This window comes from Sarcophilus harrisii, chromosome 2, assembly GCF_902635505.1.
Source record: "Sarcophilus harrisii chromosome 2, mSarHar1.11, whole genome shotgun sequence".
Lineage (NCBI taxonomy): Eukaryota > Metazoa > Chordata > Mammalia > Dasyuromorphia > Dasyuridae > Sarcophilus > Sarcophilus harrisii.
The window spans coordinates 459,815,302-459,959,480 of NC_045427.1; the positions used below are offsets into that span (position 1 = coordinate 459,815,302).

General features: G+C 38.5%; 2 protein-coding genes and 2 long non-coding RNA genes across 6 annotated transcripts; 2 read left to right on the top strand and 2 right to left on the bottom strand.

Annotated features, from left to right (window-relative positions):
• Positions 1-16,082: 16,082 nt before the first annotated feature.
• LOC116421752 lies at positions 16,083-27,074 on the bottom strand. Its single transcript, XR_004232260.1, has 3 exons — positions 26,745-27,074; positions 25,209-25,375; positions 16,083-19,642 (listed from the first exon to the last, which is right to left on the bottom strand). It is a non-coding gene; the product is annotated as an uncharacterized LOC116421752 (long non-coding RNA).
• Positions 27,075-27,168: 94 nt separating this feature from the next.
• LOC116421753 lies at positions 27,169-84,515 on the top strand. Of its 2 annotated transcripts, XR_004232261.1 has the most exons (6): positions 27,169-27,326; positions 64,433-64,573; positions 72,288-72,361; positions 75,151-75,197; positions 78,953-79,131; positions 84,295-84,515. It is a non-coding gene; the product is annotated as an uncharacterized LOC116421753 (long non-coding RNA). The 2 variants fall into 2 exon arrangements; XR_004232262.1 differs by lacking the exon at positions 72,288-72,361.
• A 13,614-nt stretch (positions 84,516-98,129) lies between these two features.
• CCNE1 (cyclin E1) lies at positions 98,130-110,476 on the bottom strand. Of its 2 annotated transcripts, none has more exons than XM_031954403.1 (12): positions 110,256-110,476; positions 108,869-108,912; positions 107,653-108,781; positions 107,386-107,454; positions 102,967-103,097; positions 102,729-102,864; positions 101,053-101,199; positions 100,428-100,523; positions 99,997-100,134; positions 99,769-99,880; positions 99,516-99,673; positions 98,130-98,934 (listed from the first exon to the last, which is right to left on the bottom strand). In XM_031954403.1, exons 2-12 carry the CDS (start codon positions 108,880-108,882, stop codon positions 98,824-98,826), a joined length of 2,241 nt encoding a protein of 746 aa, XP_031810263.1. In that variant the 5' UTR covers positions 108,883-108,912; positions 110,256-110,476; the 3' UTR covers positions 98,130-98,823. The 2 variants fall into 2 exon arrangements, with proteins under 2 accessions (XP_031810263.1, XP_031810262.1); XM_031954402.1 differs by lacking the exon at positions 110,256-110,476 and adding an exon at positions 109,528-109,730.
• Positions 109,566-110,242, top strand: LOC116421754. Its single transcript, XM_031954404.1, has one exon. It carries the CDS (start codon positions 109,583-109,585, stop codon positions 110,060-110,062), a length of 480 nt encoding a protein of 159 aa, XP_031810264.1. The 5' UTR covers positions 109,566-109,582; the 3' UTR covers positions 110,063-110,242.
• Positions 110,477-144,179: the final 33,703 nt, after the last annotated feature.

Below are 144,179 nucleotides of genomic sequence, written 5' to 3' on the forward strand. Positions count from 1 at the left end.
CCATGCCTGTCAAGGTCATCTAGCCCCTTGTTGGACAGCTCCAAATACAGAGCGCACCTATAGATGCAGCCGACTCCATCACTGGACAGCTCTGAGTATTTAGTAGTTTTTCTTTTTATTGAACCAAAGTCTAACACCCTGTCACTTACCCCACTCCCTTCAATTGGCCCTGGTCATGCTTTCTTGGGTCCAACAGAAAAAGTTTGCTTTATCTGTAGAGGCATACTGGTTCAATAAAAAGATTGTTGCGTATGAAGTTATAAGACCTTGATTTAATTCTTGTTTTGGCCATTTAGTACTTGTGTGAGCAAGGATGAGTCTTTTAACAACTCTGGGATTAGATGTCCTTTAAGGTTAATTCCAACTTTCAATCTAGGTTTCTGGGAATGGGCAGTATCCTGCAGTGGAGAGAGTACTTGGGGAGGGGGTCAGGGAGAACTTAGGTTTGAATCCCGAGTCAGATTCTCTAGCTCCATGATCCTGAGAAAAGGTACTCATTTTCTTCATCCGTAAAATGAGGCTAATAATAGGAAGAGCACTTACCTTGCAGCATTTTCTTTTTGAAGATTAAATGAGACTGTGTATATTAAATATCTTGCAGATCCTCTTTCTCTTATAACCTTTGTGACCTCGGATAAGTCATCTTCTTAGGTCACAGTTTTCCCATCTGTGAAATGGATACCCCACTTTCTTCATCCACATGATTTATCTTTAAGTACATGAAGACAATTATGATATTCCCTATAAGTCTTCTCCAGGCTAAACATACCTATTTTCTTTCAATGGATTCCTGAGTAGTGTCAGAAACAACTGCAACTATAAAAGAGTAAATCTGGTCACACCAAAAAATTTAGCAGCAGGAAGTCTAGTTATATCCAGTTTGAAGAAAAAGCAGGTATTTAATATAACTTTGCCCTGTTCTTTGTATTGCTGTTTCCTGACAGACTAGAGAAGTGTTTTCAAAACTCATAGCATCATGTGAAGGAGTAGATATGTGAATGGCCAGAGCCAAGATGCCAGCAGTAGCTTGGTTATCATAATTGGTCCTGCTTTTTCCCTTCCTTCTCCTTCAGGGTTAGGATGAGAAGCCCCAACTGGTTTGCTTCCTCGAAAAATAGTCAGAAGCTTTGATGGTACACAAAATGCTTATCTTGGTAAAACTTAACTTGCATCGTCAATGAAGCTAGACAAAATACATCTGAAAAGGGACTACCCACTCCCTCTATTGGGAAAAAATGTCTTGTGATGAGCTTTTTTCTAACATGACATGACTTTGAATCCCCCTTTCTCATCTGATTGCTCTTTGGTTGCTCTCCAATTTGTGAATGTTCTTCCTAATCTTTAGTCCCAAACTAAATACCATATTCCAGATAGGGTTAGCCTAGAGCAAACTATAGAGGAGCAATGCTTGTTTCCCACAAGATGCTATAATTCTACCAATGCAGTCTAGTTTAATATTAGCTTTTTCAGTTGTCCCACCATATTGCTGAGTAACATCAGGCTATTAGCCAACTAACAGAACTTGTTGACAGAAACCTTTAGGGCCTCTCTTCTCTCATCCAGATTCAGGCACAAACTCATGCCACCACTTAACACCTGGGAGATAGCCCTGGAATGGGTTCTATCCTACTTTTCTGCCACCCACATTTCTCTTTTGCAGATTCTAAAGTGCTGTCAAGGAAAAGAGGGGGAGGAGAGTAGGAGTGAGTGAACCTTACCGTCATCAGGAAATAATATACACACTCAATATGGGTATAGAAATCTATCTTATCCTGAAGGAAAGTAGAAAGGGAAGGGCATATAGGATGAGAGGAGGGTGATAGAAGAGAGGGCATATTGGGGGGGAGGCTGGTCAGAAGCAAAACAGTTTTGAGGAGGGACAGGGTAAAAGGAGAGAGAACATAGTAAAAGGGGAAATACAGTTAGCAATAGTAACTGTGAAAAGAATTTTGAAATAGATTTATCTGATGAAGGCCTTATTTCTCAAATATATTAGGGGAGTGAGTCAAATTTATAAAAAATAAGAACTATTCCTAAATTGATAAATGATCAAAAGATATGATCTATGCCCAAGAGCTAAAAAAAAAAAACTATACATATTTTTTGACCTAATAATATCACTACCAGGCATGAAACCCAAAGAAATTTTTTTTAAAAAAGGAAAAGGACATATTTATACAAAAATATTTATAGCACCTCTTTTCTCAGGGCAAAAAAATGGAAATGAAGAGGATGCCCATTTAATTGAGGAGTGACTAAATAAATTATGGCATGTGATTATGATAGAATATTATTATTCTATGGGAAATGATAAGCAAGATGCTCTCAGAAAAACCTGGAAAGTCCTCCATGAGCTTAAGTAAATTGAAATATACTGTGTACAAAGTAATAGCAGTGTTGTAGGATGATCAATTGTGAATGATTTTGCTATTCTTTTCAATACAATGATCTAAGACCACTCTGATGGGTTTATGATGAAAAATTTTATCCAAACTCAAGAGAAAAAATTTACTATGTCTGAATACAGATTGAAGCACTCCTATTTTTTTACACTTTATTTTTCCTGAGGGTTTTTGTGGAGGAGGGAAGAAATGTATGTTTTCTTTAACAAAAGGACATTTATGGGAGTGTTTTGCATAACTTCACATGTGCCCACACATTGAGGATGGAGTGGGGAAGAAGGGAAAGAATATGGAACTCAAAGTTTTTTTTTTAATGTAAAAAGTACTACATTGATATCAAGAAATTTGCAAAAGTGATTACTTGTCAATAATTGAACAGGGAAGTAATGGAAAGATTAACAAAAAAAAAGATCACACTGTGGAAAATTTATTTAGGTAAAATAACTATCCCTTACCTTAACCCTTGGGAGCAGCAGTCTCACAGATTTTATTATACTACCATTTGAAAAGGAATGTACCAAGAAAGATGTTTGTTATCCAGTCTAAGGTTGCATAAATCAAAGATTAATTCATTCAGCCAGATCATCATTCATTAAGCATTTATTGAGTACATACGATTTACAAGTTATGCATAGCCATTGCCTACCTTATGTTTACAATCTAGTTGGGAAAATGGGATATACACACAAAATAACATTAGTAGATAATAAGAAAGCACTATATACTAATACAATAAAGTGCTAAATTATATAATAAAAGCAACTAGAAAATAACAATGTCATAGTAACAATAATAGCATGAATACAATGTTTTATAGTATATGAAGCTTTTCCTTCTCTCAAAATAATGCTATAAGATACAACAGGATAATATATAATAAGGTGCTAATCGTGCAGTACAGGCATCCTAACATGATGTTAGAGATGCATCAACAAGGAAACAATTCTACTCAAATCAAAAATTAAACATTGATTAAGCAATATAGTAGCATTTATATAGCAGAACAATTTGCTTGGTAGATTAGACAGATAGTTCTTTGCCCTCAAGAAGTTTACAATAAAGATATGATACAAATGCAAATAACTATGATTTTTTAAAAAGACAGCAAGAATTGTGAAAGAAGTGAAAACAAAGTGCCATGTGAGGTACTACGAGGGAAAGATGTTTTCTCTCAATTTAACAAACACTGATTAAGCACCTACTCTGTGCAATTTATTAAATGCCTACTATGTGCAATATTTGAAAGCACCTACTCCGTGCAATGTTTATTATTAAGTACCTACTATGTGCAAACCATTAAGCGCATACTACATTGCCACATGCAAAAGCTAGAAAGGAAGGCTTTCTCAACTATATTCCATATTGATTAGGCCTTATTCAGAGGTGAAAAATTACTTTTTTTGTGTGGGCCTTTATTTTGAAGAAGCATGAGAACATGAGAACAGCACCGGGTTTGTTTGTTTGTTTGTTTTAAAAGATGATGGGCCTTGTTTAGTCTGGAGAAGAAAATGCTGAGGAATAATTTGTTCTTGAAATTGAAATTTAGGAAGATGTATTTCACAAATCTACATCTCCATTTTGAAGAAGAATATGAAGGGAACTGGTTTGAGGATATTTAGAACAAAAAACAATGTTATCAACAATTAAGTTTGTAAAACATTGTGAAAAAAGTTTTTCCGAGAGGTTATAAGGCCTCTTGCCCAATAAGATGAAAAAGGACTGGGATGGTTTAGATGCTGTCTTCTCCTGAAGTAGGACTATTTAACATAGCTGAGCTCATAGAACTTAGATCTCGGGAAACTTCAGTTGAACATTGACATGCCAAAGTCTCCCAATTCCATTTTTCTAGGCTCCCAATGAAATGAATAGTCCCAAAGCATTCGTTTATGCCAGTCCAACAAAATTTTGGAATTCTCAACACTTGAATTTTGTCATCTGTAAAATGGGGGAGTATCAAAAATAATTCCTGTTAAATTGAATTAGGTGAGGTAAATATACTTTGTAGCAAAGAAATGGAAACAACCCACCCATGCTCGTGAATCTAAAAATATGGCAAAACAAATCAGTGTTAATACTATGCTAATAAAATTGAACTAAAACAAAGGTTGCATTGTGTTGAAATAAAAGATGTATTATATCCGGGGAAAAAATGACTATAAAGATGAACACCATTTAAAGATTTATATGAGATAAATACAGGTGAATTTAGCAGAAGTTTGGGGAAATGAAAAGATGGGAGGAAAAAAACAAAAGATAAACCTGAATTAAGATAATTGAAAACAACAAAAACAATTCTAGAGGTGAAAGAATGAAATATGCCTCCAATATTGTCATAAGAGAATGAGGAACTTGTGAGGCTATTGGAATTACTGTAACATTTGAAACAGATTGTACAATTTTAACTACTATTACTACAAATCAGATATTTTTTATTACTCAAAAAGGAAAATGAAAAAGAAAATAGATAAATATTTGAACTATTCAAAATTGCTTTTCTTTTCTTTTTTCTTTTTCTTTTTTTTGGAAACAAAGCGGTTTTAATCACTTGCCCACAGTCACAGATCTGGTAAGATCAGCCACATTGGGACACAGATTCTCCCGAGTCCTAGGGACTGGTTCTATGCCAAAACAATGCAAATTTTAAAAAATATTTGTTAAGCATTTATCATCAACCTGATCATTTTAACCAATGAGTAAGGCAGTGACATAAAATTAGAAAGTTAACAGCTTATTATATTTAAGTATGAAAAGGCATGGTTCAATGGGACTAAAAGAAAAAGGCCAAATTATAAGAATGAGATAATAGATAAATGCCAGAAACTTCAAACAACAATCAAAATTAATGAAGAAAAAAGAGTAATTAAAGGAAGTAACATTTAGTGGAAAATATCATAATGAAAAATTAATTCATAACCTTAAAAAGATAGGCAACACAAAAATTTGCTTGAAAAATGAAGTTGCAATGAAAGAACTTAGGTAACAGTGAGTTTCCTTCTTAAAGGGTATCAGGAAAGAGCAACTTCCATTAGCCTTCAACCCAGTGCTCCTTCACCCTTGCCCTGAGTAAAAAGGATGCCCTGAGTAACCAACTATTGGAAAGAAATCAGGAATCCTGCCACTGGGAAATGGCTGACCAATCTATAGCCATACACTGCTGAAATAGAAAACATGTCTCCAACACTGGGCTGCAAGGTGAGACATTACGGGTACATGGTGGTATTTATCCTGTCAGACAGGGTTCCCTTTTCAATGACTATTGGAAGAGTGAATTTCCTTTGCTATGGGGCTAGGTCAAGAAATATCACACATGGGGCAGAGAACCCTGTAGAGTCCTTGATGATAATGGCATGGAAGCCCCATGTAACAGAGAAGTGGGTACAAATCTGAGGGCCCTATAGGTGAAGAATGGCTGACAAGACTTTATCTCTGCTCTGAGTATTATGTGATTGGAGCAAAAGAGCAACAAGACTATTGCATGAGGTATTGGAGTATGCAAGAGGATAGTGAGATAGCTGATTAGCAAGTATCCCTGCTGCTCCAGGTGGGCAGAGAGGTTTACAGGTACAATGTGGCACCTTCCCCAGCAATGAAAGGTGGTTTGTGGTTGCAGTGAGTCTACTTGGCTACAGGGTCCCAAAAAGGAACAATATCCATTGGCCTGCAATACAATGCTCCTTCAGCTTTGCCCTTGGTGGAAAGAATGCTCTGATTGGCCAAGTATTAGAAAGAAACCAGGGGCCCTGCCTCTGGGAAGTGGCTGTCAACCTACAGCCATATAAAACTGAAATCCTGGCCACTGACCAATAGAAAGGAAAGACCTGCCCTCTGACTGAATATCAAGACCCTCCTTGGTCTCAGAGAGCAAGATAGCTTGTTGGGCCCCATCTCTGGGGTCAGAGTGGGGCCCTCTGGGTGAACTGCTGCTTCCCCTGGCAGACCAGGGCAGCATGGAACTGACTGGTGACCCAACGTCTGGTTTTTTACTGTGGAGCAAATGCCAGGAGGACTGACATGAAGCTGGGGTATGATGCTCATTCTAACTTGGTCCCACTGTAAGGCCAGTTCTTACTAGCAATGGCAAACAAACAGGGACAACCTTCCTATGGAGAATAGCAGATGAATCCTTAATCATACACTGGCAGAAGGCTTGGAATAGAAATGCTGAGAAAAGTCTTTTCCTCTAAGTAGAAATCATGACCCTGTTTGGTCTCCAGAGAATAAGTGAGTTTGCAAACCTCAGTGCTTAGGGGTGAGTATCTATGAATGAAAAGGGATAACTCCCAAGGCAGAGAGGCTCCCATTTGAACTGGCTCTGCATTAAGTGATTTTAAGATCTAGAAGGCCTAGGAAAGGAGCAAAAGAGGTGGGGGTGGTATTCCATATACATTAAACCTGAAAGCCAGTAGACTAGAAGCCCTTCCTGCCAGAGAATGGGTAGGAAATAGAAACAAGGCCTTTATCTGTGATTGGAAGGGCTAACAAATGAGGGTCTATGCAGTGGATTTTGTTTCTCTCTCACTGTGTCTCTTCAAGCTCCATAGCTGTACCCCTGGGCTGTGAGGTGAGGCACTACGGTGCATGATGGAGTTTACCCTGGAACACAGGGTTACCTTGTTGGATGGCTGTGGAAATAGTGAATTTTCTTTGCCATGGGACTGTCACCGACAATATTCCACATGGCCAAGGAAACCATATGGAATTCCCCTTGATTATGGTGGCATGTAAGCCCCATATTACAAAGAAGTGGCTACAAACTGGGGACCCTACAGGAGAAAAATAAATGAGAAACCTTTATCAGTACACTGAGGGACAGAGTAGGAGGCCAATGAACAGTTTAAGAAAGCCTGCACAGAAATTAAAATGGAGAAGAGGATATTAGAAAAGGGGGCAAAAGTCAAGTCCCCATACCTGGGCTATGAGGTGAGGCAGTCTGGTGTATCATAGTATTTACCCTGGCAGTCAAGGTAACCTTTTTGGATCATTGTGGGAATCGTGCATTTCTTTGCAATAGGACTTGGACCAATAGGATTCCACATGGGGCAGAGAACCATGTGGAATACCCATTGGTAAGGATGGGATATCAAGTCCATAAACCAAAGAAGTATTACAAACCTGGAACCCTATGGGGCACATATTTAGCCTATACTGAGGGGATAGTGTTGGGGACCAATGTACAGTGTAAGAAAGCCTGTGCAGAAATCAAGTGCAAGAATAGTATATTAGAAAAGAGAACTAAAGTCAAGTCCCCACCCCTGGGCTGCAAGGTGAGGCACTACAGGTGCATGATGGTGTTTACCCTGGGAGACAGGGAAACCTTTTTGGATCACTGTGGGAAATGGGCATTTTCTTTGCTATGGGACTTGAACCAATAGGATTCCACATGGGGCAGACAACCATGTGGAATCCCAATTAGTAAAGGTGGGATGTCAACTCCTTATAACAAAGAAGTGGTTCCAAACTGAGAGCCTATGGGTGAGAATGAATAAGAAACATTGAGAACATGCTGAGGGGATATTGTTAGAAAACAATGAACAGAGTAAGAAAGACTGTGCAGAAATCAAAAGTGAAAACAGGATATTAGAAAAGAGAGGTAAAGTCAAGACCCCATTCCTGGGCTGCGAGGTGAGGCACTACAGATGTATCATGGCAGTCAGGGTAAACTTTTTGGATCACTATGGGAATTGTGCATTTTCTTTACTATGGGACTTGGACCAATAAGATTCCACATGGGGCAGAGAACCGTGTGGAATCCCCATTGGTAAAGGTGGAATGTCAAGACTATATAAGAAAGAAGTGGTTACAACCAGACCTATGGGTGAGAATGAATGAGAAATATTTAGACCACACTGAGGGGCTAATGTGGAGGTCCAATGTACAGAATAAGAAAAAACTTGCAGAAATCAAGTGGAAGAAAAGCATATTAGAAAAGGGAGCTAAAATGAAGACTCCATCCCTGGGCTACAAAGTGAGGCACTACAGGTGCATGATGGAGTTTACCCTGGAACAGAGGGTTACCTTGTTGGATGACTGTGGGGAGAGTGAATTTTCTGTGTATAGGGCTGGATCAAGGATCATCACACATGGGGCAGACAACCATGTGGAATCCCTATCTGTTGGTATGAACCATATAACGGGGTTAAAACCCGGGGGCCCCACAGGGAAAGAATGAAACCCTTAAGGTTGAGGAAGGGTTGGGAAACCAATAATTTGAAAGCCTTCAAAATCAAGGGGCAGATATTGAAAAGGGAAAAAAGACCCCACCCCGGGCTGAGGGGGTGAGTGGTGTTTACCCTGGGCGGGTTCCTTGTGGATGACTGGGAAGAGTGGGCCTGTGCCATAGGGCTGGCTCGGATCTCCCACATGGGGCAGACAACCTGGGAAACCCTAGTCTTTGGTTGGAACCCAAAAAAAAGTGGTTTTTCAAACCGGGGGCCCTACGGGAGAAAAATGAATGAGAACCCATTATCAGGATACTGAGGGAACAGGGTTGGAAACCAATGGACATTTGAAAGCCTATGCAGAAATCAAGAGATAGAATAGGATATTAGAAAAAGGAGCAAAAGTCAAGACCCCACCCCTGGGCTGCGAGGTGAGGCACTACAGGTGCATGATGGTGTTTACCCTGGAGCACAGGGTTACCTTATTGGATGACTGTGGGAAGAGTGAATTTTCTGTGCCATAGGGCTGGCTCAAGGATCATCACACATGGGGCAGACAACCATGTGGAATACCCCTGAGTACTGTTGGTATGTCCAACCCATATAACAAAGAAGTGGTTACAAACCGGGGGCCCTACGGGAGAAAAATGAATGAGAACCCATTATCAGGATACTGAGGGAACAGGGTTGGAAACCAATGGACATTTGAAGAAAGCCTATGCAGAAATCAAGAGATAGAATAGGATATTAGAAAAAGGAGCAAAAGTCAAGACCCCACCCCTGGGCTGCGAGGTGAGGCACTACAGGGGCATGATGGTGTTTACCCTGGAGCACAGGGTTACCTTATTGGATGACTGTGGGAAGAGTGAATTTTCTGTGCCATAGGGCTGGCTCAAGGATCATCACACATGGGGCAGAAACCATGTGGAATACCCCTGAGTACTGTTGGTATGTCGAACCCATATAACAAAGAAGTGGTTACAAACCGGGGCCCTACGGGAGAAAAATGAATGAGAACCCATTATCAGGATACTGAAGGAACAGGGTTGGAAACCAATGGACATTTGAAGAAAGCCTATGCAGAAATCAAGAGATAGAATAGGATATTAGAAAAAGGAGCAAAAATCAAGACCCCACCCCTGGGCTGCGAGGTGAGGCACTACAGGTGCATGATGGTGTTTACCCTGGAGCACAGGGTTACCTTATTGGATGACTGTGGGAAGAGTGAATTTTCTGTGCCATAGGGCTGGCTCAAGGATCATCACACATGGGGCAGACAACCATGTGGAATACCCCTGAGTACTGTTGGTATGTCGAACCCATATAACAAAGAAGTGGTTACAAACCGGGGGCCCTACGGGAGAAAAATGAATGAGAACCCATTATCAGGATACTGAGGGAACAGGGTTGGAAACCAATGGACATTTGAAGAAAGCCTATGCAGAAATCAAGAGATAGAATAGGATATTAGAAAAAGGAGCAAAAGTCAAGACCCCACCCCTGGGCTGCGAGGTGAGGCACTACAGGTGCATGATGGTGTTTACCCTGGAGCACAGGGTTACCTTATTGGATGACTGTGGGAAGAGTGAATTTTCTGTGCCATAGGGCTGGCTCAAGGATCATCACACATGGGGCAGACAACCATGTGGAATACCCCTGAGTACTGTTGGTATGTCGAACCCATATAACAAAGAAGTGGTTACAAACCGGGGGCCCTACGGGAGAAAAATGAATGAGAACCCATTATCAGGATACTGAGGGAACAGGGTTGGAAACCAATGGACATTTGAAGAAAGCCTATGCAGAAATCAAGAGATAGAATAGGATATTAGAAAAAGGAGCAAAAGTCAAGACCCCACCCCTGGGCTGCGAGGTGAGGCACTACAGGGGCATGATGGTGTTTACCCTGGAGCACAGGGTTACCTTATTGGATGACTGTGGGAAGAGTGAATTTTCTGTGCCATAGGGCTGGCTCAAGGATCATCACACATGGGGCAGACAACCATGTGGAATACCCTTGAGTACTGTTGGTATGTCAAACCCATATAACAAAGAAGTGGTTACAAACCGGGGGCCCTACAGTTGGAGAATGAATGAGAAACCTTTACAGGACTCTGAGGGTAAGGTGTTGGATGCAATAAACAATAAGAAAGCCTTTGCTGTTACAAACCATACAGGGAATAGCCAAGATATTTGAAAATTGAGAAGAAAGCAAGACCCCACCCCTGGGCTGCGAGGTGAGGCACTACAGGTGCATGATGGTGTTTACCCTGGAGCACAGGGTTACCTTATTGGATGACTGTGGGAAGAGTGAATTTTCTGTGCCATAGGGCTGGCTCAAGGATCATCACACATGGGGCAGACAACCATGTGGAATACCCCTGAGTACTGTTGGTATGTCGAACCCATATAACAAAGAAGTGGTTACAAACCGGGGGCCCTACGGGAGAAAAATGAATGAGAACCCATTATCAGGATACTGAGGGAACAGGGTTGGAAACCAATGGACATTTGAAGAAAGCCTATGCAGAAATCAAGAGATAGAATAGGATATTAGAAAAAGGAGCAAAAGTCAAGACCCCACCCCTGGGCTGCGAGGTGAGGCACTACAGGTGCATGATGGTGTTTACCCTAGAGTACAGGGTTACCTTATTGGATGACTGTGGGAAGAGTGAATTTTCTGTGCCATAGGGCTGGCTCAAGGATCATCACACATCGGGCAGAGAACAATGTGGAATACCCCTGAGTACTGTTGGTATGTTGAACCCATATAACAAAGAAGTGGTTACAAACTGGGAGTCCTACAGGTGGAGAATGAATGAGAAATCTTTACAGGACACTGGGTGTAAAGTGTTGGATGCTAATAAGCATAATAATAAAGCCTGTTTTGCTTGAAACCATACAGGGAATAGCAAAGATGCTTGAAAATTGAGAAGAAATAAAGACCTTACCTCTGGGCTGTGAAGTGATGCATTGTGGGATGCCTGATGGACTTTATCATGATAGCATTCCTTTTTGGATGACTGTTGGAATAGTGAATTTTCTTTCCTATTAGGCTGAAACCAGTAGCATTCCACATGGGACAGACAACCATGTAGACTCTCCCTTTATCCTGTTAAAATGCAAGGCTCTGCCTTCAAGAAGTAAATTAGTGACTGGTGTTGAAAAATGGCTGAGAAACCTTTGTACTCTGAGGATTAAGTGATTAGGGCAAAAGAACAACAAAAGTTATTGTTGAGGTATTACAATATGTTATATAAATAGCTAATTAGAATCCCTGCAGTCCCAGCTGAGCAGAGAGATAGGGGAGTCTAGATGCAGTGTGGCACCTTTTTTCAGAAATCTCATGTGGTTTGGGGTTGCAGTGAGTCTTCTTGGCTACAGGGTCTCAACAAGGAGCTACTTCCCTTGATCTACAATTCAGTGCTCCTTCACCCTTGCCCTGGATGGAAAGGATGCTCTGATTGGCCAAGTATTAGAAAGAAACCAGGGGCCCTGCCTCTGGGAAGTAGCTGTCAACCTATAGTCATATAGTGCTGAAATCCTGGTCACTGACCAATAGAAAGGAAAGACCTGCCCTCTGACTGAATATCAAGACCCTCCTTGGTCTCAGAGAGCAAGATAGCTTGTTGGGCCCCATCTCTGGGGTCAGAGTGGGGCCCTCTGGGTGAACTGCTGCTTCCCCTGGCAGACCAGGGCAGCATGGAACTGACTGGTGGTGACTCAATGTCTGGTCTTTGCTATGGGGCCAATGCCAGGAGGACTGACATGGAGTTGAGGCACCATATTCATTTTTCTCTGGGTTAATTGGATTTTAATAGAAAGCCCAGATAAGGAGCAGAGGTGTTGGAGGTGATTTCTGATGGCCATTCGACCTGCATGCCTTTAGAATGGAAGCTCTCCATTCCCAAGAATGGGTACATAACCTACCTATTTTCTTTTCTGTGATTGGAATTGCTAACCAACCAGGGTCTGTGCAGAGAATTTTGTTTCTGTCTGCATGTGGAGAGGTGGAAATGTTGTTTATGCTGTGTGTGTGTGTGCTAGAGAGAGAGATAGAGAGAGAGAGACAGAGACAGACAGAGAGAGATAGAGAGACAGAGACAGAGGAGAGGAGAGGAGAGAAGAGGAGAGGAGAGGAGAGAAGAAAGATGGAAAGGGGGAGAGAGAGAGAAAGAGACAGAGGAAGAGAGAGACAGAGACAGAGAGACAAAGACAGACAGAGAGACAAAGAGATTCCCATAGATAGGCATAGGGACAGAGCCAGAAAGAATGAGAGACAGAAAGACAGAGAGAGACAGAGACAGAAAGAGGGGAAAGAGACAGACACAGACAGAAGGAGAGAGAGTTAGAGACAAGAGACAGAGAGAGCATTAAGTATAGAGGAATGATACCTGAAAACTAAAACTACTCTTTTTAGCCTGAGATTGTGTGAACATTAAGTGTAAAATAATCTTTAGAAGAAAACATGCCTTTAATCCCAGACTAAGAGGGACCCTGGGTACTCTTAAATACAGGCTTCCCTTTTATCTGGCTCTTTGAAAAGTGGATTTTCTTTGGTAGAGGGCTTCCTCAAAGAGCACCAAATATGAAAACCGACTGCAGTATTGTTTGGCTCTTCATTCAGGCAAAATGGAAGCCCTGTTTTACAACAATACCGAAAGAAACCAGGGGCCCTGCATATGGAGATTTATCTCTACTCTGAGGATTCTGTAATATGGATAAAAGAGCAAAAGGCATGGGGTTCTGCCTGAGTCATTAGCGTGACCAGTAGTAGCACATAGAGACAGCTGATTAGGATAGCTTCTGCCCCCAGCTGAGCAGAATGGTAGGGGTATCCCAAATGCAGTGATGTTGCACCTCCCCTTGTATTTTCTCCTTTAATTTCCATGGAATGGAAGATCATTACATGAAGAAATGGAAAGAAACTCTTGGATAATTTGAGGTAGAATGACTGAGAAACCTTCGTCTCTATATTGACGAGTGAGTCATAGAGGTAGGAGAGTTTTTAGAGGAAGCCTTTAAATGATATATTAAAGTTAGTAATATGGTAGTGAAGGAAGTGTTTAGTATACCTGCTTCCTGGTTCTTGCTTTATTTGTGGGCGACATGAGGTTCAATAAAGCTTACCCTTTAAAACAGGGTTACTGTTCCCCTTGTTATTTTTGAAGTGCATTTTATTAGCTAGAGAATTAATTCAAGGTACATTATATATGAATTCAGCCTTTTTTTCATTTTTTCTTGAACTAGACTTAATAGAATACCCTCAGTATTAAGGAGACAAATTCTCTCTATTGACTTACTATGTTTATTTTTGTTTGATAAATATTACTAGGGGTGGGATATTTCATTGTTTTTAATTATCAATATGGTTTTCTGTGAATAAATCAGGAATTACTTTTTCTTCTGTGTCCAGAGAGCTAAGACAGTATGAATCCAAATAATGTCTGCTCTTTCAGACATGGTCACTTTTTGCTTAGTTGCGGATTAATTTTTTTCTCTTTTATTCATGTTCAAGGTGTCTCTAGCATAAAATGTAGACAACCATGCTCATTTTACTTTTTTATATCATAATTAAAACAATAGCTATCCTCATTGTGGAATGGAGCTGAAGGTCCTACAACTGAATAATTCTCAGTAGCCAATTTTTATTGTCTCCACAGTGGTTGCTTAAGGAAAGGAAAAAACAGCTTTCTATGTAAGTAATGATAACGACCTCTAGTTACCAAAAGAGTAACCTATTTGTATGTTATAGAACAAGTCAAAAGTAGCAAGGATTCCTCCTTTAAAATGACAACTGGGTTTCGGTAATTTTAAATTTTGGTGCCTATTCACTCATATGGGTTCCCTTTACTTATAATCTTTTCTCATACCTTTTTTTTATTTTAATTTTAATTTTTTTGCTAAAGGATTGGTTTGTGTTGATACTTGTATGGTACCCATGCTCCTCCTGCCTGAATCAAGTTATTATTAATATATCCTCAGTCTTAGAAGTTGAAACAAATCAATAAGCCTTTCAGATGAGGTATGATTGACAGATTTTTGACCATATACTGACTAGTATTGAAAAGGAAAAAAGAATGAAGAATTCCTTATCTGTATATTTACAAAGAACAATTTAGATTCTAAAAAGTAAATTACAAAACATGGTATCTTCTCTGTTGAGAGTCAGGTGGATTTTGGTTCACTTTTTTCCTAAAACTAGTGTCAGTTCAGTGAATATAGTAAATATGTAAAGGAAGAAGACATTTTGAGGAAGCCTTTCTCTATGATTATAACTTAATATTACTTTATAAGAAGAATATGTAAAGGTCAGGAATTTTGAGAATCCCTAAAAGATTTTTAATAAATTTATATGAAGAAAATTAGTCTAAAATAAAAATATATTTACCACTTAAAGTAATGTATAAGTAAAAAGAAGGTAAATGCTGAATAATTTTCAGGACCATCCCCCCCACAATAGGTATTGAACCATGCCTTTCTCTTTTGGTCTTAGAGTTTGGGCTCTACAATTTCATTCTTTTTACATTCGTTGCCTGACAGGGTCACCCTTTGGGTTGTTGTTGCTTCAGTTTTTCTTTGCTACAAGGCATGTTCATGGTGGATTTCCAGTGGGGACGACCATACCTGCTCTTTCTACCTTTTTATAGGTGCTGTCAATATACTTTGTAGTAAAGAATTGGAACAACCCGGGTGCCTTCCCCTAGAGGAATGGGTGAGTAAATCATGTCCTCACGTACGAACGTAACATATTATTGTACAGGAATAAAGAATTAATATTAGGAAATGAAGAAACATTTAAAGACTTCTTTGAATTTATGAGTGAAGTAAGCTCAATCTGGAGCAGATTATATACAATGACTACAATTATCTAAGTGAAAAAAAAAACAAACATTAAAAAGAAGATAACTTCTAGCTAACTGTAATGACCTGTTTTGATTATAGAAAGCAGGTAATGCATTCTGCTTCCCCTCCTTGGGATGAGAGATTTGAATGTATGGCCACACATTATTACTTACATTATTAGCCAGGGTGACCTTGGAGTTGGTAATGCCTAACCATTTTTGTTTACGACAAGGCAGATTTAGTGTGGAACTGCAACGTTCTGATCATATCTTTTCACCTAATAAGGCAGTTATATATTTTTTATCAAAGAACTGAAAATAAACTAGGTGCCCTTCACTCAGGGAATGACTGAATAAAATGTTTTTCAGTACCCATGTAATATATTATTATGTCATTTGAAAGGACATGTGAGGAATTCAGAGAAATATGAGAAGGCCTATATAAACTGATGCAACAAGCAAGCATATTCAAGAGAATAATATATATACATATAAAAGTATATACAATAAATGAAAAGAATGAAAAAAGGAACCCAAACTCTGCATATAGTTAGAATGACTCTTCTTGGTTCCAAAGACCAGATAATGAAATGTGCCTTCTTCTCTTGGCTGAAATTTGGGCAACTATGGGTACAGCATGTTGCATTCCCTCTCTGAGTCACCAAATTAGTGGCTACTGTTTGTTTTTCTTTGTTACAATGAATTGTTTGATGCTAAAACAGAACAAGATTGACTATTCCTGCTTCTTCTACCTTGAAGTAGGTGTTGCTCATAGGCATGAGCTTGATGCATTCCCTGGATGAAAGAAACTGAATACAAGTTGCAATACTATTGGTACATACAACAAAACCCCTATATAATGCTGGTGTTATAAAGGAAGGATAGGCTAAAACCAACAGTATAAAGGTAAGAGGGCACCAAGCTAATATTTAAGTTCTATACTACCATATTCAGCCAGATTTTTGCCCATTTCTGGTGTTAGGAGACATGGTTTGATTTGCAATTTTTAAAATAATGAGCTCTTGTATAATGGGTTCTGTCCTTGTTGCAATCATCAGATTGCCTTTCAGGGCCAGAGAAGGGCCCTTTTCTGGCTAGGAGAACTTCCTGTTCCTCCCTCTGATCCCCTGCCACTCATACCCCTAGCCTAAGAAATCTTGCTGCCTTTGCAGCCACCTGGAAAGTCACACATGCTGGTGTCACAATATTCCCAAAGAAGGGCAAGAATCAAGTCTCTAATTGCAGAGGCTTGGTTACGGGAGCCTTGGGTCACATTCCAGCCAGTGCCTTTTCAAGCACAGCCTCTGAACAAATTGGAAAGTCCTTCCAAAAAAGAGCTCAACCAGGGAAGAGTGAGCAAAGAGGAGGAGGGAAGAGGGAGAAAGGGAGATCTCCAGCTGTCAGCAGTCAGACAGCAGTGGCAAGCTTGGTGCCGCTGGAGAGATTTTTTTTTTAATCTCCCTACAAAGTGATCCCCTTCCATTATGCTGAAATCTAAGAAAAGCCCTTTGCCCATGGACTTTCCTTTCTATTATGGCCCAGCTTTGCCCCTCACACCTCCTAAATGCTGGAACATATCACAGAATATTCTGAAATATGTCCCTTATTATAAAATCTGAGACTCTCAGGCCAGACTCTTGTGCAGTGCCATGGGTCTGTTTTACAAGAAGCATCTTACAAAATTTCCCACAGCAATTCTCTAAAGACCCACTTCTAAGTTTATATAAGGGTTATAACATTTGTTGGGAATACCCACAATATACTTGAAGTGTTTAAGTAAAGACTTAGATATGGGAAGGACTTTTGAAATGATCTTATCCGTCCTCCCACTCTATCATATTGCTGAGGGATGGGTGGATGGAGGGGGAGCTTCTCTGAGCCTCTGTTTGAATGCTTAGTGTCAGAAAGCTCACACTCCCTTCTGAGGCTTACTGATCCATTGCAGGACAAGATCATTGTTGCTTCTTGTACTAGTCAACAATTTTTCTCCCTGTGACTTCCACAGAATGGCACACAGTTACACGGCATAATCTTCCCCAAAATCATTTTCTCTCCATTGTTCATTCCTCTCTAGCTACCAAGGAAGGAATTAATCCCAAAGGGGAATACAGTTCAGCAATGTCAAAAATTCTAAAGGCTGAAGTGTTTATGACTTCCCTAAGGTCTAGAAGAAAGCATTTTACTTTTAGGACCTTAACCAAAGAAATACTAACCCAGCCTTAAAAAATAATAACAATAAGTACCAACCCAAGAGAACTATGTTTCTAGCCCAATACTAGACTACATTCACCCTGGGAGCTACAAAGACATATAAAGCACATTCCCGGCCCTCAACACAACCTCAAGCTCACCATTTGGCAAGGGAGCCCAGGCTCAAACATAGATTAAGCTGAGTAACAATATAAGACAACAACAGAAGAACACTCACTGGACAATATATGATGTGAGTGCCAACTAAACAATACAGTACAAACAAATGCTGTTTGAGTTCACAAGAGGGAGAGGTCCCCTGAAACTGTAGAATCAGGGAAGGCTTCATGGAGAATGTTGGGCTTAAGTTGAGCCTTTGAAAGATGACAGGGTTCAAGTCTCATCTCCTCTGTGAAGCTCAATTCAAATGTCCCTCTTCAGAAGTCTCACTGTGGTGTGGAGAAGGTGACTGGGAATCCTTGAAGTCTGTGCTTCGGGGGTAGGGGAACAAGCTTTGCCAGGACGGGCCAAGGATGGACCGTTGCATGAGGATCAGCCAAGCTAAGTTCATAAAGACTTAGGGCCAGGTCGGCCTCATGGAGATGAAAGTTTTTGGAAACAATACCCCTCAAAGAACATCGGCTAAGCCACAGAGGGAATTAAAATCTGTCTCAGTGGAAGGAGTTCCCACACCAGTAAAACTACAGATCCTTGAAGTGTTGAATCATTTGAAAGATGGGAGATGGGGTTGGAAAAGGTAGTATGGCACTAGAATGTAGCCACCAGCCTAAGGAATCTGGAATTGATGCTATTAGGAACAGGGAACCCCTGGAAAGTCTTTGAACAGGGAAGTGACATAACAAATGAAATCAGTAGTCTAGTGACAGCTCTGGCATAATCCCTCCCTCTCCCTGAGCAACCGACTCTTTAACAGGCTTCACTCAGCCATCCTAAGAGGGAGTTCAGCCTACAGTGTCTGTGGCTCCATAACCCCTTCAGGAGCATACCTGGAGCCACTCGGAGCCAATGCTCCGTTAGGCACAATGGTTTCTAGGAGCCAATGCCCCATTAAGCACAATCGTTTATAGGAGCCAATGCCCCATTAAGTACAATGGTTTCCAGGAGCCAATGCTCCATTGAGGAAAATGGTCTTGGGCCAAAAAATAGGGTGTGGCTCTCTGGAGAGACCACATTGCTCCATGGTTCTTATTATTTTCCCTGCCTGGCAGCTCTCTGAGCCCAGAGTATCAGTTATTCCAAAGCTGCTCACACAGTTTGGACAAAATGATCTCTCTCTGTTTTTTCCTCCCTAGAAATGCCAGGAAATCAAATGCTTTAGATCAAGGTACATGTATTATTTGCAAGCCTTGGGATGCTTGCTTCTACAATGTAGCTAATTAGTAGAACAGGAGCTCAGGCCAGTTTGCCCTCAAGGCCTCAGTTTCACCAGCTGCAAATTTACAAAGTAGGACCAGAATATCTCTAAGGTCCCTTCAAAAGAATCTTGGACTTGAAATCAGCAGACTGAGTTCAAATCTCATCTTTGCCTCTCTTGTGATTTTAGGCAAGTACTTCCCAAGATGAATTCTCCATCTGTTGTGAGAAGGAGGACTGGATAGTCTTTTAAGAACAACAGAAAGTTCTCTAACTCTGAGGTGTGATGACCCTATTTCAGGCCATATTCTCCTGAGGGGGTACAGAAATCATCCCTCATATTGTCAGGGTAGAAATCATCTGCTAAGTTTTTGTAGGATTGTAGGGATGCTTCCCCAAATCCCCCTTATATTTCTTGTCCTCCTTTTGATCTTCTCTCAAGACCCCAGATGAGCTAAGGCTATGTACACTAGGTACTGATTAACACAACGAAGGGGTTTTACAGCAGAGTATTTGACCGACCTTTGTAACCATCTTTGAAGAATATTCTTCCAATTGGGCTTCTGCTTCCATTTCCGCTTCCGCTTCTTTTTCCTCTTTCTTTTTCTTTTTCTTTTACGCATCCTGATCTGGATGATCTGGTCTCTCTCACATTGTTGACTTGCTTCTGGTCCTGAAAGGAAAAGGACAAAATCATCAAAGCAAAGTCTAACTGCTTTTCTTGTCTCACCTGAAATGCACCACTCTTACTTTTCACTGGATGATCATTTGTCCAATGATTTTTTTTTTTACCTTTCATTAGAGAAAGAATAGACTGTAAGAAAAATAATAATTTCTACCTCACAGGAGTGACAATCTCATAGAGAACAGCTTGGGACTGTTAGATTTTAGTATTCATTTTCATGAACACAACTGGGTACATTTATGAACTGCAAGGGAAAGAAATAGGGCTAGGTTCAATGAAGGGGACTAAATTATAGTTTTATTCTAGAGCTGGATCTTTCCTTTCTTCATAGCAGCAAAGATAGATCTTTTGATTCTCAATTAAAAAAATAAAAGAGGGCCAGACTTCAGAGATGGACATAGACCTAGCTTATGTGACAAGTTGTAGGCAGCTCTGTATGCTCTTCTTGGAAGATATCCCTTTTGCCTGGTGAGAGGGAAATGTGAGACTGCTCTTATTGTTCTAATGGTCCTCACTAATGAGGGCAGGGCATACCACAGATAACTTTCAATTTGTGTGATCACTTTGTGTGAACTTATAAATAAATCAAATCTATTAATTTTTTAAAAAAATAGAATCCTGTTTTAAATGTGTGAGCAAAACATAATTTAAGGAGAACCTACAGTAGAGACTTTAGCAAAGAAGGGGAATTTTGAAAATACTTTTTTCCAAAATGTTTCTTAAAATTGCTTATTGTCCAGATATTGGACTCCAAAGATTTTAGGATTCAGTATCTATGTGGCTTGGAGATGGGGCAAGCTGGAAGACCATTTTTTAAAAAGTTCTCACACAGCTAGAGGGCGCAATGGATAAAACACTGGGGTCTGGAGTCAGGAGAATATAAGTTCAAATCCAATCTCAGATACTTATATGTGACCCTTACCAAGTCACTTAACCCCAATTGCCTCTTCTACCCTTCTTCATACCCCACTTCTTCCAAAAAAAAGTTTTTCATTAGGCACACTAATTTAGAGAAGAGTGCTGCCCTTGAAAGATCACATTGAGGCACATATTATTCCCAGAGTACAGATTCCTGGACCTATCAGAGCCAATCCCACTGCTCTCTATTGCCATTTTCATTTTATAAAATGGGTGATTCACCCAAACAAAGAACACTAGGAAATGAGTGTAAACTGTTGGTATTTTTGTTTTTCTTCCCGGGTTATTTTTACCTTCTGACTCCAACTCTTCCTGTGCAACAAGAGAACTGTTTGGTTCTGCACACATATATTGTATCTAGGATATACTATAACATATTTAACATGTATAAGACTGCTTGCCATGTAGGGGAGGGGGTGGAGGGAAGAAAGGGAAAAGTCGGAACAGAAGTGAGTACAAGGGATAATGCTGTAAAAAAAAATTACCCATGCATATGTTCAGTCAATAAAAAGTTATAATAAAAAAATTATTATCATTAAAAAAAACCGGTGATTCATCAAAAGATACTTGCTCTGTAGCTGCTTCTCCTTCCTTCCCTCCCTTCCTTCCTTCCTTTCTTTCTTTTTTTCTATGTGTGTCTCTTAAAAATCTGAGCTTGTCTGTATATAGTTAATGGTGAGAATGAGCCAGGTTCAGACTATTATTTTCAGTTGTGCTGCATCATTTTTTGTTGTGCAGCAGGGAGGGTTTCTATAGAGGGATTCCTGGCATTTTTTTCCTCTGACACCAAATGTGAATACTAAACATAGAATACATGATGTAGAACTGGAGGAGACTTCAAAGATCAGTTTATCCAATTTCTTCTTTTTATAATTCGGGAAACTGAGGTCAGGCAGGGAAGTAGTTTTCTCAAGGCCAAATATGGCTAGACCAGCACATAGGTATATTTACTCTAAAGTCCAGTACTCTTTCCACAACACCATATTATCTTTCTTTCCAGACTGAGGAGACAAAATGTAGTCTAAGTCCTTTTTTCCTTTTTTGAGATGAAACCATTAAACTTTTTGACTTTTAAAAAATAAGTTACATGGTTCCAAAGTGGGCAAGGGAAGTATTAGAAGACCTAAGGGTTTTAAAAAAATTTTTCCCAACATGAAAATGTTTTCTCTTGCCTTTCTTGTCTACCTTAATTACAGTAGAAGCTTATAATTTTATGAGGAAGTTGGTTGTTTATCTGAAATCATCTTTAAGAACATCCTAAAAACAAGATAAATAAATCTACATGTGTCACAAGCCATATCTTCAGTACCTTGCCAGTATGTCTCCCCGTAACCCCAGAACCATAATAAAAATGTTTCCACTAGGGGCAAGCTTCATAAAATATGAGTAGTAGAAAATGTACCTTCAAATCAACTGTCTAAAGACAAGTTCAGTTAAGACAGAAAGCCAGGACATAGTCAATCTCCTGTAGAAGGAGATGGAACATGACAGGAACTTACCTACGGGTATTACAGCTAGGGGGAATAAGTGGGTAGCTTCTGGTAGCTTCTTAGTTTAATAGATGATTCTTATAACTAAGTGATAAACTCAGTCATATCTCTGCTACCCAAGGAGTATGAATGCTATTGGTATTTTCCACTTCCAGAGAGCAAAAACTGACTGTGCCAACCTAGTTATTTCTCTGAAACCTATTCTCTTTTTCAAATACTGTTTTGTTTTTCTTTTTGTTTATTTGCTAAGATACCATGGACTGCTTTAGGCTGCTCCTTGACAACAAGAAAGGGCATGAAAATGACCTTAGATAAGAAAAATTTTCTTTCCTTCACTGAAGAAACAGGTCTCATGCCTGGCACAGGGTGCCTATTAATATGTGCTTGTTGAATGATTGCTTGTTGGACTCAAGGGACTTGGATTAAAATCCAATTTATTCAAGTTATTCTCTTGACCTTGGTTTTTACATCTAGGAAAAGAGAAGGTTGGACTTGATCTATAAGGATCCCTTCCTATGATCAACAGCAAGGGGTATAAAGAGCAGTCAAAGAAGAATGAAATATTCCTAGGGGAAACCCATTTTAAATTTCCACTATAGCAAAGAAAGATATTTAGGTCAGTTTGTTTTGGGGTAATTAGATATATAGTTGCTTCCACTGATGTGGGGTACCAATAGAATGACTATTCCTTGGTGACTCTCCAACCTGTGAAGTTTGTAGTGCAAAGACAAAAGCCCCATTTCTTTCTGCACTGATGAGAAATACTAGACCTTGAAGAGACTGAAAGAGCCTAAGGCAGGAAAATCAATGGAATTAGGTTATAATCTTCACCCTATGGATAATTCATTGTCTGACCTTGGATAAGTAAGTCTCTTCCTATCTCTGGACCTTAGTTTCCCCAAATTATAAAAGAAGATAAGATTGGATTAAGTCATTTCCAAGCTTTTCTTGGGGCTCCAGCATTCTATGAATCTGAATTTTCTTCTCACCTTGCTTGCCTTGGATCTACTTCACAAGGAAGAGCAAATGAGATCATGGTTTTCAAAGTGCTTTGTAAATATTCCTGACCCATATTTAAATAATACCTTAAAGTTTATGATGTGCCTAGAGCTCTGCAAGTGTAAGATGTATTGTTATTATTATTATAAAATTTGACTTTCAAAGCAAATAGCCACCTAGCCCAGAAACTATGATCAAAAATAGGATGGTAAGCTTGTGACCTGTCCCTCAGCCAATCAAATTCTTTTAGTTTATCTTCCCACTCCATCCCATGACTTTCTGGTAACTATTGAGGTAGGAGAAATATTTTCAAGGACAAGGATTGTCCTTGAAATAAGGATTGCTGTTTGGACAAGCAGTATTCGTCTCAATTAGGTTTGTCACCCCGAACATAGTTACCGATTGACAAAGATTATTGGGGAGGGACAGTTTTTAGGGGAGGATTTTCTTTGTATTTCTACTGCTTAGAACAGTGACTAGCACATAATTGTTGCTTAATAAATTCTTGTTGATTTAAATTTACTTGCAGGGAGAAGAAGATAAGGAGATAGAGAAAGGAAAAAATTATTCCTTTTTGAAAAAGCAAAAATAAAACAGGGAAAAGAAATGGAACAGATATCCCATTCCTTGCCTCTACTCCCTTGGGTGCAGATGTCATTAGATTCATAATAGACTATATGATGGGGGATTAGAGCAACGGTTCCCAATACATATACTCTTCAAAGGTATGAAAAGCCTGTCAAAGGAGTATGGGAAATATTTGGGAAATAACTATTATTTTAATGAAATTAATTAATCTCTTATTTCTTATTTATTTATTTCTTATGGGCATATGAGTTATAAACCCTATTATTTATTTCTTGTAAAAGCAGTTCAGGAAGATTTGTTGAAAGCCGAGGAGGTGATGGTGGGGAGGTTATCCAAGTGAAAAGAGTGGGAACTCCTTATATAAATTAGGAGAGATGAAAGGATTATTGGTGATCCCTGTATTACATGGTACACATGGGGCTTTGGGATTGTCTAGATCCTTGGGAACCTTTTGGATTGAAGGCACCTTTAGTGCTTGGGGGCCAGAGGGTCCAGGGTGTGGTCAGCCAGCTGAATGTTGAAGGCATTGGTTCTTAAGGCTAATTTTTGGCTCTAGTCCCTGGTAGAAGAAAAATTGGGATTTTGGGGAGGGGAACTGGTTCATATTTCCATAGGGCTTTAAGATTTACAAAGTACTTTTCTCACAATTACTTAGATAGATGGAAGTAAAGGACTACTATCCTGATTTTACAGAGGAAGAAGCAGACTCAGAAACATGTCCAGGGTCACACATCTAGTCATGGCCAGGATTCAAACCAAATCTTTCCCAGAGTCTAAATCTAGAGCTCTATACACCATGCTAAAAGGAACCTTTATATTTATTTCTGGTAGCCTCCCAGGGAGCCCCCCGGAAAGGAAAGGAAAAAGGAATTGGGGACAAACTGAAGCTGTATCCTTCAGGCACTGAAGCACAGTGGATGAGGTATGAGTATGAAGTCCTTCCAGTGGCCAAAATACCTGAAACTCCACAATTAAAGATCCATTTAAATCAAGAAAATGTATCTTGTTAAAATGTATGTTAAGCCCTTACCAGACCTTATTTATCATTAACAGCTTGGCATTAATTAATCTGAAAAATACTTTTCCAAAGTGAGAGCTGGGTGAAGACATTGTTCTGCTAGAATGAAATACAGGACAAATTAATTTTGATAAAGGAGATTGTGATGAGTGAGATCTAGAATATGAGTATGGTATGGGTAAAGTAAGTGGACACCAGAGAGAACTGGCCGACTTTGCCTATGACCACACCCTAGTTGACAAGATCTGTCCAAAAGGAGAAATGTTACCTTTAAGTCCCTTAGGACCCAAGAATAGATTTGGCAGCTCAGAGATGGCCAGAGTGGGGCTGGGGAAGGGGTGGGGTAGAGGGAGAGGAGATTTGACTTGGAATGAGCTCAGGGAATCAGTTCGTACCCTTTGTTGGGTGCCACTCCTCACTTTACCCACATTTACAAAATGGGGTATAGATGGTCTCTCATGTCCTGAATTCACCACCTCTTTCTCTGTGCACTTCTCCCTGGTTTTTGCTCATAAAGCCAAGGGGGCGAGTTATAGCTCACCTGAACTGTTGAGCTAGGTGGGAGAGACGTTTCCACGAAGTTTCAGTGCTCATTTTCAGAGCAGCCGCTCTAATTTTATTTGCCAACGTGGATGATTTACTCTGCCAACATATATGATTTTCTGCGTCAAAATAGGTGATTTTCTCCATTCAGGAGACCTGAAATTCCTGTAAGGAAAAAGGAAAAAAGACCTTTAAAATTCTCAGGATAATAGCCCCATCCTCTGTCCCTTTATGAGGCATTAAAAACATACAGAATCAACAACAGTCAAGTCATCTATACACGCAACAGGGAAAATATTGTCTTTATTTAATGTGTATCATTGCTAATAGCTAGAATTCACATTATCAGTTCTCCTCATGAGATATCTCCCATTGCTTTGGGATATTTAGAATGATTATTTTAGCGATATTGCTTTTACAAAACACTAGAACCTAGTATATTCTCTATATGGTGACCCTGTATTTTTTCAAACTTGGACTTGTCTTTGAAATTTACTCTCTAACTCAGTGTCAATCCCCTGACAGAAAAGTTATACGTTATTCATGTGCTTACCTTAATTCAAAAGCTCCAGTTATCTATTTTACAATCAAAGTGCAAGAGTTTTGTTGTTGTTTTTTGTTTTGTCTGCATTGACCTGGCTCTGGGAGCTTTTCTGACTTTCCCTGTATTTATTATCCATGGAATTGTAGCAGTCTACACAATCTATACTAATAATATAAAAACGGATATCAAATTAAATCTTTGCATTGTCCCAAATTTCTCTTAATCAATTTTAAGACGACGCAACTCGGCATCCTCAAATGAACCCAGATAACAGAACAATAGAATCTTTGAAGGGGAACCAGAAAATAGGAGCATTTCAAAATAAGATTTAACCCCCTTTTACAGATGAGGAAAACTGAGGGTGCTGCCAAATGGGTGAGCAACGTCTCTGTTTTTGCAAACAGAAAAGACACAAGGTTCTGAGTGGGCAAAGCTTCTCGCATATTATTTTGCAATTCCTAACAAGGTTGGACATCTGGACTGGAACACTTCTGCTAAATTGTGCCACTAAGTTATTGCCCAGGAAATCACCCCAATTGTTATATAGATGACATTAACTGGCTTTTCTTAAGAATACTTGCTTTACTGTACTATACAGAACAACAAAGAAGTTTCAGACACACTACTTGCTGAAAAATATTGTATTTTTTAAAACCAAATTTTAAAAAGCTGCACTTTAGGAAAACTAAAAAGTTTGGCTTCTAATTCTATCAGAGATTTTTTTAAAAAATCACTCCAAACTCACTGAAATAATATTTACTTTAGAACGGATCTGGTAGGTTCACCTTGGATCCCATCCAAGAGTTTAGTTACCAAAGTAATTTTAAAAGACCCTATTTATAAGTATGCCTCTCGGGTAAAACTCAGGACCTGGACCCCCAACTCTAAAACAACGGGATTATAAACTCCCTAAGGGCAGGGACCTGTCTCCTCCTTCCCTTCCTTTAGTTTTCCCCACAGCGCCTAACCCGGCAAGCACTCCATACTCACTTATTGACTGGGTGACTGCGTCTCCGAAGCATAGCACATCAGTTTGGGGAAGTTTTCGGAGTGTCCCGCGAAGTCCAAACTCGCCGAGGAAAAGAAGGGATATTCGGCCGTCGTCCAGCTGTTCTTCTGGGGAGCGAGCTGCAGCCGACTCACTGCACTCTCTGCAGCCGAAGGATCTCTGAAGAGATGAAACAGGAGACTTTGGAAGAGTCAGGGGCTGGTGTTCGCCCCGTGAAATAACTCATCCATCCTAGCGTCTCTGCGGACGCAGGAGTTGCTCCTGATCTCAGCAGTGGTGACTCTGCCTGTGCGCAGCCCCTTTTAAATGTTGGGTCCTGACTCACCTTCCCTCTTTCCTCCCACAATGCCCAATGAGAGATTGTTAACAAGACGAGATCTCAGGGTCTGTTTTCGGAGCAGATGGAAGCCTGCCAAATACGGAGGAGAGACTCGGCTTGCCTCCCAGCTCCACACAAGCTCACTGTCCCGACAGAGCCAAACACCCAGAGCAAACTCCGGCAACCTCCCTCCTCCAAACTCCTCGAACTTCCAGCCCTAGTCTCGCAGAAAATTGGACCCCAGGTGAGTGCTCCAGTCCCCACGGCAGCAACAAGTCAGCCCCTTGGAGGCCAACTCCTCTATTCAGAACTTGCTGGGGAAATGTATGAGCCTCTCTTTTCTGAGAGAGGCCTCTATCTGACTGGGGGGAAAAGGGGATTTAAAAAAAAAAAAAAAGTTTAATTTAGATTTTAGTTTGATTAAACGATGGCATAGTACCAAAGATTGCTTGTAGGAGAAAACCAAGTCCTGTTGCAGTCACCAAAAGATGCTGAAGTAGCCCCTCTGAGTAATTACTCTCTCATACAGAGTCCCCCCCCCCCACACACACACACAAAAGGGTGTCTATTGCCTTAAAAGGCATATAGCTGTATACACTGGGAGAAGCACCTCAATATAGGAAGGAACACAGCACCAAAAATCAGGAGCTATGAGTTCATTAGAAGTTCTGCCACTAATTTGTATGTAATTTTGTTTGTCCCTTGGCCAAATTACTCCTTTCATTTGTCCTCAGTTTCCCATTCTGTAAAATAAGGAGATTGAACTAGATAATCTCTATGTTCCCTTCCAGTTCTTTGACATATGATTCAGAGTCAAAACCACTTCATCCCTCTGAGCCTCAGTTTCCTCACCTGTCAAATGGGGATCATACGACTTGCATAATATTGGAAGGATCAAAAGAAATGATAAATGAGAAGGTGCTTTATGAAACACTCATTGTATACACTTATGTGAGTGTACACAACAATCATGTCTTAGTCCCTTTCAAGCAGAAAAGAGACTCAAGCAGAAGAGAAACTCCTAACATCTGATCTACCTGGGAGCTTCTTGGTTCTAAATTCCCTCTTGGTTTTATTCACTGATGATGAAGGATCAGAGATAAAGAACAACTTTATTTTTTATATAATCTTAGCAACTGAAACTATGGGAAGATTATTATCCAGTACTAATTTCCTTCCCCTGTGATCAGAGACGCTCCCCTGGGGCTGCAGCTGCGGTGGGGTGTTACCCAACCTTTTTCAATTAGAGCCCCACCTGTGAACATGCTGGGACACACTATGCCCCTGCCCACCTGTCCCAACATGTCCATCCTTCATCATTCCCTGACACCTGTCTATCTACACTTTCCACTGCTCATACATATAAGTCCATCATCAATCCTCTCCTCAAAAATAGCTGCTATCATTTTTCCACCACCATCACCATTCCCCAAACACTCAAAAGTTGACAAATGGAAGTAAGGACACAAATTTCATCCTTCAAGTACCAGAAATTCCTGGTGCCTCTAAGAAGCCTTCCCTGACTGATCTACTACTGATTTCTCAGTGTAGAATACTCATAACATTTAGAGTCTCTTCCACACAGCAGAACTCTTAATTATGTTCTGTCTATATTGCATTCTGTTGTATAAGATTACTAGTCTAGTACGAGATCACTACCTACAACTAGAGTCAATCAATGATCCCTAAAGACATTGACAATGCCATATTTCTGCTTTCACAAATACAGATTAGTGCAGGACCAGAAACACAGTTGTATCCTTTCCCTCTTCTTCCCCCCGCCAAAAAAAAAAAAAAAAAAAAAAACCAACTTAATGGATAGATTAATTCTTTACAATAAACCAAATTGTCCTGGCACCCTCTTTTATCTTTTTTCAGATTATATCCTAAATCTTAAAATGAAGTAAAATTTTCAGATTAATTCCTTCCCTGACAAGATACCGGTAGAAGAGAAGTGTTGAAATAGAAGGGTAGAGTGAGTGACTAAATTGCTAAAAACAAATTTATGGACGTTCCCTAATAGCCATAATTTAAAGTATTGCTATAGCTTCAGGACTAGAAAAATTGCATTATTTGCCATTTTGTAATTTCTGGGGAGGGAAGTTGGGGTTTAGAAGGTATTTGATTGGAAATGAATTTTCGGAGAATAGTGATAGCATTGATATTGCAGGACAGGTGACTTGATAGTTCTTGTTTTATACAGCCTGAGGGCATAGTCAGATTTGGATCAGTTCATCTAGCCATCTCCCAGAGCCCGCTTGTTCAGCCATTTCCTCAAAGCAGTGATTCTTAACCTTTTTATGTTTCATGAACCTCTTTGGCAGCCTGATGAGGCTGATGGATCCCATTTTCAGAATAATGCTTATAAATGAATAAATAAAATAGATAGGATGACCAAGAATACTAATTATGATTAAATATTATGATCAACATATTTTAAATACAAGTTCATGGACCATGAGGGAAAGTGCTGCTTCTGATAGTATACGAAGAACCAAGAGAAACCAAGCCGGTTATAAAAGAATTAGGTATGTGAGTCCAAAATTGACCCTTACAAGATTACATGTTTAACGTATTAGTTTTATTAAGTTCCCTTGAGCCATATTTCTACCTTTACAGCCCACCTAGTTCCTGTTAATGAAACCTGCAGGACTAGCAATCAGGCAAAGTCAAGTCAGGAAATACCCACCTTATTAGTAGAAATTTTCTTTTGACTTTGATTGAATGATAACAGTATGACTCTGTGAACTGACCCTCAGATGTGATGAAAAAGATGAATATTCATTACCCCAGTGAGTCCCCAAGAACAGCACGAAATGAACACCCTTGTAATCTTTGAACATCTTGTACCAACTGTCGGGCTACAGTCTAATTTGGTCTGCTTTGGTCTTCCCATTGAGGCAGGGTCCCTAATGCCAGAGAAATAAACTAGTATATGTATCCTTGGGAAGGGTGAGGATAGAAGCATAAAAACCAAAGGAAACTCAGTTTTCTTGCCCCTTCAGTGGAAAAGCACTGAAAGGGCAGTATCGGGAATCTGCACATCAGCAAGTTCCTAGCTTCGGCTATGATTTTCAAAGACTAAGGTCTCCAATCTTCATAAAGACAAGCATTAGGAAGAGTCAGAATGCAGATTTTTTTTTTAAGTACTTAAATACAAAAGTATAAATATAGGGTCATGAATATGGAAAATCAGCTTATTTGAATGAAATGAATGATTGATTATAGAAGCTTTAATTTCCTGTATATGAATTTATGTGAAGACCAAAAATTCAGGGAATCCTCTTTAAATCTTTTAGGGGAGCTTATCCTTTAAAAAAAAAAAAAAAAAAAAAGACAACTTATTTTTTTTAAAGTGACCTAGCCCATAATTTTAGGTTTTAAACTCTAACTGTAGATTTTGTAAATATCCCATACATTTTCTATTAAAAATTTAAAAAATCATATCTACAGTACTTTAGTACCTGACTTGTATATTTATGTGACTATTGTTAGAAGTGACTAATTGGGTTTGATTAGCTTCATCATTAATATTCTGTCCATAATTTAACATGCTTCAATAAAATACCCTAAAGCAGTATAATGATTAGATTTCAGGAATATGTGTTTTGCAATTAAGTTGCTCTTGATTTTGATATGCAGATTAAGAAATGGTGGTCTCATTTAAAAAAAAAAACTGCCCTTATTAACTCAGCAGTATACTCTGAAGATTAGGTAAGAAATCCAAGATTTTCTCTTTGTATATGCTAGTTAAAATGTATTTCAATCAAGCGTATGTGGGCAAATCAGATTTGATTAGTTTAAGTTCACAGTCATTCTATCTAAATGAATAATGTGTCACCTAACATTGCAAAAATTTGATTAATAGTTTATCAGTTAATTAAAAACGAGGTTTAATTTTTCTTTTTTAGGAAAATGCAAGGTAGATATTCCTTGTGTTCATCATAAATGCAAATTATTTCAGCTCGAATCTATTGTTCCTTGTTCCCTTCTAAGCCAACTGGCAAGAAAAATAGAGCTCTTCAAATTATCTCTTGCAGGGAGTAGTAAAACTTTGTTTGCTTCCACATATGGTTGCCACTTGTCTCAGGCTCAGAAAAGATTTTCATTGTGGACTTGAGTCCGAGCAACCTCAACTTTTTCTCCAAGCTTTTCCCAATCCCAGTTCCACTGCTTCTTTTATCTCCTTTCTTTTCGTTCTTACCATCAGTTTTTAGGGTGGTTTTTTTTTTTTTGGTTGTTGTTGTTTATTTTTTAAAGATTATTTTCATCTAGCTATTCTGTTTGCCTGCTAGCACTGCAACCTTCTTACTCTTCACCAGTTCACCAGTTCATGAAATCAACTCTACTTACTAGTCACCTCTTAGAAACAGCAAAGAATGACTTCTTGACCCACCAATATACATATATTGATGCGTAATGAATTTCATTATTTGGCACCAGAGGATAAGCTTTTAAACCTCCTTAAGTCTGTTTGTTTGTTTTTTTTTTTTTTTCATTTGTCTGATGAGGTTATTCATTCTCTTCCAGCTCAAATTCTATGCTTTACCCGGGCTATTCCTAAAACCATCCATCTGGGTCTATCAGAACCAGTCATTTAATGGCTTTGTAAATTGTATTGCCTGAACACAAATGTGGTATCCTTCTAATTACTGGTTGTTGATTCGTATAAGATGCATAGAATCTATAGGCAAATATATTTGACTTTGTCAATGAGATAATCTGAAACACACAGTCAACATTAATTTTTACTGAAGCATTTGTATCTAAGGTTCTAAAATCTATGCTCAAGAGGAGGATATTCAAAAACACAACAAATCAAAAGAACACACGAAAATAAGTCCCCAGTCCTCATGCCAGTGTGTAAGCTCCTTGAGGTTAAGGTTTGTTCTTTTTTTTTTTTTTTTTTCCTGTATAATATAATGCCTAGCATATAGTAGATGCTAATGTTTGTGGAATTGAAGTGAATTTAATTAGGGGAGATTAGACATGGAATGAATAATTATAATAAAAGGTGCTTTACAGTGCCATAAAAAAAAGATAAAAAACAGTTATGGATGAGGATTCAAAGATGGGAGAAAAAACTGGGGTGGGGTGGGAATAATTGTTTAAAGCTCTTAACTTCCTTCCATCTACCCTCTGAGACATTTTCCCACTAATTAGATTAATTAGATGAAACATCATGGAACAACATAAAGTTGGGATTTTTTAAATCCTTTAGATGAAGGAGGTCATTTAACAAATAAGAAAAAAAAACTCTGACCACTGAGGTTGGTGCCCAGAAAGGACCTGAATCCCAAGGTAATTGCTGCTGGGACAAACAACAGAATCTAGGAAAACAAAAGAGAATGTCCTTCCACTGAAAAGCTGGTCTCAATAAATCCTTAAATTAATTTAACTTAAAATAAAAGAAATTATGGGCTTAATCTCTCCCTTAAAGTCAGGGAGGAGGCTGCAAATATCTAACATCCTGAGAAGCAGAAATCATCCTTCTATCCATCTTGAAGCCTCTCTTGGTCCCAATAGCCACCCACAGTCTCTTGATATCACTTCTAGGCCCCCCAAAACTAACCAAATCCTCCATGTATACATATCTCTGTCCCTTTTCTCTCTTATCAAACCCACACCTTCCAGATTTTCCTAGGAGGTCAAAACATTGGCTGAATAAGTGCGGTATTCCTCTGCCCGACTCAAGTATGAAGTTGCTCTTCTCCCTTAGCAAAAACTATTCTTGAAAGCCCAGTTCATGTCATACCTGCCAGTAAATCTTCCCTGATTTATAATATTATAAAATTACGTCTGGAAAGGACCTTAGAGGTCAGTCTTCTCATTTTATAGATGCACATCCAGAGAAGGCAAACAATTTGATCTGCTAGTTAGTAAGTACTCAAGACACAATTGGAACCCACTTCTTCACTTCAAGTCCAGTGCCCATACCCATTACGGCATACTAGCTTTCCAGTCTACCTTTATTTCTTATAATCAGGATCCCGCAACCCAGGTTAAATCCCATCTTGTATTGTTCTCTAATTGCTTTTGTAAGAATTTTGTGCCCTAGGTAAAAGTCATGAGAGCAGGACTCTGTCTTCTAGTCCTGTTTCTCCGACTGACCACACAGCAGGGGATCAACTTGCTACCTTAACTAGAATTGAGTCTTACAATCTCCCTGCCCCCAACCTCCATGTAAACTAATGATGCATAAAAGCCTGATTTTCCTGCTAAGGAAGAGAAAGGGTTAGAAGGTTGAGAGGGAGAAAGAGGAAAACAAATCTCAGAGTAAAATAAATCACTCATTTTAAAATTGTTTTTGAAAGTGTATTCAAGGATTAATCTCCAACTGATTGTGAGATTAAAGATGCCCACATAGTTTTGTTTTCTTTTGGGTCCCAACCTGTAATTTCATCAATTTAGACAACTCATCAGTAACGCACATTCTTAGAGATTTTTCTAAGATACTGAGAGTTGAAAGGACAGTGTGTTTCAGAGACAGGATTTAAGCCTTTCTGACTCCAAGGTTACTTTTCTACAGGGTCTATTTTGTCCAATGGACAAATAATGTCATCTTAAAAAGTCATCAAAAACTTTAGATTCAGTTCAGCTCAGTTCAGTTCAGATCAAAAACAGGAGCTTTTGATGACACTAGCATTCCCCCAAACAAAAACATTACACAGCAATATTAGGGACGTAATTGTGTCACATTTTAGAATCCAGGACTGCCAAGCAAATATCTCTTTTTCCCCCCAAAGAGAATAAATACCCATTTTTTTTAATGATGTGGAAAAATTGACCCAAAGCTTCAGAAAAGGACTTTTAAAATTTCTGATGTTAAAAGGCAAATTTCTGATATTTTAATAAAGATTTCAAAGTAAGACCCATCACCTTACAGTAATTACAGAATAGATATATTTTGTGGATTTAAAAAATATTTTTGAATTTAGCCATGATCATAGGGAATCATTCCTGGTCTCACTTCGGCAACAGCTTTTCTAACTGTTCGGAAGCCAAACTTCCAAGAGCTCAGCAGCATCTGGTTATAATAAAACCTTTATCCAGAATCTAGAATTCAGGCATACACCACTAAATTTGCTGAATGTGTCTGGCCTGGGAGAGAAGTGCAGCTACATAAATGAATAGATAAACTCCTATCTATTTTATCTTTGGAGGTAGACAGAGCAAGGGATAAACGGTATCCCTGCAGCGTCACAGATCAGTCAGCAGCTGATCAAAGATGAGTCCGCTTAAATAAGGGTCATATTTTCAAAGGAGGGCCAAATTTCACTGTGAGATGTGACTATATAGGAGTGTGTGTGAAGGAGTCATGTATTAGCATCCAGGGGCCGAATTAGCACCTGTGTTTGTAGCTCACACTGTCAAAATCTGCAAAAGTATTCTGAATTAGACCTTCTTCCTGCTGCTAGCAGTTCTCTCAAGATCCAAATGTGATTGAGTTGCACACAGTAGGCAATTAATAAATTCTTGGCTAGCAGAATGCCAAATCTAGGCTTTAATGCTGCTGGAATAAAGCAGGGTTAATATAAGAATTTAGGGAAGAGAATAGAGCTTGAAATGTTATTCTTCAGAACCGACGGCTGGGCAAACCATGAAATTGTCAGGATTGACACTTAAAATGCCTGAAATGATCAGGTTGAATATAATTTCACTTTGTTTACTATATTTCTGATATCAGACATTATTCCTTTCCCATGGAATTGCCTGGCTGTTTTGGCATCCTGAGATACGATTATCTACATTTTCACAAACTATCTTATATGTGTCAATAATAATAATAATAATAACTAGAATTTATATAATATTTTAAGGTTTATAAAGCACTTTCCATATTATCTCAATTGATCCTCTTTCATCTATTCTTATAGCTTTGACTATCACCTCTATGAAAATGGCTAAATATATGTTCACCCCAGACTCTTTTCCAGTCCTCAGTCCCATATTTCCAACTATCTACAATCTAATTAATCCACAAGCATTTATTAAATATGTCTGGTACCATACAAGATGCTAGGTATAAAAAGACAAAAAATAAGCAATCTCTTCCTTCAAGAACTTACATTTTTTTGGAGGAGGCAAAGTACACATAAAAATATAATTGAAATATACATAAAGTAAAACAGGAGGCTGCTAATAGCTGAGAGAAACAGGAGAGCCTTTGGGTAGAAGATGGTTCTTGAATAGAACCATTTTTGAATAGAATTTTCTGTCTTTTTCTATTCCAGTTCCAAACCCATTTCTATTACTCTTAGAGTTTCCCAGGCTTGAAGACTCATAGTCATACATCCCTTCAATCTTTCAGCTCTTTTATTCCCTAGAGCTAACTCGTTACGGTAGCCTGTCAATTCTAACTTGGAAACATCTCTTGGATTTGGCTTCTTCCTTTCTATTCCTGCTACTACCATCATAATCTAAATACCCATTACTGCCTACCTAGCTTCCTACAACAGCCTCCTAGCTAGTTATTCTGAATCTGCTTTCTTCTCACTTCAGTAATATCATGCTTCTTCCTCCTAAAGCACATCTCTCTTCTGTTACTCTCTTATTCTGGGAGCTTCAAACGGCAATTTACTGCTGGTTGCTTTTATGAGAAGGTCTTCCAAATTTAACTTTGATGTAATTTGGATTTTTTCTCTAACTAGGTTGAATGTGCACCCTCCATTTCAGTCAGACTAATTACCTCAATATTATTTGTTCACAGAACCAGAGTCTTTAGAGTCTTAAAGGGTGAAAGGGAAGTTATACCAATTTTCCTCACCTTCTAAGTAAAGAGTAAAGAACACTGGCCTTGGAATCAGAAGATTTGGCTTTAAGTTCAGATTGTGATATTTTATTACCTATATGACCTTGGATAAATAAATCATTTAATATCTCTGCTCCTGATTTTCATTATCAATAAAACTGGAGGATTGAAAAGAAAGATTTAGAATTCTGAGTGGGTAGGAATCTTAATTGAATTCCTTTGCTTATATATTTTATCATCATCTCATTCTCCTTCTGCTCCCTCCCCCACCTTGCCCTTATTTCTGCTATTCCTTCATCCTGCTATTCATCCTACTTTTCCATGACAAAGCTTATCAAGGTTTCCTCAATTTTCAGCTTCCCCTAGAAGGATTCTTGAATTACTCAATGCCTGACAAATACTTGGTGCTTAGAAAAATCAATTGATTGATTATTCCACCTTATACTGATGTATCCTTTGGAATTGGTACCACTCAATTCAATATTGGATTGTTCTACAGTTGGTTTTTTGTCAATGAGCCAAAGGTAAGACTGATACGGGGAGCTGGATAAAGCACTGAATCTAAAGTCAGGAAGACCAGAATTTAAATCTGGCCTCAGATACTAAGTAACTGTATGACCCTAGGCATGTCACTTAATTTTTATTTGCCTCAGTTTCCTCAACTGTAAAATGGGAACAACAATAGAACTTATCTCACAGATTGTTATGAGATAATTGTAAAGCACTTAGCATATAGTGCTTCGCACATAGTAGGTACTATGTAAATGCATATTCTCTTTTTCCTTCTCTTCTCTTTCCTGTATTTCCCCTTCATTATCTAATACAAATCTAGTCATAAAATTTAGGATAGATAAAAATTGTGTTTTAAATGAAATGATTAATTTGGGGAAATGAATAGGGAGATAACTGGGCCATAACCTCTCTATACCACTTATCATTTGGAGATTTTTGGACCCCAGTAAGAAATGTTCTCATTCTGTGATTGATCCCTGGGTAGATTCACCCTTGAACTGTTATTGACATTTGTATGTGTTCTATAGCTATTTTATGATACTGATTAGTCTTTTGTTCATTCCTGGAAAGAAGAGAAAAGAAGAGAAGAGAAGAGAAGAGAAGAGAAGAGAAGAGAAGAGAAGAGTTTACTTTTAATTCAATACTTAACCTCCTTTGAAAAATCTAAGGACAAAAACCTACTGTATTAATGGGAGAAATATGAGCCTGAAACAACTAATAAAGTTGATGTCAGTCCAGTCGTAAATTGCCAGAGATTTGTTGGACTTCAGAAAATGAAGTCCCTGGTCCTTCCTTGGCCACATTTTTGAAAGGAAAAGCATAGAGTTCAGTCAGTCTTCACAGGATGCGTTTGGGTTCAGCTTATTGAAGCCTTTTGTGCTGTTTATGGACCATTTCTGCATGTAAAACAGGAAATTAGAGTACTAAAAATGACTAACGGGCCAAATTAGTCTGTTTTCATCCTCACAGAATCCCCCCAAGGCCAAATTAACTGTGACCCAAAGGGTCAGCTCAGGAGCCAGGGAGCCGTCTTGGAGCCAGGCTGGGGGAAAAGGGTCCCTCCCACCTCCCAGGACTAGGAACCCATGCTCTGTTTCCTCTGAAAATACAGAAGGATGGGTAACCCCTCCCTTCCCATGGAAGCTCATTCAGGGATACTCCACCCAGTGCACAAATACAGTGAGTGCCTTCAGAGCTTTATCTTAAGCCCTTTGGTCAACTACATTCAACTTTATTCAATAAACATTTATTTGTTTCTTCTATACACAAGGCTCTTTCTGGGCCCATTCTGAGTTTCTAGGCATCTAGAAAATGGGGGCATGGAGATGAAGTACAGGGCACTAATACAGTGGCCTTTGGGAAGAAAGTGAACATAGAAATGAGAGCAAATGTAAAACCTCCTCCTTCTCTTCCCTTCTCCTTTCAGCAAGTGCAGGGATAATGATCATCATAACAACACTCATTTATAGGACATCAGTTTACAGATTAGTCATCTCATGGCAACCTTTCAAAATAAATAATACAAATATTATTACCACATTTACAAATAAGGGAAACTGAGGCCCAGAGAGATGAAGTAGTTTGTCAACACTCACACAATTTGTAATCCTTGAAGCTGAGATGGAAAGTCTGGACTGCTTACTCATTGAGCACCCATTCATTCCTTTTCTCTCAACCCCTACCCCAAATCCTATTGATAGGGAAATCCTAATATAAACTCCTTGAGGGCTAGAGACAATTTTATGTTTTATCTTTGTATCTGTAAGACTTAGCACATAGTAGACTTTTGTTGAAACTGGAAATTTTAAAAAATCATATAGATGGGAGGGAATTGTTCCACAACAAAAGGATTCTTCACTTTGCAAAAAGATTCCTTTAGAAATTCACTTGTGTTTGTTTATAGTTCTTTGAACACTAGAAAGTCTTAACAGCTCTAAAATGGTGGTGTAGAATTTTAGATCTTAGAGAAAACCAGAGAATCAGCCTTGTTCTGTCAGGCTCTAGTACTGACTTTACTACTCAAGCAGCAGGTAGTCTCCCTTTCACCTCAGTTTCTTCATCTGTATAATGAGAACAAAAACATCTGCCCCTCTTACCTCACAGGTTTATTGTGAAGATCAACCGAGAGAATATGTTGGAGATCACTTTGATGAATAAGAAGCATTCACAGATCATAGCACTTATAGCCAGAAAGACAGTGTCAAAGGGGCTAAGCCTTCACACAGATGGGTTATGGTCATAGTTTATTGTTATTAAGAAAGCTTCAATTTGTAGCACTTCAATTTGGCAGAACTCTTCAGGAAAATTAGACCCTTTGTTTTTATTTCTCAACTCCTGCCTCAGATTGCATTTCCCTCTTTCTTTCTTGCTCTTGTTTTTGTTCTCTTTCCCTTCCCCCCATTCCCTCCATGCTTTCTGAACATACCTATTTCTCAATAACCATCTCCTTGGCTCACTGGTGAGCAAGAGAAGGTTGATGTCTATAGTAATATTTATTGTGTAGAATGTGCAGAGTACCAATAATTCACTGCAGTTACTTCTCCTAATGAGTAAAGACAAATACCATAACATGGATCAGCCATGATGCGCCCAACAGAATAAAAAAATATGCAAAATAACATAAAAATTCACTTTGCATTAGTGGTACACATATATCACGAAAGATTAAGGAAATTAGAGCTTTTTCTTATGAGGCTAGGGTGAAATCTGTCATGGTGGTACTAATACAAGGACCTCCAGGAGAGAAATAAATCCCAGTTCTTCAGCAAAACTGGGAATGACTTACAAGAGCTGAACTGGTAGCTTGAGAATCTGGGTCAAAATAACATAGGGTAATAGACTGTCCCCAGTCTTAGAGATCATTTAATTCAACTTTTTAATTTTACTGATGACGTTAAAAAAAGAGAGAGAGAGAGACACTAAGAAGAATGACTAAACCAAAATAATGAAAATTATAAATGGCAGAACTAAGATTGAAATCCTTGCCTTTTGATTCCAAATATGAGTTTTTCTGACAGGAAAGTGTGAAAAGATAAGGTATTCTTTCTTTCTGTTCTTTTGTAATTATTTTTCCACTAACCATCCAGAGAGGCAGGTTATAACAAAATAATTGCTCCCATTTTGCAGATGAGGCAACTGAGATATTGAGCAGTTAAGGCTCTTTAGGAATATAACATATTTATTAAGTATTTGGGAGCAAGCTTAAGCCCAGGTTTCATCTTCTGATTCCAGGTCCAGAACTCTTTCATTTGTGCTACATTTCTTTATTTGATCAAAGCAAGTTTCACCTTGGTAGTATCTGAAACCTCTTATTTTACCTGTGGAATTACAAACTTCTCCAGGAAGAAAACCGTGTTTTACCTAAGTCTGTAGCTTTTTCATTCATTACCTGCCTGGTATAGGGTCCCACACAGAGTTAGTGACTCATTGAACATTTGATCATTAAAGACTCTGTTTGGTGTTTAAAAAAAAATATATTCCCTTTAGAAGGATCCCAGCTGCTGGCTCGCCAGGGGAGCTTCCCATATTGGCAGCAAAGATGGGGAGAAGCAGAAGATTCACAGGACTCCAAGGAGAGGACCCCAGAAATGGGAGGCACAGTCAAGATGCCAGAATCCTTCTCCTTTGAATTCCCACCCATGGGTATCTGGCAGCCTGCTGTTCTGCAAGATTGTTATTCAGATAGATGGATCATTGTGTGTGTGTGTGTGTGTGTGTGTGTGTGAAAGGAACACAGAGAAAAGAAGCAGAGGGAAACAAAAAAGAAGAGAGCAAAAGAAAGGGGAAAGAAATAGGTTGAAAAGTGAATCAGAGAAAAGAATAACAGCTTTCATTTGCACAATGTTTTAGGGTTTACCAAGTATTTTCATGACAGAAGAAAGCAACTAGCTTATAAGATAGAGTGAAGTTTAGGATGGGCCTGCCTGCCTCCCTTTTAGGAGAAAGCTTAGCAAGGCCTGAAGCAAAAAGTAAGAGAAAAGGACATGGGATGGTGAACATACTTTCTCAGTTGGAGAAATACAACTTGATTTATCCATAAGACTTTTTGACAAATCCATTGGAATGGTTACTGAACCATGAGGTTTGCACATGACACACATTTAATAAATATTGAGTCAAATTGAAATAAAAGAAAAGGATTGACATCCTACCTCAAAGATACCCAATTTAAACCTTGGGTATAAGTGTTTGGGCATAGCTGGTCTTGTCTCTGTAGGAAATTAGGCAAGTAATCCCAAGACCCCCCAGCATCAACTCAATCATATTAAAACTAGAATGATACATGGGCCTGTTGTAGGATGTGTAGATTCCTTTGAGTTGGAAACTTGGAAATTCAAGTGACAAGCTGAAGATTTGCAAATAGAAAGCCCAGAAAGCCAAGCTGAGCATTACCCAAATCCAAGGTCAGTCCCAACTAGCCAATGGAATCTAGATTCCACCATGTTTAGACCACAATTAATATGGATGAAGATAGCCTGAATATCTATCTTCTCCAAATGAGACTTCTCATGAGCAGAACATCTTCTCTAGATTCTACACTCTCATCCCAATCTGTCTAAGAAGACTTTTCCTGGGAAGCCAAAGTCAAGCAGGATTATGCATCAGTCCTGCCAAGGTCAGACATGAGCAATCCCACAGTAGGAGACACATGGCCAAATTCAGGGAACAAGGAACAGACATGAGTCAGGAATTGGGCAACAAGCAAAAAGAGATAGATTGCGGTCAGTGACCTATCTGGCTCTAGGCCTTCCTCTCATGTTAACCCTGGCCAATCTTCAGAACTCTGGGAAGGGGTCCAAGCTAGAGCTAGAGCCCATGACTAGGCCAAGAGACGGAGTTTGGAGACCAGATCAGGGGCAATATTTGCCTTGGGTCCAGGCACAGATATCAAGATGACGAATCTAGGTCAGAAACTAGACTGAAGCTCCTCTGTAAAGTGAGGCTGCTTCTGTCCATGGACCTTTTATCCTTGGCTTCCTTCAAAGGAGTGGCATCCTACCACAATGCCCGAGTAAAGCCAGAAGACTCAACACTGAGACCACCTTCCTTTTTGAATGCTCATGTTTAATCCAGGTAGATCATCCTTTGGGATTTCTCTTGGGAACAAGTGAGGGAAAATATTATGAAAATTCGTTTCAGGATTCCTGATTGAATACAAATGGATATTAATTTTAATTTCAATATTTCAAGGACCAAGTTTTCATCAGTATCTTGTCTTCTTTCACAACAATGGGCCCTAAACTCTTAGACTTCATGAATTGCAAAAAAAAAAAAAAAATCATCTGCTGACTAACTTTCTGGAGATGAGCTCTCTAAACTTAGCTAAGCTAGTCCTTGGCTGGAAGATAACATAGTTGGGTGCCAAATCCCTCTCAAAGCCTTTCCATCTTGGATTGCCTTACCAGAGCTTGGTTGACACCATCATAGTATTCAGAAAGACTAGATTATCTCCATACTGTGATAAGGCATTGGAGAAGGACCCTAGCAGTGAGTTTTCAATTTCTTCTGAGGCCATTCTGTAAGAAAGCACTTCTGCCTCCTGCCTCTGCCAAAGCTCTTTGACTAACAGAGATGACAATTCCTTAATCCAAACCATTTCTATTCAAGCATATTTTCATAGCTCAATTCAATACGGGACAAATTGTTCTGTGTGCACCCAGTCTCATATCTTAGTGAAGACCCTCATTGGCTGCCCATCAACATAAACTTGAATTACACAGTATCTGTATCATCCATGGTGGTTCTTCTTTGTTATGAGTCTTTTCATCTATAAAATGAGAAGACTAGGCAAAAAGGATCCTTAAAAGTCCTTCCAGCACTAATATTCTATGGTACTCTGCATTTCTAACCTTATCCTCTACTTTTCCCTGTCTTTTAGCACTCATAGTGTCAGAGAGAAGGCTCAGTCAATGTTGAGTAATCAAGGAGTTATTCAGCTCTAATTAATAAAGGGTTAATGCCTGTATTTTAAATGTTCCCAACTACTCCAGTTTAGAGTGACCTTTCCCTTCTTTGGCTCCCTATCACACAATTAGTAGGAGCCACAAGATAGACTGCAGATAAAATACATTACCTTCCCCTTTGGGCTAGAACCAGGAGCCAGAGTTTCTTTTGTTTCCTGAGAACCACCTAGCCCAGACTTTGAATCACAGTAGGTGTTCAACAAATTCATGAATAATTACAACATGAACCAAGTTGGGAATTCCCTGCAGTCCTGGAAAAGCTACAATGCCTTTTGCTTCCAAACCCTGGCAGAGAGAGCATGTGGGGGAGGAAGAGGCAAGGCAGACCTAGTTAGGAACAGCACACCCAGCAGCTAATTCTAGGCCAAAGGGGAAGATGGATAAAAGTAAATGTATGAGTGAGCTCTTGAAGTAATGAAGTGAAAGTAATACTGATTGGCCTCATTTAGAACAGTTCAGAAATGGATTGCCACCACTGAATAGCAGAGAATCAACTGACAATCATCACCATGGCCCAGCAACCACGGCTACCTCCAACGGTCCATGGAGAGATGTAATGAGGGACCATTTAAGCTGGATCACTTAGGAAAGGTGAATTTTCTTTCCCTATAGTAAGTACCATAAAAAGGCAGGGAAAGATAGTACACAGAGAGTCACTGAGGTACACACACAGATAGCAAAATGCTTGTTATGAAATAAATTATTAAAATAACAAGCTTAGGAAGCTCTTTTCCAAACTGAATAAGATCGTGCCCTTTGTTGGACCCAAGTCTTAATTAAGCTTTAACTACCCCACTGAGTGACAGACTTCAAGGTGGGCAGCTCACTACTCTCTGTCCCTATGTAGCAAAGGGCAACTAATACAAAATTCCCCCCTTATATCAGACTGCAAGGGCATCAGACTTGAGGCTTGGGTTCTTTGAAGTATGTGACGAGGCATCCAACAGTTTGCTTAGAACCTCATTAGATGCCATTCCTGCTGCAACTGTTTGCTATTAGGCAAAATATATATATAAACCGTGAATATGTTCTGTGCACATGTGTACAGTGTGTTCATGTCTTTTATCCTAGAAATGATGCTTAGGATGTAGGACAACTCTCTCCCCAGAATATATAATATATTAATCCAGAAGGAAGGCTTGAGAGAAATAAAGACATTGAGTCTAGATCTGAATTAGCTAGTAGTATTTTATTTGAAGAAATGTTGAACAGCTTGGCAAATATTTGATACCTTTGAGTTTGAACATAACCATCAAGTCAGAAGCCGGGTTGGTGTTTTCAGAGCCAAAGCAAATGCTACTTCTTGAGACCCTCTCTTCTTTTGTCTCCCTTCTCAGCGATGTATCAGGTTATTATAATCTGCTTTGTAGGCAACCTCATGTTATGTGCTGAGACATAATTACAGTAGGCTGCCTGATGGAATTGTCTGTGACACACACATAGCCTGATTCATCAGCCCTGAATCTGAGGAAGAGGTCTCCAGGGTGGAGGGGGAGGTAGGACAGATCACACGTGCATCTTTATCTACATGTAGATAAAGATAGACAGAGAGATATTTGTGTATCTATGTGCATGTGTGTATATGTACCTTTATGTATATATATATGTATGTGTGTGTCTATACACAGACACATACACATTTATCCTCTTTACATTCCTCAATCCCATTCAAAGTTTAAAACAAGTGTTTTCAGTTTCTGACTGATGAAAGAGGTCAGAATGTCAGGGGTAGAAACTGCAGGATGGACATCTAGTTTGGCCCCTGATGAATAGTTTGTCTGTTATCATGTAGCCTTCTTGTGTGTCCTTCCAGAGCCAGTGTGTTGATTTACTTCCCCTTGCAAACAGACACTTACCCTCAAGGAATGAGTTATGTCTGCTGATGATTTAATTTATCGTATAATTGAGTCAATTATAGATCCTCTGGGAAGAGAACAGGGTGGTAACTCATTTAGGTGGGCTGGTAAATTCTTTGCCTTTATTTTCAAGACTGAATTAAATCATCATTCTAAGCCCTGACTTTGTTTATCATACACAGCACTATTTTGATACATCTCTTGGACCCTTACCATGTTCTATTTTGTACTTTGTTTATTTCTCTCCCTGTCTCATTTGTCCAACTAGACTACATGATCTTTGAGGACTATATATATATATATATATATATAGGACATTCATTTTTATATTCTTAGCACCTAGTGAAATATTCTGCCCATAGTAGGTATGTTCCCTTGAAGCACTTAATGATGAAATACATGCTATTGTGTACTAGAAAGGCATATGAAAATAGAGGACCTTATGTCTTTTAAATGTGACATGCATTGATACAAAGGAATTGCCTCCATAGAACCTGATATCTCTGCATATGTATTTCTGGCATACAGTTTTCTTGGATTCATTGGGAAGAAATAACTGAATATAAGTTAGCTAGTAGGAGAAGAACCTCACAGCATTTTTCCTTTCCATTAGGAAGATTAAAGGAAAATTTTCAAATGGTATTTTGGTGACTGATACAACTGATTTTATATTGGGTTTTGCTAGATTATTTTTTCTATACAGAAAAAATAAATTAATATAAAACCTCATCAAATGAAGCCATTCAAGTCACTAACTATGACTGTGTTCATGTGTCCCACAAGCTTTTGGGCATCTTTATTCACTAATGCTTTGAGGATGAGGGATGAACCTTGTACTTTCGGCAGTGACCTCTGTGCAAAACTTTGTAGATGTCTCCACGAGATGGCAGTAGAATCTTTGAAATCTCCCAATCTGAGCCTTAACCTAGCATTTACTCAAAAAAAAAAAAAAAAAAAAAAAAAAAAATACAGAAAAGGATGGCGGTCCAACAACTGCTGAGTCCCGGAATCTTAAACCTTAGACCAGAGACAGAAGTGGCTTTATTTGGGACCATGAACCAGGGCGGTGTCAGCTGTGCCTGGAACATTCTGTCTCAGAATCTGGGTTTCTGAGACTGGCTCGGGGAAAGAGCTCACTAACACCGTTGTTTGGTTGTAAATCAGTCTCTCCTCCAGTTAATCAGCGCTACTAATTCCCCACCACCCCAAAGCTCTCATCTTCCCCAGTGTCACTGCCTCATGCTGTTCCAGACAGTAAGGATGCTGATTGGCTCCTGCTGAAGTTAAAAAAGAAAGGAAAGAAAGGAAAGAAAGGAAAGAAAGGAAGAAAGAAAGAAAGAAACAAAAGAAAGAAAGAAAGAAAGAAAGAAAGAAAGAAAGGAAAGAAAGAAAGGAAAGAAAGAAAGAAAGAAAGAAAGAAAGAAAGAAAGAAAGAAAGAAAGAAAGAAAGAAAGAAAGAAAGAAAGAAAGAAAGAAAGAAAGAAAGAAAAGAGAGAAAGAAAAAAGAAAGGGTGGGGAGAAAGGAAATTAAGTCGCCTAGGAACAAACAGCAAGAAAGGGAAAGTCTGAGAGGGGTATGGTGGGGTCTCTGGCGCTTGGCCCCAGGGTTTCATTCATCCATCCATTCATTTGGACACTTATTATATATGTACTGTGATAAAGCTCTGTGATGAGTACCAGATAAAACATAAAGATAAATAAAATAGGGTCCTCCCTAGGTCTTTGGGTGTCAAGACTAGTATTTCAGTTCAAATAGTAGTTAATAAGTTTTCACTGAATGGTTAGATGGAGGAATCTACTTGTAACTGATCACCTAGCATCTGGAATATACTAGAACCTCAAAGGGAATCAATTGTGCTGCTGGGGAGAAAATATGGCATCTCTTAGAACCTGGCTTCTAGTCCTAGATCTGCCACTAACTTGGCCTGTGGAACCTTCTCCAGACTTTGGGTTTCTCCTCTGTAAGATAAGGTGCCTGGAAACTATCTCTAGTCTTTGCCAGCTGTAAGGCTGCATTATTCTGTTTCTGCAATGAAAGGCCCACCCAAGTTGGTGGCCAGACCTTAGAGCCAAGGAAAGGCAGTGAGAGGTTCTGGGGCGGCTTTTCTTTTCCTTCTTTCTCTCTGTTCCTAAGGTGCTCTTGAATCAATCACATCCACTACCAATCACCTCTCACCCATATAAACTCTATCTATGTCTCTATGTCACTCCTACTCTTAGGGACTTAGATGATTTAATAAGCCTAATAGTCATTGACAGTTATTTCCCCCAAATAAGTCCCTTTTTCTTGATGGTTCACATCAACCGTTGGGACAATCAAGGATTTCTCCAACCATCCATCTAGCCATTGGGTGAAAACTTATTACTACAGTAAGATCTGCTTTGGGATAGGTACATGGGAGAAGACTAAATTTAGTTTATTCAACCAAGAGGGGGCAGACAGCCCCAAGATAACAACAATGCAGTTGAAAGAGAACTGGACTGGATTTCAGAAGACCCCAGTTCCAGCTCTGTTGCTTACTGTTGATGTGATGTGAATGAAGCAAGTCAGAGGCTACTTAGGTTGGAAGAGACATTGATACAGATCATCTCAGTCAAATCCCTTAATTTGCAGATGAGGAATGTGGGATCTGGAAAAGTAAGATCTTGCCCAAGGTTACCTATGCAGCTAATGAGAGAGAGCTAATGTAAGTTTGGGCTCTGGGTTCTTTTTATTATAGCACACTTCTTTGAACTCTTTATGCATTTTAATTTTCTCACACATAAGATAACATCTAGGATCCTCTCTACCTCTTTCATTCTGTGCATCAAGGTCAAATTTGGGTGAAGAAAGAAAAAGATGAGCAAACGGGATAGAGAGACAAGGAGAAGAAAAAAGGACAAAGAAAGCAACGGTTCTTTTTGTTGTTTCATTTTAGGAAAAAAAATATGAAAGTATCTCAAAGAGAAAGTTGTAAAATTCACCAGTAAAAATAGACTCAGGGCCTGTGTCTATTAAAAGTGCATCTGGCTTCTGGTGTGTGAACACTACTAGCTATGAGGTCCTGGAAGTCCAGATCTAGCCCATCAAATGTGTTCTCTTGAACCAGCCCTCACCTGCCCAACTGCTAGGCAGTTCATCTATGGACTGCTCAAAAAGACTGAGAGGCTAAGTATGAAACAGGAAAATAGATATTACTTTGGCAGATCATGGGCAGGGAAATAAGAACAAGCACCCTGACTGTGAGAGAGAGAAGGCAGGGGCCTTACTCCTTTGCTTCAGTGGCCCTCTTTCCTCCCAATATTTGGATCCCTGGGTCCAGTCAAGAAGCCTAAAATTTCAATTTGGGTGAAGCCTATTAATTTACTTTGAAATTCAGCGAGTTGTTAAAAATTTCAGTATAAATGACATTAGTATATTGGTCTCCTCTCACAAAAGAGACCTGTCCTAAGAACACTGGGAATAGGAGACAGGTAGTGAGGAGAAATAGGAAGGTGAGAAAAGGGTTAAAGGCTGAAACAAGCTTCTCCAGCTTCCAAATTTTGGAAATCAGGCATTTAGACAGTACTTAGGAGAAGCAACTTGGGGCAACACCCTAACTAAAACAAGGTGACTACCAAAATCTCACCTTTAACTTCATTTGAAAGATGGATCATCTCTGACCTCAAGAAAACCGATATTGGGAAGCAAGTAGAAGAGGATATCTCTGAAACCAAATGTAGAGGATCACAGGACTTAAGTTGCTTACCTCTTTGGGTTTCAGTTTCTTCATTTATAAACGAAATTCCCTCCAGCTCTAAATCTTAGGATTTTATGATCTTTTGACCCTGGCAATGCCATCTCCTCCCCATTCTTTGTTTTTTGTTCTATGATTTCTGACAGTTGGGACCTCCATGCTCCTAAACTCAGTAATCTAATCCATCTCTTGTCCCCAGCTGACAAGCACCTAAAACTAAGCAGACAAAGCAGGTCTCAATTTCTAGGGAAAAGTGCCTCACTTCCTTTTTTCTAAAAGTTTCTTCTAAAGTTTCACCACCTTCAGCTCTGTATTCTGAAGTCACTTTCTGAAGCCTGATCTCAAGCCCTTGAGTTTTTTTTTTTTTTCCATTGCTCTATCTCTGAAGATGTCAAGGATAAGCCATGCATGGAGAGTCAAAGAAAAGGTGGTGGGAAATAGCACCAAACTCAGCTTCTAGAATGTCTGGATCCAGGTAGTGATCCCTGTGCTACCTGCCTTTCATAATTGTTGAAGGAACATGAAGGACCACAGAGACGGAGACTATCATTGTCATGGATGTTGGCCACATGAGTAGAAAACCTCCTGAAAAATAAGGAGCCATGTGAACTGTTGAGTCCTAGCTGGAACCGGAAAATCATTTATCCAGTACCCCATTCTGAAGAGTAATCCTCTCCATATGTGTTTCATTTGGGACAATGTACTTCCCCTCTCTTGTCTTTTAATTCCCATCTATAAAATGAAGAGATTGGACTAGATGATCCCTAAGGAATTCACACACACACACACACACACACACACACACACACACATACACACACTAATGTTCTCCCTCCTTGTTGATGTAAAGAGGAAACTGAGGCCAGAAGAGTAAAAATGACATGTTCAAGGTTGCCCAGATAGTAAAGAGGGAGGGCTCAGACCAGAACCCAGTTTTCTTAACTTGAAGTTCAATAAGGTCATCCTTTACATATATCTTACTGACTCCTGAAAATGATCCCCAAGGTTCTCTCAACCTTCAAGTCTAAAACCAAGACATGGCTCTACAAAAATGCATTTGTCCTTGCAAGAAGCAGTATCAGATCCAAAAAACCCCAGTTTTTTTCTACAGCCTCTAGGCTCCAGACAGTGAAAGCATATTTGGGGGATTGGGAGGAGGGAAGGGGGAACTTCTCATTTCTGGCTCCAGTGCCCTCATCTTTTATTGAATAGCAAAGTAAATATTTAAATAAAAAGTAGTGTAAACTGCTGGCAGGTATGTGCCATACTAACTAGTCAGCATTTGCTTTTAAATAATTAAAAGTCAACATGCAAGTACAACGTTCTTTTCAATGAAGAATATAAGCGGCCATTGGGGGAAGGGGGCGTTTTGGTAATCATAAAGATATATGAATAGAAGAAAGTCCCTGGTCTGGGAGACCCCTAGGTTCTTAGCCTTTGGGCTCCCAAGGTTGAAATTATTTATACTTGGCTGCTAAATTGACAGTACTTTTAGCCAGGAGGGTGTGTAGGAAAGAAAATCTTGATTTCCTTTGAATTATGCATAGTGGAAGTGTCAGGATAGCTTTGATGGCATTTAATTAAATATTTGGCAGCATTTAATTAATTAAATATTTAAACCTTAAATACCAAATAGGATGTGACTTAGTAGACATTAGTTATATTTCAATAGCCATTAGCCATTCAATAGTTTTCAGATCAGCTCCCCCCTGCCCTCCTCTACAACTAAGGGAGATCTTAAGTAGTAATTTAAAGAGCCTCATTAATTAGTTAATAACTGAAGCTACCCTTGGGTTCTGTTGCCCAGAGCTTATCAGTCAGTCAAACCTGGATAGATGAATGTCTCAGAGCTAGAATGGACCTCAGAGATTTCTTTAGTCTAAAACCAAGCCATTTTACAGATGAGGAAAGTGATTGGGAAAGTGTATTGCCCGAGTACACAAAAGAATTATTGCCCTAGGTATCAGAGAGGAAGAAAAGCAGAACAGAAAAAACTGGAGAAGAGTACTAAGCGATATATAATGAAGTACCTAACTTGAAAATGTAGTCTCTCTCCATGGTGGACGAGATCAGAGAGGAGGCATCTGTGGAAGGGAATGATCAAAGCAAAAAGGACTTTGTAAATGATCTGGCACTTAAAGAACTGATTTATTTGGAAGAGTGATGAGGAGAGGGAAAGGCATTCTAAGTGAAGCCAATAGGTGGGAAGGTAGATGCTGTATTATGTTTCCTGTAAAGGACAGTAATAGACCAGTCTGGTTAGAGTGGGAAATGTTATATGCCTGGAAACCATGTCTTATGAAGACCAATTGAAAGCACAGGAGAGAAGACTTAAGGAAAGCAGAATCATTATCTTCCTTTTAATTAAATTTATTTATTTGGTACGTGCTTAGCTGATCTGTAGAAAAGGAAAAATTGGGATTCTAATTCTGCCTTCTGCAACAAACAGAAATTAAAGGGAGGAAGATTTGGAGGCTTCCATATATTAAGGACCTTCCTAACAACTTAACATGTCCAGATATGGTTGGGTTCTCTCAAATAGATCTGGATTCCCTATTACTAGAATTCTTCCAGGAGAACCTGGGGGACCAGCTGCCAGGGATTCCCCAGAGGGTGGGGTATTCTTCATCAAATATAGGCTAGACAAGATGGTCTCTGAGGTTCTTTCCTACACTGAGATTATACAATTGAACAAATAGGGTGGTCCTAAGTAGAAGAAGCTGGATTCACTGTGGGAGGTAAGAGGAAATCTGAAAAGGTGTGTAATGTGATGAAATGCTGTTAATGGTCTGGCAATGTTATGAAGGGTGGAGTATAGTCAAAGTCAGCAAAACTTGACTCCGCCACCCTTCGCTTCCCCTGTGCCCTTTCTGTTTTGTGCAGCACACTTAATTCTTCTTTTAAGTAATCTTTTCTTTCTTTAGCATCACTTTTCCCCTATCAAAACCTGCTCAAAAATCTAGTCTCTGACACTGTAACTGCTCCCCTTTGCTAACTAAGAACCTTAGTTTCCTCATCTGTAAAATGAGGGGGTAAAATGAATTATGACCTCCAAAGTCCATTCCAGCTGTAACATTCAGTGAATTTATGATTCTAGGTCCATAGACTAAGAGGGCTTCCCTGAGCTATAGAACTGGAGACTGGTGGATGGGTGGGGGCAACAATTCCAGGGCCTTCCTCTCCTCAGCAGCTGCCCAGAGCAGCTGCCCTGAGCAGCTGTTAAACACACAAACCCACCAAACAACCTAGAGATTGTTTGGTTTTATTTTTTAATTTTTTTTACATTTGTTTGCCACGCTATACAGTTGACAGTGTGGAAATTCAGGGTTGAAAAGCAAAACCCTTCTGCTCAATCCATCTTCCTGTGGCCAGAGCCAATTTAAGAAGTTATGACAAGGGTGGGCACAACCTACCAGTGCCCGATGGGCACAGCCTCCAGGAGGCCTGGCCATGGAGCAGAGTATCAAGAGTCTCCAGCTGCTTCTTCTCTCCTTCCTTCCTTCCTCCTCCCTCCACCTCCTCTTCTACTTCCTTCTCACCACATAGGAACAGAAAGACCCATAGGACAGCTGTCCTGTGTACTGGCCCTATGTCTCCTGGATACTGCATGCTAACTGACCACTCTTAAGAAGGCCACTATTTCTTTGTTTCTCTCCTCCATGGGGATTTCTCATACCACCCGAATTCCCAGTCTTCCTGAACCAGCCAGTTCCCCAGGCACGGCCATTCCAGTCCCTGTCCTCATTCCCATCACCCCCAGACCCTCTCTTCTTTGTCTCCTGGCTGTTTATAAATATGTATTGGACCTGAAAGATGGGGGGTAAAGCATTTGCTGTTCCCTTTTTTAAGGGAAAATTAAACATGACAAACTTAGTTATTCATGCAAACCATCAGCCTGTTATCTCTGATTATGCAGGATCCAAACTGTGAATATTTGAGTGGAGACAGCACTCATCAAAGGCTGCTGTCACAGGCGGCGGGCCTGCTCCTCCTAACCTAGCCTTACCTATTTTCCTTTGTACTCAGATTTCATCATCCACACCAGGCAGTTGGGGTGCCTCATACTGACAGTGCCTGTTCCCAGCAAACAGGCCTCTGTACAAGTGTATTTTAAAGGGATTAATTAACCTTGTGAGATTTGTGGGGAAAATCTCCACCTGGCTATCTATTGAATTAAAGCATCACTTCACCAGTGTATTTTAAGCTCACAGTGCAGAGCATATGGTATTTCAAAGAACAGAAGTTGAAAGTACAGTACATATTTATTCCTTCCACAGAGTGCATTAAAGGGGTTTAAGTATTTTATTAAAGCCTATATGTGTGTGTGTGTGTGTGTGTGTGTGTGTGTGTGTGTCTATGCATGTGTGTGTGTGAGAAATAAGCGGAAATATACTTCACGCATAGAAAAAATAAATTACACAGATTTATTTTCATCTCTCTGCCAACCTACCCCATAGCAACAGTGAAAATTTGGTCTATGTAAACTTGAGAAAACAAGAAATATTTTATCAAGTCATCTCAATTTATGGCTATTGCCAAAATTTACTCTCATGTTTGAATTGAGAAGTTTCCTCAGTTCCAGAGCTGCCAGTAAGGGAAAAGCGTGGGTGAGAGATGAGGAGGGCAAGAGCACAGGACAGGAAAGCCAGCAGCACCCCACTGCCCTGCCTCAGGGAGGGGACTCTCGGGGCTACGTCTGCATTCCAACCCAGAGCCCCATTCTGCAATGGGCTGGTGTCTGGCCTGAGGAAAGCTCCCCCGGTGGGGTGTTGGTTAACTTTCAGGAGAAGGCAGAAGAATGAACATCTGATCTCCACTGCTGCCTTTGAAAGTCTGTCCAAGGTTAGGGTCTCACATAGCACTGTGTGCATTGCTCAGGGTCCATTTCCTTTGCGGCTCCTTACAAGGACAGCCAAATGTTCAGTGTTGGGTTATTTCAGGGGACAGCTATTTCCAATCAATCAATCAGAGCATTTTAGAACTGGAAGGAATGCTCGAGATCATCTGGGCCAACCTTCTCATTTTACAAATGAGGGAGCTAAGTAAGTTCCAGAAGGTGAAGCAGCTTTCCCAGGATCACACAGGTAATCATTAGTAAGCCGGCATTTTTACTGGGATCTTTTTAGCTTCGAATTTAGTATTTTTTTCCTCCCACCAGATCATGAATTGATCATTAAGGGTTTATGGAATACCTACTACTCAATAGTGCCCAGCCTTGTTGCTAAGTGTTGTGAAGGCTACAAAACAAAGATTGTCCATGAGAGACACAAACTAGAATCACAGACTCTATGAGTTGCAGTGGTGTCAAAATGAAATAGAAATGGGTATCATACTACATAAGGATCCCTATGGATCTTACTTTTCACTTACTCTCAAAATGTAAGGTTATTGATATCTTAATGTATTTTTATTTATTTTATTAAATATTTCCCAAGTACATCTTAATCTATGGGGCTATATGTTTGAAACTTCTGTTCTAAGGAACTCCAAAGGACTTTGAATTTAAGATGCATCTGATCACAAATATCCTTTATAGTGTCACTCACAAGTGGAAATTAAGCCTTTCCTTGAAGACCTTTAGTGAGTGTCAACCTGCTCTTTTCCAAAGAACCATTAACATTTTTGGACAATTATAAGTTGATTCCTCTTACCATTAAAATTTTCTCTCTTCCAGACTACATGACAGTTCTTTTATATTATCCTCACATGGTCCTTCACTGTCTCTTCATGTTTTCCATTTTAGTAATAACCTTCCTAAAATGTGTTGCCCAATTCTTGATAAATCTTCTAGATGTGATCTGACCAGGACAAAGTACAGTGTAACTAATGCCTCCCTATTTCTAGACATTATACTTTTCTTAATGGGATTTGCATTGGCTTTTGTATTATGGATGGCCTTATCATATTGTTGTTGAATTTTCTGTAAAATATACAATCTTTTTGAAAATAGGCTAACAATTGATTTTTTGAGCCAAGACATGAGTTTACATTTATCATTATAAATTTTCATCTTATTATATTCAGTCCAAACTTTTAGTCTACTATAACCTTTTTCCATCCTGTCATCCAGAGGATCAGCTAAATCTGACAGCTTCTCTTCAAGTCCTTGATAAAAATACTAAAAAGCACAGATCTCTGGGGTGTTAAACTAGAGAACTGTTTCTAAGTTGACACCTAAACTGTTCCTTGTTTCCAAGTTAGGGACAGAATTATCACACATATGAAAAATAACATAACACTAAATAGTAAATTACAGCATACTAAACAGTAAGATATTAGTTATTCTATCCTTTGGAAAGAAGTGGGTTTTGAGGTAGGATCACCTTAGAATCACAAGCGAAGTCTTATATCCCTACCATTCCTAGCAAAGGCACCACAAATTCAAGGTGACATTGAAGGGTATCTCAATTCTCACAAATCCATACTTTATTTTGGCACTAAACAATTAATAAATCCTAGGACATCAATTCAACAAATAGTTTTTGAAGAGCTGATTCAGACAGTCAAATTGAAGTATAATAATTGGACCCAAATCTAATTGCTAGAGGAAGGCTGTGACCACTGCCAGCCATTGTCAGGAGGAAAAATATCTCTTCAAGATACAAAAACAAGTGGGTTCAAAATAACTTATTGATTGGATCTCTAAATAAGCATATATTTTTCTTGATAGCTTCTTCTTGATGGACTTCTGAGATGAAAACTATAGACTAGCACAGCCTACCATGTGAAGACCCAGCCAATTGTAATGTAATTAAGATCAAAACTGCTCAGAGACTAGGGAAAACATTAGGGCAGGGCAGATTGTTTAGAGAAGATAAATGTTATTGGTGGTGGGGAATATCAGAAAGCAAAGTATTTATAGGGTGGGATATATTCTATTTCTAGAATCCCAGTGGAGGGCCGTAATTTAGCAGTGGAATCCAATGGTTGGATTAGGAAGATTTTAAAATAATAGAAGGAGCACTAGATTTAGTTCCAGAGCCTCTAGATTAGATTCCTCTTCTGTGATTTACTATTCATGTGACTTTAGGTTTCTTTTGATTTCTGATTCCTCTTTTTTCCCTCTGGAAAATAAAGAGTCAGTCTCTCTCTCTTTCTCTCTCTCTCTCTTTCTCTCTCTCTCTCTCTCTCTCTGTTTCTGTATATGTGTGTGTGGCCATGGTAGTAGAGGACTGGGGAGAGATGAATGGTTTATATGAATTCTAAGGCTTCTTGCAAATCCTATATGGGATCCTCAGATTTTTCTGAGAATTAGCTGACACCCACCAGAAAGCCAGGATCACAAAGACAGCAGAAACTTAGAGATAGCCCTCAGATGGGGGGAGTTCTAAGGGCAGGAAGAAAAAACTAAAGGAGGGAAGGACATTAAACAGAGAACTCATTGGGCATTTATTAAATCTAGACTCTTTCTCTCTTTCTCCTCCCTTTCTTTTTCTACTTTTTGATCATAACAAACAATAACTCACCCGATTTTTAAGGGGTACCTACCTCTATCAATAGGTAGTACTATTACTTTCTATCAATCAATAAAGCAAAAACAAGATACAGTCAACCTTTGACACTTGGAATTTCTGAAGTTTTTCTTTAGCTTCTTCCTACCTCCCTTTGAATGGCTTTTCCACTTTCCCTGGGTTCCCCCTAAAAAGTTCCATTGCCCTCATCCTCACCTTCCTAAATTATTCTTTCTTTCATCCTTTTCATTCAAAACTTTACTCCTCCCCAGCTTTAGAGGAAAGTAACTTGATTGTCTGATTAAAGTAATCCATCTGAAATGGGAACAACTGTCATTAAGCTTAGCCCTCCTAGGAGGTATTTGCATGTTAAAATAGAGGCTTGTTAACTCAAGTGAATCACAGAATCAGAATTTTTAAGCTAAAAGGGAATCTTTGGTAGAATGAGTTGAAGATAAAGTTTCATGCCAAGGAGATCCTTTCTGTTCCCCTAGCCAACCCCTCTCTTAAGAAGAGCAGGAGTCAGCAATTTGGCAACCTACTTCTAAAAAGTTGCCAAGAAATTCTGCTCTTTTTTAGCAACCCTTTTTAGGTCTGGGCAGGTGGTGTTGAAGCTGTAAGTTAAAATGGGATCATAGGATCATAGGTTTAGAACTAGCAGGGATTTTAAAGGCCATCAAGTCCAACCCCTAACTGTTGTAGACAAGGAAATTGAGTTCCATCAAGGTTATAGGACATACTCAAGATTGTTCAATAGCAAAGCTCGGATTCTAGCCTAGATCCTTTCATTCAAAATCATGTGTTTTTTATTACATATGACACCGATATGGTAGTTATCTGCTTCTTTTAATTATATTTTCCACTCCCCGTCTCCCCAACCCATGTTCTTTATTGTATGGATTTGCCTTACCCTCCAATCTCTACAAAGTAGAAAAGAACTTGAACCTTGGGATTATGAGGGGAAATTCCAAGGTAAATAGGAACTTCAGGCAACTAATAAGTATTACTTATATATTAAGAATCAAGTGTGCCTCTATCCTTGTGTTAAACACCATGTAGGAGGACCAATCAAAAGACCTAGGATCAAATCCATGCATTTCTTACCACTGCCTATATGACCTTGGACAAATTCATTTGCTCACTCTAGATCAGAGTCTCCTCAATGGAGAGATTGAACTAAATAATCTCTTAAAGTCCCTTCCAGATCTAAATCTTGTGATTCCTAATGGATCATGTCCTGATAGAGTTCAGAGTCCAGTCAAAGAAATAAGACATACATAAACTTGCAAAGATAACTAATAAGATAAGGGCCAAGAGAGTGAGAAGGATAATAAATTTACTAGAAAGATTTCATTCAATGGTAAAACATTATGTAGTAATATTAATAGTGACATTAAGGGGGAAAACGAAGGCCAGCTACCCTACAACTTCAGGGAGATCTCATCACATTCTCTCTCCCCTTTGACAGTAAACATCAATGAAAATCAGATTAATTTAGAATTAATGATCTGAAATCTGACCTGAAATGGAGGATTGAGAAGGAATCTACCTTTCTTTCCATTCCATTGTCTCATCTCATTCCCTAAATTTAGGAGGATAATTCAATCTTCCTCCAGGAAACCTCCCACTCTACCCCACCCACCCACATACACCTCTCTCATTGTTTATCTTCTGACTCATTTTTGCACATATTCCTCAACTAATCTCCTACTAGATCCTGGAGGCCCAGGTAGACCACATTAACTTCTTCGTCAACGGCTTGATTTTGTAGCTGGGAAAACAGGTCATTCATTCACCTGGGAGTGAGAGGAGAGGAGACAGAGAAGAAAAAAGAATAAAGCTAGCATCTAATGAAAATCTTCATTTCTTCTTATCTCTCCTTATCTCTTCTTATTATTTCACGATAATAAAGGGGTGGGAGAAGCTTCTGTTGGCTTGGGTGGTGGTGGGGAATGACTTCATAAGAAAAGAGAATCTTTGGTTTCAGAAAGTTGGGAGCCCCCAGATCACTGAAATACTCATCAAAGAATCTTAAAATGTCAGTGCTGGAAGGAACTCAGGATTCACCTACTATAATCCCCTCATTTTAAAGAAACTACCACCCAGAGAGATAGGTGCTTGCCTTCCTTTTTTTTCCTTCTATTATCAGCTTCTTCAAATTTCTTCCTTTGTATGTGTAGGGGAAGGGGAGTTAGCAGAGAGGAGGCAGAGAAAGAGCCTGAAGTTTGTAGGAGAGCTTGACTAGGAAAAAAGATAACCAAATTATTGGTCGATGTTTTTTATTTATTTTTCTTTTAACTTTCTACTGCCAAGCTAGTGAGGTAGAAGCTATTTTAGAAGGGGTAATATTAGAAAAGTGTGTCCTGTTTCAGAAACAGACTTTGGGACATAAATGAACCAAAATTGGGCTCCTTGCCCAGAGACTAATCCAAACAAACCCACACAACTTCTATTGTCACTTGTGAGGCACTGACAGTCTACTGGGAAATCTGGAGATAGAACATGGATGTAGTTCAATTCTCCAGAAATAAGTTGTGAACATACAAGGGGCTTTAGTATCTTGAGGAAAGGAGAAGCAATGAGAATTACTAGCATTTCCTTTCCTTTGGTCAGTGATTCATCAATCAGCAAATTACTCCCTACTGTAAGGGAAGGAAAAAAAAGTCTTATGAAAGAGATTTCCACACCAGGGATGAAGATTAGCCTACAATTGCCCTGCCATAAAAATTGAGCTTTGGTGAAACATTTAAAGGACTCATTATGTTTGTGTTGATGAATCTCCAAAATTGCTGGCAGATTATAATCCCAGTCCTGTCTTTGTTCTAATGAAATGGATCCCCCATCGTGAGTGGCCAACACTGGAGGTTATTCCCTATGAAAGACAAGACAGAAGGCTGGGTTCTAGTTGGCTTTGCTACCAGCTCAGTGTGTGGCCTAAGGCAACTTATTGCTGGACCTCAGTTTTCTTTTCTATAAAATAATGGGCCAGATGTTCTCAAAGTACCCTACCAGCTCTGACATTCTTTGAATCTACCTCTGGTCTGGGGGAAGTCCAAAGCCAGAGCTCCCAAAAGGGAACAAAATGCTTTGAATTAAGATCTCTACTTCCAGTCCCACTCACCACACTGAAGTTGATCTCTTCAGCAGACAACATCACTTAGTAATTCAAGTGGGATGAGGATTTGAATTACCTGGAGTTTTTACTGCATTCCTTCATTTGAGCTGACTCAGCTATATCCTCTGTAAACCAATTTTTCCCTTAACTTAGTAAGGTCACATAAGCAGCTAGTATACAATTCAAATAACTACAGTGTCTCTCTATTGCAACTAGGATCAAATATAAAACTCTATAACTTGATCCCTTTCTATCTCTGCAGTCTTTTTACCTTATATCAGCTTCCCTTCCCCATCCATTCAACTAAGCTAGTATCTAATGATACTGACCATCTTATCATTCCCTTGTACAAGACAATACAACTCCCAACTCGATTCCTTTTCACTTTGTTTCCCTTGCCTAGAACTCTCCTCCTTCTCAATCTCTCCTTCCTAAATTCTCTTGCTTCCTTTAAGTCTCAACTAGTTTCTATCTTATCCACCTTAAAGCTAGTGCCTTTTGTTTGTTGATAGTTTTGTATAAAGCTCTTTGCATGTTATCTCCTCATTAGATTGTGAGCTCCAAGAAGGCCAAAACTGTTTTTTTGCCTTCCTTTGTATGTCCAGTGCTGAGCACAGTATCTAGCACATAAATAGGTAGGTGATTAATAATACTTTGAAATGGTTCAAAGTGCTGCACATGCCTAAATCTCAATGAAACATCACAATAGTGCTGTGAGGTAATTATTATGCCCATTTTACACATGAAGAAGCTGAGGCTCAGAAAGTGACATGACTTGCCTATAGACTCACATCTCCTAATATCAGAGGCAAGATTTGAACTACAGTCTCTCCTGATTCAAAGGTCCAAAGGTTCCCAATTCGTTTCTCTGCTTGAGAATACTCTATACTCTGTAATATGTACAGAAAAAGCAATGCTATAAATTCGGAGGATGACTCTTGTGGGCAAGAATTCTTGTTTTCTCTACCACCTGTAACACACTTTTTACCTAAAATGGACATCCAAAAGTCCAACATTCATTCAATAAGCATTTACCAAATGAATTGATGTGTGCAAAGCCCTGGGTTAGAAATATACAATTTATATGAGCTATATAGGGTCAGTTCCTGGAATTAGAGAACACAGCACCTAATAGGACAGTAATTAACATGAACAAAACAAGGGTTACTGGAGTTTCTGAATGAATAAATTAAATAAAAGCAACCAATACTTTAATAAGATTGTAGAGAGTCGGGGAGGGAGAAATAGAAAGTTCAGATAAGACATCCTTTTCTAAATTTTGAAGATTGAATTAACTAAAAACCATTCAACTGTTATGTCAAACTCTGTATTAGGGGCTGGAGATAACCACAAAAGTGAAACACTTCCCGCTCTATGTAAGTTTATATTCTACTAGAATAAATAAGATAGAAACAATGTGTCTGTATGTATACACACATACACACACAGAGATTAATCGGTAGATGTATGCATGAATGCACGTATATACACACATATACAGACATAGATGTGTACAACTACGTATACACAAGAGGTAACTCGCAGCAGATTAAATCTGGTCGGAGGACAGATGGCGGATGAGTCGGAGTTTTGGGTTGTTTCTCCAACTCGGTCCAACCATCCTCAACTTCTCTCGCGTTGCGCCCGCCCACTCCCATTTCCACTAAGACCTGAGCATCATACCCAGAGTGACGCCAGAACTACTTCTCAAGCCGGACCCTACCCAGCTCAGCGCGGCAAAGATGGGGAGCGGGACCTAGGGCTGCACGGCAGAGAGCGGTGGAGCCTGAGCCCGTAGGCTTAGAGCAGGATGGCGCAAAAACGGGAAAGCCCCAATTCCCTAGCTCTTGGGTCCAAAGTCTCTTTGGCAGGGGCTCGAGGTGAGCAGGATGGAGTGGGGGCGGGGGGGTGTCCTAAAATATGATCTGGAGGCGGGGCCTTTATGTTTTAAATTGGAGGAACCGGGTTTGGAAAGGTTGGGCCCTTAGGGCGGGATTTTCGCACCACGTGGGTAAACAAGGCGCACGTGGAGAAGGCTGGTCCTGAGGCTTCCGGGCCCTCAGGGAAAGCGGAAAGCCAGGTATAAAGACCTGGGCTCCTTTGAACAGGTAACGAGTGGGAAGAGAAAGTAACGAATGGGAGGGGAATTAATTTAGCCCCTTCTGTGACTTTTGTTCTATCAGATTTCGGGTCTTCCTAATGTGGTGGGAAGAGCCTTCGACTAAAAAGTAGAATTGTATTCTAGTCCTGATTCTTTTATATGAATTGCCTACGAGACATTGATCTAATCGTTTTCATCTGTGGACCTGTTTTTCTAAGCTTACTTCTATGAAATGGTTTGTTCTTCATCTGTCAAAGAATAGATTTGAATTAAATGACTTGCTGAACTTGGTTTCCCAAGTACTGTACTCCTATCTCTGTTTCTTCTCCCCACCCCAATCCTCAGCTTTATTTTTTAACTTAATATCTTCTTAAAATTAATATCCTTTTACATTATCTTCATTTCTAATTTATTTTAATAGTATTTTATTTTTTCAAGTACATGCAAAGATAGTTTTCAACATTCATCTTTGCAAAACCTTGTGTTGCAAATTTTTCTTCCTCTTTCCCTCCCCTCCCCAAGATAGTAAGCAATCTGATATAGGCTAAACATGTGCAGTTATTTTAAACATTTCCATATTCCTCATGCTGTGCAAGAAAAATCAGATCAAAAGGGGAAAAACATGAGAAAGAAAAAATAAGCAAGTAAATATTAACAACAAACAAAAATAGATGAAACTACTATGCTTTGATCCACATTCAGTTTCATTGTTGTCTCTCTCTGGATGCACTTAACATCACAAGTCTATTGGAATTGCTTTGAATCACCTCATTGTTGAAAAGAGCCAAGTCCATCACAGTTGATCATCACATAATCTTGTTATTGTGTACAATGTTTTCTTGGTTCTGTTCACTTCACTTAGCATCAATTCATGTAATTTTTAACAGGCTTTTCTGAAATCAGCCTGCTCATCATTTCTTATAGAACAATAATATTGCACAACATTCATATACCATAATTTATTCAGCTATTCCCCAACTGATAGGCATCCATTCAATTGCCAATTCCTCCCCACTTCAAAAAGGGCTACTATAAACACCCCCATACATGTGGGTCCTTCCTTTTCCCTCTTCTATGATCTCTTTGGGATATAGACTCAGTAGAGCCCCTGCCAGATCAAAGAATATGCACAGTTTGATATCCTTTGAGCATAGTTTCCAAATTTCCAAATTTTTCCTCCTCCTCCTCCTCCTCCTCCTCTTCCTTCTCCTTTTTCTCCTTCTTCTTCTTTCTCCTCCTCCTTTTTTGCAAATAATTCCTGAAATAAGTATCTTTAGCCCTTACTGTTCAGACTTGTATTTCCAGCTGACTGCTGGATGTCTATAGTAGATTATTCCCACCAGACTTCAGACTTAAACACATCTAAAATCAAACTCATATTCTCTCTCAACTCAGTTTCTCCTCCTCTTTCAGTTTCTGTGGCACCACATTTCCCTTACGTACTCAAGTCTAAAAAAACCTAATTGTTGATTCTCTTCTCAGCCTACACCCAGCTCTAGTCCTCAGTCATCACCAATTCCTGTGAATGATTTTGTCTCTTAACCTCCATCCTTCCCCTAGTAGAATGTAAGCTCCTTAAAGGGCAGGAATCATTTTGTCTTGATTTTTTTAGCACCTAGACAGATAACTTATGCACAATTATCAATGAATAAATGTTGAAGTTTATTGTTGATTGACATCATTTTACTGCTCTACTCAAAATTCTTCAAAAACTCCTTATTACACTTAAGTCTCTCCACAATCTAGTGTCAACCTATATTTTCAACCTTAAGTCAGTCTAATTCCCCTCAAACTCTACAGCTTTCCTCACAACTTCAAGCCAGGCATTTTAATTCCTCATTCCCCAACAAATTCTTTCGTTCTGCCTTGATGCCTTTGCTCACACCATAGCTAATGAATGCATAGATTAACATCCCTCACATCTCCACCTGTTGAAATCTTAAGCCATTTTTCCAAACATGGCTTGAATACCATCTCTTTTCTGAAGCTTTCACACAAAAGGGCAAAAATGATCTTGACCTCATATTAACTCCTAGCACTTCATTCACCACTCTCATATTAATTGTCATGTTTTATCTCATCTTATAGCTATGTGCTTCACTTGTTATTCCCAAGCTAGATTTTATGCTCCTTAAGGACAAGGTCCATGCATTGTTGATCTTCATATTTCCTTCAGTGCCTAGCCCAGGATACCTCATATCGTTGGAACTCAACAGATGTCTGTTGAATGAGAAAATGAATAAATGAGAGAATTGTCCTAGATAAGTGGTTCTCAAAGTGTGATCCAGAGAATCCTGGTGTGTGTGTGTGTGTGGGGGGGGGGGGGGGTCTTTGAAATTCTTTCTCCAGAGGGTCTACAAATTCAAAGTTAGTTTTTATTTCTAATGTGGTAGATATTTACAAATATAACCCACATGAACAAAAACTCTTTGGATAGATCCTCAATAACTTAATAGTATAAAGATACTGAGAGCAAAAGTTTGAGAACTACTATCCTAAATGCCTTCTTGAGTGCATTCCAACTCTAACTTTCTAGTATTATTCTAAATTCTATATAATAGAACGATAAAATTTTAAATCTGGAGAGGATCTTTATTATTCTTATTATACTATATACTTATATGTAGAGTCAATTGTAAGACTTTCCTATTGTCTCCTCCTTAGTATATCATCAATGATATACTAAGCCTATTATTATATTATGTGAGTCTTTAACAATTTTTTTCAGATGAATTGTTACTACTTTCCCAGAGCTAACTTAGTACCCAAGTCTCATTTTTCTAAATTCTGTCTGGCCCAGCCATCCTCTTCCTCATTCTCAAATTCAAATAGTTCTTTCATTCAAGCCCACATGGCCCAAGGATCTGTTCACCAGAGCAAATGTAACAGATGCAGTCTCTGCCCTCCAGATGTTACTGTCAGTTTATGCAAGATTTTCAGCCAAGCCAAGTTGTTTGGGTCTGATCTGGGGGCCTCCTGTTAGCATTTTGGTCACATGTAGGGAAAACAAAGAAATCCAAAGATTCGTATTCCCACTGCTAACGCCAATGGCAACAGGTGGGTGCTTTTTAGTGACATGGGAGAAATGGCCGAACAGAAGGGCATTATGCAGATTCCAAGGATCATACCAACATTCAATGCTCAATTAAGACAGGAAATAACACGTCCCAAAGTGAACATGCTTGGGGGCCGTTTCTCAGTCTGTGTTGCTAGTCCTCGATTTTGAAGGTTCTACTTCTTGGTAAAATGCCAAATTCATGCCAGTCCAATCTGTCTCCCTAATGCATATGCCTGTGGGTAAGAATATTGTTCACACATATAGGTAGACACTTCTCTCAGAAAACCCAGTCACCAAAAATTGAAATCTATAAAACAAGTAGTCTCATCACTCAGAGCTGTAAAGGACTTTCCCATTTGGTGGAGGAAGAAGCCCAAAGAAGAGTAACTCCCTACACAGTGAGTTAGGGCAAGGCCAGGATCAAACTGGTAGTATCTTGACTCCCAGGGTGGTACTTTTCTCCTATAGCTGCAGTAGCATATTTCAAGCTAGATGGGATTTTAAAGGTTATCTCCCTCTCACTTCATCTTATAGAAAAAGAAACCAAAGCCCCAGAGAGGTCATAAGTCATTCTAATCCAGGTGGTTGCTGTGATTTGTCCTCTAAGAGAACCAATGATATCACAATATTGAAGTAGAGGGACTATGTATTTGACCATAGCCAATCAGTCCAACATGAGCTCAGAAGGCTCTAGCACAAGTTAGGTACAAATGGTACATTTGAACATTTGGGATGGAGATGTCTCTAGATTTGTACACCTCATGTTTCCTTTGTGCTACTGTAATTCTGCTTTGCTTATAAAACACAGCACCTTCTTTGATTTAGGCATTCCACTCTGGATGATCCTGTACCACATCTTGCAACTGATCTTAAGTTCTTCAGAAAGACCTTAAGAATGTCCTTGCTTCTTCTGACCTCCATGTGAACACTTGCCTTGTGTGAATTCTCTGTAAAGTACTCTTTAAGGTAAGTTGTATGTTTGGTATTTGGGTTACATGACCAGCATTGAAGTTGCACTCTCTTCAGGAGGACCTCAGTGTCTGGTATCTTATCTTGCCAGGTAATCTTCAGAATCTTCCTGAAACAATTCAAATGGAAGTAGTTCAATTTCCTGTCATGACATTGGTATACTGTCCAGGTTTCACAGGTATTCAACAATGAAATCAGCACAGCAGCTTTGTAGACTTAGTGTGGTATGCAGCTGAATACTTCTTTCCCACACTTTCTTTCAGAACCTCCCAAATGCTGAGCTACTTCTGTCAATACTCTAATTACAGCTTCAGCATTCTTTCCCTTATTCCATGGAGTGATCTTTTTCCTTTTCTTTTCTTTCTTTTTTTCTTATTTTTTTGAGATTGGGCCTCCTCCCTATCTTGCCTAGGCTAGAAAGACAGCAGCCACTCCCAGGCGGATCCCAATACTGATCATCACAAAAGCTTTAACCTACTCTGTTTTTCCAATCTGGACAAGTTTTCCTCTCCTTAGGCAGACTGGTGGCCCTCCACTCCCAAAGGTTCATCATATTGCCCCTCTTGCGTTTCAGAACACCCAAACTCAAGTGATCCACCAACCTCAGCCTTCCCAGTAGTGAAGACTACAAGTTTACCACCATATTTTATAATCCTTTGCTTTCCAAAGGATCTTTTAGCAATTTACCAAGCAAGTATTTTAAATGCATTTAAAATAGGATTAAATTCACAAAATATTGGAACATCTAACTCAGGAATAGTCATTATGAGCTGCCTGTATCTCTTTGTTTAAAAACTAAGCTTCTACAAACTTGATGGTCATTCACTATTTACACATCTGGTCTAAAGACTCTGGTTCAGAATTTCACTCATCCTGCCTGGAGTCTCATCCTATTCTCCCCTGGCCAATGGGATGATATTCTCACTAAGTCCCCCTCTGATAATACTTTTTCCTTGGGCAATAAAGACACCCACACCTGTTCTTATGAACCTAATGGACCCTTCTGTGTCTTGTAATACAATTTTAATTTGTTATCAATGTCAATATATTTATATTATTTAGAAAAAAATCAATGTTTTCTACTAAGTTGATGGAGACAACAGGCATGAAGTTGTCTCTGACTACTAAAGAAAAAGGGGATTGAGGTTTGTGTGGGCTTGTTGGAGAATTATCTAGCTCAGCACTCTTTTCTCTTATTTGCTCAATTCAGGGGTGAGGTGGCTGAAGGGTGTGTGTGGTAGAGGTAAAGGACAATTTGTTTCCAGCACTATGGAAACCTTGCTTAGCTTCTGAACCTCCATGGTCTGACTGTAAGGAAAGGACCCACTAGGGACATAACAGGCAAAGATTTATTTCTGAAAGCAAAGCCTTGGCACCCGGTCAGGAAGGAAATGTGGGAGGACATGAGAGAACTCCAATCCACCAGACAACTGGCCCCACCAACAGGTCCTGGAGAGAAAACAGTATCTCCACTCTGGTTCATAGCTCCCCTACTTCCCAGTACCACTGGCTCCTCGAGAAGTCTCAGTCTGTTGGCTGAGTATGAGTTGAACATTTCCAAGATGAGGCTGAGCAGGGGCGTAAGCTTGGATTCCAGGCCCCTGAGCTAAAATTTGGCAAAGCTGCCCTTTACCCCCCTATTGCTTGACCTTTCCTCCTTCCCACTTTCCACCCTAGAAATGCTGGCTCTTTCACCACCCCCTGCCTGGCTCAGAACTCCTGGAGGCCTCGGGTAGGCTACTCCACCCCTCCACCTGGTACAACAAGGGCACATGTGTTCTTTGGCAACTACTTCTGCTTTCCCTCCTTGGGACCTTTCTAGTTTATAAGGACTCAGGAGGAATTAGTCGCTCTGAATGAGGGTAAGCTAGAGTTGTTTCTGGCTTTGATGTCTTTCCCCAGGAGTCTCCCCCCAACCTGAGGCTGGTTTTGGGTATCAGAACAGGATTTCATGGAGAGAAAGTTAAAGACCCAACTTGGGACCTCCGCTGGGTTGGCATCTGACAACTTATATATACTTATACTGCCTGCTCTAGATGTTTTATTTTCCCATTTCTTCTCCTCTTGTTTGCTAGGAAAGTAAGGGGACCTTTTTCTCAGCCCCAAGAGCTAGTATCCCTTCTCTCCAACTTGATGATAGAGCTTCTCTTTCAGCTACTATGTCAATAGACTTTTCATCCATGGGTTCTCAATAGATAGGTTTGATTCCCAATAAGAGAATTGTTCCAGTTAAAATCTTCTCACTAGGAATTATGGTTTAAAGTGCCCAGTGACTAAAGTGAACCTGCCTCTGAAGTATGATTCTTAATTAAACCTCCTTTGAAGAGGTCTAGGCTCCATGTTTCTAGGACTGTTGGGGAACTTTTCACATTCCCCTTGTTTGGAAAGCTCAGTCAGTCAGCAAATATTATTAAACACTCATGAGGGCAAGGCTCTGGGCTGCTTCTGTTAGAAAGATCTGAGAACATCTCTGCCCTTTATCTTTCCCTTTACCCCAAGGAGTCTTGCCTAGCCCTTTCAAAATGGGATACAGGGATCCACTTCCCCTTTTGCCTAATTTTTAAAGTTTATAAGAAATAATTTAACCTGGCTTTGTAAATAAGTACAAATAATTTACTAACCCACATTAGAATTCCCCCTACCACCAAGCTTGCATCCACTGATGTGAGATGCTGTGGTTACAGTGGCTAATGTCAGAGGTACACCACTACTTTATTTTCAATATTCAGTAGCTGGGAACCAAAAGGGAAACTAGCTTCCTGAGTATTCAGTGGAAACAGCACTCCTTGTTTCATCAGTCCTTTAATAGTCAGCAGTAATATATTGGTCAATGAATTTTACCTTAGACAATCTCTTTTCTATCAGTTTCTTCATCTGCGACATGGGGGCCTAAAAGAGCATTAGAGTGTGTCTTAACCTTTTTTTTCCCTTAACATTGTTTTATGTCATGTATCTCTTTGTCAGTTTGGTGAAAACTTTTTTTTTCTTTTTGCTGAGGCAATTGGGGTTAAGTGAGTTAAGTGAGTTGCCCAGGGTCACACAGATAGGAGGTGTTAAGTGTCTGAGGTCACATTTGAACTTAGGTACTCCTGATTTCAGGGCTGGTGTGAAAACTTTCTTAGAAAAATATTTTTAAATGCGTAAGATAACATACAAAGAAAACCAGTTCTATTGCAATATAGTTCTGGACCCCAGGTTAAGAATCTTAGAAGATCTCTTGAAATCCCTTTAAGTTCTAGGAGTTTATGATTCTGACTTATATCTGTTCTTAGAACTTAACAGAGCAGACCCTTACTGTTCTTATTTCAGTGTTGAGATTGCAAAAACAGTTGATACATTAGCCAGGAGAAAGGGGATTTTCTAGCACAGTTCATGAACTGCAGACCATTCATTTTCACCATCATTATGGTGGTGTGGTGAAAAGTGCTTTAGATCTAGAGTCAAAAGACTTCTCTTTTGAGTCCTAGACCAAGAACTCCTTAGTTGTGTAATTTATGACAATTTATTTTATCTCCCTCTATTTCCTCTTCTGTAAAATGGGAAGGTTAATATTTGAACTACTTACCAGTCAAGGTTGTTGTGAAAAAGTTCTTTGTAGATGTGAATTATTATTACAGTTCATAGGGTACTAGAACTTTAGAGTTAGAAGGGAGCCTTAGAGTTCATTGAGTACAACATTCCCTTCTGAGAAATATTATCCTTTGTTGTTTGGAGTGGTTATTTGCCCAAAAAGTAGAATAGAAGGAGAAGAGGGAAGGACTTTTAAGTTAAAACTATCTCTTCTACTGTCATGAGATGTTGCTTGAAATCCCATCATTAGAAAGTAATTGCTTGGATGAATACCCTAAATCAGTTGTCCCTAAAATGCAAACCTCTGCTTATAGCCCACTGTGTGAGTGCTAAAGAATTCATTATATTCTTTTCCATTTGACAGCTACCAAAAGCAAATTTTGATTATGAAGAAGATAGGAGAAAGGTTGAGAGTAACGGTGAAAGAAGACTTAGATACAGAGTCCAGGACTGCCTGGAGTCAGGAAGAAAGAAGGAAACCCCATTAGGGAGAAGAGAATCTCCAAAGACAAACTTCACCCAGAACCAATAACCCCTATCTCGTACTCCTCCCTATCCACATGCCAACTCTTATAGCATTGTCAAGTAATGCTTCCCTATTTGGAAACCAAAACTGTTCAGTGGAAGATCATTAACAAACTTCCCTCCTGTGTTTGAATAGGGGTCTAAAGTTCTATTTTCCCATTTATAAAGAAAAGCACCTCTAGGTGGTCTTTCACCAACTGCTACAGAAAACTGGTCTTTTTTGGACCTTTGCTGATATCTAAGCTTGAACTCCATCTTTTGTTTCTTCCAAACTGCTGTTATGAAAAAAGTGGAAGAACAAAGCTTGGAGACTCATGCACTTAGTGCAGCCTGAATGGGAGAATATGATTCTAAAAAGGGAGATGTTTCTGCTAGGGTGAAGGCAATGTGCTTCTTTAAAATGTACAGCGAACACATCTGCACAGAGAAAAAAGAAGGGGGAAAATGCAAGCTTTGTTATTTTTACTCTTTGGTGGTTGGGGCCATCTGTGCAGGTTTAAGCTTGTCTGGAGAAAATTGGGATTTGTAGAAGAAATTCAAATTTATGATTACTTTCCATGCTGTCATTATGAAAAGAATTTTTACAGGATTTGGGGAGGCAATTCTGGTATTTTTACAGCACTTGTGCCAAATTCCAACAGCTGTTCTGGGTGTGCATGGATGTGGTGCCTTCTACCAGGGTAGCACCATGCCCTGAATCGATATTCTTTCTCTCAGCACTTTGTCTTCTGGGATCTATTCACATCCGGATGCTGTGGGAGGGAAGATGGGGGGAGGTGGGTAGGTCCACATTCCCTGTACTTTCTCAGTTACCCCTCTGCCTGCGAGGATTCCTAGGGACAATATAACCTTATCTGCCATTACAAATGATGTGAGATAATACTGTACACCTTTGCCCTATCTATGTAAGGAGTGTCTCTTGATTGTAGAAATGCAGAGAAATTCAGATTTACAGAATTTTAATGTTAAAGGCAACCTCAGAGGTCATTTAGTTATTTTGTAGATGAGGAAACTGTGTTGTAGATCACAACAGAGAAATGATTTATTCAAGATCACATACCCAGCAAAGGCCATAAATAATTAGAACACAAACTCAAGTTTTTTGACACTTGGTCTGATGTTTTCTTGCTATATTACATTGACATAGCATGGACTCTGTACTGACAGACTCCGGGTGAGCTTTCGGCAATGTGATAGGTAAAAGGGATAAGAGAGGGAGATAATGGACTATAGTTCTGGAATTCATTTATTCAGTAAACCTTAATTAAATACCCACTACAATGCTCCAAGGAGATATAAGGAGAAGTAAGGTAGAACTGGGATCTCTCCAGTAATTAACCCACAGGCCTTTATTAGGCCCCAATCATGAGTCAGACACTCTTCTAGGTGCTTGGGATACCATCACAAAATATGAAACAGTCCTTATTTGATAAGATCTTACATTCTAATGGGAAGAGAGAACAAATACATATATAAATCTTCACAGAACAAATGTAAAGAGAATAAATAAATACAAATAAATATGAATTAGGGAAATACAAGATAAGGAAAGAAGGTAAGCATTAGCACTTGGGAGAGATCAGGAAAAGTTTTCCATATAAGGTCGTGCTTATGTTTCATCATGATGGAGGAAAGATATTATATAGGTAGAGGTGACAAAAGAGTGCATTCCACTTTGGAAACAGTTTATGTAGAGAGGCAGTTAGAGAGAAAGCATCCTTTATGAGTAATGGACAGAAGACATGGGTAACTAGGTTACAGAGCATGGGGAGATAGTGACTAGAAAGTTGGCCTGAGTTTGGGAAAGGCTTTAATGAAGGAATTTCTGTTTTATCCTAGAGACAATAGGGAGTCCCTGGAGTCTAATTTGGTTAGAACTACCCTTAAGGAAAATTACTTTGGCAGCTATGCGGAAGATGAAATAGAGTATTAAGATTTGAGGAAAGGACATACTTACCAGAGAAACCAATAACCTATTGCAGATGATTATTGATTTCATTCTTATAAGTCAATATTTTCAAAGGGGACAGAGGTCTTTTATTTAAATCAGCAACCCTTTGGCCAGATATTCCACTATTAAAGTTTCATTGTAAGATTGAGAGTGGGAGAGAGGAATTGAAGATTTTTTTACCTTCTCAGAGACCATTGTGAAAACACAAATATTCTTGGGAAGAAGTTATTCCAGAGTTAGAAAGTTAGAAAAGGAGTTAAAAAGCATCTTAGGCTAGAGTCCTTAATCTTTTTTTTTTTTTCATCATAGATTCATCATAAGGCATAGGGTGAGTCCTATGAACCCCTTCTTAGATAATGTTTTTAAATGCATAAAATAAAATACAAAAATTTACAAAGAGAATCATATTGAAATACAGTTGTCAAAATATTAATAATAAAAAAAAAAAAAGCCCAAGGTTAAGAACCCTGCTTTAAACTGATATTTTTGTTATTAGCTAAAGACTTTAGCAGGGATCCACAGCCAACTAAAGGAAAAGTGGAGTAAGAATAGGAGAACTAGGAAGGAGGAATGGTGTCAGTTATTCCTAAGGGAAAGAAATGGAGAGAAAGAAGGGATGGGAAAGAGGGTATGGAGGGCGCAGTGACAAACTTTGCTGAGTTTGCCATTTTGTCAAAGTCTGGCTCTTTCTCCATCTCAACTGTATGTGAACCACTGAACATGATTTAATCATCTATCTGCTGAGTATTCCCAGAGTAGATGAGTAAATCTTGGTTCCTTCCCATCCCTGAGCTCAACGCTATATAGGTCATTCCTTTTGGAGGCCAATGTTCATTATTTCTACTTGTAAGAGCAATGGGAAAACAAAGGACATCTTGCACTTTATCAGAATAAATTCCCCCCAGTTCTAGTTGGGTTTGGAATAGCTGGGTCTCAGCAGAATTTCTAGTATTTAGCCTCTGGGGTACTGTGAAGTTGGGAGAGGAAACATCCCCATGTTTTAATGTAGACTTAGTTTCTCTGTTGGGTTATGGAAGGGTGAAAGTTCATGGTGACCGTAGCATGGCCTTCCACCTGCAAGCTGGAGACCCTCTCTGCTGTTCAGAAAAAAGCCCAGGAATGACATTCACTTGGGAGCTGAGGGCTGAGAGCCTGGGAAGGAGCTGACTTAGGACTAACCCTTGGCTAACATGTGGTCCAAGTAGAGGAGCAATCCAGATGGAAATTAAGCCAACAGAATGGGATGTGTTGGATTTGGTTTTTCTCTTCCCTTCTTCCTTTGAGGAAACTTCTAACCGTCTGGCCTGTATTTGGTGTCATTGGAAAATATTTTCTCAAATTCTGTCAGATTGATGGAAAAAATTGAGAAATGAGAAGACAAATTGCAGCTGAATGAGATGTGTTTACAGATTTCAGAAAGCGATTTTCAGTACTTTTCATTTTAATGATGTCCAGAACAGCTGAAAAGAATGTGAAGGCTGTAAGAGAAGATAGACATGGTCGTCAATAAGAAATTCAAAGAGAACACAAAAGGCAGGCTGGGTGGGTTTTATTAATTATATCTCTTTTATCCATATAACAATGGCATGTCAGTAATTGACACAGAATATACTTAATTGATGCTAATGATTTCATCCTTTTGTTTCCTTTTTTTTCCCCCTAAAGAAGCTGGTTTAGCCTCCTCAGACCAATTCTGCCCAAGAAGTTACTAGTCATGATTTTGAAGCCACTAATTCTTGGTAGGTTTCTCCGAGTTCTTCCTCCCTCTCTCCCTCTTGGTAACGAAGCATAGTTGACAACCCTGCCTTCCAAATCCATTAGTATCACTTTAATGTCAGCATGCACCATTCCTGGGGAGAAGGGAGCCACCAGTTTCTACCCCCCTCCCACCCTGTGATTTCCCCCTCTATCTCCAGCCCCAGCTGCAACTTGCTGTCTTTGTAGGATTGAGCTACCTAAAGCAAACCACCCCCTCACCAAGGAAACTTGCTTTCTCAGCCTCAGGGGAAACATGATCCTTCTGTGAGTGAACATGTTTCTTAAGGGAAAATTCCTGCCTCTCCCTTCTGTTCAGCATCATTGTCACTTATTGGCTTGGTATTTGGAGAACGTTTTTCCCTTTGCCAACTCCCTCACCTCAGGTTCTTTGTTAGAATTCTATTTCTTTGGTGACAAGTAAAGAAGTCCCCAGTTTGCTACTTTTAAAAAATCCAATGTACAGATATCTGTAAGTGTCCATTAAATAGCCTCCTTGAAACTACTAATTCAACAATCATAATTACCACTTATGTGCAAAACATGGTGCTAAGTAAAGGGGGAGATATAAATTTTAGACGAGACATGGGGTCTCTCCCCTTGAGGGAGCCTAGAGTTTAGTAGGGAGACAGGACACCCACAAATAATGGAGCCCAATGGGACTTCAGAGGTCACTGAGCCAATAAATATATCACATAAAATAATATAACGTGCATTAGAGAAGCTAAAACAAGATAAAGGAGGAAGGCTTTGTGAGAATAGGATAGAGTGATAGAGCTTTGTTCACTGGGTCTACATCTTAGAGCATTTCCCTTTTAATCTATTTTATAGACTGCTGTTCTCTCATCTCGCAAGTATCTTAGCACTTAGTCTTAACTTACTACCCATGTCACTAGAGCTTCCCTTTCCAGGTTCTATCTCCCCTTTCTATCTTCTCCCAGGGATTTTTAGGTGAGTGGCCATAGTCCATAAGACATGAGTGAAACTGGGCACAATGGGTGGCAGGATCCCCCTTCTCCTAGGTAACTATTCTTGGAGTAAATTTATCTATACTGTACTCCCAGCCTCATCCTGAATCTACAGAATAATTCCTAGTTATACTTTTTGAGTACAATTCTAGGCACATAATGAGCACCCAACAAAATATTGAATTGGAATCATAGAATTTCAGTTCATATTCAAGCTTTGCATTTACTCTTTATATGATCATAGGTAAGTCATTTAATCTCTGTGAATCTCAATTTCCTCATCTTCAAAATAAGGATTTTAGCTTCAAAGACTTCTAAGGTTCCTTTTAGTTCTAGATTTAGTTCTGTCCTTTGGGCTCTTCCATTCTCTCTGGTGGCTTATGATATACAACAGATAATCATCTAAAGTTTTCCTGAATAATATACTATTCTGGACCAATATCACACAGTCAGAGAAACCTTATTTACTCTGGCTTTCCCTGGGATGTCCTGTGCAATGATATTCCAAGATTCAGAGTAAGACCTTTGAAAATTAGAGTTGATTTTCCTTTATTTTCTGGTTTATTTAGCTTCTGGTTGAAGACATTGTACACAAAGGTAATTGAAGAGGAAGCTCTAATGACCTGGAAGTCATTAGGGATAAGGTTCAAGTATCCTAGCAAGCACTAAAAATCAAACAGGACTCAGGTTCTCAGCCCTTAGCAAAGAGCTGGAAAAGGCCTGTCTGCCATATTTTTTTTTTTTTTGGGGGGGGGGTCATTCCTATCATCATTTCTGCCCCTTACTTGCTCAGATTTCCTTCCTAGAAGTTGTCTCCCAGCCCCCAAGAACAGTAGAATAGTGCTTTCTGGGGAAAATGAAAGCTTTATAAATGAAAGAGGGAAAATTCACCTTTTTGGATAACTAAATGCCATTATAATAAACTCTCAAGTATGTCCAATCTAATCCTTGTCACGAGCTCTTCTATGTCTAAGGAATCTTACAGTTAGAATTTGAAGAGGTGGAAAAAGAACTCAACATGGCTAGAGATGCCTTTGCTCCAACCTTTGCTTCCTTATAGGAATTAACTTCTTTTTCAGAGCCTTTTCATAGCCATTAGCTTATTTATGCTTACAATACATTCTAGTGAAGCATGGAAGACAGATTTCCTCATTTCCATTGTCAAATAAGGAAATAAAAGAGCAGAGAATAAAAGTGACTTGAAGGGCTTTTTCCATACCACCAGAATGATTCTAGAATTCATGAGATTGGAGCTCTTTTGAGAGCAGGCACTTTTTTTGTCTTTTCTTTTTGTATCCTTGGTGCTAAGTACAGTGCCTAGCAAATAGTGAATAGCTGTTGTCTTGTTAACTTGCTATCATAGTGAGATGTGAAGACTCATTATCTGGGAGGGAATGGTGATTCCTCAGAGATTGTTTTGTTTTTTAAGAAAGGATTATAGTCAGCTTTTTTTTTTTTTTTTTTTCCTGGTCTGGTGCAGTATCATCTTTACTTCAGGCAGAGAGTTGAATAAGGTGACCAAGATCAGCCAGATATTTCCAATTAGTGCCCATTTTGTTTTGGATTGTCTGCCTAATGACGAATTTATGGTCAAACCTAAGATTCATTTGTTCTGAAATCAGTCCCACTCCTAGAGCAGTCCTAGATATTAGAATTCAATGGCATGGGAACCTAGACTTATTTCATTCAAAAGAGAAAAAAAACTAATGTAATGACAGGTACTTGATTCATTCTTGCTAATAGATCAGTCTCTGTTTCACAATTTTAATCATAGATTTGCTTTTTTCCCTCTCTCCTGTTTCTAGCGGGCTGAACTCAACCCACAATATCTCTTTGGCTGCAAGAAAAATCAGTAAGTTAATAAAGGTAGTTAGTTTTGAAAAAATCAATTGGCAGAGAAATAGTCTCTGACATAAAAAAAAAAAAAAATGTACTCTGTGTACGTGAGTTTTAAGCCACCAACAGCTGAAGGAATCAGCTTCCCATGAGGTGTGCACTAGAATTGATGAAAGTGTGTGCAAAGGATGTTTGTTAAGTTGGCAGCTGCGGCAGCAGCAGATCTGTAGCCTGGTGTTTAGCCATGGCAGGGGGGCGTCCAGCTGGCCTGTTTCAGCTTTGGAATAAGGGAAATCATTGTCTTCTTTCTCAGCTAGTCTCCTTCACAAGTTAGTTAAAGAATTCACCATTAAGCACAATTTACCAAAGGCACCCAAGTGTTGAAATGTCAGTTCTCAGAGGACTTTTCTCATTCCCCCCCAAACTGTTACCTCTTATCAAAACCTTTTTCCATTTCCAGAGAATCAAAAGATTCTCTTCTATTTTAGCACTGTCTAGGGATGGCAGGCTAAACCTGATTTATAATGATTCAGATCTTGCCTTGGATTTGTTCAGCCCAGCAAATACTGTGCAGTCTCCCATACCCATCAAAGGTAAGGGGAAGACAAGAAAGGTTAAGACCAGGAACGGAAAGCTATTATAAAGAGTGATATAGATCAATATGAGGGCAGCAAATGGCACAGTAGATAGAGTGCCAGGTCTAGAGTTAGGAAGACTCATTTTTCAGAGTTCAAATCTGACCTTAGACACTTACTAACTGTGTGACTCCAGGAAAATCACTTAACCCTGTTTACCTCAATTTCCTCATTTGTAAAATGATCTAGAGAAGGAAATGTCAAATCACTCCAGAATCTTTCCCAAGAAAATTCCAAATGGAATCATGAACTGAACTGAACTGAACAGCCAGCAACAAAGATTAACCGAGAGAACCTACAGAGCCCTACTGTTCACCCTAGCCTTAGGCTAAATCTTGCAAGAGATTGAGGATAGCACCTAAGGACACTCCTCAAATTGCAAGATGGGTCCCTTAGATAAAGTTACCCCTGGTTCAAGGTAGTTTATGTATTTCTATCCCCTCGAAACCACAGTTCATTGTACTAGTCCACCAGAGCACACAATGAATTCAGAACAAAAACACTTAATGAAATGCTATAGTAAAAACATTTGCAATAGAACACACGTTCCCACAATATGTATACTATCAGCGACACATACTATCATTATGTATATATCCGTGAGCACTTACAGAGCTCATGCACAAGGACCCCATTCTAGGGGAGTGGGTATGTGTTGCCCTCTGAAAGCCAATGTCTTCCATTTACATTCTCACTGGACCTGCTTCTTGCTGGTTGTGACATCTCTCCTGGGCTCATTGCTCCCCTGACACTGCTGGCAAAATTTTTTTTTCTTATTAGCATATTCCTATCCTGGTTCTGTAGTCCCAGCTGAGAGGACTCCTGAGAGCTGTTTAGCATGTAGTTTGGGCTGAGTTTTGTTTTCTGCTTCTGTCTTCATCCAGAGCCACCCAAACTTTTTCAGATTTACTCTGCGAGGGGACAGTTAGAACCTCTCCCTAATAAGAATGGCTCTTTTGCAATTTTCACAACATTGTCACAACACTGCTAGTGAAAAATAAGTGATCCAGGCTAAAGTTAGGTTTTTCCTTTTCAAGCCTTTATTATTAGGTGGAGAACAAAGACTTCTTTTATTTATCACTTCCTAGTTCAGAATATCCTCTCTGCTTGAACATTCAAATACATTTTAACCTGAATGAGGTCAAATGAGAAGACACACCTCTCCATCTTCTTACTCGAATTAAGGGCACATTCCTGTCTTTCTTATGCATAATTGTCCGCAGCAAAGCCTGATTGCTTTGGCCAGTGGAAAAACTGAAGCCTCTCCATGTAGAAAATGTAGCAATAAAATATTTCTCCTATACCACTATCACACCTGCTTCATTAAATGAATACACTATCAGCAAGGGAAATGACAAAGATTTGGAGAAAAATGTGTAAGGCTAGAAAACATGGAAATGGAGGATCAGTCTAGATCCCAGAAGCTACAGAGCCACTGATATCTTATGGTGATGTCATTGCCCGGCTTCTTCCCTTTCTTCCTGTTGGTCTCTTGTATCATCTATGTGATTGGTATGGTCTCCAATGCCCAGTGGTTTCCACTGGGGATAGTTCTATCAGAACCACAGTCACTATTAAATGTTGCCAGGCCACTAAGTAACTAAGGTTGTAGAGTTCAGTTGAGAGCCCTTACCTAGTAAGCTATCTGTTCTTTGTAGTAGTGGGTTCTGCATTGTCTTTTTTTAAACTGCAAGATTTTTCAAGATATATTTCCTTTAGGAAAGAAGAGAAATCTTAACATACCCAGTTACTGGACTAGAAAGGAGATTTAAAAAAAAGTTTTTGGTGAAAAAAACCATACTGCTTTTTACCCCCTCAAGAAAAATGGTTTACCTTCTCAGAGCTTTGACTAGAAGGGAGTTGCCTTTGAGAAACTCTTTGCCTTATGGAACAAACTGTAAAAAACATAGAGCAGGGTTGCTAACATATAGCCAATGTCCTCAGGCTTAATTCAATTTTTTTGAATTCTTATTTCTTGGTCACTGAGAGATGAATCTCTATTCGAGATGCCATTCTAGCTTAGGGCTAGAAAATCTACGGGTCTTTTTATTTAATTCTCAAGTGGCTATACTGTGCCCTCAACTAATTTCAATAGATTATAGGATCATAGTTTCAGACACTAGTGGGACCTCAAAGAATTTTTGCCACAGAGGGTTTAATTCTTTTATAGTGTCTTTGGGGATATGAAATGCTTTGTGTCTGCTACCCTAATGGTTCTAAGCATGCTCAAAAGTTAAGTCCTGATGGCAAGGTCATGGTCTGTCTCTTGTTTAACTACTCTTCCTGGTCCTTCATATATAAATGCAATAGCAAAGCCACTTCACACTTTGAGCCCACATTACACAAATAAGTCCCCCCATTCCTGGACCCCCATTTTGTAATCTTGTAAGCAATGGGTAATGAGATAACACTTTAATAGAATGAAACTCAGGATTTATGGGAACAAATGAAAAATTTGTGTGTGTTGGGAAATGGGGAAGCCAGAAGGAGGAGAGCTCGTTTTAGGTTGCAGTCATGTAAGGTAAAAGACTTGGACAGAACTTTTTAGGCCAATGGGATTTAGTTAGAGAGGAGCAATGAGGTCCAATAAAATGTAAACTCCTTGAGGACAGGGTCTATTTTAGTTTTGCCTTTTATCTGTAGGGTTTAGCACAGCTGCACATAGAAGATATTGAATAAGTGTTCCTGGGGTTGAATTGGATTGTGGGTTGAGCAGAGGATATTCTAGGTGGGGAGAGCAGGGAATAGTATCAGTAATAGAATCCCAGATTGTTAGACTTCAGAGGTCATCCCAGTCAGACTCTTTAGTTTTATAGAGGAAGAAACTGAGATCAGATAAGGGAAGCGACTTACTTAAGTTCACACAGCTAGTGTCATTCAAACCAGGCCTTCTACCTGCTAACCTGGTTTTAATTCTATATGCTAAATGACAAAGGGGCTGAGGAATAAAGTAAGAAGTGGGATGCATTGGGAAAGGTGAAGATAGCACATTACCTGAATATAGAGAACATTTTCAATATCAGATCCCAGTGCATCATAATTTTTCAGCTATTGGTGTAGATTTTTATTTGAACTCAAGAAGACAGTATGACTTTTAACATCATGCACCAGAAAATAATATTTTTCTGATTTGCAGATTTTAAAATGCCAGAGATCTGCAGATTGCTTTGGTCTCTGAATGCATGCCTGTTCCTACAATTGTAAAACAGCCATTCACTCCAAGGCAGCACCTATCCTTGAGAAAGAAGATGAGAACTGTGGGAGGCCAAAGGCCCTAGGAAATAAATTGGAAAGGAATGTCTGCTAACCAGAAAGGTAAGACAATGAAATAATAATAAAATTAGTCCTGGTGAATCAAGCCGTTACAATACATCAGACACCATAGTCTGCAGGGAAATACTGGTCAGCTCAGCCTGGATTAAGTTGAGGCCATAATTGCATTCTAAAGTTAAATTTGGAAATGGGATGAGGTGGGAAAAGCTGTACTCATTCAATGTGAAATGCAATTGTCTGTCAATTCAGAAACTGAAATACCTGTAGCAAATTGTATTTAAGGTTCTATTGTTGTAAGGAGATTATCTAATGCTTGATTTTAAGCATAGGCTTCTAATGCTATTACTGCTGGTTAGCTTTCCCTGGCAGGTAACCTTGTAGAGCAAATGACTGCAATGCTTGAATAACATATTTGATCAAACAGGACAATTCTTTTAAAAAATTGAGTTCTCTGTGGCAATTTTAGACCTGTAATCAGCAAATTAGATGATTACGGCAGGGATAAAAATAGTTCTCTCACAATGTCCAAGGTAGAAATGTGATTTGAATTTCAAAATGTTAAACGGCACAGTAGGGAAACGTGAGGTTGGGTAAATATGACGAGACATGATCAGATTTGATTTCTCCCTCTCTGCCATAAGCTAGAGTCTAATTGTCTGTCTGCATAAACTCAAATAGCTTTGTGTCAGAATCAGAGGTTGGAAGGGTATTACCCACTATCCTCTACAGCCCCCAAACAAGAGACTCCCAATCTTTTGCTGCTTGCCTTTTTCCAAAATGGTCTATGAATGATTTATCTATTTTATATAAAAACCTCTCTATCTGCCCCCTTATATCTCCAGAAAAAGTAATGTGAGAGATGGCCAGAATTAAAGGGATTGTTTATAGAATCATAGAGTTAAAGGACTTCAGAGCTCTGAAAAAGAACAGGAATCCCCTCTCCAATATCCCTAAGGAGGGGACTTTGCTTGAAAACCTCCAGGGAAGGAGAACTTAAGTCTCAAGATGACTTATCCCACTTTTGGACATCTCCAATTATAATATTCCTTATGTTGAATCTAAATTTATTTATTCACTGCTTCCACCCATTGCTTCTCCTCTAAACTGTCAAGATCTGACCAATATGAGTAGAATACCTCTTTGAGGTGACAATTCTTCAAATACTTGAAAGCAGTGATTACAACCCTCTTTAAGACTTTTTTTTCCCAGGCTTTCTTTTTCTTACTCTTTCCAAGCTTCTTCAGTCTCCCTTCAAAAGACATTAAGGCTATGAATATCCTTCACCATCTAGTCAATATTTTTCTTAAAGTATAGTGCCCAGAACAGATATTATCTGAATACAGCAGAATGGAAAGACTTCACCATCTTCATGTATCTAGACCCAACACCTGTCTCTCTTAATGGCACCTAAAATCACATTACCTTTTTTTTGATTACTATATCACTCTACTCACTTTTAGCTTGTAATCCACTAAAATCTCTAGTTCTTTTTTGGATAAATTTCTGTCTAGCCATGCCTCCCACATCTTGTACTTGTGAAATTGAATTTTTGAATCCAAGTTGAAAGATTTGAAATGTAATAGGGATAAATGTGTAATTTATTTGTTTGCTTAGATCTTTTTGGATCCTGACTATCATCCAAAGTGCTAGCTATCCCTTTTAGCTTTTTGTTATCTACAAATTTAATAAACATATCATTTATTATTTTAATGAAGAGGTTGATAGAGATGTTAAATAGCACACTGCCAACTCATATCTTTGGATTACTCTCCTAGGGTCTTCCTTTAAAGGTGGCATTAAAGGGGGCAGCTAGGTGGCTCAGTGAATAGAGCCCCAGCCCTGAAGTCAGGAGGACCTGAGTTCAAATCTGGCCTCAGGCACTTAACATTTTTTTAGCTGGGTAACTCTGTAACCCCAATTGCCTCAACAAAAAGCAATAAATAAATAAATAAAGTTGGTATTAAATCATTAATGACAACTAATCCTAACATCCAATCAGTTCTGGTTTCACCAGCCCTCATCTTTCTAATTTGTCCACAATAGTAGTTTGAGAGACTTTATCTCAAATGCTTTGTTCAAATCCAAGCAAATTCTATCTATATTCTTGTACTGGTGAAATCTATAACCAATCTATAACCCTGATACCTTAGTACTTTCCAAGGTCATTGCATCTGGTCTAAACAACAATTCCTTCCTTTCCAATCTCAACCCTTTATTAACCATTTCACTTCTACTCTATCATTTGTTCTTGCATCCCTTGCTCCTTTGTCTATTCATATAGTGCCAAACTCCAAACTCTAATTATTGCTCCCATCTATCTCCTCTGCTCCTGCTGACATGCTGTGGAACAGAATCAGAAGAAGTCTTACCTTGCCTCTATATTGACTGAATCAACTACAAATGTATATTGTTTAATTTCAACTAGGCCCTCACTGAAGTAGGCAATCCTTTTACTTTGGAAGATGTCCTTCCAAACATTTTCATCTTTCTTTAAGCTTCCCTAATCACCTGCCCTACCTTCATACTTGTAGTCAAGAAACTTACCTCATACTATCTTGAAAAAATTAAGGTCATTTATCATAAGTTCTCTTTTCTATTTTCTAAACCTCAAAATCCCTTAATATTTTGTATTTTCCATTCTCTCCTCCTTTATTGAAGTTGAGCAGGTGCCTCTTCTTCCCAAGAACAACCCTACTCTAATCTTCAACATTTGTCTTTATACTTGTTACTTTTCTAAAGCCTAAATCTCCTTCATACTTAAAAAAAAAATCCCCTCATTAGATCCTATCATCTTCACAAACTGTTGCCTTATACTTGTTTTCAGTTAAATGCCTTGAAAAATCAGTCTATACTCATTTGTCTCTAGTTCCTGTGCTATAATGTACATAGACATCTCAAACTCAATATATACAAAACAAATCAAATTGTGCATACCCTTTGATCCAGCAGTGTTACTACTGGGCTTATATCCCAAAGAGATCTTAAAAAGGGGAAAGGGACCCGTATGTGCAAGAATGTTTGTGGCAGGTCTCTTTGTAGTGGCTAGAAACTGGAAACTGAGTGGATGCCCATCAATTGGAGAATGGCTGAATAAATTGTGGTATATGAATATTATGGAATATTATTGTTCGGTAAGAAATGACCAACAGTATGATTTCAGAAAGGCCTGGAGAGACTTACATGAACTGATGCTGAGTGAAATGAGCAGGACCAGGAGATCATTATATACTTCAATAACAATACTATATGATGATTAATTCTGATGGACGTGGCTCTCTTCAACAATGAGATGAACCCAATCAGTTCCAATAGAGCAGTAATGAATTGAATCAGCTACACCCAGCGAAAGAATTCTGGGAGATGACTATGAACCACTACATAGAATTCCCAATCCCTCTATTTTTGTCCGCCTGCATTTTTGATTTCCTTCACAGGCTAATTGTACACTATTTCAAAGTCCGATTCTTCTTGTGCAGCAAAATAACTGTTTAGACATGTATACATATATTGTATTTAACATATACTTTAACCTATTTAAGATGTATTGGTCAACCTGCCATCTGGGGAAGGGGGTGGGGGGAAGGAGGGGAAAATTAGAACAAAAAGTTTTGCAATTGTCAATGCTGAAAAATTACCCATGCATATATCTTGTAAATAAAAGCTATAATAGAAATATATATTTCCTCTTCCACCTCTACATTCACCCATTTTCTGAACTTTTCTACTCTGGTTCAGAGTTTAGTACTGGTATATAATAGGCACTTAATACATGATTATTGACTCTCCTTGACTTGATGAGGGCACTGCCATTCTTTCACACGCTAGGGTTCACAATAACAAAGTCATCCATAACTTCTCATTTTCCCTCACCCTTCATGACATCATCATGACAACAATCAGTTGTCATGTCTTGGGAAACAAAGGGAACAAACATTTCTATAGTGCCCACTATATAGGGGGCTTAACACTTTTTTACAATATTATCTCATTTAATCCTCCCAACAACTCTGTGAAGTAGTTGCTATTATTCCAGTTGAGGAAACAGAATGATTTCTTTAGGGTTACATAACTAATAAGTAACTGAGGCCAGATTCTGAACTCAGATTTTCTTGACACCAGGTCCAGTGCTCTATCCACTGTCACCAGCTGTCTCTATCCAAATCTATACTGTCCCTCAGATATGTTCCCTTCTCTTGTCTCATGGAAGTCAACATCCTAGTTTGGTCCCTCATCACTACTCCCATATAAGATTGTAATACTCTCTTAATTGTTCTTGTCTAATGGCTTTCCCTTCTCCAATCTATCTTCCACATTATGACCAGAGTGAGGTTCCTAAAGCCCAAGTCTGACCTTGTTAGTTTTCTACTCAATAAACTCCTGTGGATCCCTATCTCTCTTTGTCTCATAGAAAAAACTCAAACTCATGTTTCTGTGCCTTATTCCTCTTCCCTTGACTAAATGTGTAACAGCCCTATCTTAGTGCCTTAGGAGGGTTGAGCAGTCAATAAGCATTTATTAAGTGCCTGTTATCTATCAGGCACTGTGGTAAATGCTGGGTATTTAAAAAAAAAAAAAAAAAAAAACAGGCAAAAGCCAGTTCCTGCTTCCTAGGAGCTCACAATCTAATGAGAGAGACAACATGAAAAAAAAAAAAAAAGCTACCTACAAACAGCATAACAAATAATGGACAGTCCTGTGATGCTACATATATAGAGGGAGATAGATGATACTTCTGATTGACTAAGAAATCTCTGAGTCTACATATGACACATGGTCTATGTGAGGAAAATGCAACTTCAGTTTCAGAGATAAGGAAGGAAAGAAAAAAGTAGAGAAGCAGATTTTGACAGACAAGATGCAAACTTTTGAATAGTAACAAGGAATCCCCAGACATGTGAGAAAAACTGAATCCTCAACATGTTTCTTGACTCCCATTGCCTGCTTCCTCAGAGACTACGTGCAGATTTCTCCAATGAGATCATTCTCTTCTTGGTTGAGTTGAAATTTTATCTCACTCTGAAATGAAGAGCCTAATTACTCTTGTGTAATTTATCATTCTGCAGAACTTCCTTGATTTCTGTTTTACTGTTTATTTTGAGAAGTATTTTTTGAGTGCTAATTGTGACTGTCTTTTGTATACCAGGTATTTTGTAGGAGGGAACTAAATTAACCAAGATTAAGTTGGTATCCTCCCTTTTTGAACAGGAATTTAGTGTTGATCCTGAAATTTCAAAAGAAAATTGTACCTCTAGACTTCAAATATTTGATATGAAGTAAATAGAGAGAGATGATTCTACTTCAGAACCCCTCTTGGACACTCAGTTACATGCCTCCTTCTACTAAGGTAAAAATTGCAGTGGAGTGGTACTTCTAGATCTAATTAAGCAATATATCCCTGTAACTGGGCCAAGGTTTAAACTTACATGAACTAATCCATTGATTACAAATGAATGATTGAAAAAACATTTATTAAGAGCCTATTACATACTAGGCTAAGTACTGGAGATAGAAATAGAAAAAGCAAGATGTTCCCTGCTCTTAAGGAGCTTATATTCTAATAGAATACATACATATACACATACATATATATATATATATATATATATATATATATATATATATATACATATACATATATACATATGAGACTTCCTGCATGATAGAAAGATGGAAGTCTTGTTCACTAGACAGGAGCATTAGGGTACCATGGTGACAGCTGGGATACTGGATTTAAGTCTGATGAGGGCAAGAACATAGCAGGAAGATGGATGTAGTTCATCAGAATACACTCCCTCCATATTTCAACTCTTTAGAATCCTTGATCTCTTTCAAGACTTGACTTAAACTCCCCTTTTTGCAGGAGGCCTCTCCTAGTCAGGACTATTATGTGCCTTCCTATTTAGATTTTCTGCTTCAACTCTATCTTTTTCAATCCCATCCTTCACACAGCCAAAATTATTTTCCTAACGAACAAGTCTGATCATGTCAAATCTTTTCAGCAAACTCCAGTGGCTCCCTATTGCCTCAAGGATCAAATATAAATTCCTCTGTTTGATATTTAAAGCTTTTCACAACCTGGCCCCTTCCTACCTTTCTAATTTTCTTTTTCTTGACTGCCTTATTCCCCTTTCCCCCAGAACTCTTTGATCTAGTCATCCTGTCTTACCCACTGTTCTGCACACACTATCACTGTTCCTTTGCATAGATTGCCCTTTATGCCTGGAATGCACATCCTCCCATGCCCTCACCACTTACCTCTGCCTCTCAGAAACCACTGTTACCTTCAAGACTCAGCTCAGGGACCACCTTCTTCATAAAGCCCCACCAACTATTAATACAGCCCTGTTCCAAAATGACCTTGTATTCCCTTTGTATATAATTTGTACTTGTTAGGTGAACACACTAGTCAATCTCATTAGAATGTAGATACTTTAAGGACAAGAACAGCTTTATTTCTATCTCTGGTGACCTCAGCTCTTAGCCCAATATCCACTCAACACACAGGAAGTGCTTAATAAGTGCTTCTTGGGTTGGTGGAGTTGAAGTCAATACTATCTTAAATCCTTTGTACTAACCCAGGATTGAGTCAAAAATGTATTATTTACTGATTAAATAAAACAATAGAAAATATTTGTGGGTATCTTTCAGGAAAAGTAGGGAAACTGGCATCTAAAAGACTCAATGGCAGATGCCCTACGAGGAGAGAGCTGTGTAATATCAGTTATTGTTCTTTAAAAGTCCTAAGAACATACAAATGATAGCATCAGAGCTGCACATTCTTCATTTAAAAGTCTTTTCCCCACTAGAAAAAAATATTTATATGGGCTTATTCCTATGTTGATTTAAGTTCTCTTTCTATGAATAAGATTTTAAGGAAAGACTGCTGCTCCCAAAAAAGCAATTTCAGGAGTACTGACTTTTTCTGTTGCTAAATTCTCTTTGCTTCTTTAGTTCTCCCTTGCTCCAAAACTGGATCATTTGAAACTTAAACCTAAGTAGTCTGCATTGTATTGGCACAGTCCACTCTGTTCTAGGCTTCTGATTATATTGTCCTTATGGCCAATGTTTCTAAAGTTGATTTGAGGGTTTTTTAATTTTTAAAATTTGGAGTTCTAATGTTGAGAATTAAATTCTGGTATTGGTTCTTGTCTTATGCCATGGAGGTAGTATTTTTAAAATATATTTTGTCAATACTATTTTCTACCTTATCACTGTCAATTCCTTGCTATGGTAGATGGAGAGTTGTTTGCAGTTCAAATCCTGCCTCAGAAACTTATTATGTAACCCTGGCTTAAATTTTATATTTTTTCTGTTTGGTCATCTGCAAAATGAGGGGCCTGGGCTCAGTAATCTTTAGGACCCTTTTAAGTCTAAATACATGAGCCTATCATTCTTCCCCTATCCATCTCAAACAAAGAAATATAGTTAAGGAAAATGAATCAATGTATTGGGCATGTCTAAGAAGGCTTTCTTTACTTTGTAGCTATAGCTCATCACCTGCCTGAAGCCAGATTTGATCTCAGGAAAGTATGTCTTCCTAATTTCAGCCCAGCCACTCTATCTATTGCACCACCTAACTGCCCCTTCCAATTCATTAGTTATATGAAAAGTGCTAGACCTTTCCCTTTATTTTTTTACTTCCTTGGGATACATGGCTAGTGGTGAGATTTCTGGGTCATATGAACATACTCTTTCATTTGACATTTTCATCATTTTGTGATGACTTTAATTGTTCTTTCTTGCTTTCTTAGGTCTTCTACTTTACATCTTAAACATCCTGAAATTAGAATAAGAAAAATCCTAATATATGCCATTTCTTAAGGACTCATTTTTCACCCAAGAAGATGAAGAATAATTAGAGAACTTACTAATACAGAGTCTTCTCTTCTGGCTTCCTTTGGCCTGTTACACAAGGATTCTTGGCTTTGGCTGATGTGACACCATCCTATGCTTGTGGTCATCGATAAGCTGAATTCTCCTCCACAAAACCTGAAAACAGTCATTCATTCAACAGCTAAATGACCTTTAGAATGCCCCATTCTTGTCTGTGAGCTATGCAAGAGCTGTGGATCTAAATCCAATAGAATCATCATTAACTTCTTGCTCTTTTGGTAAACTAAATGAAATAAATAATACAAACTCACTCCTGTTTATTGATAGTGCTTTCTCTCCTTCCCCAAACTTCATAGTAATAATTTTGTCTATATTCTGCCTATACTTACCTACACACATGTTGTATCCCTCATTAGGCCATCAACTTCTTTAGGGGAAGGAAGAGACTATATGACTTGTCTTTTTATATCCAGCACTTACTATTGTGCCTTAATAGGCTCTAAGTGCTTATTGATACCTTAATAAATGTGGGCTGATTGATTATCCATATTCTTACTTCTCAAAGTTTTTTTAGCCTATCCTTGGGCTATATGTTCTTTTTTTCATCATATAAAGTTTTGGATAAAGTTCTAAAGGCACTAAATGAGTTCTTTCCAGACTACATCAACTTTGTTATCTTGAATGGACTTTGATAGTTTTTTTTTTTTTTTAGCAGTGTCAGTGTCATTATAATTTGGCAATAATAGTTTCTATTTATATAGTATCTTACAGTTTGCAAAGGACTTTATATAGTAGAAGTAAGATTTTGGACTTACCCTTTCAACTGACATGTACATTAACAGGTTGGGTTCTTAGAGAACAGCTGCCTATTTCTCCCTGAGGAGTGTATGGGATGTTCATAGAGGACTAGTTACCTCTGGTATAAAGGTCTGCCAAACTCTTTTCAGTGCCCATCCACCTTTGGTGTCCACCTGGCATTCAACTCTCACCAAGGGCTCCAAGAAGCTCTAGCATAAGCAGGGACCACATCCCATTAAAACCATCTCAACAGACAGGCTAAAGCAAGTTGAGAGTAGCTGATGTTGGCGAATTAAGGGGATGTCTATCATAAGTGTATGTATCTATATCTATCTATCTATATCTATATGTATGTATATATAATCTTCCTCTAGAACAATGGGTAAATGGAAACAATTTGTTCCAATGGTCAATGAGAAGGCAGCTGAAGTTGAAGAACTTAGAGCTTGGTCAGAAATTAAAGATTCCAAGGTTATCCACTGCATTTTGGGCCATCTCCAATACTCCTGACTTTTGTCTTGTCATTGGACTTTCATAATCCTGGAAGAGAGAGTAAGGGTGACAACTTTATGTAGCTCTAACTCACTTAAATCCAATTCTTGTGCAAGTCAAAGGGTCACCCCATGATGTCATTGGTCCTCTTTGAAAATGAAGGACAATATCTCCTCCTCAGGATTCTAGGATATATCCAAGGTATAATGAGATTTTCCAGATGCTATCATCTTGACTTCCTATTAGGGGTTCCTACTGAGGATGTTTCCCAAATATTAATTTTCAATGACTACTTCCCTATAATTAGTTGCCAGAACCAATTAATTTTTCCCCAGCATCATTTACCAGTTGATATCACCTTGATGCCACCAAAAAGCAACTGATGGTCAATTAGCTTTCAAAAAGGACTGTTTAATATATTGGATTACTTGCCTTTTAGAAGAGGGGATGGGAAAAGGGGGGGGGGGAATTGGAACACAAGATTTTGCAAGGGTTAATGTTGAAAAATTACTTATGCATGTTTTGAAAACAAAAAGCTTTAATAAAAAAAAAAATAAGGAAAAAAAAAAAAAAGAATGTTCACTGAAAAGTTAAAGCAAGAACAGAAATTCAAGCACAATCCCTTTAACCAGGAGCATACTTTCCCCCTTTTCACCTTGATTCCTAGAATTTTAGATTTAGAGTAGTTTGTGACATTCTTCTTTCTTCCCAGGGAGATCACATTCAGGTGTAGTGTAGCTGAAGAATGAGTTGCTGCCTTGCATGTAGGACATAATATCTTGATAGCCAGGTGTATCCATTGCTGGATGGAATTCATTAGCTTGCTCCTCTGAGCAATTTCTTTCCCATTCTTGGTTAGCTGCTGTTCTGATCTTCCAAAGCTCACTGGATCCTTCTGTTTCTAGTACTACTTCACTCAAAACAAGAAAGAATCAATACAATAAGCACAGACGACTCAACAATGCTATGCACTCATTGACTATGGGATGGTCCAGGTGGGGAGATAAGGGCTTGAGGCCTCTTGCCCTGTCAAGCAGGTTTATAACATTTCTTTCCTCCATAATCACCAGAAAAAATAAAATATAATTTGGCCTGTTTTTGCCTTTTGTGTGTACTCTCAATGCCAAATTAGCATCCAATTAAAAGGCTCTTTTTTTTTTTTTTAAATACTATTCAATGAATAGATAGGAAACAGTCACAGAATATCTATGCTTAGGGTTTATCCTTGATATATCATCATGCATTTCCAGAAACAAGCTCAATGTTTGATAGGTAGCAGGCTGAACAGCTGCACAGGAGGCTAGTCCTTTATGATATCTCAGTTGACTTTTATCACAATCTTCCAAGGTGGACTCTATTATTATCCTCATTTTATAGATGAAGAAATTGAGTTTGCTTCATTTCACACAGCTAATGAGACCTGCTTCTGATGTATTCCTCCTGTGTGACCTTCGACAAATCATTTAAACTCTTTGAATCTCAATTTTCTCAACTCTGAAATGAGGGGATCTGACCAAATGGCTGCTGAATCACTTCCAGCTCTAGAGCTATGACCTTAAGTATTGGAGGACAGATTTAGAACCAGATAACTAATACTCTCCATCCCATCAATTCCAACCACCTCTTTTTAAAAATATAGATATTTCCTGTCTAATCAGACTTGCAACATTAGATTTGACTAACTTTCTTACACAAATCTGCTTTTTAAACAGTCAAAATCTCATTCATAATGCACACTGTTTTTCTTTCTAACTACATTAAGTACTCCAAGACCAGGAAGACTGCTTCTTAGGTTATTTTTAGACTTCAAATATCAGCCTTTTTTCTAGAATAACTCAAAGCAGCACTATTTTTTTTTTTTATCTTTTAAATGAGTGATTTGAACTAGATAATTTTTAAAATGCTTTCAGCTCTATAAATCTGTGTTTTTATTATTTCTAGTTCTCTAAATCTCACCTAGGTTGGAAGTACAAGGACTAATATAATAGCTATACTTACTATATATCAGATACTATATTAAATACTTTATAATTATTATTTCATACTTAGGAGATAAATAAGGGCTATTATTGTTCACATTTTACAAATAAAACCAAGACAAACGAGTTAATTGACTTGCTCAGAGTCACACAGCTGGTAAACTGAGTCTGGATATGAACTCAAATCTTATAAGATCCAGGCCAAAGGTTCTGCCATTGTACTACCTTACTATTCTCAAAAGCTTTGAGCTGTTCTGTTTACAAGCTGGACTCTCTCGAATCTTTAGGCAAGTAATTCTAGCTGGTTATCAATGGGAAGGGATGTTCATAAGCAATGGTACTAGAACTCTTAGGGAAGAATTAGTATTCTTCTGGTGATCTGACCCAACAGTATGAGTGGGACTTGGGGAAGTAACTCCTTGGAGGGCGAACAGAAAAGTCAAAATAAGTGCTGAACCATCATCAAATCCTCCCAGGGACTTACTACATTGATGCCAGACATAGTATAGACCCTCTATTGGCAGAGTCCCCTGTCCTGAACTGAACTCCTGAACTAAAAAGATCCTCTTGCCTCAGCCTGCCCTATATCTAGGGGTGATAAGGCATACATCCCCACACCTGGCTTTTGTGATTTATTTTGAAGCAAAAACACTCAATGGATTCATCTCTTCCAGTTGCCTCTGAGCTGCCTTTCTTATACTAGTCATCTGTGGAACTGTCTTGCCTCAGTAGATTTCAATTAAAGCCTGCAAGTTGAAAAGAGTGAATGCTTTTTTTCCAAGTTGGCTTTTTAAAGGTCCAGTGATATTGATGCAGAAAAAACAAAAAAAAACAAAAAAAACCACCCTGATCATTTAGAGATTATAAGTAAATATATTTCCTCACTGTGAATTTTCTCAAAAGAAGTGAAATAATTCTACTATTTGTTAAAAGTTTTCATAAAGTAGAGACTGAGATCCACAGAACCCCAAAACCTCCCTTTAATTATTTAATTTCTTCCATTCATGCATTTAATGTAAAAGAATGATTAAGATTTGGCCATGTAAATTTCTGCCTTCAAAAAATTAGGGTTCCTTGAGATAGAGAGGTTTATGAGAGATAAAGTGAATACTTTTGATTATATGAAATTAAAAAGGTTTTGAGCAAAACCAATATAAAAGCACAAAACTGGAGTGGGGGAGAGGGGAATATTTGCAGCAAATTTCTCTGACAAAAGCCTCATTTCTAAAATAAGTGGGGATATGAATCAAATTTGTAAAAATAAGAACCATTCCCCAATTGTTAAATATAAAAGAATATGAATAGGCAGTTTAAAAAAAATCAAAGCAATCAATAGTCATATGAAAAAATGTTCCAAATTACTAATAATTAGAGAAATGCAAAAAAACAAACAAACAAAAAAACCTCAACTCTGAAGTACTTTCTCATACCACTGGATTAACTAAAATGACCAAAAAAAAAAAAAAAGGAAAATGACAAATGCTAGATGTGGAAAAACAGGCACATGAATATATTGTAGGTGGAGCTATGAAGTAATACAATCATTCTGGAAAGGACATTTGAACTATGCCTAAATAGATCATGACATCTACTCCAAATTTAAGAGATCCTTCTGCCTTAGCCTCTCCCTTTATATTTTCAAACATAAAGCTTTGAAGTTTAAAAAGCCATTACAAAATGCATAGCCTTTTACCCTGTAATATTGCTCCTAAGGCTATACCTACCCCAAAGACGACAAAGAAAGAGGAAAAGGACTTATCTGCACAAAAATATTCATAGTGGCTTTTTGATGGGATGGTGACAAAGAATTGGAAAGTGAGAAGATGTCCATCTATTGGGGAATGAATGAATAAATTATGATATATGACTATGATAGAATTGAACTATTGTACTGTAAGAAATGATGAAGGGGATGTTTTCATTAAAAGGCTTGTACAAACATTAGTTTATAGAGGAAAATAAGCAGAACCAAAAAACAAAAAACAAAAAAACCAAACAAACCCATACACAGTAACATCATAAAATAAGCAGCTCTTCAAAACTTAGTAACTCTGATCCACACAACAAACCACCACAACTCCAAACAACTCATGGAAAAAGACTTTGCCAAAGACTGGGGAAAACAGTACAGATTGAAGAACATTTTTTCCATTTTTTATCTTGTCCCCTCCCTCACTTTGGAAAATATGGCTCATTAGAATTTTGATTTGCATGAATATGCATATTTGTAATAGATATTGTTTTTTCTTACCTTCTCATTGAGTGAGGAAGGGGGAAGGAAACAGGGAAAGACTGTGGACTTGGAAAAAAATTTTTTGTTTAGGTATCTGCTTAAAAAAAAATCACAAAAACAGAAACAAAAAATCGGCATTCCTAGAATGAAATATTATACAAATTAAATTATATATTTCAATAAAATATTATTCAAGGAAAGTATTTTTGCTACTGTGAACTATTATTTTAAATGAATAAACCTAATAAAAGTAAAATACAATAACACAACTAGTTCTATAGGGAGATGGATGTGTTCTAAGTCTCTAGAGCTAGTTGCAAAAATTTATTCACTTTGCCTTCAGCATGTAGTCAACCAGGTATTGTCCCACAAAAATGTTGACATTTTCTTATTAATTTTAAATATAAAGCTTTGAACTTATTTTTTTTTCCAGTTTCTAACTTTCGACTATATAATGCCAAAGATAAATTTATCTCCCTTAACTATTTTGTTGACAAATCATTTACTGACCAATACATACTCCATAATAATTGAACATTTTTTAGTTCACATACAATTTAAAGCTGCCCGGAAAGGGAACTGAGTGTTTCCTACCACAGTCTTCAAACAAAGTTTAAAATGACCATCTGCTGAGGATATGATAGAGGAAATTCTTCTTCTTCTTCTTTTTTTCTTTTTTTTTTTTCTGAGGTAATTGGGGTTAAGTGACTTGCCCAGGATCACACAACCAGGAATTGTTAAGTGTCTGAGACCAGATTTAAACTCAGGTCTTCCTGATTTCAGGGCTGGTGCTCTATCCACTACACCAACTAGCTGCCCCTATAGAGGAAATTCTTATCAGGTGCTGGTTAGAGTATATGACTTCAAGTTTCTAAAGCTGAGATTCCTAGATTTTTTACAATTTGTACATGCATCAATATTTCAAAAAAAAAAAAGTGATTTCATAATCACTCTACTATGTTGAGTGTAACTCTTCACTACCCTCACTGATCTTAATTAGTGGTTTCATGAATGTGGCCAGTATTTTGGTGAAGAGACTACCTCTGCTTAGCCAGGTTGATCTGTATATGAAAGTTCATCCTGGCATCCATATTTAGTGTTTCCCAGATTACTGGGAACTGTTGCAGTCTATGGTACACTAGTATAGCTTTAAAGAATAGTGGAGGAATGATCTTGAGGTCTCAACTTCTGGATGTGGTGTCCTACTATAGGACTGGTTGATCCCTTAGCTCAATATTGAAATCTATATTTCTCACCTAGCACTATTTAAAGCCCCTGGAGATGTGGTTTACTAGTTAGCCAAACACTTCAGTTCTTTTTTTAATCCAATCAAAGTTTTCTGAACCTCATAAAGAGATCACCAAACTCTCTTATTTGCATACATAAAACTCCACCTTTCTGTTGATTGATTTAACAGAGACTCTAAGTCTTTCTGTGATTACATTATTTGAGATGAGGTTGAAATTTTATACCCTTGCATTTCTTTATGTAAAAATGTTAGCAACTGTTACTTACACAAGCACCAAGTTCTGTAGTTGACCAACAATTTTATTTCACCTATACAAGATATATCACCAAGCCCTATGATGTACTCAAATGTTTGCAATATAAGGGCTAGCTTAGATAATTTTATCACTAGATGGTTGGCCATTCAGTGAACTTTAGTAATCAACCAATCAATAATCAGAAAATGCTTATTAAGTATTTTACTACACTAGACACAGTGCTAAATAATAGGAATACAAAGACAAAACAAAAAAATTCCCTGCCCTCAAGGGAATTACTTTCTCCATGGGGAAAGCAACATCTAAATCAGCAGAAGATAAGTACTGAGTAGATTTTAAGAAGAGAAAACACAAGTTGCTGTGGAATGCAGCAAAAATTTTTTGGAGGAGGTAGTCCTTGGGTAGAGTTTTAAAAGACATGGGAGATTTTAAGAGTTCAAAGTTAGAAGGGATTGCATTCCAGAGGAACAGATGAAGCAAAGGAACGGAGTCGGGAAATCTGGTGTATAAGAAGCAGCAAATAGTCTAATGACTGGTTCATAATATGTGGAGAAGAATAATGTATTAAAGGACTGCAAAGATAGAAAGGGGCCAAGTTGTAAAGAAATACAAAATAGAGAACTTGATGTTTGATTCAGAGGTAACACTAAGGTATTGGAGTTTATTGATTAGAACTATGACAGTGAACTTTGGGAAAATCACTTTGGCAACAGTGTGGATGATAGATTGGAGTGAAGAGAGATTTGAGATTGAACAATTGCCATAGCTTGCTGATTGCTCTAAGGAGAGAATATGAGGACCTGAATTAAGATGGTAAATGAAGAGGAAGTAAATGCAAGAGATATAGAGAAATCACAAGTTTTGCAATTGGTTTGGATAAATGGAGTAAATGAGAAGAGTAAAAAATGATCAAGGTGACAAACATATCAGAAGAATTATGGAACCCTTCAAAATAATAAATTTCAGAAGATGGGTGCCTTTGGGAGAGGGGAAATTAATATTGCTTTGGACATTTTGAGTATGAAGATGCTCAATAAGCAATTGATGATGTGGAACTAGAGAAAGACTAGGACTGGATAAATAAATCTGACAATCATATAAGTAAAAATAATGATTGAATTCATGGAAACTAGTCAGACACCAAGTGAGGGATTATAGATGGAAAACAGAAAGCTTAGAGCAGAATCTTAGGAAAGATTCACATTTAAAGGGCATGACATATATGAAGACCCAGGACAGGAAACTAAGAACAAAAGGCCCTAGAGATAAGGTTTTTTTTTGTTTTTTGTTTTTTTCAGAAAAAACCCAGAAAGAAAATCTCTATGAGAAAGATGTTGGTGTTCAACAGTGTCAAATGTTGCAGAGAGATAAAGGAGGAAAATGTAAGAAAGGAACTAATAGATGTGGCAATGAAGAGATCACTGGTACCTTTGGAGGTAGCAGTGTTGGGTAAATGATGAGTTCAGAAGCTAGGTTGCATAGGATCTAGAACATAAAGTGAAGAAAGGAAATAGAAGCACAGAATATAATAGATGGCTTTTTCAAGGAGTTAAGGGAGGGAGGAGAGATAAGAAATATCTACTAAGTCCCTAAAGGGTTATGATATAGATTAGAGGAAAGAGTACCCACATTGATAAAATAATAGATCACTGAAATATTAAATGTATAGTATAGCATGTATTTAGTCCAGTATTATATAATTATCTTACATAGTTTACTTTCTGATGTTTGCCATAGGCTTACCAATGGCCTTAAGACTACTTTTTTCAGCTTAAGCATTAAAATTCATAACAAAAGAATACTGTTAATAAACACTGATTAATTTTTGGCCTGTTCTAGGAATCTAAATCTTAACAGTTAAAAAGAAGGAACCTCAAGAGACCATGTTATACAATTCCTGCCTCTAGTCAGGCAAATCCTAATACCATAGGATTTTAGAACTCAAAGAGATTAACCAATCAACAAGCAACTTGTTAGGCATTAAAGACAGATATAAAAACAAAAGTGAAATTATTCTTGCTTTTAAGGACCTTGCAACTTTTCATGGGAAACATGTCATATATAAATATATACAGAATATGGTTAGTATAAAGTAATTTCAGAGGGAGACAGAAGATCATAAAAGGTCTCATGTAGGAGGTAGTGTTTAAGTTGGAGAAATTAGGATTTTAGGACAAAATGAAGGAATGCATTCCAAAAATGCAAAGGGTAGCATGGAAATGGGAGATAAATTGCATGACTGAGGAATAATGAGAACAGTATGATTGGATTGTAGAGTACACAAAGGAGAATAACATATAATAACCCTAAAAGTATAAGTAGGAAAGAAGCTGAGAAGAAAAATGCTTAACTGTAGAGTAGACTTAACTGTAGATAATAGGAAGCCTCTAGAATTTATTAAATAGAAGAGTGGAAACCCTCTACTTTGGGGAGATATCATTTTGGCATCTGTATGGAGAGTAGATTGGAGAAGGAAAAGACTTGATGTATAACAGACTAATAGACTATTGCAATAATGCAAACAAGAGGTGATGAGGAACTGACTTAAGGGTGATGGTTGAATAAAGAGAAGAACATAAGTGAGAAATGTTATGGAGGTCAAACTGACAAGATTTAGCAACTGGTTGGATATGTAGAGTGAGAGAGGGAAGAAGTTCTGCACCTGTGAAGCACAGTGAATGCAAGGAGTGATGCCATCCACAGAAATGGAGAAGTTTGGAAATAGAAAATAGTGAGTTCTGTTTTGGACATGCTTAGTTTGAGATGCCTCTAGGACATTCAGTTTAAAATTTCCTATAGGAATTTAGCAATATGAGATTGGTGCTCAAGGCTGGAGGGACGGGGGAGGAGAGGAAGAGAGAAAAGGAGAAAGGTTAGAGACAGAAGGGGGGGAACCATTGTTGTAGGGAACATAACTGAACCCATGAGATTTGATAAGGTCATTGAGAAAGCAAATAGAAAGGATCCCGACAGAACCTTGGAGATACACCTAGTTAGGGGATAGGATATAAATGACCAAGGTAAAGAGACTGAGGACTGAGATTGGAGAAAAAAGAGATAGCAGTGCTCAAGAGTATCAAGGATACAAAGGGTCAAGAAGAATTGAGAAAAGAGTATCAGATTTGAAAATCAAGAGGTTTAAAAAAAAATAATAATTTCAGTAAATTGCAAGAGGCTCAGAGGTGAATTGTGAGAAAGCCGAAGGAAGGAATCTAGACAAATTTTTCTTAAAGATTTTGAATGTAAAGGGTAAATAAGATAATAATTTGATGAGGTAGAAACTACAATGTTTTTTTAAGGATTGGGAGACTTGGTACCATTGTTGGAAGGAGGAGTAGATGGGAAAAATTGAAGATTAGATTGTGGGAAGTCTACCAGAGGAGATGGGAATGTAGGGATCTAAGAATACAAATAGATCAGTAGGTCTTGGCAGGGAGTAGGGCCAGTTCTTCAGCTTCTTCTAGAATTGGTATCAAGGAAGAAAAAAATGAGGAATACATTAAAGGATTCTGAGATATCACTAAGGAAAGAAGGATACTGCAAATGGCTTATTTTTTTCCTTCTCCAAGTATGAGAGAGTCTTAAAAATAACTGACTCCCTCAATTTATAGAACAAGGAACAACTCCTAAAAAAGTAAAATGAGCTTCCCATGATTATCTAAGGAAAAGGCAGCACAGCAAAGGTTCTGTGTCAGGGCTTTTGCTACTATATTCTGGCTATTCCTGTTCAGTTGATGAAGCAGCTATAGGGAAGCCAAACCTTTTCTGATACACCTAGTCAAGTGATTTTTCCTGACATTAAAAGTTATTTTTCCATACCTCTCATGAATTTGTTACTTATATTAATTTGTGATCATATCTTCTCTCCCCAATCTGACCAGGAGCTTCTTGAGGATAAACCATAGTTTTGAGATTCCCACAGCATTCACACAGAGATATGAAGTGGCTATGTTTTTTGGTTTTCTGAAAAACATTTGTTGTTGAATGACATACCCATGATTATGTAGCTAATGGTAGAATGTGACTACAAATATCTGTTCCCAGTTACTCATCTCCAGCACACATCCCTGCCCACCATCCACCCAGCATAGTAATGAAAGGGTATTATAGACAAGAATCTCATAATAAATGTGTGTGCTCACACACAATGACATTAGATATGTCATCTTGTCCAAAGGAAGAGGAAACAGTTATTCAACAGTCTGTTGGTCAACACCAAGTACAATTCATTGTTGGAAGATAAAGACAAACTACCAAGTAGGCACTCTAAATTATGCCTAATAGATAGTAGCAAGGGTAACAAAGTTTACCTTCAACTCCAATTAATTAGACAAAGTTCCAAAAAATCTGCTGCCTTTGAGGCAGTAACTTTATTGAATTGAAAGCGATATAGCAGCAGTTTACATATTGGAAGGGTTAAAAAGGAAAGCACTTTCACGTATTAATATTGCAGGAAAGGCAAGCTACCCTCCATAGTTAGTTGCAACTATTGCAGTATAATGTTAATAATTAAGTATTCATGCATTAAATGTGATTAATAACCCTAGGGTACCAAAGCAGAGGCCAGAAAGAGTTATACTTAATTTCAAGGCTTTTTTATTGTATGAATGGTTGACCAAGTATCACCCTCCTAGCAGCATCTGGAGCACTCGTTGGTGTTCTATAGGTGGCTGGTGTACTTGACCCCCTTTAAAAAAAAACAAAAAACGTGTGTTCCATAAAAACACTACTTCCGCCCCAGTCCCATCTAAGAAGCTTCTGTTAAGGAAAAGAAATGCATGTTTTCATCTAAAAATCTGTAAAAGCTAACAAATCCCCCAGGCAGCAGTCAATGGAGCAGAGCTTAGAGCAGGCACTTCAGCAAATTCATTTCTGATGAGAAGTGTTGGAAAATTCACTCCTGCTCTTTGCTAGGTTTCTTATCACTCGGAGGTGGTGTGAGGAGTCCATTGGGAACAGACACTCTCTCATCAGCCAACATGGCTTGTTTTTCATAAGCTTTGTCCTAAAACAAGATCAAAGGAGAGAAATGACAGTGGTTTTTTAAAAAAAAAAAAAGGTGGGTTTTTTTTTTTTTTACATATTTATTATTTCTGAAGAGAACACATCTAATATTTCTTAAACCCTACTACATTTTCAAAACTTTCCCTTATATTAAGGTAGTTTAGCAAATCAACATTAATTTTGAATAAAATAAGTCTTAAATTCAGAAGTGATAATCTAGGGACAAAGATATTAAAAGGGGAAAATGATCAATTTCATACTGATATAATAAGGTGATTCAGGATTTTTTCACCAACTGATTTCTTAAAAATCTACCTTAGATTTATGAAAAAAGTAACAAAAATATAAATTTATAAAATAAACACACAAAAAAATAAAGTCATATAAAGTTTATCTAACACCTAGAAGTAGAATTTTCTTCAGTGATTTAAAAATATATAATTAAATGGGTGGGCGTCTTTCTGGGGTTTTATATGTAGTCTTGTCTGGGGCAAGGACTACGTGGACTGGGTAAGGTCACTTCTAGAATGATGTTCTATTTTGTAAATCAAGGCATAAGAAAATATAAAGGTTAATACTGACCAGCAAATTTATGGTGTTCACATGAGTCTGAATGTTATGCATGTCTTCACTAGGCACACCCTTAAAATATTTGAGTCTGGCTCCTCCTACTTCCTTTACAGCCATAGCAAATGGGACCATCCATTTCACACACTCCTCTACTTCTGGCCAATCAAAGCCTGGAAAACAAAGTGAAAACTTTGCTCAAGCTAAAACTTAAATGTAGATATGTCAACTTTATACATGGTTCAAATTAATCTGAAATCCAACTTACCTGAAACTTTTTTCATTATCTCAGTGGAAGAGAAATGATATAAGGCAGAGGCAGCCAGCACTCCATAAGTAAAATCAAAGCAGCCCATATCCAGGATGCAGACATCTAAAAGCTACAGGAGGATGGGGAAAACATGATACAGAACAAGTCCATCAATCAATACCCCCATGAAATTAAGATAGATGAGATGTCACACAAAATGGGATGAGTTATCGTGCTGGTACTTACCTCAGCAACCTGCACAAAGATTTGCTGAGGATACTGTGGCATAAGTACTTCTTCATACAGGTCATTGAGATAAGCAACCTGCATATATACATTTAGCCAGGACACAAGTGTCATTGGACTTAAACGCCACTTAAGGGCCTAGAGTAAAATGAAGAGAGGAAAGGAGAAGGCAAATTTAGAGATCAACAGCTAAGCCAAAAATAATGGAGCACCCTGACATGCGGTGGTGGATTGCCAAACAAAAAATCAACCATTTTTGAGTTACAATATGTCTACACAGAATCAAGACTTAGAAGGTCATTACTTAATTTAAAGAGTATGATAATACAACTGAAGATGAATCAAATTCAAATAGGCAATTGTTTTCATCTATGAAGAAATTCTAAATGGAGATTAAGCAGAAAATGTTTTATAAATCATTACTAACTTACCTTCATAATGATTAATTCCATGGTAAGAATTTCTTCCTCTGTACAAGCTCCATCGGTCACATAAGCAAACTGGTACAGCTTTGGTGGATAGATTTCCTGAATGAAAAATAAATAAATAATGTCATCATTACCATCAAATCCAAACATAGATAGTTCCATATCATAGTACTCACCTAAACATGCTTTTACTGAACCAATTTTGACTGATGAAGATATAAAAACATAAAGATTCCATTTTTGACTTAAGAATCTTGAGTTCTAGCATCTTTAAATGGTTAATTCATATCAATATATTCATGGAAAAATATAAGAAACCACTAGTAGTCAAAATGCCTGTGAAGTCTGAAAGAAATTAATGAATTGTGCTTGCTGTCATATACTTTTAGAGCATTTTTTTTTTGGTCCCCTCAATGTTGTTAGCTTCACATTTAAAAGTTGCCTAACTTTCAGCACAAGTTGCCAAGATTAAGGCTGTTTCTTCCATCTAAACCATATTCACAGTCCAAAAGTAAAGTACTTTCCATACCATAAAAATAAAATCGTCTGTATTCTAAACATGAACAGATTTCCTACCCTCACTGAAACTAACATGTAATACTAATATAAAAACTTGAACAAGTTTTACCTCAAGTTTGGCAGCTATAAATAATGAGGTAATCCCAATAAGCTGCAAAAGTGTTTTTGTAATATTTCGCTGTGTTGCCATATATCGATCAAAGAAGTCTTGGGCCAAGTAATATGTCTCCCTGTGAAGTTTATAGACTTCAGACACCTGAAAAAATATTTAATAAGTTTTAGTACATTTACCTGAAAGAATGTTTTTCATAGGCTTTCAATGTTTTGCTTTTAGGCAAAACAGCAAAAACAAAAGTGCTGACAAGTTTACTTTTCTCCATTCTAACTTATAGGTATACTTATATAGAGAACTTGAGTCTTACTTAATATGGTCCAACTCTTCCAAGTGTAGGTTTACATAGGTGTAATGCTTATGTATAATATGTTTAATACTTAAGAGAATTAAAAACTTGTTTTCAACAGAAACCCTCTTAAGAAATTCTCATAAACGATTATCAATCTTTATAAATTTAATTTTAAAAATGTTAGGACTTGGGCATCACATACCTTATAGCACTAGATAGTTGAAATAGCAAAAAAGTTTAATAAACATTAATATACAGTCATTTAAAGAGAGGCACAAAGTCGGGCTTCAAAGGCATCACAGTATGGAAAAAATATTAATGGACCAAGGAGAAGACCTTGATTCTAGTCCCAGCTCTATCATTAAGTGAATATGTCTGTATTCTCATTTGTAAAACAGGTAAAACTACCCAACCTAATTGGTTGTTGTGAGAATTATATAAGCTGTGAAGGTGCTTTGCAAATGACAAATTGCAATAAAAATGTAAGATATCATCACAAAAGCTAGAAAACACTAAACACTGAATCTTTCTAGGAATAGGATATGCCAACATTAACATTTTAATGTTTGAAAATTTGTCTATGTTAGAATCTAAATTGTATGCAAGCAAAAGATAGGCATTTTGTTCAGGGGATGGGTAGAAGAGAATGATTGGAAGGGTAAAGAGACAGAAACTTAAGTAAGCAAAATAAGTTTATGAAGATTCCTTAGCATACCAAAACCACTTCTAATGATTAGTTAACATCCCTCACTAGTATTCAAGTTCCACTTATATTTTGGAACAGAAGTAAAACCCAACTCTGGAAATGAAACTCTTTTTTTGTTTCTAAGACAAATTTTCAGAAATCCTTCTCTAAGCCCCAAATTTGGTACTTGCCATTAATAGTGTAGGCACCCTTTGCATATACAAAAATCACAGTTGTAATAAGTATTAGGTTTCTTGACTTATCTGACTTTTAAACTGTTACTCAGTTTAACCCAGAAGTATCAGAATTTGGTAACAGAGTTAAGAGTTACAGGAGGCCTAATTTTTTAAAAATAATTTATCAAAAGTTATACATGATGAAGACCCTCTCATATAAGATTGGATATGCCAGATAAGATGGATTTATCTAGAAGAATCACAAAATAGGGAACAACTTTACTTCATGTCTGCTACTAATTTTAAACAATCAAAATGTTTGTTCCAGGGCCAAATTAGAAAAGAAAAACAGAATTACTTTGATTTCTATGTTTTGGAAATGAGAAAGGCAATGAATACACCATGGATTAAAAAAAAAACCAGAACACCAATTCAAAGAATTCTTTTGTAAATGAGCATAATATGATCACGTACTTGTTTATACTATACTGTCACAGTTAATGAGAACCGTCAAACTCACCTCCATCATCCAATCCAGAAGGATGGATCGCATTCTTGGCTGGAGAGAAGGATGTCTCTCCATAAAGTTCTTATCCCTCAGATATACTTGTTCTTTGCTTAACATGATTTTCCAAACTTCATCTCTATTTGCCCAGCTATAAAAAATGAAACACTTATTAAAGTGCCTAAAAGTTAGAAGGAAAGTTATGGTGAAGAGCTATAGATATATAAATGGATGTGGCAGTTTAACTACTCACCCCAATAATGGTAATGGTGTAGCTCTATGTTGTGAAAAGTTGTGGGTTGGCATATTAGAATTAGGTAAGGATGGCTCATCCCATCCTTTATCAGGTGTAAGAATCACTGACCATGGATTTCTGAGAAAAGCCTGTTGAAGAAAAACCTTTTTTTAAGTGATGGATTACTCTAAATCACTCAGTATAGAGGATATAAATGATTCTTTAAATCAGATAATATTTATTAATAAAAAAGAAATAGTAACACACTGCAGAAAAATATTGGCATTGTCATAATTAAAACAGAACTTTGCATTTTGTGGGATAAAAAAATGAAGACAAGTCTGGATTAGGGATTTTTAACTCTTTTGGCAATCAGATAAAGAGTATAGACTTCCCAGTGTTTTGTTTTTTAATACATAAAATACACAGGATTACAAAATAAATTAGTTGTACTGAAATATACTTAAAATATTAAAAAAATAAATTCATGAATCCAATTAAATATATTCAAAGACAGCAGATTAAGAATCCTTTGTCTAGATAAATGAAATTCACATAACCTCAAATATTCATTTTGACCATTAACTTTGTCTCTTTATCTAGCAAGCCCCTCCTATTTAAAATTTAATTTCTAGAAACATTCTTCACACCCTTTTGTGGCATTTTATAAAAGATCTCTTGGCTTCTACTACCTCATTTATTTAGACCTTATCTAAAGTTATAGACCAATTTACAATCAAATTAACAAAAAGAGATTAAGTAAATATATTCTACAACAAAATAGTTGCTTTCAGCTGGCTGTGAGTACTAAAAAGTATAAAAGTAAGATTTTCCAAACCAAACTGCTTTGGTAACTTTTGCAGTAGCAAATCTGAAACTGAAATCCATCAGTTGCTGTACCTTTCAGATTCATGATAGAAGGAACTAGGCAACCTTTTCACATAGCTTCCTAGTATAGCTCCCTTAAATTGAAATTTTACTTTCTGTCTCTGCTCTATCTTCATATGGTACTAAAAAGTACAAGGATACAACTTTAAAAAAATTTAACCCCCTTGAAAGAGAATCAAAATGCTTGACACATTTAAAAATTTTTTATACGTTTTAAGAAAAACAAACAGTAACTCTAGCATTGTGAGAAATAAAATTTATGCCATCTATAAAAACCATAAAAACAGAAAATCAAAACATTTAAGACCACCTTTGCACACCAAATGTATCCCAAATGTTATAGTGGTCTCAGTTGAAGTTTTGGAATATTTGATTTCTATTCAAATAGGAATGTTTTGACAAAGTTTGAGTTGCATTAAGACTTATTTTAAGTTACCATATTTAATTTCTGGCTTTATAAACAATTTTAGACTCAATTTTAGGAACTCCTTATCCTTTTTTTTTTTTTTTTTTTTTTTTTAAAGCAATGCAACCATCTTGCCGAAAATGTCAGCCAACTATGCCTGCATGGAAAACCCATAGAAAAGTCTGAATCTATTTGCATTTCCACTATTTTAATAAGGAGGAAGCCTATTAAGTTTTAATACAAAAGACTGAAAAAATTGTAAATGAATATAATCTAGCTTCTGGCTCTAAAGTAGTGTTGATTAGGCAATAATAGTTCCTTATTTAACACATTTTACATACTATGTATCATTCAGAGGTTACTTATATACTTTACAAGCTGCAAAAAGTTGGAAAAAAGTCTCCTCCCTGCCCACTCTAAAAATATAAGACTATTCTTCACCCAAGGCAGAAAGACCTCTGGACATGCTAGATTTCCCTTTCAGAGTTCATGGGATAACTTGTGGGAGAAAGGGAACTCCTCCTAATTAGTCTATAACATTCTACTGATACCATCTTTATGATTCAACATGTTAAGAGTGCTTTAAGTTAATTTTACTCTTTCTATCAGTGGGCTGGAAATTTTGTTATGTGAGCACAACCACAGTGTCATCTTCTCTGACTATGTGATTGGCAAAGCTAAGAATAGGTTTTTGTAGATAAGTTGCCAAACATCTTAAAACTACAAGTCAGAGAATAAGAGACCTAACAATTGATAAGTTTTTCTCTAGAAGACACATCTTAGAAAAGAAATAGGTAAATCAGAACAACATTCTACTACTCTGTTGAGCGTACCTTGAAGATGTACCTACCTTTCAAAAATTAGCCCAAAGTAAAGAGAGTTATAGCGAAGACTGATATAAACTGAAAGCTCAAATTAATGTTCCAATGAAATGGAATGTTAGGGCTACAAATTTCCTGAAGCAACATGGTGGATATACCATATTTGTCTTAGAATTTCATAAAATTGCTACTCATATTTAGTAGGAGACTTGAAGATCAATATTATTCTAGAACTAAATATGGTGTTGATGAAGTAGTTATTCAAAACAGCTTTACTAATGATTTTTAAAGACAGTTTTCAGAAAGCTGTCCATTGTTCTTCTATTACATATGCACTTACTTCAGCAGATCAATAATTATTAAATGTTTGACAGAATGACTTTATGCACAAACCAACCAAAAGATTTCTATTGTAATTCCAAATTTTGCCTTTACAAATTAACATTCCCCAAGTAAACTGATAAACTCAGATATCAATATATTTAGAAAATAAATAGGAAACTGTTCTGAGTATGTAGAAAATTTCAAGAAACCCTTAAAAATATCCATGATTAGAAATTAATGGATAAATTCAGTGTAACTATTCACATACCACGAGTATAGGACCAGTTGAATTGATAGGGCAACTAGATTATCTCATATGATGTGTTATATTAAGTATTCTGTAATTGGAAAGTGTTATATAGAGGCAAACTATTATCATATTCTATTAATATATCAGAGACCAAGAGATCTGCTTGGTCTATTCCTCATTTAAGAATTGGAAACACTTTTAAGTATTTACATTTTAAAAATAAGCTTAACTAACTCAGTATCCACTGTTGCTGTTCTCCCTAAACAATGAAGTTGCACATAGTAAGTACTTAAAGATTTGGGAGAGAAGAAAAAATAAATTTATTTTCTAATCAAAGTATATCTAATGACATATTTTACATTTTTAAATGGATTTATAATACCCACATAACCCTCATTATTGGGTTTGATTAAAAAGGCTTAGAGAGTATGAGAAGACATGAGAAAAAAGGAATAACTATTGCCTTTACTAAACTAATTTTTTTTCCTATGTAGAAGGAAGTCACCAATCTCACTCTTCAATGTTCAGTGAATCCTGCTTATAAAAGACTGAATGTGTTTTTAATATTCAATTATGACTACCATTTCAAACAATGTTGCCCATCTGCTGTGAAGCACTTTACTCTTTAAGGTTCCAGCTGCTACCTCCGTTTAGATACATCTCATTGTTCATTATCCTATGAAATGATGTACCACCCAACCCTAAATTAGTCATTGGCATTTAACTCAGAATAAATAAAATATTCCTGCTTTTGTTTTTTATATGATGTCATAAGATATGACCAGGGGTGGGGTGAGGAGAGTGAGAGATATCTTCTCTAAATCCAAACCATGACTATGGTCTGTAGTCATTTCTGGAAGTAAAGATAGCATGGACTCTTTTCATAATGAGCATCAGATATCACAATGTATAATTTTAGTGGCTTGTCTTTAAGGGAAAGGTAAGACAAATAGATTAGTCCACTGAAATTCTATAATGGCATGTATATTCATATACAGTATCTTCAACAAACACTTATACCTGTTAAGGTCAGTTCAAATCCCAGTTGGTAGGGACACTTATTTAAATGTTCAACACATAAAAATCACTGGCCAGAGACAGTGAGGCAATCATCAAGATTCAAATCAAGTCATTTTATTTAATGTTACCACGTTACATCTCTGTGCAGAAGGAATTCAAGAATTTCCAAGAATTTCAGAGGTATAAAAGGACTTTCCAAATAGAAAGAGATCTTCATTTAGAAACTTATTCTTTCAGAAACCATCATTAATCTACTTAACTTGAGCTGTTTGTTCTTCAGAAGTTGACTAAGACATTTGGATCACATAAGAGCACCTACACTGGAATAAGAGTCTGGAGAGTTTAGCTTTAAGTCTGCCCACCAGCAATTAGCTTTGTTACTCTAAGCAAATCATTTTACCTCTCTAGGACCCAGTTTCCTTCCCAGTAAAAGGAAATGCTTAAAACAGACATTTGCAAGGATTTTTTCCAGGTATTATATGACATCTAAAATCTAAGAGTCCAAAACTTTCCTAATAGGGGGAAGAGGAGTGAGCACCCTCAGCTTAAAAGCTGGGAATACATGATTAGGCAATAGGAATTAGGCAATTTAATTCCACTGAGTGAGGAAGAATAAAAGAATATAGTAGAAGCATGATTATAGTAGCATGGAGAGAGGAAAGTTTAAAAATCATCTTTATCAATACTGGAAAATAACAATGATCATACTTGTAGACTATGAATCTTACCGGTATCCTGACTGCAGTTCTTCCAATTGTTTCTCTTTTGGCCAAAACTTCATCTGGGTCCAGCAAAAACTAGATCCAAAAAACACATCCAACAACAGAGAGAATTTTAAAAACAAAAACTGTGAGCATAGTTTGACCAAAAAAAACTGTCTTCTCCAATCCAATCTTTTTCCCCACAATACTTGACTAAGGATCCTTACAGTCCCAGGATACTTGCAATCTATGATAGAGAAGGAATTCCCCATATTTTACCTCTCTTGTACTCACCACAGCTACATCTGCCTTTCTTTTCCGGGATCGAGAGGATTCTGTTGAGCTGCTGCCACTTTGCTCTTTTCTAGACTCATTTACCCTTTTCATGTTCTCTTCTTCTTTCCCATTCCACTGATCTTCCTTCCCATCAGGGCTTCTTTCCCCCATCCTTTCAGTATGCTCACTGGGACTTTGATCATTCTGTCCGTCAAAGAGCTCACCAGCACTTGGATCTTGCCTGGCATCAAGATTGGGGTCTTCCCTGCCATCAGGTCTTGGATCTTCCCTGCCGTCAGGGCTTGGATTTTCCCTTGCATTTGGTCTTGGCTCATCCCTCCCATCAAAAAGTTCATGGAGACTTGGATCTTGTTCCCCACAGATAAGCTCATGAAAACTTGGATCTTCTTCCTCACAGATGAGATCAATAGGATTTGGGTCTTCCTCCTCACAAATAAAGTCATCCTCATCAGGGTGTGGGATTTCCTCCTCACAAATAAGATCATCAGGGTGTGGGTCTTCTTCCTCACAGATAAGATCATCTGAGTTTGGGTCTTCTTCCTCACAAATAAGTTCATCTGCGTTGGGATATTCTTCATCACAGATAAGCTCCTCAGGACTGGCATCTTCCTCCTCAACGGCATCTTCTTCATCACACATAAGCTCATCAGGGATGGGATCTTCCTCTTCACAGATCAGGTCATCGGCATGGGGATCTTCTTCCTCACAGACAAGCTCATCTAAGCTAGCGTCTTCTTCCTCACAGACAAGCTCATCTAAGCTCGCACCTTCCTCCTCACAGACAAGCTCATCTAAGCTTGCACCTTCCTCTTCACAAACAAGTTCGTTGGGGTTTGGATCTTCCTCTTCATAGATAACTTCATCAAAGCTTGGATCATCGCCATAAACAAGCTCATCAATACTTGGGTCTTCTTCCCCATCAAAGAGCTCATCAGGACTTGGCTCATGTGTACCGTTCATAAGCACATCGGGGCTCCGCTCCTGTGTACCATTCATAAGCTCATCATGGCTTGGTTCTTCCTTTCCATTCACAAGTTCATCGGAGTTTGGTTCTTCCTTCTCATCAACATGATCTTCCTTCCCATCCTGGGCAAATTCATCCTTCTCGTGGCATTCCTCAGAACTACTGCAAAAAATAAAACCAATGGGGATTGTTGGGAGGAGCTTTGCCCCTCAACCAACTTCTCTCTTTCCCTGCCACAGAGATACTCACCTTTCTCTGGACATTGTGGCAGAGCAAGGGCTAAGACCTCAGTTCTAGAGGGACAGAAAGAGGAAAGATTAAAAGGACTAAGTCTTTGCCGAATTGTAGCTATCTACCCTGCGGCCATCTAATTCCCAAGAGGCCACCTCCCACCTACTCCTTCTACCTTCTCTCCCCCGGCAGTGGCAGGGAAAGCCTCCCAAGCCTGGGGGAAGGAGGGGAGAAGGAACGGCAATTTGGAAAGAAGAGGGGCTACAGATTCTCAAGACCAATCTCCAAGAGATAACCCATCTACCCATTGCAATGAGACTTTCTAACCTCCCTCTCAGCCCTCTGAGAACAGCGGTCCACGGGGTACACTGAACTTTCAAACTCAAGTGCAGCCCGGAGTACTAGATTTGCCGCTGTGGGTTTATGTGCAAAGTTAGAAAACTGGGGTGATATGGGGCAAAGTTCCACCCTGTCCCCTCTTGGCACGACTCCACTCAAACCATCAGGCACGAGAAAATGAGCCAGTTACTCCTATCAAACCCCAACCTAGTGGTAGTAGTAGCGGCGCAGCGGTGGAGACGGCGGCGGCGGCAGTTTATACGGATAATCCCGGGGTCCGCACAATCCCGATTCCCCTGCTATCGAATCTCACTCACCTACCTTAACCTCCCCCTTACCTCCGCCGTTGCACTGGCAAGCGGCCACACACCAGGAATCCAGGTGGCAGAAGCAATGACCGAGCAAGGCAGGAGTCTTGCCAGGGGTAGCCTTGCCGACCTGCCGGATGACAGGCGGCTTGTACTGCGAACCTGGGTCAAGCCGAGTAGCGAGCCGACTGCGCACTCCTCTGCCTCTACCTCCCTAGCCCATCTGAGCCTATCTCCCGCCCGCTCGCTGTCCGCTCTGGGGCTCCCTGGCTCCAGCTTGCTGGCTGGCTGGCTGGGCTGGCCTGCCCGCCCTCAGGGGCGGTGTTTGCGGCTCCCACTCCCCGCCCTCCTTCACCGATCTCCCGCCTCCACATGCAGCTCCTCCCGCCAAGCCACACCGTGCGGAGTGTGGCCCTTGCCGGCTCCGCTGACTGGTCTTGACCGGTGGCAGCTGAAGGACGCAGAGCTCCATCTCTGGCACCAGCTGCTGTCACTGCACTGGAAGGATAAGGATGCGAGGACCCGGCTGCGAGGACCCGGCTGCGAGGACCCGGCTGCAAGATAGGCTGCAGGGTCTTGGCTGCAGGGACTTGGCCGCAGGGATTTGGCTGACGATGCCGCGGTGAAGACTTGGCTGCTGGCACTTGGCTGTTATCAAAACTCCGTTGTGGAACTCCATGGCTGTGGCGCCGGGATACCCACCATGCTACGTCCCTCCTCCTCCCGCCCTCTTTTGGGAGCCCCAGGTGCATCCTTACCCGCAGCGGGCGGCGGCTGGTGGCAGCAGCAGCGGGCGCAGGCGGTGGAGGCTGCGGCAGAGGAGCCGGAGGAGGCGGTGGGGGTGGCGGTGGAGGCAGAGGTTGAGGAGGTGGAGGTGGTGGGGGCGGCAGAGGCGGCGGGGGCTGCTGGTGAATGCCCGCAGGCGGCAGCTGGTGATCGGGGTTGGCCGAGGGAGGCAGGGTGAAGAGGAGGAGAGGCAAAGGCCGGAGGCGAAGAAGTAGGAGGCCGAAGGAGGCGAAGCTCGGAGCTCCTGGGCAGCTGTGGTGGGATGTGCAGGGCGCAGCTACCTTCCTTTATACCCTGACTGCCCGCGCCCCCCTCCAGCGGGACATTAAAAAAATATCTAAGGCGCGCAGTGGCCCCCCCCACCCCACCCCCTCATTTCTCCCCCTCCTCTCCTTACCTCCCCACCCCCACTCTCTACCCTCCTCCCCCCACCCCCTCCATCCCAGGTCTGGCCAGTCCCAGCCTCAGTGCTTGGGCCGGACCAGGGCCAGCTCTCTCTCCCTGGGCGTCGAACTCTGGAGGTAGGGGGCACGGGGCCAGCAGCTCCGGATGAGAGGCTGCACCGCCCCCCCACCCCCTTCAATGTGCAGGGGGCATGCGCATTAAAGTGCAGCTGCCTAAGTGGGGGGGGGCCTCCTGGAGCTCTGGGAGAGGCGAAGGGGGGGGGGGGTGCTTGCAACTCAAGGGCCCGGGGAAGGGAGGCGGGGCTGGCCCAAGCACTGAGCTGAAGGAGCTGCAAAAAACAGCGTGGTCGGCTCCAGATCCGTGTAAACAAGGGAGCGATTGTATAGCCGTTTTGGAGGGGGAGAAAATAAGTATGGGGCCCCAGGCTGCAGTTGGTTCCAGCCTCAGAATTGGGGAACAGTATGGGGTGAACTTAGAAAGTGGCGTGGAAGGGAGGCGTTACTGTTCTCTGGTGCCGTCGCTGTTGTAGCTTGTGCTTGGTGTCTTTCTCCGTGGTGTATGGCGGGAGGGAGTCTCACTTAGCCACTTTTCTTGATTTTTGAGACCGTGCCGCTAGTCCCACTTCTCCCACTTCTCCCCGTTTTGGGGGTATATCCAACGCAGGATAACATCAAACTTACCTGGCTCTGCAGGAACTTGTGTGGCTTTCCATTCTTCTGCCTCTCATTCATGCGCAATCACTGATTCCAAGGCTTGGGAGACCTTTCCAACCCAGGTCGAGCTTTCTAACTCTTGAGACCTCCTCGCACTTACTGGCTGTTCCAGACATTCTGGCCCCTGGTTTTATGCATCTTAGTCCTTAGCTGTACATGGTCTTGCATTGATATCAGACATGACTGTGAATTGGAGTTCCTCAAAAAGAACCTTCCAAAAGACTATAAACTGAATCATGATTTATCAATGATCCTTTTTCTGGGCCCCTCAACAAAATGCCACAGCCATATTTTCTGAACAAAAATTGGGAAAGGGGGGTGAAGTGTGATCTGACAAAGGATGTTTCTTTGGGAAAGCATCCTTGGTTGAAAATATACTTTCTTTTCTTAAAATGAAACTGAAAAAAACACAGAGTTTAGAATCTCTACTCCCAAACCCAACTCTAGGAGGTGTAGTAGATACTTGATTATATTTGTGGGATGAATGAGTTGAATGAATAAAGACATAGCTGTTTTGTGGGAAGAGAATGGATTTGGAGTCAGAGGTTCTATATTCATTATCAAGTTCTGCTGCTTACTGCTAGTGTGACTTTTGGCAAATCAGTTTCTTTATCTATCCATCACAGGTTGGACTGTCCTTAGATGAAGATCTAACTGACATTGAGTGCTTCTTCAAATGAATAAGGATGGCAGGATGTTATGAATAAATGGATAATGATAGAGAGCTTCTGCCAATTAATGAATAAAGATGATGGTCTCCATGGTGCCTGGTGTTAGAGGGATTGCAAACTAATTACTAGGCTCCAGGTGTGTTTGGGGAAAGAGAGGCAGGGAGAAACCTGAGTAAGTTGATCATGCAGTTGCATTGTACTGAACTAAGGGAATAGGCTTTTAACCCAAATCTTCCTCTTATTGACTCTGACTTGTTAGGCTAGGTTAATCTCTTTGGGTCTCAGTTCCCAATCTGTAAAATGAAAATTAAATGGGATTAGATTAGACCTGCCAACAAGAAACCCTTCTAACTCAACATTCAATGATTTTAAGTTCATGAGGCAAAGCAAAGATTCAATTTAATTAAAAAAAAACAACCCATCTATTTATTTATTTATTTTTGAGTACTCATCATGTACAAATCTCTACTAGGGAAATCCAAGATAAAATATGTCCACTGGCCTCAAAAAGCTTACAGTTTAGTGTTCATTTAGAACTAAATCTTCCTTAATCCCTTGGTTTTCTGTTTTCCTGATCCTTTCCTAGACCATTTTTAATGAAGCTTAGGGAATAACAAAATGGGAATTTGGAGGGAATGATACTGGTTTAGATTAGAGGAACAAGCTTAGACACAAACATGGGAAATGGGAGAAGACAAGTGCCAAATTTGAAGAGAGCCATGCACCATTTTGTCATCTGGCGTAGGGACCTTTCTGCCTTTGGAGGGGGATTTCCCTGGGAAAGAGACAGCCTTCTCAGAGCACACTACACCTAATCCTCCCTTACAGATATACAAATTATAGTTCCTCTTGGGAGACATGGACATAATGAGACAAGGCAAGCATTTTGAGGGTTTGTTTTCTCTCTGATAGTCCGTGAAGTTTGGGCAGCTGTGTGCACAACTGGACTTTGCTGTCACTGAGGCAGCCTCTGTCTATCTGCAGTTGGTATTGATTACACTCCAAGGAAGTGAGCTCCCCTTTATCCTTGGAGCTCAGTTTTCAGTTTAGGGATTATCTATACCCAGGGCTTCTCCTTCCTGCCAGACATTTGGATGTTTCAAGGCTCCCTTGTTAGTATCTCAACTCCTGTTTGTCGAATGAATGAATTGACCATTTGTTAACTGGTTTTGAGGAGTAGGGATAGTAGCAAAGCAGAGTGAAATTGTTGTCTGAGTCAGGACAGGATAACCTGTATCACAGTTTGCCAATGAATTCAGCCAGAGATAACTTCTGAAGATGACCTGTCCATTCCAATTATATCCCTTCTATCTTTCAAAATTAAATCCAAGTGATTGGACTGATGAAGCCAGTCTTGAAAGTTTCAGAACCATCCCTTAGGCAAAAATATGAAGTAATGGAAATCATCTTTAGCATCCCTACTTGGGAAACCCCTACCACAGACTTGCATTCTTGTACCCCCCCAAACCTGAGGATAGACCCCACTTTTTACCTCTTTTCTTCTTCCTTAAAATCAACATACTTTTGTCTTCTGCTTTGAAGGGTCTTGTTTTCCACTGATTGTCCAGCTTACTGTTCCCATTCAATCTTTGAAAAGTTTTTATTCTCATCTGATTCTTTGAAAAGTTGTGTTCTTTTCTGATTCTAGAATAGTAGAATTGTAGAATGTTGGACTAGGCAGGGAGAATACTCATTTTCTGAGGAGGAAATAATTCTACAGAGATGGAATGATTTGTCCCAAAAGTCAACTTTTCTCCACCCAAAAAATTTGCTTTGTAAAGTAAGATTCATCTTCCTATGACTTTTTCCTCTAAGCATTTTATATTAAATGGAACTGATATATTTTAAATATTTATAATTGTGCTATTAATATTATAAATATATATATATATATAAACTGATATATTTTATACCAAACTAAACTTGACATTATTTCTTTTGTACTTTCATTTTCAGAGTTAAGTTCAATTATATTCAGATTTTTGATATTTTAGTGTATATAGTCCTTTCAATTAACAAATGTTTCAAAGCTTTGATTGAAAGAAGTGAACCTCTATAGAGGGGAGCTTTTATATAACACTATGTACAACTAGTCAGCCTAGAAGATCTTTGGGGAAGCAGGGTGACTCCCTCATTTTCCTATTTGATTCTATGAGATGTAACTATTAACAAGGAGGCTAATTTTTGAATCAACTCATATGAACTTTATACATCCAAAGAGTGTTGCCTCTGATCCTGTGAGCCTTTCTTCCATCTGTCCCCTTCAATCAATCAACAAATATTTATTGATGCCTATTCCATGTCCCTCTCCCTGTGGTTCTAAATGTCAAAATGCTATCCATTCTTCAAAACCCAGAATATATCCTACCTCTTATGTGAAGCTTTGCCAACCCACAGGCATCTGCCCTTTTCTGAATTCCTATAGCACTTGCTGTGTACTATGTAGAGAGGATCACAGACTCTCAAAATTTAAACCAGGGGTTCATAACAGGGTACATGAATTTGTCCTTTATACATACATATACATATATATGTGTGTGTATACATACATATGTGCACACACAGTTTATTCCAATAGAATTGGTTTATATTATAATCTTATGTATTTTAAGTATTTAAAAACATTATCATGAGACGGGGTCTATAGACTTTATCAGATTGCCAAAAGGTACTGTGACACACACAAAAAAATTAATGAACCTGAAGTTTAAAGAGATCTCAAAGACTTTTGAAGCAGTAGCCAAATAAGAATTACCTCTAAAATAGAGCCAGCAAGAGGTCAGGCCTTTGCTTGAAAGATCTTTGCAGAGAGAGAAGGCACTCCCTCCTTTGCCCTCCCTTCCTCCCTGTACCCAGCAACCCATTCCACTTTGGGATAACTCTCATTGTTGGAAAGCTTTCCTTACATCAAACCTAAATCTGCTTCTCTGTTAACTTCCAGTCATTCTTCTAAGTCTGCACTTTGGTGCCAGGCAGAACAAGCCTAATCCCCTCTACCACATGACAGCCCTTCAAATACTTGAAGGTGGCTATCATATTCCCCCTAAGTCCCCCTTCTGTCCTCTAAATTCAGCATCAGCAGTTCCTTCAATAGATCCTCACATGACAAGATCTCATGGCCCTTCACATCTCTGTCATCCACTGGACATTCATCATATTTGGTCTTGTACTTAGATTTATTCTTATATCATTGTACTTTAAGATTACAAAGCACTTTCTATAGGCTATCTCATTTGATCCTCATAGCAATCTTGGGAGATAGGTGCTATTATATAGTTTCCTTATTTTGTAGAAGGAAACTAAGGTTGAGAAAAATTGAGTGACTTGCCCTTAGTAGCAAAGCTACTAAGTATCTAAGATTCCCTATTATAAGGTAAGCTCCTTGAAATAAAAAAAAATTATTCATCTTTCTTTCTTCAAACATGCTTCATGTAATAAAGCACCAGTCTTAGAGTCTGGAAGCTCGGAGTTCAAAGCTTTTTGAAGATGTACAAGTCACTTGATCTCTCTCAGTCTCTTGTGTCCTCATCTAGAAAATGGTTAGCTGTAGAACCTTCCACCTCAGGCTTTATGCAAGATGCATATTAAGTAGTGAATATAAAGTACTTTGAAAACCTTAAAGCACTGCATAAATATCAGTTATTTAGACCTTTTGCACAATAGATATTAAATAAAACAAAACAAAACAAAACTTGTACTTCAGGCACTTGTACAGTCTGGTTGAGAGACATGCAAACATTCCATTCAATTCAACCAATACTTACTTAGAGAAACATCAGTACATCAGATATAACACGATTCAGTCTTTTCACAAACACCCCAGAATTTACACACCCAAATGAATACTATCCCCTTCAAAGTAGTCCTCTGGGGAGATAATATATTTATTCCAACAATGTTGCCATTGCTCAGGTGTGTCTGAAAATCCTCCTAGGAACTGGCTGTCTAAGCCAGTCTTTGGGTCACATCAGTCCAATTACTTTACAGTCATACCTCATTTTTTACTCAAAATCATACTACTCAGCCTAATTCTCCACCTTATTTTTCAGCTTTGGCTTCTAATTGCTTTTTATACTTTCCAGAAAGCAGAGTGGATGGATAGTATAATGGATAGAACAGCAAGAGGGCATAAGTCCCACATCTTGTTCTTGACTCTGAAACTAACCATAAGACTTGAAGCAGGCTTCACTTGTGACTTGTGTGACCATGAATTTCATCTATAAAATGGAAGTAACAATAACTTTTCCACCTATCTCACAGATTTGTTGTGAGGATTAAATGAAATAATATAAATGAAAATGCCTTGTAAACTCTAAGGTATTATACAAATAATAACAAATAATAACCTTTAGCTCTGTACTTCCAATTACCTCAACATATTCAACACAGAATTCCACTCTCCTTGAGATATGTCCTTTCTGTTGATGGAGCTGATATTGTCTCAGTTGCCCAAATCTGAAACTTGGTAGTCCTCCTTTGTTCTTCCTTCTCTTGTGTCTACTACATCTACTCAGTCACTAAGTTATGTTTGTTCTGCTTTCATATTTCTTCTCTCTATTCCATCCCCACCACACTCTACCAATCTAATTCCATTCTGCTTCACTTCAAGCCCTTGGTACTGATCAAAGGCTCTATTATCCTAGGTTCCTAGCAGATCTCTGAGCCTTTAGTTCCTCCCAGATCCAATACATTTTCCACACAATTGCCAAAATAATGTTACATTTGTCATGTCACCCCACCTTCTTAGAAACCTTCAGCGGTTCCTTACTGCCTATAAAATGTTTTATCCTACATTCTTGTTCCAATCCATCTTTCCAATTTCATTTCTCATATTTCTTTACTCTATGTTCCATCTAAACCACACAATTGGTTGTGTTTGATCTCATCCTGTCTTCTTACATTTATACACACTATCATTTCCCATGCTTACAGTACATTGCCTTTATATCTTTGGTTATTGAAACTATTCCTTTCCTTCAAGAAGCTGCTCAGGTGCCATGTTTTCTTAGAAACCTTGACTGACTCCCCACCCACCCAGATGAATGTTATCTTACACCTCATTTTTTTTTTTTTTTTAGTACTTTATATCTTTCCCTTTATTTCACTCTACCTCACAGTATAGTTATTTGATTACATGTTTTGCTATCCTTTCATCCATCCTTAGTTCCTTAAGAGTAAGGACTGCTGGTTTTTTAATTTTTGTATCCCCAACACCTGACATATTGTCTTGCATTTAGTACATTTTTAGAAATCGATTGCTGAGCCAAATTGAAATGAATTATGTTCTGTAGGTAACTGGAACAGACAAAAAGTTAGTACCAGAGATTTGACTTTGGGGTACAGAGTAATATATTGTGGCAGGAGATCAGAAAGCTAAGAACTGAGTCATGACGGATACCATTAAAAATGGAATAAGAAGACTCACTAAAGAGAATGGGGAAATGGTCTTAGAGAGGTATGGAAAGGATCAAGAAGATAAAGCACCACAGAAACTGGGAGAGAAAAAAATCCTCAAAAAGGAAAGGGCAGCCAATAAAGTCAGATGAAGAGTATAAGGATTTAAAAAAAAAAAGGGGGGGGCATATTGTTTATAAACTCTTCTTTATTCTATTTTTATCTGAAAATCTTTCAATGTTCACTAGTGTTCACATAAACCTGGTTCCCTCTGGAAGGTACTATATCTATGGTCTCTCCAAAACTGGATACACTCCTTTTCTTACCTCGTGCCTTTTATCCACACTCTATTCCCAAGACATTAAGCCAAGAAAAGCTGGAATTTTCCTTTCTCCTTACTGCCCTTTCTAGATTATTTGTTATCACTGATCAACCTCTTTGAGACAGACTCCATCTACCTATCTATACCATGGATTCTTAAACTTTTTCCATTCATGACTTTTTTGCTGAGGAATTTTTAATGGGCTTAAAGATATATAAAATAGGTATGCAAGCCAAACATTTACTGATAAAATCATAATTCTGTAATCTGAACATTTAATTATGTGAACCTATATGGCAGGGCTGGGGAACCTTTTTTCTACCATTCACTATTGGGTACTTAGAACATCATTCATGAGCCATACAAAATTATCAACTTATTGAACTCAAGCAACAGAAAGTTGATGTACCTAAATTTCAGCTTATCATTGCCTACAATTGCTTAGCAAAGGACCACAGGCCTTACACGGCCCTGAGGGCCAGATATTCCCCACCTCTGCATTATGGGGTTGTGACACAGTTTAAGAAACTTTGGTCTATCTCTATCATCCTCTGCAGATTCTTATTATAGTCATTTGCTGGTATTCTGGTCAGCCTCCCTCCTTTCTCCAGGAATTTAGTATCTGGCTCACAGTGGTTCTCTTCGGACTTCAATACAACTATGCTGATATTTCTTTGAATGCTACTATTTAGAGTGATAAATATCTTAGGGATATTAAGGATAAGATAGGGATATCTTGGAGTTTTACTATGCCTGAGCATTTCTCTCCATGATCCTAAATCATAATGGGGTTGACTTTTGATTCTAAACTTTGCTATCATTATCTCTCGAGATTCTTATTATGTTCATTTGCTGTATTCTGTCTAATCCTCTCTTTATCCTCCAGAATTAGATCGCTCATGTTCCTCTCCGACTCTCAGTCACTATGTGTATTTCTTTGGATCTTTCCTCATTTAGAGTGATAAATCCTTAGGATTTAAGGATTAGGATATCTTGCAGTTTACTTTTTCCCTGATCTAAATCAATCCTTTATCTCTTTCATTATTCCTTTGTCTATTTCATTCTTCAAATCTAATTCTTGCTCATAAGTCCCATCTTGCCACTCCTATTTCTATTCAGATCTGTTACTACTTTGGCTCACTGTAATCCTCATCACAGTATTAATATCATGTGAGTTTAGTTTTAACTCAATTGACCCATTCGTTTCCTTAAATCCTTTCTCTTTCTTGATCCTTGCCTGATCATACTCTCCAAACATTCTTGCTAGCTTACTTTTTCCCCTATTTCTTCCTCTACTGAAATGATGTATCATGCTGAATTAATTATTGAGTGTATTATTTAATAGATGGACACTCGTGCTGGGAAACCTTTCTCTTCTTTCACCTTCATGTCCAAATGCTCAGCAGTCTTAGTTTTATACCTTCCTCACCCATATGTGTCATCTCTTAGATAGCAGACATGGGACCCCTCCATTCATTCTCAGAGTCTTGTTTATACTCTCATATCTTGGCCTCATTTGTATCTTTGTCTATCTGCATCTGCTGGCCCTCTGACTTATTCAATCTCTTCTTATCTATTTGATACTTTCCTGCTGTTTGAAAATATACCTAAATTTTCTCATTTCTCAAAAACCACAACTTCAAGCAATCATCCTCAGAAATTATATCTTTCTCTCTTCTTTCTTCCACTCTTAGAGCTATCAATAATTATTACTTCCATTTCCTCTGTTTCCAGTATGCAATCTCCTTCAGTCTGACTTCTGACCTTTAACATTCTAATGAAATTATTCTCTTCAAGGCTTCCAATGACCTTTTAACTGTTAAATTCAAATTTCTTCTTGGCCTTCATCCAGCTTAACCTCTCTGCACCTTTTAGAACTGTTGACTACTCCCCTCCCCACTCCTGGATATTCTCTCCCTTGGCTTATTTGATTCTGCTCTCTTTGGGGTTCATTTTTTGCATCTTATCCTCAGTTCTCTCTACTGATCATCATCTATCTCCTGCCCACTAATACAAATGTGTCTGAGGCTCTATCCTAAACTCTCTTCTCCTCTCCTTTCCTCTTTTCTTTTTTCTCTATTCTATTTCTCTTCATGATCTCATCCATTTATTTGGATTCTATTATCATTTCCCTTCAGATGACTTCAAAATCTATATATCTAGCCTTTTCTTTTTCCTAAATCTTAGTCCCATTTTAGTCACTGATTACTGGACATCTCCATATGGATATGCCATCAACAGCTCAAACACAATTTGACTAAAATGAAATTCATATTTTTCTATTAAAATCATCCTTTTTTCAAACTTCCCTATTTCTGATTAGGACAACTTCACAGATATCTTTGCCTCTTCCCTTACTTATCTAAGCCTTATCTTTTCCATCGTCTCAATTCTCATGACCACTAACAGTTCAAGCCCTCATCATCCCTTGCTTAAACTATTACATGGTCTTTTCCCTGATCCCATCTTCCTCATAGCTACCAAATTGATAAAATTGATATTCCTATGACACAATTATGACCATACTTATCCTTCCCTCCACCTCACTGCTCAAAAAACTACAATGGTGGCCTTGTGCTTCAGGAGACAAATAAACTGACTTTAAAATCTTCCATAATTTGGCTTAACCCTAACTTTGCAGAATTATTTTATGTAATTCCACATTCTATATTCCAACCCAAATAACTACTGTCTTTTTTCCAAACTCATCATTACACTTCTGTTGCCATCTTTCCCCATACCTGACACATACTCCTTCCTAACTTCTATCCCTAAGAATACTTAGCTTCCTTCAAGATTTATCTCAACTGATACCTCTCATAGGAACTTTTTCCTCACATCCTTCACTCTCATCTCCTCCATCGTTCTTTCCTTCTTGACTTCTCTTGCATTTGCTTACTTATCGGTGTACATGCTTCATTCTGTCCTGCTGCTCCTTACTCCCCTCACGTAAGCTATTTGAGAACAGGGACTCTCATATTTGTCTCATGTCCCTAATATCTGGCACAATGCCTTCCAGTTAGTAGTCATTTAATAAGTCTTGGGGCAGCTAGTTGGTGTAGTAGATAGCATACCAGCTCTGAAGTCAGGAGGACCTGAGTTTAAATTTGTCCTGGCTATGTGACTCTGGGCAAGTCACTTAACCCCAATTGCCTCAAAAAAAAAAAAATGAAATAAGTCTTTGAATTAAAAGAGGTCATTGGTGACCAACAGAAAGAAGTTCCAGTGGAATGATGGGACTTATTGTAGAAGATTAAAGAAGGAGCAACTAGGAATGAATAGATTTAGCAAATATTGACCAGCCACCAAAAAAAAAAAAAAAAAAAATTGTGAAAGGTAAGAGAGAAATAGGATGGTAACTAAGATAAAGAAGCCCCAGGGCCGAATGAAGGTCTTTCCATATCATAGAGACCTATGTGCTTTTACCTTTGTGTGACAATCCAGTTCTTCAGGAAGAAGTAAACAAAACTTGTTTTACCAGTATGGATTGAGGGGTGGGGGAAGAGCCAAGACAAGATAAAGCAAGACTAGGACCATAAACTTGTGGAGGCTTCCAGAGAATATGTTTCAGTTCCCCTTTTTTTGAGATCAAAAAAGTGTGGGAAAAGGCCAGAGCTGCCTGCTTTTCTCTCCGGTTGCCAAACAGTCTCTGTGTGAACAAGTTGTCTAGACACACCCATATCTTCAAGTTATCCTAAGTTTAGACATACCAGGTTGCTTTGGATTTGGTTGTTGCCATACAAAGTACATATGTTACATGCACATATGAATGCCTGATGAAGCAAGGAAGAATAATTAACAGATTGATTAGTTATCCTTTTTGCAATCCAAACAAGGTAATTGTATAGCAGCTGTGCTTTAGTTACAGTCCAGAAGTGGTCATTAATAAGTGAAACTGTGTTTGCATTTCATAAACATGTTTGAATTTCTCAAGTTTTGGATTTCATGTGAGGGAGCCAAGCTCAGGCAACACTTTAATGGGCAAACCCAACTTCAATTTAACTTTGGGGATTTTAGAGTACAAACAGAATCAATTAATCAAGAAATATTTAATGAGCTCTTTGCACACTTACCATGTTCAAGGCCCTATAAGTGCTATAGAATTACTTATTACTTTTTCTAATTATTCTTCTCTCCTATAGATAATTAGCCAGCATTTCTTCTTCACCATGATTATAAAGCTGTTTTTTTCCTCTTACCCATGACAAATATGCTATAGCCTTCTCTGTAGAACAAGGCAGACTTTAACTTTAACCTTTTTATATGCAGCAGTCATAGCCCTAGGGGATCTACTTGCTGTGGGAGAAAAGCTTGTCTCCAGCTGTCTTTATCTTCTTATATTCCATGGATGCTCATATCTCAGTTGTTGGATAGAACTGGAAAAGCATCCATTGTTTGTTGCCAGAACCCCAATGGAACAAACTGCTTGATCATGGGCCAACATGTGGCTCAACACCTGCTAGGAGCTGCCCCCCACATTCATCATTCCTCCTTGGAAAAAAAAAAAAACACCACCCTTCATATATTTGAGGACAATAAGTTATTTTACAACCTTTTAAGGATTATTGTACTTCTTTTATGTTATTTTTTTAAAGAATGGTTTAAAATTAAATGAGTTATAAGACTTTGATAATGATTGTTGTATCATCTCTGCCCTGGATACACTTCCAGTTCACCCCACCTACCTCTTTGCTGCTTCACAGTGCTAACACATAAAGACCTTAGAATCGATATAGAGTCAAACTCCAAACAGTGACATTTGACATCGCACTGGGTGCAAAAGTAAAGAGGTGGAAATAAGCAATGGGTGTGTGTGTGTGTGTGTGTGTGTGTGTGTGTGTGTGTGTAATGTAAGAGGGGAGGAGGTGATGTGTATCTCCTGTGGGGAGTAGAGATCCGATGGGCATATGGAGCTCCTTACAAAAAGGAGTCTGACCTGCTTGGAGATGACTATCCATACAGGTTGGATAATTAAAATGAAATCAAGTGTCAACCTGTGCTTTCTCTTGGTACAGTAAAAATAAGTTTCTCATCTGTGTCAATGACATACTTGTCTGAAAGTCCTTTTTATCTATCAAGTCAGTGTTGAATTTATCCTTTCTGTCAGTCAGTCATTGAGCAAACATTTACTGAGTGCCTACTGTGTGCTGGGGGAGAGAGAAAGTTGTAGGATTGTCTCCTTTTTAGGGATGGGGATGAGGGGAGTATGTAAGCAACTTGTATTCTGACCCTGCTTTTTCCTTTATAGCCAGCCTGAGGGGAAGATATAAAACACCCGGGCTGGCAGGCCTTTGCCACTCTAGTAATTTACTTTCTTGGGACCGCAGGGGCTTGGAGGGGCTGTAGCTTTCTGCCTGTCCAGCTCTTTGCAGAGTTTGCAAGGATTTCATTTCTTGTAAATTAGCATTTTGATGGGGGCTGGGAGTGGGGAACCGTGGAGTACAAACGCTCCTCACTCTTCCCTCAAAACCACATTCCAGCGTTTATTTTCCTGTACTGGCAAAAGCTGAACAGTAAACATTTACCAAGGGGGAATTTGCCTTCTGCCTGCTCCATGAATGTGTGAGATTAAATATTACCAACTCTCTATTTTGGATCCACTTTTCCATGCCATCAGACAGGCGTCTCGAAGTAACACCTGAGTGGGATTGGAAAGATTAAAAGAACGTGTTCTGAAGGTAGGAAGACTGTTTCCCAGGGGTTCACTAAAGAGCTATTGAGGCTAGAGGGTTGATCTTACCCAGAAGTCAAAGAAGGCTTCACTTGATATGATTTAAGAAGCATCAGGAAGACCCCTTTCCCAAAAAGTTCTCCCCGAAAATTGATGCCTGAAATCTCACCACTACAAATACATACCTTTATTCCCTTAGATTAATCACATTGTCCTTTTACAGGTGCTGTGAGTCTCTGTCAAAGGACTTGATACTTCAGTAACCTTTATATCTTTTCTGCTATAGGAATATACTTGTTAAATATATACTTTATATAACTTTATAAAACCAACAGCATCTACAGCTACTGTTCAGCAGAGCCCGATACAATCTTCCTTAGTGACCTCCCTTCCACATAGCTGCTAGAAATTGAGACAATATCAGCTTCTAGAAGGGCAGGCAGGGCTGGCTTGAATTTGGTCTTTGTCTCCCCAGTGCCTAGCTTTGTGCCTGGCACATGGTAGGTGTTTGATAAATGGTTATTGAATAAAATTGAGAGCCTTTGTAATTTCTAAGGGCTGTTGGACAGGGATTCTGAATACCTACTTTCTAGTCCCAGCTCTCTGACCTTAGAAGTTATCTCTCCTCTTAGGGCCTCAGAGGTTTCCTCATCTGTCAAAAAACAACAATCCTCCCTATTTATCTCAGCAAGGATTCCAGTGAAATATATGTGAAGTGAGTTGGAGAGTACAAAGACTACAAAATTCTTTGAGGGAATTATTATTATTATTGCATTTAAGTTCCACATTAAATCCTTAATATCATAAAGTACAATGGGTTTATCAGATACATATTCTTCCTCCCCAGTGGGGACTAGAGATAGAAAGCACCTTGAAGTAGACACCTTGAAATAAAGTTGATAAAAGAAGGGAAAAAGTATAGAAAGGAAAAGAATATGTGCAAGTGTGTAAGTAAATGCAGTTTTGCTGAGTTCACAATCCTACCCATAGCTGGCCCTATCCTCACCTTTTCTAGCTTTGTGGTCTTGGTGTGGCTTGCTCTTGTGGGCCAGGGAATTCCTAGAATGGAAGGCACGTGAGTGTATGGTCTCTCCAAGGCTTTTCCAACAATGGCTTCCTTCCTGAAACCTCCCAGTTTGGAGTTCAGTTTGCCAAAGTTTGGGTGATCTGATTTATGGACCATGGTCTAAGGGTCCTTAGGACAGCCAAATTCCTTTTGTTTGCCTCCTTTTTCTTTGGGTAGTTAAGACTTTTACAATAACTAACACCTGGTTCAATCACAGCCCTATTTGCACCTTGAAACAAATGAAATTTGTTACTTCATTACTCTTTTAGAGATAGGAGCATTATAGGGAAACAATCAGAGCAGAAATGAAGGAGCCCCTTCTCTCCCAAGTCTTATCAGCCAAGAGATATTCTGGAATTGTTTCAGCACAGGACTAAGTATGTAGTAGGTTCCCCCCCCCCCCCTCCGGCCCTGCGCAGTGGTCGTGTGCTGGTTGGATCCATATTTAATCCAGTTTTGTCTATCTCCGGACATGAGCAGTGGTCATAGTCATTCAGAATATTGACCTTGAGGTCCTTCAAGACCCTCAATCATGAAAAGAAGATGTTATTGTCTTCATTTCATTGTTCTTTACTGAAGCAGGAAAGTAGACCCAGATTTTTACCAAAGATTTTGAATAAAAAGGGTTTTCAGGTTCACATTGAGTTACCAAAGAAAATTCAATTAACCAGAACCCCTGTTCCCCACAAATATTTCTCAAGATTTTCGTTTGAATTTCCCCAAACCTGATGCCTCTCCTTGGGAGCACCACAGTCTGCTTTACCTCCTCTCCAATTCCCCCCCACACCCTGCCTCATCCCTAACCCACCCAGCACACGTTTTCATCAGTGGGCGTAGGGCCTCTTGGGTATGTGGCAGCCAATTCAGAAATGTACACATGTGCTCTGGAACGAAAAAGGTTGGAAAGCTGTGGTCTAATCCATCCAGGACAGAGGGCTGCCTCATCAGTCCTGTGTATGCTTTCCACTCTACCTCCTCCTTAAAATCCCGGAGGTTCCAGCTGTCAAATTCCTCTGCTAGCCTGGATCCGGAGTTGGGGGGGGGGGGGAAGAAAAGGTGGGGTGGAGGGAGGTGATTCTTTCAGGGTTGTAATTTGCACAGTGAATTTCAAACCTAGTTGTAGTGCAAAGTTAACTTTTAAAGTTAGATTTTGTTCTAAAAAATCTTTGAGAAAGCATTCATGTCAATGACTATTCTGTAAGCAGAGCCTATTGATAAACTAACTACCTTCCAGGAGGTTATAGAAGGGGGACAAGAAAGAGACATCCTCAAGTCTCAGTTCCAATCTTTCCTTTTCTGTGAAGCTTCTCCTTGAGAATCTCATTATCTCTTCCTTCAAACTTTGGTGATACTTATTAAGGTGCCTAGCATAGGTTTATGAACATAATAGATTTTAGTTTGGCACTTATCCATAACACATGAGGTACTAAATGCCAGGACTACGAAAACAAGAGTCCTTACCTTTGAGAATTAATCCCTGTACCTCTGTCCTATAGTCTCACCTTCTACAAGAAGCCTCCTTAACCTTAGTGCCTTCCTTCTGAAATTATCTCCAGTTTATTCTATATGCATCTTGTTTGCACATAGTTGTTTGTATGGTATCTCTTCTATTAGACTGTGAGCTCCTTGAGAGCAGTCTCTTTTCTTTATAGGAATCTTTAATGTGCATTGTAGCACTTAATAAGTGTTTTTTGATTGACTCTGTTAACCAAAATTGAATGCTCTAAAATAAGTGGTTCCCTTTTAACTTTCTCTCCTTCCTATTTGCTGTAATTTAGGAGGCTGCCTCTTAAGCCATGAACTCAAATGGACTCCATGGGATATCTCCAAGTTGAATGTGTAGCTCGGATAAATGACCACTTGTTGCTATTCTTGTTCAGATATGGTTAGATCAGAAAGTCTATGAAGTCTTCCAACTCTGATATTTCATGATTATGGAGTTACTCTATCTAGTCTCTTTCCTTGCTCTCAAAAATAGTTCTGTGGGATAATCTATTTTATCCTTTTAGACCTCACCCATTTCTGTCATCTGAAGAAATTCCCTGAGTAGTTTAAGGAAGTGATGTGTGCCTGCAGGGAGTGGCAGGCGGGACCCTGAAATGAGACAGGTATGCCGTCAACCATTGACCCTGCCTGTAGCAAGGTCAGCCACTGTGGGTGCTGATCCACTTCCATTTTTTTCACTAGTCCAGATTTTAATTTAATTTAATTTGGGAAATTATACCTTGTGTTCTTTTTATAATGGGGAATCCAAATAGCCTGCTTTTCTTTTTTCCTCTAAAAGGGGGAAATCTCTCCTTTAGAGCTTTGGTATCTTCCTTTCTATAAGTCATTTAGAAACAAGGTCTTTGGTCCGGGAATACTTACTCACTTTCTTCCTGGGGATCAGTCCTAAAGTTCTTAGAAATCTAGGAAACTTCTTTTGTCAGTTAAAGAGTTGTCCCTGACAAACTGAAAAATGAATAACATGCTTCCATTTGGCCTTAGCTTCCCCAAATCTATTACACATCTTTGTTCCTGACGATCACAGAATCACTGGAGTTAGAGACAGAAGTGACCTTAGGAGAATCTCTCATCAAACCTCTTCATTTTATAGCTGACCCAGAAGAGATGTGGTTTGTCCACTATCACATATCTAGTAAGTGGCAGAGTTAAGATTCAAACAAATCCATAAATGGCGGTAGAAAAAGTATTTCCTTTCAGAATTGCTGAGTTCTAATCCCAACCAAACTTTGTCCTGATTCCCCATGTGCCTTTTCTCTGTTCCTTGGCTTTCAAAAGGAATAATAATCCCCAACACACTTCACAGAGTTGTGAGAATAAAAATAATGTATCTCATTTTAGAAAGTTGAAAGCACTTTACAAATGTGGGAGATTATTATATTTTCAGTCTGTGCTGCTTCTCAGGGTAACGAGTTCCATAAGTCTTCTCCCTGCTGTGTGAAGGAGGATGGCCTGTTATTTGTCCTAAAAACTGCTTCTTTCAAGCTTCAGGGGGTTAGGGGTTTAGGGGGAGGAGGGAAGGGTGCCAGTTCTAGGATTTGGGGACTTAGTGAACAAGTCCCACATTTCTTCTCTCCACTACCTTAATAAGCTTGGAGAATAGAGAAGAATTGGTTAAATTCCTATGCGACAGCACCTAGTCTACCTCTAAGCTTAGCACACAGTAGGTATTCCATAAATGTCTATTGAGTGAATGCATACATATTTCCCATGAGGCCAGGTATAAGGCCAAAGCAGATGCAGTTGTGTAACTGTAGATTTTTATACCAATAGCTCATGTTCCAAGAACTTTAATTTGCCGTAACTGTTTTCTTTCCACCATCCTTCCTCCCCCATTCCTCTTTCTCCCTCCTCCCTCTCCCACCATGGGCTGGCTTATAACACTAGAGTCTGTTTTACATGCATATAGATAGATATTCAGTAAACATAAAAATATGTGGTAAATAATGTTGCGTTTTTTTTTTTTTTTATTATTATTATTAACACACAAAAGCAAGAAAGCTCCGAGTTAGAGCAGCTGCAATTCAGCCCAGTGTGTGGTAAACCATATGGTCTAAAAAATTAAACAGAATACAACACATAAGTGCAACATACAGGCCTTTTTCTGACAGTGCCAAGGACAACCCTTCCCCTTGGAAAAGGCCACCCTCAGCATGGAGTCGTGGGAGGATTTTCTCAGATATTTGTAATCATGAACAATAATGAGACCTACAGTCTCATCAGCTTTTGCTCGCAAGCATTCTCACATCTATTATCTCATTTTATGTTTATAACAAACCTACGAGTTACGTAAAGCAAATAACATTTCCCTCTGAGTAGTTAGATACAGAGATGCAGTCACCTATCCCAGGTGATATATAGAATCAATGGTGAAACATGCTCATTTGTCATCCGAAACCCTTGTGAAAAGGATTGACTCATCTGCTCTGTCCAATATAGCCTCAGTTTATCTTTATAGATTTATTTCTCCCTGCTCCCCTCTTCTATTTTATACTCTAATTTCTCCTCACTTTCCTAACCTCATCACTCCCTGCTTTGTATTATATTTTGTATAAGTTGTATTCTTCAAAATCCTCTCTTAACCACCAATGTAATATGAGGTTCTTGAGGACAAGGATTATTTTATTTGTTATCTTTATATCCTGGATGCCTAGCACACTTCTTGCATATAAGAAAGACTTAATAAATATTGGATGAATTGTTAATGGTTTAACTATACTATTTGCTGTTCCCCTAAGAAAATTTGTTTTTTATGCTTCCACTATGACTTGGAATACTGGGAACTGAAATACTCTTCCCCTTATATGCTTCTTCTCAATACAGTTTACATGCTAATTCCATAAAGCCTTCTTTAATTCTTTCCTTTCTGTCCCCAACCAAGTGAGATCTCTTTTTTCACTGAGCCACCATAGCAACAGCCTTTTCCTATATAGTCCTTACCAAAGTCTCCCATGTTTGGTAGTTATGCATGAATTATCTCTCAACCACTAAATTATAAACTATTTGTTAGGTTAGGTTGGATTAAGACCCCTAATCTTTAAAATGTCAACTGTCCTTGCCTCCAATCTAGCACATAGTAGGCTCTTAACAGATGTTTTCTGAACTGAATTGCTTCTCAGTAGTTATTCCTTTTTCAATTCCAGAGATCTAGTCATCACAAGCTACATTTTATGCGCCAGGAATTGGAAATGGTAGTATTTATACCACTATTTTCATTTACTTATACCAACAGGCATTTTAACATTTAGAATATGAAAACATCTCTACCTTTTACTGTTTGAAGAGTGGTTGGTCTTAAATTTACCTTTACATTTTCTAGGAAAAAATGCTTGCCTTGACAAACTATCATTCCTGACAGTTTCCATTGAGTACACATTTAGAGAATTCAAAATTTGACAAAATATAATAGTGTAAACAAGCTTATAAAGAGATTTAACTTAAGTAAATAACTGATTTTAAGAATTTTAAAAGCACCCATCCCATGTACTTTAAAACGATTAGCTTGCTTCTTTTTTATAAAGAAGACTTATAGTCATTAAAGGACCATCCTCCCCCCAACATACAAAGTCTGATAGCTTAGTTTAAATTACTTTATGTAGTGAGAGTGGGGGGGGGGAAATAAACAAACCCTGAATCTGTAGATCTAGATTTCAATCCTAGATTTACCATGAATTCGCTCTGTTTTATTGTCTGATTTTGGACAAGTCACTTTATCTAGTTGTGTCTCAGTTTCCTCATCCATAAAGTAAGTAGATTGAGATGGTTCAAAAACTACATGAACCTCTTTAAATATATACATGCCATCTGGCTTTTAAAAGAAAATCAACTAGCAAAACTGTATCTCTATGCTGATTTATTTCTTAAGTGAACAAACTCCCCTTTGGTTCTAAGAACAATTACTTGACTTAGAGGAAGGTGAACTGTGGAGATTTGTCATTCTACGTCTCAACTCACTTCCTCCAACCCAAAGAACATTCTCTTCTCCCTGCTAGGTCTCACTTGGGCCTTCTCTTCTTAATCTTTGACCCTATTTGTCAACTTCCCTCCCCCCCACTTTCACTCCCCCTATTTGTCAACCTTTGCTTCTCACCTCTATTTCCTCCTGCTTCATACTTCATCCCTTCAAACCCTCCCAGTCTTACAAGGTGACATTTAACTAATCCAATAAACTCATTGTTTATGAGCATTAATGTGCTAATGGAAGAAGGCTAAGGGAGTTTCTCAGGATCCTCCCTCCAGATCTTGGGCCACACATGTGTGCTGAAATAAAGGCTTTCTTGAAAGACAATAAATAATTATTATTTGGTCTTTCTATTGTGTTGTATAAACTTGTATAAATTAAATGAAATAACAATGTATAAACCAGTACAGATGAAGTTGTGTAAAATCTTTCTGGTATTAATTGAGAAAAAAATATAAAATATCATGTGGCTCTTCAAAAAAGTTATATTCTAAAAATATTATCCCAAAATGGCTCTTTTCTCTTAAAATGTTGTCAGCCCCAGGACCAGATGATCACTGAGGTCCCTTCTGGCAATTCTTCTCTAGGGAACCCATCCATACTGTTCCCAGCCCATAATGGTGTCTCCCTTTTTTGCACTTCCATTGTGCTTATTTCCTATGCAGAATAAAGATCCATTTTCTTTAAAGGTGTTCTCCAATTTAGGATTTCCAATAACTCCAATTAGCCTTTTCTCTCCCCACCATGTATGGGGAATGTAAAATGTTCCTGTACCTGGGGGCTTCTGGCCTGGATAGATGTTTAAGTGAGGGATGATAGCAGAATGTAGAATGTGCCATTGGAACTCATCTTGAAGGCATATACTTTGAAGCTTTATATAACTACATGATCTTCTGGCCCAGCTCTGTATGATTTGCGGCGATAGGGAATTTTCTCCCGATCACTAATGATAGAAAGAAATGCAGTGTTCCATATAATGTCCCAAAGATTTTTCTATAAATCACACTGTAAGTTAAATCAGCAGAATATTTTTATCGCTATCCCACTGTTTGCCAAGTATGTGCTGGTGCCGAGTGAGAAATGAGATCTCAGTAGACAATAAATGGCAGAGGATTCTGTGGAGCACATTTTAAGCCCAGCAGCTGAAGCCCTGGTTTCCAGCCCCACCTCAAAGGAAACCAGGCAGAATGTAACCGCATGAAAGTGTTTGTATTCATCAACAAACTATCATTCCTTTCCCAACAGCTCCCACGGAGTACAGATTTGGGGGAAACTAAATCTGGCAAAACAAACTTCCAATGTGGTATGTCTCTGCTTTCTCTTTGACCTGAGATCAGCTACCTTGGATCAGGTGAAGCCCAGAATACAGCTGTTACCATCTTTTATTTCTTGGTGGATTAACTCCCCTCACATCTAGAATAAGGCTGGAGATAGAAACCATTCCCTTTCGGAGTTTTCTTGTTACTAGGGCTCCTGTGGCAGAATTGGGCTTCTTGATTTCTCTGCTGATTCCTTGATTATCTCTTCAAGCAGCAAAAAAAAGAGTATACTTTCTTTAGTCTAGTATTTGGGGTCCTCCATGACTTAGATCCACTTTTCCCTGACTCTAACCTATGCTTTCTAACTCACTCACTATTGTAGGACTTAGAACTGGAAAGGACTATAAGGATCATCTAGTCCACAACCTTCCTTTTATAGGAAAGAGGTTCACAGAAAGGGGAAGCGATTTAGATAGGGTCAAACAAGCTGGATAATAATAATTAATAAGCAGCTGGAACTTTAATGTTAGGGTCTCTAATCACATCTAATCATCTAATATTTAATCATATCTAGTCACATAATGATTAGAAATCATAAAATCATAGCTTTGGACCTGGAAGAAATTTTTAGAGGTCATGATCCAGGATTCCCATTTTACAAATGAGTAATCTGAGACCAGAAATTAACTAGTTTACTCAACTTCGAATAGACAGTAAATAACAGAAACAAAATCAAGAAAATCAGGTTTGCTGACCAGTGGAGCTTCTGAGTTCTTTCAGCCTCCTGATTTTGGTGACTATTTTGCATCAATTAAACTTTTTTAAGACATGATATTGGATCAAAATATTAAATTTTGTTCATTTCTATTTGTTTAACCCCATCTACCAATCAAAAATTTTGCCCAGACTTTAAAGTCAGCTTAAATGTCCCCACAACTGATTACTCTAGACAAGGGCAAAGGGGTTTCTCCCCTTTCTAAACTTGTTAATATGCTTACATCTACAAGTAGCACTATCATAAGTCAGAATATAATATTTTATTTCCTCTAATTGACTATATTAGTTCCCTAAAGATGGGATCTATGTTTCTTAATGAACCAATAAGTAGTTTTTGAGGTGTGTAACTGAGCTAAACACAATGGGGGATAAAAAGATGAATGAGTTTATAACATCCCTTGTCTTTGAAAGAAAGGAAAGGAAAAAAATAGCTCATAATTCAAAAGTATCTCTGGGAATGACGTTACCTGCTGAATTTGCCATGACCTCTTGGTATAATTGTGATGTTGTATTTTAAGTGCTTTCTTCACATCAAACTTGTGAGGAAGGCAATGAAAACATTACCCCCATTTTATGGATGAGGAAGTCAAAGTGGCAGAGATCAAGAACCTATTTTTCTGTGCTTCTCTAATCTGGAATGGTTCTTTAGCCTAGCCTCTGGGTATGCTTTCTCTGCCAATGATTGTCCTCTCATATTTAGTCTTCTCTCTTGCATCCAAAATGATAAAAGGAATTGAAGATATAATTATTTTTGTGGAAGGAGATAAAGAGGATTATATCAGTTCTTATTATCTCACCTTCTCTTTCACTTTCCCTCTCAAACACTTTTGAAGGACCTTTTTTGTTTTTTTTTTCTTTTCATGAGCTTTGCAGATTTACTATTTGGTGTAGACTCAGTTTGACTAACAGGATGAACGGAACATGGATCCAATGATCTTCCTTTCAAAGAAGATCCCAGGGATATGGGGAGATTTTATTTTTGTCTCTGTCACAATTCCATCTCCCTTTTTCTTACCCCATTCCTCCTTTCCCTTCCTCTCCCCCTTTTCCTCTCCCCTTCTCCCCCACCTTCCACCCCCAGCTCAACTTCATTTGCACAGCAGACAGGCCTGCTTTCCCAGGAGAGGAGATAGATCTGCACCTGCATCATTAAACTGATGTGCTCTGGGCTCCAGGGAGTGTATTTCCTGGGGTTTTTGGTATCTGATTGTGCTGCAGAGGCTGCAGAGGGAGACCAGACGTTCTGTTCAGAATGAGACAAAGCTGGATCTCACGCTAACGAGCCAACATTGTCTCCTCTTGGGCCTCCCTTTCCGGCTCTTTCAGGCCTGATCTTTGGGAGAAGTTTCCCAGAGACTAAATATTTCAGTAAGAAGGTTATTTTTTCCTTCCTTCCAAGGATGCCTTCACTCACCCAGAGCTCATCAGGGTTTAGAACATTTGAATGTCTTAACATGCAGGATTGCCATGTTGGAGGGCTCCTGGCAAGTTCAGAGCCCCCCATTCTCATTTTCCCCATCCAGAGCCTCATTATGGGAATGAGTGATTATTGTTGCAATAAAACTGTGCAGCTTCCAGATCCGGGGAGGAGGGAGAAATGGATGGATGGACTGATTTTCTCTTGAGCTGAGTTACATCTGGGTATTTTAATGTTGGTCCAAGACTTTCATACGTGGCAAAGTTTTTTCTAAGGTCACATCTGGAGCATTATATCCAGCTGTGGGCCCTATATTTTAGAAAGAACATGAACAAACTGAAGTGTCTCCAGTGGATGGTAACTAGAATGGTAAAGGGACTAAAGACCATGCCACGTGAGGAGCAGTTGGAGTAACTGGATACATTTAGCCTAGAGCAAAGAAGATATGAGGAGAGGGACATGATAACTATCTTAAAACAGTTAAAGGATTATTCTGTGGAAGACTAATAAAGCCTGTTCTAGCTTCAATGGAGAAAATGAGGACCCATGAATTTGTCAAAGCTACAAGGAGGAAAATTCCTTCTTTATATAAGGAAAAAATTTCTAAAAACCAAAGCTATTAAAAAAAATCATGGCTTCTTCATGAGGTAGTATATTCTTTATCACTGGAAATGTTCACAAACACACTTTGATGACTGCCTATTAGAGGTACTATAGAGAAGATTGTTTTATATTGAATAGAAAGTTGAATTAGATGGTCTATAAGGTCCCTTCTGATACTAAGATTCTGTGTTTCTAAGATTCTCCAAAACCACACACACTTTTCTTTGGAAAAACCATTTGTCATTGAGAAGAGGGATTAGATGTGTTTTCCTTGGCCCCAGAGGGCAGAAGTAGAACTAGTGGGTGGAAGTCACAGGGAAGCATATTTTTGGCTTCATGTAAGGAAAATGTTCCTAACAATCACAGATGTCTAAAAGTGGAGCGGACTGCTTTGGGAGGTATGGAGTTCTCTATCACTGGAAATTTTCAAGCAGAGGTTTGACCACTATTTGTCATGGATGCCATAACTGGAATGCCTATTCAAGTAAAGATTGTATTAGATAGTCTCTGAGATTCTTTACCATGCTGAGATTTTGTGATTAACTAAATTAGCTCTGTAGGTAGATGATATCTACATTATCTATTGACAAAGTAGACATTGGTTTTTCTAATATGATTAGAAAGACATCAGGAAGTCTGCACCTATAACCAAAAATATCTCTACCCACAAAAAAATTATATTCTTAGAGAATCAAAGAGTTATAGAATGTTCAAGATGGGATATCTATTACATATGTTAAAACAGGCTCAGAAGAATGAAATATTTGCCCACAGTCAAACTTAATTAGTGGCAGAGTCGGTTTAGAACCAAGTCTCTTGGGCGCCATAAAGCATTGTTCCAACTGCACCACTGTGACTCTCTAAGTAGACTTCAAGACTCAAATGATAGTTCTCCTCTTCCAAGAAGCCTCCTCCAACTTAGCCATTTCAAAATAGACTTCTTGAATGGATGCTGGAAGGTCTGATTAGAAGATCTCCATGACCTTTTACAGCTCAAAATCATGATCCTCTGGCACAGAAGTGCAAGCAGGTACTCTAGGAGACTTAAATTATACAAACCCTTCATTTTCTGGGTTTTAGAGTCAGAATCGAAATTTTTTTTAATATTGGTATTCACTTCCTTATAGAGCAGTTGTCACCTTCCATGTGTTCCTTCATACTTTATCTCTGGGATTTTCTTAGAGGTGAGGTGACTTCCATCCATTTCCTCTTTTATCTTTGTGCTTCTACCTTCCTTTTCCCATTCTGCATTGGAAGGCAGCCTCTTTTAGGTTCCAGATCCATTGCAAATGAGCAGAATCTGGGAACCAAGTATTCTTTTACAACTATCACTCCTATTCTACACCTGCAGAGTTTCTTGGCTATAATAACATAAACAAATGTGGGTTGAATTTATTATTCTGTGCATGCATTCATGCATGTGCCCACCAGTGCATTGAGGGAGCCAGGAGGGAACTTTCTAGCACAAAAACTGTATGCCTGTGAGACAGGAGAATTGCTCAGCAAACTTTAGAAATGATCAGAATGTCCTTTCCATAAAATCCCAGTTTAAAAAATGTTAGCAGGTGCGTACACAATAGCAAGTCAGTTGGGATGGATTAGTATAGAATACCATTTCCGTTCTCACCAGATTATGCATTCAAGGCATAATTTTCCATAAATTGTCATTCTTGTCTGCTAAGAAAAGCAAAAAAAAAAAATAATAATAATAATTCACATGGAGAAACCTCCCTCAGAGCCAAGCCGGGGCCTCTTTGCAATAGGATATCACCCAAGCATTTCATCCTGGACCATGGGAACTCTGGAAGTTCCAGACATTAGCCATTGTGATGTGATGGAAACAGTATTGTCTAGAGGACCTGGATCTAAATTCTGGCTCTGTTTCTTAACTATCATACTTTGGAAAAGTTGTCTAATATATCTAGATCTTACTTTTTGCATCTATAAAATGAGAGGAGTATATTAGAGCATAAAATCATAGCTTTAGAGTTGAAAATGATCTTAGAAAATCATTATTTCATAAATGAGGAGCTCATCTCTAATAGGCTCTATGATCCTAAGGAGTTTTCATGCTCTTCCAGGTTTGAAGGTGAGTGTTATGAGATAAGATAACTATCTCTTTTAATTCAGTCTAATATAGATAAATGATTTAAGTGCTGGTCAAGACTCAGGATTGTAGAACACACGAAAGGTTCTAATATACAATTTGTAGGTCTATATCTAGGCTTCCAGATTGTCACATGCTTAGGGAGGAAAGGAAAAAAAATGCTCAAAAACTTCCAGGGCTTCTCATCATTTAAAGAATAAAGACCAAACTTCTTAGCCTGACATTCAAGTCCTTCCTATTCTGGCAGACTTTCCCCACCATTTTAAGTGCCCTATGTCTTACCCTCTTTCCTCTAAACAAAATGACACTTTTCTGCCTCAGTATCTTTGTTCATATCATTTTCTCCTCATGGAATATCTGTCTCCCCCATCTTCAACTATCAAAATCTAGCACTGCTCATTTTAGATCCAACTCAAATGCCATCTCCTCCCCAAAGTTTCCCCTTATCTTTCATCATAATGCAATATGTATTTAAGTAACTTGTGAATGTCTTATTTTCTGTATTCAATTGTAAGATCCCTCAGGATAGGGATGATGTCTTATTTTCCTTTATATGCTTTATAGTACCAAATACAGGGGATGCACCTAGTAAGTACTCAGTAAAAGTTTGTTAAATTTTAAAATTTAAATTTTTAAAAAAGCTTTGATTTTGTTTTCCATGCATTTTTTGTAGGGAGAATAGAATGGTAAGATTGGACAGAGAACTTAAGGGGCAGGGAGGTGCCACAGTGGATAGAGCATAGGGCATGGAGTCAGGAAATCTTAAATTCAGATAGTTATGTAATGCTGACCAAGTCAATTAATCTCTGCCTTAGTTTCCTCATCTGTAGAATAGAGATAATGATATTACCTGCCTCCCAGGATTATTCTGAGGGTGAAATGTTAGCTATTATTACTTATTATTATTATCAACAGATAAGATAGATATCTAAGAAATGCTTAATGGTTACTTACAAGACTATTATATTCATGTTCACAGCTGAACTTGAATCTTTCACAATGTGTAGCAGGGCTATAGAATAGAGGGATAATGAAAGCAGGGTCATGGACTAGAAAATTTCACTTTATCCTTCAGCCATCAGCTTTATTTATTTACCAGGCAGGAATCTGAAGAGATAAGTTGTTGGCTATGGGGGGGAGGGGGGGGGAGGTCTAAGTAAGGGAACATGTACTTGCTAAGGGCATTCTATGAATTCTTTAAAATCTACTCTAAGAACTCATAGTCAGCATCAAAATTTTGATGTACAAACATCAAAACACATATATACATGTATATGTATGCATATATTATATGTAGACCTCCTCCCTTTAAGTTCCCCTTAAATCAGAAAAATCAAACTCTCCATAGTCTTTTACAAGTGGTCATGCTTTTTCTATATTCTCTCTCTGAGTCTCTCTCTCTCTCTCTCTCTCTCTCTCTCTCTCTCTCTCTCTCTCTCTTTCTCTCTCTTTTTCTCTCTCTCTGTTTCTGTCTCTTTTTATCTGTCTTGATACATGACATACATTTGAATGTGTTTGCAAGCATGTGTCTCTGTTCCCTATGCTGAAACCAGGATACATTCATGAAGAGAGATTCATTCCTCCCCAATACATTTCCTTTTGATGAAGCAAAGTGATTGAGAGCAAAGATAGTTATCATCTGGGTGGCCTGACAGATAATCCAAGACTCCATACCCTAAGGTTTCTAAACTGTCTTTTAACCTGAATACTCAGGTTATTTCCAGGCATAAACATCTTTCTTTTTTGGGCCATCTTTTGGAACAGCATTTGATGGAGTAGAAAGAGCCTTATCTAGAGAGTCAGGAAATTTAGGTCTGTTCTGCTTCTTAATGGTTGTCTGACTTTGGATATATCCTTGGATTTCCACAAGCCTCAATTTCTTCATCTATGAAACTAGGATGTAGGTTGGGAGAGGAGAGGAAAGGCAGGGTTGGATAGATAATCTCTAAGGTTCTTTCTAAATTAAAATGCTATGACTTTATGCAATGTCTTTTGTGCCCACTATTCTAGGAGCTCAGGAGAGACATAGGAGAAGGCAAACACAGGGTTCCTGCCCTCAGGAACAATTACAATCTATATATTCCTATTAGGTGCCTACTAAATGCAAGGTATACAATTACAGATCTGACTTGCAACATTGTGGAGAGTGAATGGGCTGAGAGATCTGAATACCTGAGTCCTTGTTCTAATTCCATCAGTGATTGGCTCTATGATTTTGAGCAAACCATTATCTACCTTGAGACCTCATTTTTCTGAACAATAAGATGTGTTCTCTGGAACCCTGGTGTTCTGTTTGCTTTGAATAAAGGGTTCTGTGAGAAAACGTTAATGCTAGCAGTATTTGTTCCTCTAAAAAAGGAACATACTAAATGCATTTAAAAATATTCATTACATACAGCATTTCAAGGATTATAAAAATGGCTTTGTTTCTTCTTCTTTCCTCCAAAGATTTCTTGACCTTAAGTAAGGGAGAATTCTGTGCCCCTAGACACAAAATGTGTGGGTTTCATCTATGGAATTGGTTTGAGCCACATTGGATTAGATGATCTCCAAGGTTTTTCTCAACTTTCACATTCTAGAAGTCTGTGAATCCTTTGGGTTCCCATTATACCTAAATTTTTATCTTTTACTGTGTACTTTTCCATTGACTTCAAGGTTTCATATAAATAAAAAGTTGCTTTCTAAAAGTATTCCTCATTCAAGAGGTGGGATAAGGAAGAACTATTCCAGGTTCTCTCCTTAAAGAGCTTACTTGTACCCTCTTAGACTGTAATTCCAATACTGCTTTCCTTTTCTCACTGATCAAAAGTAATGCTAGCTATCTTATGGATTGTTGAGATAATGAATAAGACAGTGTCTTGCTGTCTTATTCATGCTGTGAGTTTCACAGGAAAAGGCAAGGTTTTTAGTTGGGTCTGAGAAGGTATTATTATTTTACAAGCATTTATACTATTATCACTAGTGACTATGAAATGTTTTGGGGGGAAATGGTTGAAGAATTTTTAGTTCAGTTAGGGTCTTCATTTCTGATTAAAAAAAAAAAAAAACTTATTTTAAAAAAGACCTTTGAAGATTGGCACTCCCATCAGAATGAGAAGGTTTGCTTGAAGATTTCAGAAGCAGCTATTCTTGGGGCTGGGGAAATTTTTGATTGCCTGACATCTGTTTTTATGGAAACTTCAGGGAGTAACCAGAGGGAAATATACATATAAACAAGGCAGCCAGTTTTGCCTTTTCACCATATTGTTAATGGGGAATTGTACACATTGCTCCCTCTACACCCCAATGCAAATTTGGTCCTCAGTCTAAGGTAGGAGTTATTAAATTATACGTGCAGATTGAGAATTGAACTGAGCCACAGTAGAGGAATCAATGTTTTATGTCCCTTGGTTTCATGCAGTAAAAGAAAATATTCTTGTTAAGTGTGAATTAATTTTCTCTTTTAATTGGTGCATGGAGTTAATTCTGGACATTTGGAAGGTTAAATTGAATATATGAAGATCTGCTTTGTGGGCATAGGAAGTACTTGGTCTCTTCAAAAGTGCAGGAAGTAAAATCAAACCCATTTCATTGGATGAATTGCTTCCTGTTGATTGTGCATTAATCAGTTCACTGAGTAGCATGGGTTCTAAGATGTGCTCCTTTTTCTTTCTCATAAAGTCTCACACATTTTAATCTTTCACGATAAGTATAACATTGTTCCCCTTTCTTTTTCTTTTCTTTTTCTTTTTTCTTTTTTCTTTTTTTTTTTTGAGAATCTTACCCATCCTCCCATTGTAGCTTTATTGGTGCTCTTGACTCTTGGTTTCCTCTTGTTGCTATTGAGGACACTATTAATGCCTGTATTAGAGGGTTTTAAGAAACTTTTAGAGAGATCTCTGCTGACATCTGAAAAACACAGGTCCAGGGGGAGGTGTTCAGAGTGAGCTGAGGGAGGTTTTCTATGTGGGTGCAGTTGATATTGGGGTTAGGACCACAACCTTTTTCACTTTGTTTGCAATTAGGGAGTCCTAGTCATTCTTATCAATAAACTTCTGGCAATGATGATATAAACCCAGGGATAAAGAACCTTAATACTATCGATCAATACAGGATAAATGTGAATAATGCAATCAATAATAGTAAGAGTACCCATACATATAGCATGGTACAGAGTGCTTTCCTAACCCCAACCTTGTGGAAGGTAGGTAACACAAGGATTTCAATCCCATTTTACAAATGAAGGAGTCTGAGGCTTTAGAAGTCAAATGACTTGCTCAGTCATAGTAAGTGACAGAACTGGATCTTCTAAGTATGATCCCAGTGCTCTTTCCATTATAGCAAAGGGACATGGCTAGATAGTTACATAATATACAGGGAAATGCCTGAGAGTATGGGGAGAGCAGAGTGTAAGGGACAAACATAAGAGTGAGTTTGGGAATATATATTACCTTTCCTTTTGATTTGTCTGGCCCCCAAATGTTCTTCTTATCTGCACATTGTGTCCTCCACTGCTGATATCATCATAACTGGTTAATGGGTGTTCTTGCTACTGTTGTTCTCATCATGTCTAGTTAATGGGTGTCCTTGTTCTAAAGAGCTTGAAGCAGACTCCATATATTACCTGTTTTCATCTTCACTTCCCCCGGGGCAGGTGTTATTTTCTCAATCAATTAGTCATCCAGTCTTGACTGAATGTTTCCTGTGTGGCCCTTATTCTGGGTGTTCATGAGAGCTATAGGGAAGGAAGACAAGGTTTCTGTCTTCTGGAACAATTCAATTCAACAAACACTTACTAGATGCCTACTATGTGCAAAATACACACTTTTTTTTATATTAGCAAATATTATGTCAATTAGTTATTGTTCCGATGGGCCTTCCCAAGTACAGAGAGCTCAAGCAATGTTCCCTTATCCATGGGTCAACTCCTGGCACTGAGATGCCTTGCCTTAATTCCCTTTTTTCAGCACCCATCTCACTGGGAAACTCTGGCACCAGCACCCCTCTTCCTAAAAGGGCTGCAAAAGGCTATGGAAAATCTCATTCTTCTCTATTTCTGCATTTGTGGCTGCCCCCATCTCCACCCCACCCCCCCGTAAGCTGAAGCAGGCTGGAACTGTTGGAAATTATAGACTTAGCAATATGTTGAAAAGTGTCCAATTGTGTCTACAATGTAGCAGATGTCTTCATCACATAACACAGAAGGAGTCTGCGAAATACAGAACTTTGCTATACATCAACACAAAACTTTGAAGAGCCTTGTTTATTTAGATAGACGGCATCAGGGTAAAACAAGCACACCAAGAGTTTTAACAGGCACCAAATCATAGAATGATAGACTCGGAGAACTGCAAGAAGCCTCAAAGGTTCTACCCAAAGCAAGAATGACAGTCACTTGGACTTCAGCTGAACCCCCTAGTGACAAGGGACTCCCTAACCTACCAGTAAGCCCCTTCCATTGCTAGACAGTTCTGATCATTAGAAAATTTTTCTCTGAGATTAAGCCAAAACCTGTGTCTCCATAACTTTCCCTCATTTATTCAAGTTCTTTCCCTTTAGAGTAAGAATTCTTAACTTCAGCAATCTATGGACTCCTCAGAGTAATATTTTTAAATGAGTTCTAAATATGTATACATACACCCATATAATTACAAAGAAAAACAATTGTAGTGAAATACAGTTGACAAAAAATTTTTTTGAATAAAAAAATTCAAAAACTCCAGGTTAAAAAATCTTTGCCCTAGAAAATTTACTCTCTTCCATGGGAGAGTCTATGCCATTACTCATCAAAGAAGGATAACCGCATCCTCCCATCACAATTTATGGAGCTAGAAGAAAGTACCTGTTAAGTGACAGATACTAGAAGTGATTAAACTTTATTTCTCTTAAGTCAAGAGAAATTAACAACTAATGCCAGGAGTGGGTGATAGGAAAGGAAAAACAAGAATTGAGAATTAATGATTTGAAGGAAGACATTTTAAATAACCAATGAGCAGTTGAAGTAAAAAGTAAAGTTTTAAAAATGTCCATGAGAATTCTGGCTTATGAAATAGAAGTATTGGATGAAAATTTAAATAATGTTGAATTAAAAAAAAATATTTATCCTGATGGAGAGGTGATAGACTAAAGATACAGAAAAGACATATACATTTTTGGACATGGCCAAGTTGGTAGTTTAATTTGCTTAATTATATATTTATTAATTACAAAAGTTCTATTCCTTTTTCCAGTTGGAAGCTGGGAGAAAGGGAAAAATGTTTTTGTTAATTTTTTTTAAATGTAATCAAATAAAAACATATAATTAAACTAAGTATTTATATACTCTGTTTAATGATAATACCAAATGGAATTATATTTATTTGCACCTGGAATTATATTATAGTGCAAATATGGCTTTGAAATTCTTTAGTAATAATATTGTAATAGGCCATAGATTAAAAGTTATCAGTTTCTCTCTCTGTTTCTCAAATACGCGCACACACACGCATGCACGTATGGACACACACGCACGTACATACGCACACACACACACACACACACACACCTTTCCCTCTGTGTTTTTCTATTTCATCCCCATTTTCTCCCCGCTTGACTTCCTTTCATGTCTTCCTTAAATAAAGCCATAATTTGGAATAGAAGTATTTTATTTTTATTTATTATATTTATTTAGTGGAGTTGTATGCTCCTTGATCTTAATTTTTTAAATGAAAAAGTACAGCATTTTATATTCTCAATACAAAGAAACTAGTTTGAGTTGCTTTTCTACTTAAGTCACCCTCAATTGCTTTCCTTTTGTGAATTAGAGGCTCTCAGAAGAAATTCTTGCCTAACTCTTAGCTATATACTATATTTGGATTTTCAGAAAGTTAAAATACAACAAAGCACACAACCTCAAAATGATCCTGAATGTACTTCTTTTATTGTCATTACTAATGTTGACTCTGAGATACTGCTGTATCCTGGAGTACCTTCTGAATCCTCAATTACAAATAAATCCCACACACAAAATGGAAATCTTACTTAATAAATGGTTGCTTAATAGGTTGTCAAATAATAGAAAATATGGTGTGTCCCAAAAGTCTTAGTGTAGTTCAAAGCTAATAGAGATTTAAACTGCACTAAGACTTTTGGGACATCTGTTCAACATGCCATATAATCTTATATAGCGCTTTCAAATCTTTTTGAAGATCTATAACATTCATCATTTCACTTTTGCCTTTATAATGTTTCTGTGCTAAAAGATAAGAAAGAATGTTTTTCTCCCATTTTTATCAATGGAAAAACTGAGACTTAAGATTTCCCTAACTTTGCACACCTTGCTAATGGCAGAGAAAGGTTTCCTGATTTCTGATGCAGCTAATGACTGTCCAGGAAAGATAGTTTAACTGGCTACTCAAACTTACCTTCTATTGTGTTGGAGAGTCATCTCTATTTCAAGGTATGATCTCCAGCTTTGCAGTCCCAAAAACCTCATCTCATCAGCCCACCCAGAGAGGATTCAATTCACAAGAGGCAGAACTCTAAACCAGAATGCCAGTTGATCCATGGAATTTGCCAGTATTAGTTAAAGTAGGTCTACACCATAGACCAAATGACAGATTAGAAGATTTTTGGGTTGTTTGGGGGTTTGAAGGTTTTTGGGTTTTTTTGGTAGGTTTAGAATTAGAGCACAATAAATTTAGTATTCATAAGGGGAATTTCCATTAAACTTTGATATCCTGATGGACTATCCTTTTACATACTGTGGTTATTTCTACCTAAAGAATAAATCTTAGTCATTTAGGATTAAAGCCCCCTCTTCTTTACACAGTACTAAAGGCTCCCTTTCTCACTTAGCAAGTTATAAGAACCCAGCCCTTCTACCCCCATCAACAACCCATTCATGCATCATTTCTCATTGACTTTATGTTAATTCTGTCCTGGAGGGTGACATTTTCCTGACCTTTTAAAAAATACTTTGGTGAGGGCACTTTATGGCAGCTCCTATGGATGCATTGAATGAAACTCCTGGTCCAATCAAGTGTTTTTTCAACTCTACCATCCCACCT

Coding starts and splice junctions, on each gene's coding strand:
- LOC116421754 (XM_031954404.1), top strand. CDS start 109,583: ATGACCGAGCAAGGCAGGAGTCTTGCCAGGGGTAGCCTTGCCGACCTG.
- CCNE1 (XM_031954403.1), bottom strand. Junction 102,865..102,966: donor ACACCATTACCATTATTGGG/GTGAGTAGTTAA, acceptor CATTTTTTATAG/CTGGGCAAATAGAGATGAAG. Junction 100,135..100,427: donor TGGAATTAATCATTATGAAG/GTAAGTTAGTAA, acceptor ATTTTACTCTAG/GCCCTTAAGTGGCGTTTAAG.